We start from the raw sequence: 144,179 nt of genomic DNA on the forward strand, positions 1-144,179 counted from the left end.
TAAACCACTTCTGCTTCAAATTTCCAGAGGGCTGCATGGAAACAGCTACCTCCTGTTTCCACAGTGTTTGTTCTGGGGAGGGGGTCTGGAGAGAAATGTGAACAATTAATTAGCAGGCTGTTCATTGCCTTGGCTCCTGGCCTAGACACCATGCTGGTGGCACTACACCAATATCACATTGCCCAGCATCAGTGGGGAGAAAGGACAACTGAAAATCAACTGCGTCACGTAGAAATCCCTTCTCCCAGCAACAGGCAAGCACACAGGAGGATTGAGATTGGCTTGGAAAGCTTTTAGGCTATGCTTGAATCAGTGGCCAGAGCAAGGCAAGAGGCAGTAGTAATAGTAAGGACCAGCAAGAAAACATTATCCTTCCCCAAATGATTATTGTTTAGGGAGTGTAACTTTAGATGCTTTAAAAGAAACCAGTTTGCACAGGAGTGGCTTATTTTTTATTTTTAATAATCAACAGAGTTGATTATTTTTTGTGGGAGCTTTATAAACTCAAACTCTACCCCACAGTGTAGGAACATAAAATGGAAAAGCGTGAGCCATTTTCCTTCCTTCTCCCATGTTACCACCCCCCTCCCCCCCCCCCCCCCCAAAAAAAAACCTTCGAGAAACAATTCTCCATTTGCTGACTAACCCACAAAACCTTGGTAGGCTAGAAGAAGAATCTCCAGTTAAAATGCCAAACCAGTAAGCCCCCACTTTCCCATCTCCCAAATCTGCCCCATGAAGCAAAGAAAATGCTTGCTTTGCAGGTCAGAACTTGTCCATTTCCTGTGTGGTAGCAGACCTTTCCCAGCTTTCAATTCTGTCTATTCCCCTCAGCTCCCTAACACATTTTGAAGTACTCACAGGGCTTCTGACAAAACACATTTAAAAATACTCATAGGGCTTCTCACAAAACCTGAAGTTATAAAGAAAAAAAAGGGAAGAAAACCAACTTATTTTTCCACGGCTTTTCCTCCATGCCTGTGGTTTCAACACTGATTTTTCGCAGGGAGACAGATGAGGTTTTTCAACCATGACAGAGGGAACTCAGCTAACTTGAATGATTTCTGCACCTGAGCCATTTGTTTACTGAAGCAAAAGAGCACACAGTTACAGATGAACTGGATTTCAATTGCCAAAACATCTGCCAAAGCAAAGCCTTTAAAGACTTCTCAGTGACTTTTACAAATCAGAGACTCATGCACCTTGTCAAAGTGTGTTTTGCCAGCCTACTCTGATGGAAGGGAGAAGATACTGGTGTAAGGAAGGGCCTTCACCAGAGGTGTCATGTGCCTGTGTTTGAGGAAGTGTGCTCCTACTTTGCCCTAATCATGGAATTATTTGCTCATTTACCAGGTAGAAAATGTGTTTAAAGCTACAGTTCCTGTCCTCATTTCACTAATTTACTAAATTAGCTCCCCCCAAGCTTTCCAGTGCAGTCAAATCTGCCCCTTTTTTGGGCTAGAGCAGCCTTTGGTGTTGTTTGTAGTGACAAGCTCAGCCCTGTTGCAAATCTTGTTCCATACCTGGCTTTTACAAGCTGGACATCCAGGGGGTGTTTTCAGGGACAGCAGCATTTATGGGGCTGAAGCAGCTACATGCAGCCTCAGGGTAAGTGGTGGCAGCATCAAGCCCAGCTCCATGTAGGACAGGGTTTGGCACTGATGACAGTGCCAGAGACAGAGCCAGTCACAGCCACTCCTTTCAGAGGTGATTTTGGGCAGCAAACACTTGTTTGGACTGGGCTGAAGGTCTGAGCACAGCTCATTCTGGGTTTGTCCAACCCGAGGGGTTTCATAGCATCCTGCTGCTCCCAGCTCACCCAGAGCAGGGGGTCTGCTTCACAGAGCACATCACAGCTCTGGGAGTCATGCTGAGCTAACTGGTTGCTGCTCTGGGAGCAGCCAGATGTCCCTTGTTCATCAGCACAGCATTTCTGGCTGAAGCTCTTCGTAGTCTTAGCAGCCTGTTTGCAAGGGGCATTGGAGCAATGCTTCTGCAGCTTGCAGTGAGAGCCTTGTTTACTCAGAGACAACTGTAACTTTTTTAAGACTTGTTTGTAATTTGCTGAAGCCTTCTCTGTACACTGCGTCATGTTTTTCCACTCGTCCACTGTGATAATAAACAGCTTTTTAAAGAACTAGCTGCCTGCAAGTGCTCGGGCTCTGCTGAAGCCCTGTCAAGCAGACAGGAACTTTTTGGTTTTTTTGAGGCTGGATCGAGATGGGACAGTGACAGCCCAACTAATACTGTCTGCAGATAAGAGAGAGGAGCTGCCACAGCTGGAGAAGGCCTTTCACAGCTGCATCTGCCCGTGAGGGGCCCTTCCAGCAGTAGGTGCCAATCCAGTTAGGGGCAGCAAGGGAAAGCCCATTGGTGCCTCCAGGATGTGCTGCAGCCATGCTGTGCCCCTGTAGTCCTCCTGCCACACTGACTGCAGGAGCTCTTTGCATTTCCACCTGCTGCTGCTGGGGGCAGAGACTTGCTGGTTTGAGGTGTTACCACTTGTATTTGGCTGGTGCAAGCTGTGTGTGTTTACTGGTGCCAGATGACACTGCAGCCCCCAAGGGAGCCCTGCCACAATGCAGTGCAGTCCTGTCACACACTGCCAGGTCTTCAGGAAAGGGTGTTTGTCTGAGCCTGAAGTGGCTCACATGGTGTCAGACATGTCTCCAGGTGCCAGACCCCAGTTTATGACTTACAGGGTGGTGCAAGGCCATGCAGCCTTTGCTCTTCAACCACAGCCAGCACAGGATCCCAATCCCACCATCCCATGGCAAGGGAGCAGTACTGATGCCAAAACACAGCAAGTGCCTGCTTTTCTGTAGCTTCAATCTGCTCCCTTACCTCAGTTCACAAAAACTCTGCTCAATACCTCAGTTCACAAAAACAGGAGCCCACTGCAAAGCTGTACAAATGGCTGCAGTCAGGAGCAAAGGCATCAGAGCTGGGTGAACAGTAGTGAGGGATGGGTTTGCCATGAGGAAGGCAAGGTCACTGCAGAGTTTTCAGCTGATGGAACGAGTAATCTCGGCGGGAAAAAGCTGCAGCTGTACACAAAGGCCTTAACTGCTGCTTTAGTAGGTAGAAACAAAACAGCAGTATTGTGCTAGATGAAAATGGAGGCCAGGCTGGGCGCTGGCAGCTGCACTCAGGGATTCCAAATTTACTCACGGGAAGAGGTTTCTCCTTGCTTGCTGGGGGCTCTCAGTTGCTCCGTGGGATAGGTCAGCCTTCTGAAAGCACAGCATAGCAACAGTGGCAAGTCCTTCCTCATTTGCCGAAGTGGGGACAAAGGGTGAGAGGATGCAGGGAGTGCCACAGGTGCCAGGGGAGTCCTCTCTTTCATCCTGGGAAATTGCTCATCGAATCCCTTGTGAATCTCAACAGGGCCAAGGTCAGCCAGTGTTCATTCTTCACTCCCAGAGGCAGACGAGAGCTGATGGCTCGAGCTGCAGACGTTTGAAATAGCTGCCCTCAGGAGCACAGGGGGATGTGCAAGCAGCGATGATGTTTCAGAGAAAACAGCAGCTTCAGCTTCAGGAGCATCAAGGCATGAGAGGTCATGGCAGGTGGGTTAAGGAATAAAAACTGGTCTTACTCAGCCAGGGGCAAAAACTACAGTCATTGCTTTATACTGGGAAAGCAGGAAATGTCCTGTGCCTGTTGCAGATGGAGAGTCCCTGGGTGATGCACTGGAAAACAGCAGGTTTTGGGCAGTGCTGATGCCACCTCACCCACTCAAGGTCAGCACCTGCAGGGCTCAAGCAACCCTTTAGGGTGGCAATACATACATTCCTGCCACACGCAGGGCCTGCTGCTGCTGCTGGCACCAGGGCTGCTGGCAGGGGCACTCCCAGTAGCCCCAGGAGGCTGCACATTGTGCAGTGCCAGTCTAAGAAAGGTGCCGCGCTTGCCCATCCCAGCCGCCACACAGGCAGCTGGCTCAGGAGGTGGCCGCTGGTGACAGGGCTGGTGACGGGTCACTTCCATCACTGCAGTGAGCGGCTGTGCCTGAGAGCAACGCAGCCCTGGGTGCGGGAGCGTCTCCCTTGCTCCCGTGGGGCAGAGCCAGAGCTCCAGCTCCAGCTCCAGCAAGCCCCTTGCAAACAACTACATTAGGCCCAGCCTCTCCCGTCTGGGGACTCTTCTTATGCTCTGCAGGCAGCAACTTAATTAGCTGCTAAAGCCTCGCAAGCCTGACCTGGGCGTCACAGACTGGAGCAAATGAAGCTGTCAAGCTTTCGTGCTCCCATTACCTGCCAGACACTTTAATCTCGAGTTTAGCAGATGTTAATCCTGGCCCGGGTGATTTGGGAAGAGGAAAGCCGCTCCCTGGAGAAGTCACCCGGGTCTGCAGGGGGAGGGAGGCGGTGAGGAGAGCCCAGCACTAGGCGGGGTGGGACAGCCCCACGGTGCTCGTTCTCCTCGGTGGCAGAGCCCGGTGGGGCTTGGGGAGAGGCCTGGCAGCTTCCTCTTCCTTCTGTTTGAGGCCGGCTTAAAGAAACAACTAGGAGGGGAAGGGGGGGGAGGTTTTGTTAAAATGTAAACGCATGTTCAAACAAAGCAGTCTGTAAACAGGATGAAACGAAAGTAGGGCAGAAGCTCGACACAAAACATGACTCCAAAGATAACGGGCCAAATGCGGAGAGGCACCGAGCACCTGCAACTTGCAGCGGGCCCGGCTGAGGACGCGTCCCTGCGCCTGAGATCTGCCTCCTCTATGCCCCTGCCTTTACGAGCAGTGAGTCATCTTGCGTCAACTGAGGATGGGCTTTTTGCAATTATTTATTTATGTCAAACCCTCCTCCCTGCCACCATGCATCCCTGATCTCATCCTCCTCAGAAAACAGATGCTTTATTACACGAGAGCTTGAAAACTCCATCTCACTTGGCTTTTGCTGAGGCTCCTTGTTGCCTGTTGGCTGGCTGGCAAGGAGACAGCAGGAATGAGCTGCACAGCACCTCACAGGCAGTGTGCTCTGTGGCCTTGTTTGGCTTTTGGGACACCAGCACCTCTCTCCCTGCAGGAGCTGGGAGCCTCCTCTACTGAACAAACACACCGGGGGATGTTTGCAGACACCAGCAGGCTCCAGCCTGCACCCCTCCAAGCACAGACATTGTTCAGGTGTTTTAGCCTCAGAAGGAGAATGAGACCTTACAGAACTGGGCACTCAGAAGCCAGGGGAGCTACTTCCCTGTTTAGCTCCTGCTGCTGCTGCAGGGGACTCTTCCCACCTTCCTGCTCTCTTTGCTGCAGGCTGTGTGTTGTGTTTCCCTCTTTCTGCTAGAAACAGCACAGCATGCAGAAGTGGACACGGACCACTGGCTGTACCAAACTGGCGTGTGGTAGCGGGGCCAGGCACACATACATGTGTACAACATCACCATCTATTGCTCACAGTTCCCAGGAATACCATGGGGCCAGCACAGCATCCCAGTTCACACTGCAGGACAAGCAGCTTGGGGCAGAGGTGGCATGTCCCATGTCCCAGCCATAGAAAGGAGGGTAGGATGTGATACCAATAGATGCCACTGTTGGGGTTTTAGGAGTTCTCCGGTTTTTTTTTTTTTCTGTTAAAGGAATTTTCCCCATACATGTTGCCAGGGGGACAAATTACTGAGAGCTTAAGGAAAACAAAAGAGCTGGCTATGGGGATGGGGTGCATCTGGCTACTCTTTTGTTTCACCTGGGTGCGTGGACAGTCGCTCCCCAGCGTTTGGACGGAGAGAGAGGCTGTTTCATCGGCTGCTTTTCCTTCTGCCAGACAAACCCCGGGATCCCAAGCCCGCCTTCCCTGCCCCGCTGGGAGCCGGGCCGTGGCCGCCCTGCCCCCGCCGTTGCTTCGAGCCTTCGCTACGCTGTAGCCCTGCTCGCGCTGCCTGCCCGGACCTCCGGGGTTCCCCGTTTGGATATATCTCGCCTGCCACCCAGGATTTGTGCTCGTCCCTGCCGTTCCAGCCTGCTGTTCCCGAGGGTCCGGCCGGACACCGGGATCGGCTGCCCAGGGGTTTGTGAAGCCTTTGTCCCACCCCTTCCCGGGATCCCAGGCCGCCAGTGCCGCGTGCTCCCCGAGCTCGCTCCGGAGCGCCCCCTGCAGCCGCGGGGGAACCATCGCACCTGCCCTGCTCACCGGGAGCCGCCAGCGCCCCTGCCGGCTGCGAGCGGAACTGCACCCGAGGGGAAAGGGCCCGACAGCCGAGAAGGCTGGCACTGGGTTTGTGATTGTTTGCTGTTACTGCCATGGTTATTGCTGTTTGTTTGACTGGTTATGCACATACAGATATATAATAGTAAAGAACTGTTACTCCTATTTTCCACATCTTTGCCTAAAGGCCCCTTGATTTCAAAATGATAATAACTCGGAGGGAAGGGGGGTTGCATCTGCCATTCCAAGGGAGGCTTCTGCCTTCCTTAGCAGACACCTGTCTTTCAAACCAAGACAGCCACCAATTTAAATTTCACACATGAAATCCTGTACCTACTGAACTGGAATGAATTCCAGCAGATTTTTCTGATGCAGAGCCAAACTCGGCTCTAACTAGTTTGCTTCCATAACACAGCTCAAGACTTAGGAGGAAAACACAGAAATAACTAGCAGTGAAGGAAGTCAGGCTATCCAGAAGGTGGCTGGGGGGAGCAGCTGGGGAAGTGGGGAGGGGTGGTGGAAAAAAAGTTACTCTAACAAAAGATAGGAACATGTTGCTCCGTAATTACATCCAACTGTTTCTGGGTGCAGACTTGAATAATTCATGCATTACAACTATCATCTCCCACAGAGAGAATTGTGATGGCCCAATTGTCACTGTGCTTTAGCAGCGGATTCAGCTACCTCCAGGCACACCAAAAGGCTTATCTCAAAAGTGGAGCAAGCAAGGATGGACACCCAGCTGTGGGGGAACCTGTGCCATAAATCCGTGCATCACATTCCATCAGCAGGTACTACCAGCCTGCACAAGTCGCCCTGGCTGGGACCAGCACCCTGTTGAGTTGAGATGCAATACACCTACGCAAGGAGCATCTTCTGCCTGGAGAGTGAACTCCTTTCATTTTCCCCCACATCCTCCACATAACCTTGGTGAAATGCACTTGTTTTTACTCAGAGCACCCACAGCTCCACTCCCCAACTAGCGTAGGGGGAGAGGTGTAAAATCACACTTTCCCCACAGCAGACTTACCCCGTACACTATCCAAAACCACATGGCTCATCTGTACTCCTGTCCTCATCTCACTTTACATTTAGCACAAGCGCTGCAGCTGCCCAGCTGCCACCAGTCCAGGCAGGAATATTTGGAGTGGCAATGCAGCCAGCCAGGTGTCTCACACCCACAGCTACCTGCTGCAGGTGACCTGACTCGGAGAGCTGCAGCCGCTCTCCCAGGAGAAAGTTTCCAGGTGGTCGGCATCACAGTAGGTGATGAGAAAGGACTGTTTGCTTGCTACCATCTTTGCCCCATGTTCCTTTTTTTTTTTTTTTTTTCCTTCTGAAACCACCCATGAGTGTCCCTACCTCCTGACCTGGCAGCTCTAACTTCGGCTAACCTTGAAGGCCATCATGTCTGCTGAAGATCAACAGAGACTGCATTAACCTCTAGCGACCCCTGCAAAACAACAGCTACATCAGTTCTCTTCTACTGAGACCTTCCCTGGCCAGATGGATACAAGCCTGTCACATCACTGCCTGTGGGACAGGTGAAGAGTGAGAGGGACTCAGAGGAGCCAGAGGGTGGCCCAGAGGGTCTGCATTCCCACCTGCAAGACTGCAGACAGGTGAGATGCCAAGCTGCTTTTCTGGCTGTGACTCTATACCATGCATTGCTTTTCCATCCTCTGCTCCAGCTCGGACTGCAGCACAGAGATACAGAAGCTCTGTCCCACAGCAATGCCTCTTTCACCAATACTTAAAAAAAAAAAAAAAATCACCTGGAAGTGTGAGGAAAACTGTGCTTCAAAAGATTTATTACATATATTTGTACATATTTTACATGAATGGAATGTTAAACATACAACCTAAAAATCAATAAAAAAATATTTTCATTCGTGATTATGTACTGGCAAACCACTGAAAAGAGTACCTTAGAACAACTTAAGTCAACTTGCAATCATACTGCTCAATTAAAAAAAAAGAAAAAACCAACAAAACAAAAAAACATGTTCCATTTACATTAGACATTGCAAATTACATTCCGATTTCTGCTCCGGGTAATGAAGGAAGGTATCTTGTCCATTACCACTGCACATACAGGTGGCATTTCAGAAGCTAGCATGGACTTCCCTCTAACTCACTGTGGGCAATGTTAGCTCTGTAGGAAGAGGCATATAAAAAAAGAGAGTACACACTCTGCTCTCTACCAGCAGGTATCTGCCAAAGGGTAGGAAGAGGCAGAATGAGATTTGTAATCAAGGGATAAGGTTAACACTGGATCACCACTCATTCAGTGCCACACTGCAGCTCTTAAAATTTGTTACAAGTAGTTTTTAAGTAGTTCATTAAAGCATCCCCTCTACAGCTAGGCCACCTCCCTTCTTCCTTGAACATTATAGTGCTTTGGCAAAATCAGCTAACGGAGAATTCTTCACTGTATGGTAATGAATATTCCAGCTTCATCTTAATATATACATGAGCACAGAATGAAGCTTTGATGTCTCTTCCTCCTAGAATTTCACACCTTGAGAGCTTGTGACCAGTCATGTTGAGAAGTGTTTACTATGAAATATATAACAAATCAGCAATAAAAGGGACAGATTTGAAGGAAAACAAGAGGAACAGGATTCAGCAACAGATTATGTTCTTGCAACATCAGGTTACTTATACTTGAAACTCTGCCAAAATCAAGCAAATCCTATTTATCGTTGCAAAATCTTTGCCAAAGCACACCCAAGGGCAAAAGTCTCTCAAACAAACACACAGATTAAAAGCTGCCAGAAAGATCAGTGAGTGGGCTGGCTGCCTTCTTCCTCTTGTACACTGGCAACTTATTAGATCCAAGACAGAATCAAGTCCAGCCTTTTTCAGATGCAGGATATTCCTACAGTGGTTTACCTCAGCAAGTCTTCAACAACTAATAGTGCCCCACAGTGAGGTCATTTTACAGCTTATCCCATCATCAGCTGTGATGTACTAATTGAGACATGACTTTACAGAACACAAGTAGCTTGGGAAGCCAGCCTACAATTGTGGAGTAAGATAATCAAATGTAATTTGAGAGTATGGACTGGGTTGGTTTTTTTAACCCCCAAGAGGCTAAAACATCTCCAACTTGAGTTTAGAAGCAGGTTAACTTATGTAGAGAAACAGAAACATCACAAATTGTCCATTCAGGAAACAAATCCTGGACATAGTTCTGTCGTGAATTTCTCACTCAGAGTGTTTTGAATGACAAAAAGTTAAGTGGTAGGAGCTGCATAAAAAAACCCCATGTTTGGCTAGATTGTAGGAAACCCTTAACTAGCCTTCTCTTCCAGTTACAACTTCTTACATCACTTTCGCTGATGCCAATGGAAAGTGTATCCATATTGGAATATGGCCTAACTTATATCACATCTTCAGCTAGGAGGAGAAGAAATTGATACTAAAATGACTTTTAAGCTTGGAAGGGTGGAAAGTGAATCATCAAATATAGCACTCATCAAAAAAAGAGATAATCCTCCACTGGCAAAGGTGAGCTGGAAGATCCCATAGTAGTACTCCTGCACTCCCAGGCCTGTGGTAGTCTCTCAGCAGGAAACTCCCAACTGCAGAGCAGAAATTAGTAGGTACAACACAACAATACCAAATTTGCACACAAATACTCTCTTTCAATACGGCAAAGTGGCTAAAAGCCACAGAAACTCAAGAGAGATCCCTGCCTGTATCATACCAAACATGTTTTGCCATCATTTACAAAGAGAATAGTAACATTCAAGTGCCAAGTTCCTTGCTTTTGGTGGAGCACAGAAGAAATGGAGCAAGTTTCTAAAGCCCTCAATCAGAAAAGGCAGCACACTAAAAGCATTCTTAAGCACATCTCATGTATTAGACATATCTCTCCAGAAACACCAAAGATCCACATTTCTGAATAAAAATGATTTTTCCTATATTTGCTGAGATTTCAGTCTCCTGAGAGTCCATTTAACCAGCTCTCCAGCCTTCCAGCAAGGCTTAATTAAAAAGCCAGAGCTCCTAAAACTAAGAAGTAGGATAAATGTATAAATCTTGAGATTCAGTCATAAACCCACTTTACATCGTAAGGGGGGAAGCAGGGAAAAAATCAAGGTCACAGGTATCCACCCACGTTTTTGTACATTGCCTACATGTTTTCCATTCCAAAATACCCCAGTACACTTACCCTCGATTATGACAGCTAACTTGACTACAAATAAGACCATCTGTTTTCGGCTTTATCCCTCCCAAAAATAAAATACCAATAATTTGTGGTGTGCTTCATATTTTTGCTTTTACATCCCACTGAACTCTTTGTGGAACGTACACACTGAAAGAAAATGAGCTACCTCCTTGCAAAGGAAAGCATTATTATAGATATACTGACTTATAAGAACCAGGACAAAGGGTGCCCTGTGCTGACAGCAGTGTTGACTCTCTTGTTATTGTACAGGGTATGGTTGTATACAATCCAACTCACAGCCGCCTCCACTATGAACTTCAAAACACGAGTTGCTACTGAAGAGACATGGGTATGTTACAAGTTCAGAAAAATCACACATTTCAAGACAGTGCCAAATGTACTCTTCCCCTGCTGGCAAGCAGCATGTTTATGGCAGACCTGAGTATGGGAATTATTTCACACCCTTACATACTTAGGGAAGATATAGGCCAGATGACAGAAAATACTCTGAAACAGCACAGAACTGGCAATCTCAAGATATTTACAGGCAAAGAAGCATATCGCACCGAAATTGAAGTTATTGCTTCTTGTGGACAAGTGTGGTGTTCCTTGTTCGAGACACGGGACTTGTTTGGTGCTTATTTTTCCCTTCTGAAGCACAGTGAGTCGCCACCCCTGTGAGGACATTTTCAAAATGAAGGTGTTGTCTGTGACTAGAGCTGTGCCTACAGCATGGTCATCAACAGCTGATGGTGACAGAAAGCTTACCTAGGTGAGTTTCCACAGGCATTCTCAAACCCAAGCATCACACTCATGCTTCCAAGGGTCATTCCAGGCTTAGTCTATGTTACAGATTTCGATACAAAAAAAACTCCTGTAGTCTTTCAGAAGAGATTTATGGGTACCAAGAAGGTCAAACTGACCTTGTACCAGTTCCTCAAATAGTCCAAGGAATTGCTACTCTACTGTGCTGATGGAAACAGCGATGGACTCTTGCCTGCAAAAGCATCACCAGTGCGACGGCTGGTGACCTGCTTTTCCAACACTGTTCCTAAATGTGGGATAACAGTCCTAACTGCTGGGTCTTTAAATCAGCTACTTCCATCTGAATACAGAAAATTAAGGTTTGTGAGGAAACAGTAAGTGTACTAGAAGTATGAACTACCAAAACTGAGCTCAAGTCGTAAACAGATTTATGTTTGCAGTATGTACCTGCTTAACCCCCAAGCCAAAGGCTATCTATGACCTCAGAGCACAGGACATCGAAACACTGACCAACCCCCTTTACATGACTACAGGTGAGTTTCTGTAGGCATGAAGCCAACAGTAAACATTAAATCAATGCAAATGGAAAAGTTTTACTTTCAGAAGATATCAGGAGTTTAAAACATTGGGAAAATGGGCCTGCAGGCAACACCACTATTTGAGTATTACAGGTGCTGTAATTCCTCATCCCCTCCCTCCCTCCCCCAAGATAATACAAGGCAACACAAATATTCTCATTGAAAAAGGACTCTGTACAGGGAATGACTGTACATCTAATGTGACTACAGAATCGAATGCGTGACAAAATGATTCTGCTCCCACTGAAAAAGAGAATTCAACAGGGCCCCAGAGTTACAGGTTCAGCTGAAACCAGTTGATGCAAGCCCAAAAGAGTAGAAACTGCACTGGCAATTACAACAATTATCTGGTTTGGACTCCTTTAGATTTGCAGCGTAACAAAGGCATTTTACAGAGCAACATTCAGGAGAAAATGTTATCCAGGGAAGAGCTGCTCTTCAAGCAAGATGGGAGAGTTTAGGAACATGAACTGCATTTGTTCTCCAGATAGCAGCAGTTGCTCCTGTTCTTTGCCCTTTTTGATATTAATCACAGCAGCAACAGAGACAAATGTGTCTTTAAAAAAAAAAAAAAAAACAGAATTATTTATGTACAAGAAAAACATCTGAAGTGTTGTGCTACTTATTTTAACTATTGAAACTCACTAAGAATGCTGTTGCTAATAAATATTCATAAACTCTTCCCGTGTTGTGAAATTCAGAAACTACTATGCTTAATTCTCAATATAAAAGGTATGCCTCTAAACCCTGATATCTGTTCCAGTTTACTGTCTTTTTTTTCCCCCTATCATCTTTTTTAAAAAAACTATTTATTCTAACTGTGATACTTTGAGGGAACTAATATTTATCCACAGTTTTACTCGGTGTACCCACCCAGAGACATCCTGTGTTTTGTGGAGCTCTGGTTATACCACTATAATACAGTAAAATAATAATAAATTAAACAAATGTAGATGCATTAAAAAAAAAAAAAAAGAAAGAAAAAACCCAAACAAAACAAAAACCCACACTGTCAAATGCTGGTCTCCACATGAAGACACCAAGGGTTTAGATGCAAAGTACTACAGATCCTGCCACCAAAAAAACATTTAAACAAGGAAACATGAACTTGCGCACGTTCAAAAAATTAAACACAAATCCCACCTTGATGTTATCTCGCCCATGCCTATAAAAACCTCTCACTGTTCCTACATTTGCAGTTATTCATTTACACCTCAGGAGGCAGCCTGGAGATGAGAGTAGTACAGTAAAATAATTACCTGAAACATCTTTAAAAAAATACCCGTTAAACAAATTACCTTAACTGGCAGCACTTAAAATTGGTAATTCTTTTCTTTTCTTTTTCCTATTTTAAAAAAAGTTGCATAGCTGTAAGATTTTGCTTTGCTGCATTTCTTTCTGTCGATTTTACTCACAAGCAGTAAAAGAGACATTTTAGTTACTTAAATAGCAATACAATGTGCAGATTCCAACTATCTCTATAGCTTGATCAATATAAATTAGTTACCTGTCTTGGTTTTACTCTTTGGACTGCATTGTGACAAAGGTTTAGTTACAAAACTTTGAAATACAGTATTCCTATGCAGAGCGGTTTATGTTTTCTGTTCTTGAAAAAAGTGAAGAACATAAAACGGGGTGTGAATTCAGTAAATTAAGGTCACACTGTTAGATTTTATTTAGTTTGCCATTTACTGTTCTTCAGCCAATGAGAAGGTGAAAACGTTCCCACTCAAATCTGGGGCCGTCCTCCTGCAAGGATCTCAGATAGCACGTATCGAACGTCTCCGCTTCCTCTGGAGGCAGTAGGAAACATGTCCAATAACTCGCTTCTTCACAGAACCAGAAGTTAGGCTGAAATTAGGAACTTTGGCCTTCGATACAAAATAGTGTCAGTAATGTCTGTGGGGAGTCGATTGTTACAGGATGTGCAGCATTTTCAAAATCCCTGTGTGTCCTTTGCATGAGTGTTTGGTATACCGAGCACTACTGGCAAGTGACGGTGTCTGCAATGCTTTCTCCATGTCACTGTCCATCTTTGCCTTTTTCAGCCACAAAGAACTGTAAGTCTCAAGCCAGGCACGCTGTGTTCAGCACGGGAACCTCACATCTCCTATGTTTTCTGATCAGTGGAAGCAGCTGTTGGAAAAGCAGAAGACAAAACATCATCATTTCAGCACAGAAACCACTCAAACAGCATGAGCACAACCACTGTGCTTTCCTTCCTCTTTTTCCTAAGCCCACAGTCATCACCATCCCTGCTGTGAAAAAGGCAAATAGAATTTAACATGAGGCTGGACAGCCATGAGCATGTACAGAGACAGAGGTGCTCATGAACAGCATGCAGGCTTTCTGCCACAACCAGAGATTGGGGGCACTATAGGGAATGTGTTTGTTTATTCACTTTGGCTAACTCTGCCCTGAGGTTAAAACAATTATCCCCATAGCAGGATATCTTCCTTGAGGGTTTTGTTGCTACCCCTACGACACAGACACATGAAGCAATGCGAAACAAATGCACAAATAAATGCTAGTGATGAATACTTCAGTTTGTTTTTTTTTAATTTCCCTCTGAACAACAAACCCAAACTCTTAGCTACCGGACAGAATTTCAGATATCTCTATTTCTCTAAAAAATATGATGATTGTTGATATGCTTTGCAATGCTTAGGGGCAGTAGTTTAATGTAAGATAAAGTTTCTGAGTTAGTCAACTAAAGAATAAAACTATCCTTTAGCTTTTAACACAGACTGCAGATCTGCAATCATTAACATATAACATAAGTTGGAAAAATGTGAACTTCTGTGAGATGGGATGGATAGAAACATGTCAATATTTTTTATTTATTTATATGCTTTAAACATTCTGGAATGCATTAACATGAAAGTAGTTTTGAAAATACCTAGCTTCAACTTTTTCATATGATTCCAAAAGCTTTCTGTCAGAAATACATGCCAGTACTCATGGAACAATCCAAAATTACACAATTGTATTATTTTAATTTTGTTTCATTTCTATGGAAAAATGCTCTTAAAAAGTTAGTGCTAAAGCTTTCTTGTCACTGACTTGCCACTTTCCAGTTTTAGTACTGGAAAGACCATGCCATGTAAGGATGTAGAAACCTTTTGCCTACGTTGCAATATGTATCAATGCTTACTGATTAATATTGTAGTTCTGAGACACAGTAGCAAATTCACAAATAAAAAAAATAGTATGGTTATTTCAGATAATCAAGATATTTATTGTTGTGACATAAATAAACATTACCTAAAAATATGAATCTTGTCTTAATCTGATGGATGCTCAGGGCAAGATCTATTTACTTCAAACCATTCATCTATGCAGCTGTTGGATACAAGACAAAAAATGAAAACAATTGACATGAATATCAGTAGCATTTAGCAGCAGGATACAAATATAAATTAGTTTCTCAATTTCAACGACTAGTAGAATTTTATATTATACAAAGAAGTGTTTGCATATACACACATCACTGGAAAAATTAATAACCCTAAACCACAGTAATACTTAGGTATTAAACACTGTTGAAAACCCGAATTTCTTAAGTGTTAAAATTTTCTAAGGAAGCATTTTACAAATTACAGATTTTATACACAAGTTAATTCATTACTAACATTTTCATCTTGATTATATCATTCATTGACATTTTACTTTCTGTAAAGTACAGACACTTATGAAAACAAAACATGAAACAGGTTTAAAAAGCATTCCCCCCTCTCCCTGCCCAACTCTATTAGCATTTGAGAAAACTTAAGCCCACATGACCTAAGCTCCTCAGCCATAATGCACACTCCTTCCCCATCCAGGTGAATTTGCAAGAATGAGAAGATCGTAGCAGGGAAAATTAACTTCAAATACATTTGGGGGAGATGCAGAAAGATGTCATCTAAAAAATATCTTTAAAGCTGCTGCTTCTGTTTCTTCGTTGTTTGTTTTTAAATGCAAAAAGCAACTAAGTTTAAGCAGTTCTTTAATCACCCCTTAAGAAGAGTTACCCCGTAAATGCAACCTGAAATTGTATATCCATCCTACGGAATACTTGCCCTTTGTGATATATGCAGAGGCAAGGCAGCCGTGCTATAGTATCTCCTTGCTGCAGCTCTTCCAGGCATATTGCACACTCCCCAGCATCTTTACTCAGCACATCCTCTGAGGAAAGAGCACAAAGTGAAATGGTTAAAATCAGACTACTACAAGCAAAAGGTTCTTTATTCGGAACATCAAGGGCAGCTACGGAAGAAGGTATTTTTTGTTCTGCAGAACGGTGAGGATCAGTGACACATCAGCTGACTTAAGATTCATGATGAACCCATGCTCAGTCTTCAACATGGAAATTAAGTTCAAGCCTGAATGTAACATTTCTCTGGACAAGGCACTGTAAGTAACAAGGTAAAGTTCTTCCTAACTTCTAAACACTAGGCCGGCATTTGCTTTTTCTACTCTCCTACTCATTTCTCTTCTATACATCTGGCTTCATTTGACCAGCACTGCTGGTACTCATATTTCACACCTTCAACTTCTTCTCACCATGCTAGCATGTTCTACATCCCATCCATGTTTTTCTTAGTGTAAAGTATGCAACTGTTTACTGTAGGAATGTGAGATTTCCATGAAGGAAAGATCATTGCTGTATGGCTCCAATGACTCCTGGAGACACTGGATTTTTTGCAGTATTACCAAGTCCCAGAACAAAGGAGGAAAAAGTAAGTTACTAGGAATGCAAAAGAATTGGCCTTCACTAAGAAGTTTCTGGGAAAACATATTATTTTTAATAAAAACCTTCTCTCTTGGACACTTCTCTTAGCCAGAATGTGGGATGCAGAATTCAGTCTTAGCATGAAGCAAAACAGAAGATCACATAAGTCCCTGTTTGCCAGATGCAGATTAGAAGTTCCAGTTAGACACAACCTCACAGAGTCCACAGGACACTCCCAACAAGAGACCATGTAGCAATCAAACTGGCAGATCAGAAGGGTGCACACTTGGCAAAGTGAAGCCCACGTGCTCAAGTTTCCATGGTTTCATGGGAAAAGCTTTCCTTTCTTTGCCAAAAGGCACCTTAAGTGATTGCTTATGGAGAGTACCTTTTGCAGCTCTACGCAAAACCAGCAGCTCTATGCTGTTCTCTCCAGTGGCTCCAATACTCAACCCACTGGCATTCCAAACACAGGGAACGACAGACAACTACAAAGCTACCATGGCAGCAAGAAAGTAAAAGGAAATCAGGTCTACATTGTTTCCATTGAATGACAGCCAGCTCTCTTGCAGGTGCCTGAGTTTCTAAAGCAGTGCTTATTTCAGTCTCCCCTATATCCATTGGTTATACTAAAAATACTATGTAATGCCACATGTGGGGCAGCTTCATGAAGATGTGAAAAATATCTAACATGAAGTGTACTCCTATAAAGAAAAATACTCAAAACAAAATAATAAACTATATCCACCACAACAAAGAAAATTTTAAAAATGTATTTTACACACGGTAAGATTATTGGGGGGGGGGGGGGGGAGGGCATATTAAAAAACTCCTGTTGTTCTATCAGAAGCTGTAAGCTTCTCAGAACATTAGACATACTAAAGAGACAAGGTAATTTAAAACAATACAAAAGATTTTAAGAATTCTTACCTGTCAACTTGCCCAGAAGAGACTGCTAAGGATAAATACTTCCTTGAGGTTGGATTTGTTGTTTGGGGTTTTTTTAAATAAAAAGTGATTCTAATATCTGACACCAGGAGGCAAATGCTCTCCAGACATTGTCCCACTACAGAGATATCAATCTTTGCCTGACACTCTCAGACTTTACCCTCCTAGACCACCTCTCTGCACAACTTTACAAGAACTCCTGTGAGCAGTTCTCTTCTCACAGGCTGTAGGAAGTAGCACCATTAATAATTCAAGCATGTATCATACATACATATGGAGCATACTTAATAAAAGTAATTTTTTCCATGGAGTCCCTTTATCAGATCAGTAACTGCTACCCAAACCAAAATGGAACTAAGATATCTCTAGCGAATTAAATCCCAGTCTCACTCCCTCAAGCACTCTCAAGAGGGAAGCATTTAGTCAAGCTTTGATAAGAGAAATTAAAAAGCTGTCCGATAAAAATACAGTTTATAAAAGAAAGCATTCCTGTGAACGGCTTTCCCATCATTCTCTATTGTACATGTCTGGCTTATCCTGCACGCCCCAGACTGCACAATGCTTGGGTCTGAACTCCCACTGAGCAATTTAACAAGGTTCTGCACCTTTTGGCTAATGTTAGGGCATGATGCCAATTTAAACATTTGTATCTCCCACCAGCCCTGGCATGTCTGACACTCCTTTTATTTCCCCTCCGGTATTCCTGTACTCTTCCTCTTGCCAATACTGGCCCTACTACACAAGTCCCCAGCAAACAGCTTGCTGCCTCCCTGGCTTCACCCCAGGTTTTCCAACTGGGATCAGCCACCAGGCACACAATGGGCTTTGCCTAGTCATGTCAGAGGGAGCTGGTACGAATGACGGCTGGCACAGACTGGACCTCAGAAACATGGTGCAGTTCTGCCACCCCTGCAGAAGAGGTTATGTTAACAGGTCTCAATGCTCCTCTTCCTCTGGAATACTGAGGAATCAGCATTCCCTATTTATGTTAACCTCATGAATCCTACCTAAGGCTCTTAGATGTAAATACTGAAGGAATGAGTACAAAAAAAACCAACTGCTGTAAATGCCCATGTGTAATTTGCACGTTAACATACTCCAAGCCCGTATAATTAAGCTCATAATCAATTACACATGTAGAGCGATGACAGAAAAACCAAATCCTTCACAGACTTATGACACCTTGGATCCAGCTACCTTTTGACCATTTTAGGTGATTCAGACCATCAGACTCAGACAAAGAAAAAGGGGTCAATAATCCTGTTAGACCGGGATCCGGTCAGAATTTGTTCTGTACTTGTTTTATACAGCACTCAGCTACACCAACACTGGCTTGTATCAGATGGAAGTCAGTTTAAGGGCCATTTAACAATGACTTTTAAACATATCTGTTACAGAAAAATCTGTGTATCATTTTGCACAGAACCACTGCAGTCTGAAGAGGTTTTTTGTTTCCATCTTTTCCTGCAGCAGTGATTCAGCAGATATATTTTTTATAATTTTTCCCTTAAAAAATGCAAACAAGCAACAAAACACACAAACCAAAAGAAAGAGTAAAGCAGCTTAAAACTTCATCAATGTTGTGATTAAGACATTTATGTCAGTCTATTACCTAAATGAAAGTGGGAAGAGGAAATAGACCACATTTTTCCATTTCACCCACATGTGGGTACATACACAAATACCACGCCCCCACATCCACGTGCACTGCGCCAAACAGGACGTAAACACTCCTCCACCTTCCCAGCTACTTGAACAAGTACTCACTAGCCAAAGACTGGTGTCAAAAATGAAATCTTGCAAAAGAGCATTGTATATCCCTCTTGAGTCTGCTCAAGTACTTTTTCCTCTTCTCCTCTATCCCTGGTTACTACTGTTTTAGCTTCTGGTTGTCAGTAATTTTTCCTCCTAAACTTCTGCTTTTATCTTTACTGGAGAATAAATTCTACTCCATTTCTGCATTTATAGCAAAATAGGTAGTAGAAGATTAAAAAACAGGCACCCTGGCAATTTTGCACATACTTTACCATTTAAAAGCTTTTCCTAGAACTTTCAAAAATACATCCAATAATTATGAAAGCCACTAACTCAGCCATGATTAGGATTATAGGCAATATCCGTGATTAAAGTGCCTTTAAACTGAGGACTGCAAAAGCACATGCACTGCATACCTTCTGGATAAGGTAATTAAAATCTGTGCTGCTACTTTTTGTTTTTCCTTTTAAAACACAGGCAGATATAGCCCTAGGCTCAAGAAACCAGAAATCACGAATCATGGAGATGTCAATGTATTTTGGGAGATACCACTTTATAGCTGCAGTATTTTACTTTTCTCTGGGCGTTCACTGGAAACACAGCACCAAGTTAGAAACACCTTGACCCAGTTCAGTATGACAACTTTCCAAAATGTCTGTATTTTTTCTAAAATTTAAGACCTTAAATGTCTGTCGAAGCTGCCACCACAACTAGCTTACTAGTGAATGACACCACAAAGGTCAACCCTTTTGGGAACACAATTGAAACTTAATTGAAACATACCTTTTGAACAGTATCATATCAGCACTAAAATTGGTAAAAAGACAGCCATTAAAAATATTAATTTAATTTTATTAAATAGTACATAATTATCATGTATCTGCTACACATCCATTTAATTTTGAAGCTGATGGCTAAAAACTGCCTTTGTAAAGTACTAGAGACTGTCTTTGCTTGTTTTCACATGGAGTATGTGGAGTTCTAGACATCTAAAAGCCAATACATTTGTTCACATGTATAGCATTAATTCATCCATATTGCAGAATTTATTCTATATTTTTACTGCTATCACCTTAGCTAACACCACAAGGAGTCAAGAAGGAGCTACATGTTTCCACAGGTATCTTACTATTCAGCAGCCAGCAAGCATGTGTGTATGTGATCACACACTTATTAAATGCTACTGACTTGATTTACTAAATCTTCGTGGCTTCTGTCACATCCGTTTTTCTCCCCCTCCATTTCTTTCTGGTTGTTTCTTACTATGCTTTCTTCCTCTTCACACTTATTTTCCCTAAAATGTGTTCTCTCTAGACCTGTATTTTCTACCCCTCCTCCCGCCCTCCATCATCTCATTTAATTTTCTGTTGCAAAACAGGCACTAGAGAAAGGATGGAGAGAAATATTATTAACTACCTGATACAAATAATATGGACAGCCTTCTTATATGGGGTTAATATCCTTGGGAGAAGTAGACACTAGAATGGAAGGAAAACCATCATGCAGGATGTGCTTCTCTTATGCAGCTCAGCGATTATCTTTGCAAACTGGTATTGACTGCAAGCAAAACCTGTCTTTCCCAGTCCACCCTAAGCACTAGGAGAGCCAGCAGCTTCTTCGACCTTCCAGCTGTTTTTCAGTACTCTGGCTGCCACAAGAGGAATACCCTTGATTCTCTACAGATCATTCCTGGATGACCAGGTCAGCCATTTGCTGCTGCTCAAAAGTTGAGGCAGAAAGGCACTCTGAAGGAGAGCTGATTCTTTAGTGCTCAGAGCCCTCAACAGCAGGAGGAACATCATTCAGTTGTCACTGCAGATGCTTATTGTGCCACTCAGCTTGCACAGCTACAGGGTCAGTCAGCAGATTAAGCATGGCACAGCTGAAGCCATTAGCTTAGCTCCCCTATGAAGATTGCACCTTCACAGCCAGAAGTGAAACTTCCACTGCCCTCAGCAGGGAACCTTCTGAAGAAGCAGTGTGTTCCTGATTAGAAACATTTCATGTTGCTCTAATATAAGCCACCTCCTCTGGATCAGATGTAAAAGGGAAGATATTTAACATCCAATGTTCTAACTTGTACCACAGCTAAGCAGTTTTCAGGACTCACAACACCATAACGTTGAGCAGGTGGGAATTCAGTATTTAGCTCCCCTGAATAACTTCAATCCAAATTCCCTTTTATGCTGCTGAAAAAAAACAATATCCCTGTGGTAATCAAACAAGCACAGGTTGCAACTTTTTGTGCATACAATAACCCCAAACACCACTGCACGACTCATGTGGTAACGCCTAGAACTTAAGCAATCCAAAAATACCTTCCCAGCCACAATACACAAAAGCTAAACCTCTCTAAAGCAAGCTAACAAGCTACAACAAATGTGGCACTTCATCAAATACTGACAAAGTGCTTGATGAATTGCCGGGTTGGGGGATGTTGTGATGTTTGACATCTCACTCTTCACCCCTTCCAACACGGCAGCCCATTACAATTTCCTACTCAAAGTCCAAGCATCATCCTTGTTTTCCCCTTCCCTCTCATGCTGCTCAGTGTTGGTCCAGGTCTGAGATAGCTATATACAGATACCCATCATGAAAGACTTCCTGCACAAACATTCTACAGTCTTTGGTGCTCCCTCTTCTCAAAACACAAAAGTGAAGGGGAGGGAGCACACAAAACAAAGGGAAAGAAATATTTGCAGAATAAGGCCTAAGTGGCAACACTTGTATAGCAACACTAGGCTAAGATAGAAGAAATTTCATTGTTTCTTAGCTAACCCACATTTGAAGAACTGGATTTAAATTTTTGTAGGACGTTCTGAGCTTAGTAAATTCTGAGAAATAGCTAGATGCTTCCTGTTCAGACAGATAACAATCGGGCCTATAGTAGTGAAAAAATACTTCTGGTTAGATAAAGAAAAAAACTGAAATAGTAGTGATAGAAATACATTTTGGGGAGCAGGTGTAAAAAAAGCCTGTGTTGTGTAGTCATAGTCTACCTAAACAGAATTGTGTCCAGGTAGCTAATTAATATAGAAGGCAGAAGCATTTGCACATTGAGAAAAACAGTTCTTCTGTGGAGAGACTTAGCTTCAGCAACTACAAGGAAAACCTAGCTGGAGCTGTATGACACAGGGTGCCAATACAAGTTATGGCTCTGAAAAAAGAAATTAAATCCCAAGTATAAATAACACAGCTTTAATACAATGTCCAATTAAGGTATCTTGCTTGCAGACAAAGTCAAGTTTGCACCTCAGGGCTCCCACTGAAAAGCGAGGCTTTGTAAAAAAGGCCAAATAGTCAGAGAAATAAAGCTCCTCACTTCGAAGCATCAACATTCCTGTGCTATCGTGATCAGTGTACCAGCTTTCTCAGTCCATATTTATACTTCTGGCAGAAAGTGTTGGGGTGAAATAGGTATTTATACTAGATAAATTCTATCAGCCCAACTGGACATGAAATGTCTTGTCCTCCTATCTTGAAATTTATTGCCAGTGACTGTGCCTTTCCACAGTAATTCAAGATTTGCTCTCAATACAATTGTCTGATTGACTCTAAAACTTCTGCTTAAGTCTTTCCAATGTCTGTTTAATCAGTCTGCTTGCAGTTTAAGATGCCTTTGGACATTAAATCATCTCGAGGTAGCTAAATAACTTTCTTCTGTTGCACTGACTTCTAAAGGCAAGTTCTATTCACCCCATTTGTACCATGTCTTTAAATTGTCAAATTTTAGCCTAAGTATGGGCCAAAGAGCTGCACCTGTTCATAAATGAACCGCAAATAAACAGCCTTGTCCTCCAGAACATGATGTAGACTTTTTGCCAGACTCACCCAACTTGTACTAAATCCCCGCTTCAAGTGAACTGACATATATTTGTTTTTTGAATGACCCAAGAGGTACCTTGAAGAGTCTTCCTTGGCATGCTGTGTTTTGTCCCAAGGCTTACCCTGCTCCTGTCAGAAACGCTGCTTCTGGGAGATAATACTTCTAACTATTGTCTTCTCAGGAAGTAATTGGGTGAAAAAGTCTTGAATGCAGCCGTAGAAAACCTGTGCCCCACTGTGAAATCCCACCATGAACCGTGTAGCCCAGCACATGCTGCCTGAAACAAAGCTGCTCATTGCAACACATGGAATAAGGAAGCTGCCTGCAGGCTGTTTTCTTGGTTTTTCATCAGTATTACATGACCTCTCAGGGTATCGGGTGTTAATCTTGAATGTCAGGAGTTAAAAGCAGCATGTAAAGGGGGCAAACCCACGAGAAACAAAATAGCAGCAAAACAAGATACCTTAGGAAACAGCATAAAGAAAGAATCACTTGGGGAATACATCCTCCTTGGCTCCCATAAGGTAAGAATGATTTACACTTCTCAAGGCTGAGTTTACCATCAAAAAGGTTCTTACACCACAAGTATGCTACAAAAGGAGGAGTGGTTGATTAAATGGCCAGAGGCAACCAGCACGTATTGCTGACAGAGTCTGCTGCATTTAGAGAGGATTGTTTCTTACAGGGAGCTGGAGATAGAGCTGGGATGAAGGAAACTTATAGAAACAGGCAAGAAAGAACAAAAGTGTGGGATCCACGCATGCAGATCTTCTATTGTTTTTCTTTGTTCAGGAGTAAAACAAAGCAAAATATTTAAGTGCTACTTATATGCACCCACCAATCCATATCAGCACTAAGAAACTGTTATGGTAGATGAAAAATCAATTTAGGCCTGTTAAAAACTTGGGTCTGCAATCCAGAAATCCAGTTCAAAGGTGGGTGAACCACAGTTTCTGCTTAAGCAACGGGCAGGGTCACCAAGAAGGGTACACTCAAGAAAAAGGAGAGAGACCCGAATTCCAGCTTGTCTTGCATACCAGATAACTTCTTTACCAAAGGTAAAGAAACAAAACCCAAAGCCAAACAAACAGCAACCAAAACCCACCAAAAAAACAACCACCCAACTAACTAATCAAAACAACAAAAAAATCCCAACCCCACCACAACCAGCCAGGCATATAACGCCAAGAACATTTATCTATAGAAGCTTCTTCTGGTAGTAAATCACCTGGATATCTGAGTTAATGATTTCATGAAGAAAAACTACCACTGTGGTCAGGAGAAGGGTAAAGATTTCCTTCCAAATACAGTACAGAGACAGGTCTCTTCAATAGCTTTACCATCAGAAGGAAGACTTTACTCAGATGCTGTAAGTCTGTTAAAATGAGCAACTTTTCCAAATCAAGACTGGATGCTATCACCAACAATGTTCTTAAAAACTTGGCAGGTAAGGCAGAGCACAGATGTGGCAGAGGAAACAACAGAAGATGACTGTCTGATGAAGCTGAAGGAAAGATCTAAGTTGGATAAGATCTCAAAGGTGCAGGATGTTGATATGGCTGTTCAAAAAGATCCCCACAGAGTTTAGGAAATCCCTTTTGCTTTGTCAGCTTTTTAAAGTGACTGAATTTATTTTATCCCCAACCCAAAAGGAGACCAAAAACATTGCAGAGAAGAGTTTTCCAAATGGCAAATCTTCAACCGTTCACCATCATAAACTATGGCCAGAAGCCAGAGTTGCTTTGCAAAGATTTTCAAATAAGAAGTTTCGTTTTTCATGGTCTGCAATAAACTAGGAGTGTGATGGGGACACACTGGCCTAATGAAATCTGTGCAAACTCTCACCTGACAGAAGGCAGATAAAACAAGTGCATTAGAAAACTTCACAGAAAGGAAGGGTAGGGCAGGAAGTGTCCCCAAACAGAGTCAGAGAGACAGAATGAAGAGAAGCAGCACAGATCAAGTTATCTATCCTATTAGTCTGGGCAATATGGGTTACTTTAATGGTGACTCGTTTTGAAGTTGGATGAAGGATTTGATTCCATGTTTTGTTCACTTTGTCCTATTCCAGGCTTCCTACAGGTGCCCTGAGCACAATGAGTTTTGCCAAGTCTTTTTTCCAGTCTTTTAACATTGGCCAAGTAACTGACTCATTGCAAGCTTGCAGAGGAGTTTGGTTTGATCTGATGCAAAATGAGTGCATAGGGAGATGGCATGAAAGATGAAACTATGAGCCTAAGGTAAAACAGGAGGAGGGGAAAAAAAGCAGGTGTGTGTGACTAAGACACTATTCTTAGGGAAGATACGATGCATTACCAAGCAACACACAATGAAAACACTGATGCCAAAACTCAGTGTGCATAAAGGCTGGCTTACTAACCCCTGTGCCAGGTGCTAGGCCTAGAGGTACTTTTCCCAGCAGGCTCCAGATCAGCCTTCTCCAGATTAACACAATGTCTGGTGTTAACGTGCATACATGGGACAAGGATATAAATCACTGCATAATTTTTACTTGTCTGTCTTTTCTGTTCACAGCAGACAGACTGCTTTTTACAAGCTATTCCTCTTTTAAATGCAATTATCCTTGTGATATAGATGGAATGCAAAACATGTCTGAATGCAAAAGGTTCTGATAGCATCAGATATTGAGTCAGAGTTTTCAAAGTTATCTCCATTTTTCTACTCTACACTAACCCATTATCCAGTATTATAATTTATTGCAGCAAGCATAGAGATACAGTATTTCTGGTGCTAACAGGTACTTACAGGTTATTACTATCCCAGTGAGATACTGAGTATGTAGGTATTGAATTGCAAGAGGAGGAAAAAAAACGCAAACAAAAAACCAAACCACCAATAAACCCTCCTTTACATTTTAAAGCAATTAAGTGAAATAAAAAAGCACAATTTCAACAGTATTCAGCAATCATGATCATTCGTGAACAGTAACACAAAAAGATTAACATGGATGATATGTTTAAAAAACAAAAAGTCCCCAAAGACAGTTCTCCAGTATTTGTTCCAAGTTACATGCCCATAATCTGGCAGTATATTTCTACAGCCATATTAAAGTTTTATTTTTCTCCTCGTTTTTTTCAATTTAGAGGCTACCAAAACTATTGAACACCATTATGACACCATTTCAGCTAATAAAGCCATAGATTAAAATAGACTTCCTTGGAACTAGGGAGAAAAAAAAACCCCCTAACTGTTAACCAAACTATTCCTTCCTCCATCTCTTCATTCCAAACCAATAAACATTATTTATGGGCTAAAAATTAACAGTGAATACTACATTCTTGCTTAGCTACACAGGGGCTATCAAATGTTTAACATTACACATGAATAGTATCTAATGAAACTTCACACAAGGAAGGAGGGCATGAGGAACATAGTCAAAATGATGAAAATCGGATACAGCTTCAAATTACAGATAGCTGTAAGTGCTGGGTTAAAATGGAAGTTGAGGTTTTTATGAGGAAATTTTAACAAGGGTTCGTTAATATAGTTCAGCACTAAACACCAGTGAAGTTTCTCATGTTTCAGCTGTGTGTTAGAACTTGGGGTAATTTCTAAAGCTGAGCAAATCTGTAGCAACGTGAGACAAAGTTACACAAACTTCGGGGAGCAAGGAGGTTCTCCCAGGGAGGATACAATAGGCAAGTCCAGTATTTTGTACCTGTGTCAGTAGGTGTTTTACAGCTTGTTCTAGAATCACTGGATTTTTTTAAAAATACTAGAAACTGGTAATCTTTTCCCCTGTGTAAGCAGTGATAATAATCTCCAGTTTAGAAGTGAGAGTACTCTATCACACCAGCAGTGTTCTCACCCAGCTTGTTTCTGAAGAGTTTGGCTTGTTTTATCACTGAAGTCCCCTACAAAAGCTGGACTGACTTCTTTTCTACATTGAATGGCTGAGTCTGCACCTCACAAGCACAAGACTATGTAAGTAATCACAGGGTAGCAGGTTTTAAAGCAAGATTTTAATCTTGAGAAAAAAATAAATTACAAACGACAATCCTTTCAAATTGAGCTGCCCTTGGGGCAGTTTCTGAGCCAGAAGGAGTGCCTCTTATTCCTTTATACTTCTTTAGGGGAAAAAAAAAAAAAAAAAAAAAAAAAAAAAAAAAAAAAAAAAAAGAAGGAAAGTCCTGACCTGCAAATAATCTCTATTCGTTCCTGCAAAACAGTGAGGAATTTAGAGAAGGAAATACTATGAAAATCCTACATAGATCACTTGATCACAGTGAGATGTAGTCTGGCATTTATTTTTTAAAACCCAATGAATTCAAGTAGTTTTATTTCAAAATCCAGCAAATGAAATCCATTTTCTATGATTAGAAAAGGGATATTTTCAAGGTTTTGTCTCCACAAGGCAACTAAGAAGAAAAAAAAAAAAAAAAGAGCAGATTGCTGCTAGCAAATGAGTAAAATCTTAAGGGTTTAGAGGTATCAGCTTTAAAGACTGCAGAATTACCATACAAAACTAGCAAAACTAGGAACGTTTTTTCCCCTGGAGCTAAGTTCCCAGCGGTCACAAGACTGCAGCAGTTGCAGACGCGATTTATGACATCCTCTGAATGACCTCTCAGAGCTGAAGAGTGATTAAGTGCAAGGCATGGAAGGTAGCTCCTGTCTGCCCGCATCACGTGCTGCGGAGTCAGAGCCCAGCGAGCGGACAGAGCTGTCCCTGGGCTTTCTGCTGCAGGCGGCACTGCGCTGCCCTTATGTAAGAGAGGCACAGTGACACACAGCGCAGGTATCGGGCCCCCTCCTCGCCCGAGCTGCATCTCTCCTTGTGTCACCCGCAGATGCTCCTTGCAGCACTGGTTCACAGGTGTATCTGTCATTCTCTAGGACAAAAATTGTCATTTGACTTCAGCAGCACTGTCAGTGCAACAGCAAGACAACAGCAGTATCTGAGGCTAAGGAGCGGCATATATGCAAAAGAAATAACTTGAGCTATTCAGCGCATGAATGATCCCATTTTCTCTATTTCTTTCAGAAACAGGCTTGTTCTATAGCTGACAAAAGCTTTACTGTATTTATCCAGTGCTGCATATAAAATATTCCCACGGCACAGGTATGCATTTATATAAAGGCAATCCCAGTGTACTGAGAAAAAAAGTTGTCCTGTTCTCAAGAACTGAATTAAGTATGAGGTGACATTGCAGCTATTTTGGCTAGGAGTGATTTGCCATGGCTTTGTCACAGCAAGCTCAGTCTAACAGATTTAGGCCTGGCTGAAGGGAAAGTGTGCAAAAAATACTTCTCCCCAAAGGCTTGTTAAAAGAGTAAGTCACATGCACAACAAATCAAAGTTTAAGATATTAATAGATGTGATCTCTGCACTGTGTCCTTCTCAGCAGGATCCAAGCATGTCGACTTTACTTCATTACAGAAGAAAGAAAATCCAGCATCATCTATTGAGCATTTCTGACCTGAACCATGAAAGTGAGCTGTCATAGCTTATTTATAAATCTATATCCCCCTTTCTCTTGCATGAAAAGTAAAATAATAAGCAATATTGATACCTCAACCACCACCACTACATCTCCAAGAGTATATCTTGCTGAGATAAATGGGGCAGTCTGCAGTTCTGGGAATTGCTTCTCCAGACATTCCAAGTACTTCCCTGTCAGTTACACTATGTTCCCATTTGATGAGCTTTCTTCACAGCCACACCATTACAAACACACAGCTTAGTTTTCTGGCTCCATAGCAAAGGGTTGACAGTTTGTGGGTGTGGAGGAAAGATAAGAGACTGCAGCCTCTGAAAGTGCTGCAACGTCACACTGTAACAGACTGACCCAGTTCATCCAGGGACTGAGGCTGGAATGGGGTCACTGAAGCAGGTCCTACCTCCTCCCTTTAGGAGGCAGGCACAGCCTGCACAAGTTGAACTAGACTGTGGTTTTGTTTAGTGACATTTATCACCATTACTCTTTAAGATGAACAATCTCCCTTCCCAACAAACTTGAAGTGTAACAGGCTGCTTTTGCAGTGATGCTCTTCTGTGAGGTACCAAAAACTGTTGAAGGAGAGATTTGGGATGGCAGGAATACAGCTTTACTGAACAAACAGAGGAAGAAATTAAGTTTGCCACTGTTCCGCTCAGCAGTCTGGTTTGGACAAGTAGCTATTTTGGCCTAGACTGGTGAACATCAGTGAAAGTTCTTGTTCAAACATTATCAACAATTCTTAAAGGGAGCAAGTAAAAACCAGTCAATATATTTTAATCAAACATTACATCAAACACAATTTCTCTTCTTAATATGACAATTCCCTCCTGAAATTTGATAATTATTTGCAAGACAAGTTATGAAAAGTCTGAGCTGATATTATATTAATTCACAGAAGAACATCTGTGCAAACGTCTGAGATGAAAATTTTATTTACTATAATAATGTTCCACTGTCGCCACGTTAAACAAAATCTCAAAGTCCAACAGCTCTTTATATCTTCAAGAACTACTGAAGAAAACAGTTTTATAGCATTAGGGAAACTGAATGAACCTCCTATTCTGGAGGATGTTCACAAATACAAAAGATCAAAAGAAAGAGTAAATACCACTATTTTAATTGCAAGCAGGGGATAACTGTCTTTTTACAAGTCTGTTAAACTACCTTTTAAAGTATGTTCTTCTGCCTCCCCAGCATCCCTGAGGACAGAGCACAGAACCTCCTAGGGCAGAGTAAGAAGCTAGAAACTTTTAGCCAAGAATCGTGTTAAACTTTTAAAATGAAAGAATCAAGAAATTCTATGGAGAATTTTACACCTTGGATAAAGTGGAATGAAATAACTGATGTGCCTTAGCATTATTTTGTACTGCTCTGCTGAAAGTCTAGTCCTATTAAAGGATGAGGACAAGGAGGAAGGCTTAAGCTTTTCCAGGCAGACTGGCAAGATGCCCTTTTGCAAGGTCTTTCAGGGTATGATCTCAGGAACCCTGGCAGAGAAATTAACTTGAAATTAATAATTCTTTTCATTCCTTAAGTTTTGAGTGTATCAGTCAAAACAGTTGAGAGCACCAGCCCTGCTGAATAAAATACTCTCCCTTGGTGCACAGAAGTGACCAAGCAAACCAAGTCACTGCAGTGGGCAGGACTACCAGAATCATGCATTTTGGTGCTTCAAATATTAGGTGAATGTGCAAGGTTTTTCTTTCCTTCTACTGAGCAATATGAACTCAAGTTCTGGCATAAGTATCTTACCCCAAAGATGCTGAAACAGACAGCAATCAACAAAGGTTATAACTTGTGTTATTAAAAATTAGGTGAGCCCCATTCACAAAGAATGTTTCCAAAATATTTTTATTTAGTCCTTTAGATGACTCATGCCAGTATTTAAGTCTCTACTCTGGATCAAAATGCATGTTATGGCTGTCATTTCGATGATGACAAGTCCTCTAGAAGGATTACTGCTTACACAGATTCCAACTCAAGATCCTGACACTTGCTCACATGCAAGTTGCAGCATGTGGCAGTCCCAGCAAGAAATGCTCTCCTCACAAGACAAAACTTAACCCAACAGCTCAAATCGATTTAGAACAAAGATCAGTGTGTTTAAGTCATTACAAAACCATTCTTTGCATCCTTGCTAATCTGAATCAATTGCACTGTCGTGGCCCAAGTCAATTTGAGATCGGCTCAGTTGGTCAGAGCATGGTACGAAAACACCGAGGTCGTGGGTTCAATTTCTGTGTGGGTCATGCACTTACAAGTTGGAGTCAATGATCCTTGTGTGTTCCTTCCAACTCAGAATATTCTGTGATTCTCTGAATTTAGTTAGATGGCATCAGAACATTCCACTCTTCGTGTCTGGTGGTAGACCAAACACCCCAGAAAACATTGCCAGGCAGGAAGAGCACATTGAGTTCCAATCCTGTTTTTCCTTCTGGTATACATACCTTAATTTTTAATATTCTGTCTGTAATAGTTTTCCACATGGTAATTCTCAATTTCAAAGAAATTGGATAAACTCTTAATATAAAATCATATCTATAATCCCTACTATCTGTGATGTCTGATCTCCTGCTGTTTTTTAATATGACAGGTCTAAAAAATTCACTTGCTGTAATTTAAAAAGAAAAACTACGAATCCTTTACTTCAAGTGAGGAAAAAACCTTCAGCAGTTCATGCACTGGATGTCTCAACATGCTTCCTCTCTGAATTACACCAGTGAAAGCTTTTCTCCTTAAAATGAACCTGAGTAAACATGTTGGTCAAGAGTCAGACCCACTGCCATATGTGAATTAAATGCAGAGTGGTCTGAGCGAGAGCAGCACTGATGTCAAAGCAGCACCACCCCTGAGCAGCAGCTTTGAGGAGATCAGCTTAGAAAGTTTCCAGTAGAACACCATTCCAACAGAAAGTGCTGACTTGATGAAACCCAAAATATTCCACAGGAATGTGCTAATTCAGTCAAAACTTTTGAAAGAGGACAGGCTGGCTCGCCAAGCCAGCCAACCACTCTAGTGAGCTGACTGGCTCTCCCCAGCTCTCCAGGGTCACTGGCTTCCCTATCTGGCCAGGTGCCAGGCTGCTATCCCTGCCCTCTGAGGGGCCCTCTAATAATAATAAATATAGGGGAGTCTTATAAAGTATGCCGAGAAACAAACAAAGGATTTTAAAAATGAAAACCAGAATTATTTCAGAACCAACTGCAGGGTTTCATCAGAAGGAATTGGGTGCATTTGTCGTGAAGCATCTAAAGTCACAAATCTCCCCAGTGTCTCCTCAATTTTTTATAAAACATCTTCCAATGAAAAAAGCTGTATCAATATTGTAACAACACAAAATAAACAATAATTATATTCAAAACCCAAACTTCACCAGGCGCCTCTAATCATCAGCAAGGAGTTTAAGGCAAGTTGCTTCCAAAGCACTGAGGAAATTCACATATAAATGTCCCTGCCTGACCAAAACACAGGGCTACAGTGTAAGAAACACCTTTCACAGAGTAGTCCCTAAGTGGACTCCCTGCTCGTCACCATGACAAATTTGAACAAGATGGTGCAAGGGGCCTCATTTAACACTGTGAAGAAGCTCAAAGGAACAGGTATAGCTACACAGTATTTCAGCAGTCTTTTTAAAACAATCCTGTCAACTAGCGAGTAACCCACTTTCTTCATAAAACTGGCTTTTGGCAACCTGTGCTTAACCAGTGTACGGGACCTACTCCGGCTCCTCAGCAACTCAGCAACTAACAGTATTTGCTAATTGCTAGGAAAGGTTTTTCAAGACAACATCACCAAACACCACAATGTTTTTTGCACAATACCATTCATTTAACCAGCATTTGTATAAAAATGCCTGTATATTGGTTCACGTGTGAACACCACAAGTAGTTTAAGAAATGTGGAACAAAGTTCCACAGAAAATAAGAAAGAGCTCTTTTTACATGCCAGATTGAGTCAGCAATGAGATCTCTGTTGCAGGCAAGTCACATGATTTTGAAAGAATAAGGCCAATAAAATGTACTGATATATTTACATGAAAATCAGCACAACTTCCAGCATAGAACTGAGACAATTTTTTGACCACTCTTTCAGAAAACACATGTAAATCAGACAGCTGCCCAAGTTTGCAGTTCACCGACCCTTTCAACTGCCAACTGCAATGCACAAAGGTAGCTCAGAAAGCAATTAGAGATCGGCTGGGAGGACTCATTAATTTATTTAAACTTCAAATCACAACTAAGCAGTCTTATAACATTTTTCTGGGGGAGACTCTATGCCTTAGACTCATATTTAAAAAGAAAGGTTTGTCTTCTCAGAATGACAAAATACATACAATTTGCTGCCTGGTGTTTCTTAGAAAAAACAACTAATACATTTACGGTATCATGAGGAAACATCTAGAACAGAACTAGACATAAGCACAGTTCAATCCAACTGCTCAATCTCTAAATATTTCTGCACCTGCAAAGTCTAAGGCTCCCTTCATCTACCTGCAACACAAACCTCAGAGACAAAAGAAGGTGTGGGGGAAAAAAAGTAAGAAAAAAGATATTTTTCCTTCTAGTGATAACAGGACTGGGAAATTATCAGTGACTAACACAAACAAATGATGCCTGGTTGGCTCTATTCGAGTATATATGGCATAAGGCCAAGATAACAATGAGGAAGTAAAGCCTAAAGAGATGCCTTCCATTTTGGAAGAAGGTATCAAAAGTTGACAGCAGCATCTTTTCTTCTCTCAAACAAAACTTGAGATGCCCTCAGCCCATGGCCAAAAGGCAGGTTCATCACTCCCTCTCATGATGACAAACAGCAAAATAGACAAGAAAAAAATGCATGCATATAGACAGTCATGTGCAGGTCTAGGCCTGAAATCATGGCAGCATTAAGTAACCAATCTGCTAGTTAATTTTCCTTCATTAGCTGCATTAAAGGGACCACAAGCATACCACAAAGTAACAACTTAGCACTGCATAACTAAGAAGCCCTATCCTCAATTTCTTTGTGCTGCAGGAATTTAAATAACCAGCTATAGGCTATAATTTAAGATTTAGACTGTGACTCCAGGAGCTAACCAACTGGAGCCACAAGGATCAATGCACACTTCCATGAAGTGTTTATGAAAATGAGACCATACTTCTAAGTAAGTATCTCTCTCAAACCAGCCTACCTAATTTGATAAATTCCTTATTTCACACTTATATAACCATTTCCTAGAAAAAGTTCCTGAGGCTCACTGTACAGCAGACACCTAAACTGAGAGATGGCATCCTCCTGTTAACTCATATTGCATTGCCCACAACCACTTTTGTCATGCTGCAGATCATCCATAGTGGCTTCAGCTGCCACTCACAGGTTTTACTTCTGCTCATTTGTTGACTTAAAATACTGTGCAAAGGTAACAAGATGGCCCAGTGTAAGCTGAAACAGTGCAAGAAGGCAAAAGGAGTCTGAATACGGCACCACTGTGATTCAAACAAACATCATAAATAGTTCTGAGAGGTTACATTATGTAATTGCCATATCTTTGAACAAAAGTTAAGCCAGCTGAGTGCACTCATATGTACGTGTAGGAAGCAGCAGGGGCAAAGGATTTCAGCCAGTCAACTCATAATTTGTGCACACCCCATCAGATGGATTAGTGCCAGAGCTTGTTCTCTGCCAGTCTGCCTCCTCCTGCTCCACCCTAACTGATCCCAAGTGCATTTTGCTGCCTGCTTCTCTTCTTTCCAATGTCCAACATCCCTCAGAACACAACTTATCTTGGAAAATGCTCAGATCTAAATTTAAAAAGGAAAAACAAAGAGAAAAAAAGCCCTCTCTGTTAGATGAAGTCAATCTTCTCAAATATATGTGTGGTAACACCAGGAAGAAAAAAGAAATATTTACTTTTCCTAAGTACTGTGCTTTCAAATGGATTTCACAACTCTAAGCATACGATTTCAAATTATTTTTGCAATTAAGGGCCAGTAGTATTGGATAGCATTATGCTATCCGAAGAATAAGGTGGGTCCAAACATTCTCCAGACTTGTTCCAATAAAAAAGTCCAGCATAGAATACCATAACAGCAAGGTGCCTGGAGGGTCAAAGAGCCCATGACACTGCAGGTTATTTATGTAATAAATAACTTATGTTGGAAGGGAGCTCTGGTGGTCTTCTGGCCCAGCCCCTCACTCAAAGCACAACCAAGGTAGACTAAACTGCTCAAGGACGGAGTTGCATAACCTCTTCAAGTGCCTTGACCACCCTCATTATGTGACATTCCTACTTTACACGGAACCAGATTTTCCCTGATGTAACTTGCAAGCACCAGCTTTCAGCTTCTTGCTGTTCACCTGCAAAAAAAGTTCAGCTCCCTCTCCTCTCTACAATTTCTAACTGCATTCTGTTCTGACATTGGATGACTGGTGGGCATTAATCTCATTGAAGATGCACTGTAAGATTTTCTGTCAAAGCAGGCACTAAAATTTCAGTATGATTTTCTAATCCCTGGTTTTTTGTGTGCTTGCCATAGAACTGAGTGTCAGCCTAACCCACAGTGATTGACAGGTTCAACCTCAGTGGCAAAAGTCCTGTTTGCCTTGCATTAAAGGTTGCCTAGAAGGAGAGCTTAGTAGTAGGGAGAAAAGCCAGTGCTACTACAGGTGATTCATTTGATATTGGCCAGTTTAATTAAAACAACAAAAACATATAAACAGTCATTGTGAAGTATCACATATGGAATCAACCGAAGAAGAAGTTCTTTAGTTCCTTCAAGAAAGGGTAATTTTCTTGAATAATGTGCAAATGCACAGCATGTCAAGTAACAGTTCTTAATAAAGCCCCCAGGAGACTCGATTGACCCACCTCACTACCTGATGTCATTAGATGAAAGGATGTGTAAGCTACACATATCTCAACTGGACAATAAACACAAACACATACTCACCAGTGGTCAAAAAATGGAATAAACACATTCAAACAAGAAAAATTTTATATTTGCACAACACAGGGCAAATTATATTGGCATGCAGTAAAAAAAGACCAAGTTCTTAGGAATTAATTTGAAAAAAATAAACTACAAGCAAAAAAAAAATACATAATTTCTGAGTCCACCAAACTAGTTACCAGAATACCTTATTAAGTAAAGGATTATTATCACACTGATGTTTAAAATGATTAAATAATTATCAGCTTACTTCTTTCTTACCATTGTAGGTTATCCTTGGTTTTGTCAAACACATCACAAGATGTAAATCCATTTCATCAGAAGATACAAATTTTGAACATACAGGGCACTTGAATCCTACGGAAAATAAAAATACGTGTGAGCATACTCAACCATATAGTAAATATATATATATAAGCCAAAAAGCTATTCTGCACACATTAAAAGAAAGAAAAAAGAAATCCTGGAGGCTTTTCATTTTTGACCTGACATTTTTTTACATAATAGAATTCCCTTGATTTCAAAAGATCTCAAAATGGATCATTTCTGGAAATCATTCTGCAAACACTGTCAGCACCTCTGGAACACAAACTTTCCCAACAACTTTGAGAACAGTTTAGGGCAGGAGCAAGAGGATCATATGACTCTACTAAAACAGAAATTACAAATGTGTAGAGGACATAGGAATGAAAATTTGAACTTGGGCTGGAACCCTGAATTAACATGTTCATTTTTACCGGGAATTGCACTGAAACTTTAACCAAGGATCTTGGTTTTACATCTCATCATACAAGTTGCAGCATCTTTTACCAGTCTGGGGCACTGGGAAAATATTAACTCAGGGGTGTTGCCTCACCTACTGAATCACTAATATTTCCTGTAGCACTGAATTTGACTGCTCTCATCCTAGCCAAGCATGACCTTGTTTAGCTTTTGAGGTCACCGCCTTAGGCAACATGGGGTAAAGAATAATTAAGACAGTCTGGATTGTGATGCAACTGCATAACAGTCTATGACAAAAGTGCTTAATACCTTAATTTATGTCATTGCCAAAGACAGCAGTCTTCCAGTTAAAGGACAAGATCAGCTGGACAACTTTTACAGCCCACAGAAAAGCCTGATTGATTTTGATCTACTGAATAATTAACACACAAGTGAGAGACAAAAAAACCACCAACAGGGATCTCGATGCGTAGTAGCTGTTAAGGAGTACACCTACAGGCAGACTGTCCAACAGGACAACAGTCAGCAAAAATATCTAATCTACATCCACTCTCAGCACAAAGGCACAACTTCCTCTCTGGTGCTGTTGAAGAGTAATGATGCAGGCCTGTATAAAAGGTCACTGCACCTTCCACCAACATGCCCATCTGGGCCTGCTCCCACATGTTTTAGTTTGTTGCCTCTTGCTTTTGTACTTCTAACCTTGGGAGTCCACCAAAAACCGAGTCAGTCAAGGATGACAAGCAACTTGATGCTGTACTTTCAAGTAACTGATGCCTGAGAATTTTCATCTTTTCTGTTAATTATTATCCAGATGTAGATCAAGCAACTAACCTGAAGCATTAGCACTCAATACAACTACTGCACTTCCTTTATCAAAAAATTATTTCTTATGGGCAGCTAATGGAAGCAAGTCAAAGAGGACAACTAGTAACAACCTTAAGGAACTTAGGGCAGCAGCTGAACACGTGCTGGAAACCACTTCCTGAGATAAAGTATTGTTCTGCTTCTTCCAATTTTAGTCATATCTATTTCTTCTTTGTATCAATCTTACACTCCAGTTTAAATATTGCTCTTCTCTCCCTAATTTTAATCCTCCTCCCCAACCCACATCTTTACAAACAACAGTTACAACCACAGATCAATAAGCACAGCACAGAGAAACGTCTTTCGGAAAAAACTAGTTGAAAGGAATTATTTACTTGTTGAAAGCCTTATCAGTGACCTTTCAGCCACTGTGTCACCTCCTTCACCCAGGCTACATCTCAACATGACTAAAATCAAACTTAGTATCTCAGTCATCCAAACACCCAAACCTATCCATTACTGTTTTAGAATGGGTTTCTTCAAAAACTGACCCAGGGTAAATTTTCTCTCAATCTTTATCACCCCAATGCTGCTGATTACTAGGTTGTGACTAGACTATAAGACCCATGCATTATTTTCATTTCTATGCTTCTATAAGGCGTAGTTGACAACACAGTTTCATGTAAAAAAGCCTCTAACTTCCTTATATGCTTCAGACCAAGTCCTGCTGTGACAGAAGGGAGGGTTTGCATTACAGCAAGTTAACATTTATGTTCATGGCTAGTTAAGCACTGGGACAGTCATTAACAAGTCCCCTCTGCTTTCTGGACAGAACTCTTCTAGCTTATTCCCTAGAGTCATGAGCACACGCAATTGGGAGTGACAGGGGGCAGGGACAACCACCACCAACAGATCCTTAGAACCAATGTTAAAGTTAACAGTGTTAAGAAGGTACGTATCCCAGGAATTCTTGGAGGAAATGTTTTAATCCAAATAAAATATTACAGAGAGCTTGATACAATAATATTATTATAATAATAATAAACATAATAGGTAATAATAATAATGATAATAACGCTAATTTAATAATAATACTGCTTTTACTTAAAACCATGCTTGAAGATAGATGTCTGTGTCAAATCTTTCAGGTTATCCACCTACAGTATACAGATGAATGTGCTTTTACTACCATGCACCTGCCTTTAAACCTAGTAAATGATCTGTGTTCTAGCAATATAGTAAGTATTTTAACAATACATTTTGTTGTGGCTTGTACTGTGTCAGGGGGGATGTGAAGGTAATGGTTAAACAACCACAAACATCCTCCTGACACAGCAAGGCTGGGATACCTGACTTCTGTAGCTCTACTCAGTGTGCAGAACTGAAGAACCCAAAGAACAGAGGACTTAAATAAGCTTTAAGGAACAACTTAGCTGATGGAAGTAAAAGGTGTATTTGTGGAAAATATGTTTTTCCAGTGACCACAATTAGCTGCATGCCAGAGACTAGCATAATAGCAGAAAAAGAGCCTTGGGCTCATAACACTTGCTGAAACATTCTTTAAATACAAGTGATATCCAATTTCTCATTTCACAATGTTCCGCTGCAATCCAGCTCCTGGATTTAGCCATCTTCCCCAAGAGATGCATAGTGTAAGTTTTGCATGAAGGAAATTACTATTTCCAACTCCGTTTAGTAACCCCAAAGAACAATTATTTTTACTACAGACATAATATTTACTTTATTCTAACTGTATCTGAAAAATATAAATAAGAGAACAATCTACACTGTCCACAGGCCAGCTGAAGGTCCTTAAAAAGCTGGTATTTTCCCACCTTTCCTCAAATGTGAAGGCAATAGTTTCATGACCCAGTTTACAATTAACCACTCTGTAAGAACAAAGACTCTATTGTACCCCTGCCCAGCAGGCTAACAACATTTATAGCCTATGTTTGTTTTTACCATCAGTCTCAAGGAACAATTCCAGTAACTTAAAGAAAGTTTCACATGACTTTTAACAATCAGCAACAGGTCAGAAATAACTTGCTCTCCACACGACTTGTTTTATGGAATTTTGTAGATAATCAATTCACAGACATTTAGACAAAAAAGCAGAAGCAGTTATCAGATGACTTAGCATCACATGAAGTGTGTTCCAAAAACCTATGAAACTTAACTACTTTCTCACTCTATAAGGAGAGCACAGCAGATAATATACAGGTCCAGGTAAAAATCCAGCTTTTAGGAAGTAGTTGATTTCACAGCATCCCTTATTTTTATCCAAGGTGACAAACCATCGCCTTTGTGTTAGCATTGTCACTGTTGGCACATAACTGCAAAGTTGACCTTCCTTTTCCCATAGTAGAGAACTCTGCCTGGGACACACTCAAGTCAGCTGAAAAACCACCTCCCACCCCATTCCCTGCATACAGAAGTACAGCACTAAAGAACTGAGCACCAAAACTGAGCAAGCACACACCTCTAGCTGACTTTTACAGCTGCATCCTTAGGAGGGCAGGGACCCAAATTCTTACAAGCTCCCACCATCTAGTTTCACAACTCTGACTGTAATACTGAAAGTAACACTTTACTTAAAATGAAACCAAAATCCTGGAAAAAAAGTACAATTACAAGAAATGGAGACAGAACAGAAAGTTGCAGTACAGCTACTAGAAAATCCCAAAGTGGCACAGAAAATCTGAAATAACTAAACCTGCTTAAGTATCAGGACTTATATCAGAGGAGAATTCTGTCTCTCATTCTCTCTTGACAGTATCACTTTCTTCAAGCTCCACCATCTCTTGCAAGTGAACTTCCAGTTAGCCAAGAAATCCCACATCCATCTATCAAACCCATAATTTTCATTTCTGGCAGGCTTGATAACTACCCACAGGGACAGGTTGATGGGTGGCTACTCATTCTATTGGTACCAGTTTCAACCTCTTAGTGATACCTTACTGTGTTTGCCTTGCTTTGCAAACATCAGACTGCTTAACTTGCACTTCAGTGCGCAGTGGAGCAAACACAAAACATCCAATGAATAACAATCCTGGATCTCTAAGACTTTTACAAAATCACGCTGGCACTTATACTGGAATATCTAGTTCCTGGTGCAAAAAAAAAAGAACTGCTAAGAGCTTCCAGACAACACAGTGCAGAGTGTCACAGAATTGCACATAAAGGAAACATGTTGAAGCCGTGTTAGACTCGCACAGAAGAGTGAATGATCCTTTCACCCAATATTAAACAGTTGTAGCAAGAGGTAAGCACAAATGAAACCTGCACCAAGACAAAAAAATTGCATCGGCCTGATCAGTAGAAAACGTAAGTGGAACACTGAGAAAGGCAAACTAAAAGTAGAATGGGAGCGGCTGCTCTTTTAAAGTATGCAGCATATTACTATTTGAAGTCTTTGTATCCTGGTGTTCTCAAATGAGATGGGTAAGTCCACCTTGTTTTGCATTTAAAGAAATCATAAGAGAAATCCTTGCATCCACACACCTTTTCTAAGGTGTACTTGAGAATAAGAAGCCTGACAAGTGTTACTTACATATTCACACATGCTCTTCGGTACTTAGAAAAAGAAGTACAGACCATGCGGAAACAGAGCATCCAGTAAATATGGTGGTATAAGGATGGTATGCAAAATGACTATCATACAAAGAAAGCCTGCATAATGTTGCTAAAAAGGAAACAATACCACACAAAAAAAGAGTTTATTACTTCTTACGTGTTCAGTAGACATGGAAAACAGTCAGTAACTCTGCTCAGTACAAAACACATGTAGACACTGGGAAGTGTGTGCCCTTTACCTTTTCGCCCTAGTCTGAAAAAAACCAGGTTACTCTAGTCTTTCCTCACAGGCCCTGATGCCTAAACCTTTTATTGCTCTTGTTGTCCTCTGGCCTCTCTCCAGCCTTACCATGGTGCACTGCCAAGAACTGGGCAGAGCTCTCAGTCTAAGACTTCACAAGTCCTAAGCAGGAATTAATACTTACCTATCACATTGTTCCATTAAACTAGGTGTCAGCTATATATAGATCTATCTATACACAGCGATATCTCATTTATGTGTGTATATATAGGTAGGTACATTTTAAACAAACCAACAGGTGACTGGCTCATTCCTCTCATGTCTCACAACAACCCCTAAATCTTCAGCAAAACTGCTGCTAGCCAAATTCCATTTTTAGTGTTGTATTTCTGCTCACATTTAGTAACTCTCATCTGTCTTTTTTTAATCAATTATGAGCACTCTTCTAACTTGTTAAAAACAAGTATGAACCCAAATTTTGCCCTCCATAGTGCTTACAAGTTTAGCATTTTACTTAGTTTTTTCAAGTCTCTAGCCTCCAAAAAAGAGTTGACTGAAAACAGACCCAAAGCAGACCACCGTGATACTTGATTTGAATTGCTTTCCTAGAGCAGCTGCAGGACTTTTTTCCCCAACTACTTCAGCATCCACCTACTTTTTCACCTAGACCACATTCTCTAGCTTGGCTAATAAGAATATATATCAAAAATATAAATATTTTTAAGTCATAGCATAATGCCTCTATTTCTTCCACTTCTTCCTTTTCTGTTCAACTGTGTAGAAGACTATGAAGTAAGATTTTAAGAATGGTAGAATAATAAATGGAAATAATTCAGATTCTTGGTGAAATAATAGTCCTGGTCAAGAAAAAACTCTGTTACGCCTTTCATCTATAAACTAATTTGTAAAACTTGAAGAAGGAAAAAAAAAAAAAGCTGTCCAGTAAAGACCACATGGTCTATCAGAATTATATGGCCACAGAATTCTCTCTTCTCTTCAGACAGATGAAAGGGAAAAATAGAATGAGTCATTCTGCAAGCCCAAAACCATGAAGCTTTGTACATGAAAGCATACTGCTTTAATACAGCTAACATCTTACTGGCAAGTTTACCCTAGCCATCAAACAGAATATGAAAATTATTTCACAATAAATTCAAGAACAAAGAACTAACATTTTTTAAAAATACTTAAATTAGAAAGCAAAAAAAAAAAAAAAAGAGCATTACCAGTTCCCAGGGAACCTTCTACAGGAAAATTACTAGGTGCTGTAGCTGGCAATACAAATGGCTACTCAGAGAAAGTTTGCCATTTTATGGACATAAGTTTTTTGTAAAGGAAGAAAATGTCGCAGTGAAAAATCACATCTGGTTCTCTACCTTCCATCCTTCCTTATGTGACAATTGTCTAAGCCAGGAGAATACAGCACCATCTGGAAAGACTTCTGGAGATGGAAAGAAATAAAGAAATACTCCCCTCACCTTGGGAGAGAATAGGAAATCAAACAGAAATAAGGAACACAATACAAACATTCTAAGCTCTGTCTTTACTAGAAAACTGAGCCACAATAAGAACAAATAAGCACTGACTGATTCCAGGTTCATCATCTAGTGGGGTTTTCTTCCCCACTTCTGTGCCATAACACTGAAGTAAATAAACCTGTGAATTTTTTGAGGGAAACAAGGAATTTTCTCTTGTATTTTCTGATTTAAATGTGCCACAGAACTCAGTGGGAAAGGGGGGATAAAGTGGGGGATAAAAAAACCCCCTGAACTATTTTAGTTACGGATTCCACAGAATAATTAGGAAAGACATGTTTGGATAATAATTCATCTCCTAAGCAAAAAGTTATGAAAGACAGAATCTTATTACATAACTTCTTCAGCTTCCTTCATCTTGGTAAGTGGGGAAGTTAGGTCTTCAGTAACAATCACTGAAAAATAATGCAGTACAGAACGAAGAAGAGAAATTGAACAAGACATTTTCTGACTCGTAAACAAAGCCTTTATCAACTGCACAACTTCAGGTGTCTATTATCAATGTAAAAGTAACATGTGATGATGATTATAATTGACAGCTGCAGTTTCAGAAAAATGAATGAACACAACCATTAAGAGAGAGAATAAAAAGCCCAATTTTAATATATCTTGCAAACCAGAAGATGAAATTACAGGCAGAAAAGACCTGTGGAAAGATTGATATTAACTTTTAATAGAAAAATAAGAACAGCTGTTATTAGAGGAACAGCCTTTTAAGAGCGACATTTCAGATCGATGCAAGCACCCAACAAAGGGAGAAGGAAAGACCTCTTTAGTTCCACCTGTTTTGTGGGTCGGTGTTACCCTCCCATCCCATCATCCATAGGGATCTGTAGTCAAGCTAAATGAGAGATTGCTCAAGCCTCCATCATCCAAAGTCTTAGAGTATCTGCACTTTCAAACTGACAAGCACATAAACAAGAACAGTTTTTTAAGTGACTTGTAAGCTATTAACTCACTCTTTAACTTACTCCTTCATACCTGCATGTCAGACACATCACACCTGTCTCATCACAGACAGATCCATACCACAAGTTTCTCAATGGATCTGAAGCAGCTGAAGACTGACAAGTCTCAATATAAACTTTGGTTGGGAGCAAGCCTCAGTTTTCATGTAAAAAAATGCTCCACCCACACCCTAAGCCCAGATGATTTTAGCTTTTGGCTTATGATGCTTGAGAAACATATTTTCAACCAAAAACTCCATTTAACAATGAGACTTTGCCCAGAAAAATATCTTTCACTTCCACTGCATCTTTCCCAAGGGAGGGGCACAAGTGAGAGAACCCAAGGAAACACACTTATCTTTTACACGTAGGTGTGATGACTCCCTTCCAAAATCTGACTCAAGGACAACAAAGGAAAGACACTTTCCTTCTCTCTCATGGCGCTCCATCATCAGATCTCTGGCAAGCAGAGACAAGAGTAAGGTGCTCCTCTAGCCACATTGGCAGGGTAGCATCAGGAGTATGGGAAGAAACTAACCCTATCACCATTCCAGAGGCTTCTGTACACAAGTGGGGCCACTTGCCACTCAGGTGAAACCTTGTGGAGCTGAGTTGTTGTCTGAATATGAAGTTCAGCCAGGGTGGGCACATTTGTGAGCCTAGCTGACTACTTTCCTCAGACAGCAAGTAGCCAGAATGTATAGTCAATTGTTCAGGGCACAAACATTTTATTTACACTCGGCAGGCAAGATCAACCTGTCTAACTAGCTCAGTTCTTGCATTATCAGATGATGACAAATAACTCACTGCAGGCCAGCTTGGAAGTCTGAAAACTTTTAAGCAAATGAAATGCCTGAAAACTCTTGCTTCAGAGATACCCCATATTCCCAATGTCTTTTTCTTCTTAACTCACCCACCACAATTCAAAAAGGAAGAATTGTCTCCCATTCCCAGTCTCTCCTGAACATAGACGTTTGTTTTTCTCTTTCTTCTTGAATTTTGCTACTCCCTCAATTTTCGCTTATTGCCTGGAGCAACATTTTCCTCAAACACCTGAAAAAAGTCTTTCCACTCATCATTTCACAATACAAGTGGAGGAAGACAGACAGGACAACTGTGTTCTGTTGTCAGAAGAAGGCACTTCTTGAGTAACTGAGTAATTTGGCAAGACAACTACCAATTTTTAAGTGCAGGGAACCAGTTTGTCTACACTCCCCTGCCCTACTTCACACTGTCAATAAAGTCACTACTTTCAGGGTTAAAGAAAAAGTTTCCATTAGAAATCACATCATTGAAAAGAGAGTATAGGAAGAGCTGCTCCACGATAAGAAGAATCAAGTCCTGCTTTTTCAAAATGCACAGGTGTAAATATCTTGAAAACTTGACTGTACAGTGCAACAAATCTGATCAAAATTACATGAAGCACGATAATAAGAGAGGAGAGGGTGGCTATACCATGCTGAGAATATATTTAATGATAGCTAAAAGGGAAGAGGTATGATGTGAAAATGGCTGAATAATGGTTGACAAAGATGACTAAACTGAACACGTGAAACAGAGCATCTTGTTGGATGCAGAGAAGTCTTCTGAGCAAACTGGCCAAAATGCATACGAGGTCTTACGAAAAAAAGAAATGGGAGAGACAAAGTAAACACTGCACTTGAAACGCAGCAGACAAGAACAAAGGAGCAAGCCCCAGGAGAAGGCAGCATCTTAGAAGACAGCACAGATAACGATGCTGCTGGAAAGCATGCAGAAGACAGTCTCTCGGAGAATCTGAGAACTATTATTCTACTACACAAACAAGGCGATAATGGAGGCCTGAGAAAGCACAGCATTTACAGACAATTAGTCTGTTGTCTACAAAGTTTTTACCAAAGTAAGTGAGGGTAAAAAAAAGAGGTCCTCACTAAGGCAAAACTTTGTAAAGTCTGATTTAGTTGAAATACTTACCAATAACCTACTTGTTCCTGCAGAAATAGAGGTAGCAGTGACAAAAAAAAAAAAAGGGGAAAACCAATCAATGACAAAAAAGTCAGAGTACAAAAGAAAAGATTACATCTGGGAAGAATATACGTAAGTAAAATGTTAAATTATTATGTGGGGTGTTCCCAGGAATTTATATATTAATTCTAAGCATAATAATGATTCATTTTTTGACAGCAACATTAAATTATATTCCAAAACTACTTATTACTACATTTATTACTCAGTGTAACAGGAAAATTTTACCTATTACAGTTTCAAGAAAGTCAAGAACAAAGGTTTCAAAGCATACTTGTTTTCTTGTGCTTTTCATCTATTTTTTCAGCACACATACAAGAATTTTTATTACTTAAGCACAACAGCAGATTTTCCTGTATTATTACACTCTGTATTTTCCCCCTTTATCTTTCCAAAACAGCAGTCCTCCACAGATGACAGCATTTATTAATTCAGCAGAGAAATATCTAACCAATGTACTCATTTACTTTCCTTCACTTGAAACTGGTGAGAGTTGAGTAAGTAGGGCTGGGTGGTTGGTTATCTGGATTTGTTGTGGGGAGGTTGTTTTGGGGTTTTGGAGGCGGGTTTTTTTTTTTTTGCTTACTTGTCTTGGTTTTTTTTCCAGAGTAGAAGTATGATTTATGAAAAAGAATTGAACTTATTAGAAAAGTCTAGGCTTAAAAATACCATTCATTGTCAGAACAATTTTAAGGATTAACTTTTTATTTAAAAGTACTAACATCTCTGCTTATCCTAAAGCAGCCTTTTGTTTTTAAATGGAAAATTCAGCTAAGAGAATTCACTCTACATTGACCCATCTATTCTTCCAACTTGGAGAATATTTACCTTAATGTATGGACTACTGGCCAAACTCGGGTGTTGGATCATAAGAAGCCAGACATTTAACATAATTAAAGAGAATATTACAAAATGGGGAGAGGTCCAAGGGTTGGTTACAAAACACGTTAATTTCAAAAGTGTACACTGGAATGAGACCATTAAATTCATCAGTATTAACATAACTTAAGTGTTTAACATGAATAACATACAAATTTTGGGAAAATGTGTTTTGAGAAAATGTGTTGCTGAAGTTTCAGTAACACATATCCATGTAATGTAACCACTAGTTTTGCAAAAGTTCCTATGTCTAAGACAGAACCTTTTAAGAACATTTGGGAACGTACCATTGTGAAGAAAGCATCCAAAATGCCAAATAAGAGGAACAGTAAAGAAGATGCATAATTGGTTCAGAAAACGACAGAACTGAACTCAAAAAGATATAACCCCTTCCAACTATTGTCAGTAAAAAGTGAAGAAAAGCTATTGAGTTACATGCTTTAAACATATCAATGAGAGATTTGTCTATATTTAGTCTTTCACCTCTATTAAGAGAGTACACAGCACCTGTAACATATTCTGCAAAATCTTCCAGAACATCCATAAATCACCAACCAACCAAACTTTCAAATTATATGTTACACCACTGCTACCACAGCAACTAAGGCAGAAATGTAATTCTTGCTTTTTCACGGCTAAGATGTCACCATTTGAACAAACTATTCTTATTTTCTGCATCACTCGTATTTTAAATATCTTTTGTAAGAATGCTACTGAGCATTTCCTATTTTTTTTTCTCTATCCAACTGCTGCATTGGTCTATCAGTCAAACTGTTGAGAAATTTGATTAGTTACCCATTTTAAACATCTGTGTGTAGAAGAGAAACATCTTGTTTACATTAGCCAGATCATGCTAATAAGATGCACATATGCATGCCTACACACACACAAAGCATAGACGGTAAATAAGTTTTAACAGGGATCCGCAGTTGGAAAAAAAATAGATCAAATGGTAGTTTGACTTTTCAGCAATTTGAAAAAATGACACAGTAACTCAAATGTTTTTACTTAACTAATTACACCTTTCATGTAGAGTGTTACATGCTTTCATTGCTTTATTCCTCCATAAGGCTATTGAAGGTTAAGAGAACCTACAACTATTTAAGAGGTATGGTTTTTCTCTTCATCGTTCAAAGAAAATCATGACCTGTCCTTTGATAAACATAAGCAATACTCATAAAAAAAAAAGGAGACACTGTCTTGAGTTTGAAAACTGAGATAGCATGCAACTGATGAATGAATGCTAATGAATTATACTTTAATAAGAAAGGTTGTTGGGGTTTGTGGTTTTTGTTTTGTTCTTTTTTACAAGTGACTAAGGAGCAATCATAGCTAGTATTCCTGCTTCAGGAATGTCCTTACTAGATCAGAACCACAGGATGCCAAGAGGTACAAATATGGTTTGTTCACATATATGTATTAGTCCCTCCTCCAAAGAGCTTACACTCCAAAATAGACAAGCATAAGCAATGGTTACAATGAGAGCAATGTCTCCATTATATACTTCAGAAAGGCAGTAAGAAACTAGTCCTACCTTACATGGAAAGTCAAACAAGTCTCCTAAGTCTCTGGCTGCCACCTTATATAAAAATGCCTATTTGCCCACAATGACATCGAGACAAGGGTCACATAAAAAGTAAATCAGTGACATAAATTTGCTCCACCTTTCTATGAAGCACTGCCTTCTTAACCATCACCTTACCTAATGAGTTAGCAAAGCTCTACCACGGGTCCCTAAATCCAGTGAGTGAGCAGTTTAAACATAAACAATAAAATGCTCAGTGAAAAAAAGTTTCATGTTTTGAAAGAATTAAAAAGCTCTTTAGAGCAGTCCTTGATGGCAGCATAAAGAATGCCAGAGTTTGAGCCTGCACTCCTCCCAACTTATTTACATGTTCATCCCTTCACGTTCCTTCTCTGCTGTATTAGCCAATTTGGAGACTGACAAGATCAAAACAGCAGCTAGAGTGCAAAGACCAATAAGGTGCGTCCAAATAAACCCTTCCATGACATAAAATACTCCAAACAAATAGTTAAAAAAACCCCATGCTGAAAAACTGTGGACTTACAGAACAAGAGACAAGCTAATGAAAGATGCACCCCAAATGTGTATTATATACATACTTTAGCAGCAAACAACTTACTTACAGAAAAAACCTTCCACAACACACATTAAATATCTCAACATTTGAGCTTTAATTTTCTTCAGAGAGGCACTCATAAATTATTTTTTAATGCCTCCCACACTTTAGACATCTAAAGCCCTGAGGTAGACTACTTAGGACGACTACTACTACTACCCCGATGTCAAAATAATTAGAGACACAGATTTACATCTGTTTTCCCATTGTAGCCTTTCATTTTAGCTTGAAAATCGTAGCTTTCTAAAATATTCTGTGAAGGAAACAATAGTTCTCAAAAGGCACCTTTACTTAAGCAAACCATTCCCCAAACAAGAAAGATTTCACACTGCTAAGTGTTCAGGCACTGAATTGTCACATTGTTAATTGTAACACTTAACATAATTTATAGGCATTTTTCTTTTTCAAATTAAATCTTCTCCTTCATCTAAGAGGAGCATTAATACCTCAAAAAGACTTCTGTTTCAGTAGACAGGAGATGTACTTTCAATGTCTTATGAAATAAAAATCCCCATGATAGTCTTGAAGTATAAATCTTTCACACTTAAACTGTTACCATTTTTCTAAAAGGCCTTCTTATTCTGGATTTTAGGAGAGGTAAAAGGAGCTGTTTCACACATCAACACAAGATTAAATCCACTCCTTTTATTGTGGAAGAAGCCCTCAGAAGGCAAGTAAGTCCACTGCACACAGGTGAGTGTAAGAGCAACTGTGATAAATTTCCACAGTACAGCCACACACAAAATAGTGAGATTAAGCCAAGTGAAAGTCATGAGCTCTGGTGAAAAGAGACTTGTTCCAGTTCTTCCATAGCAAACTCTATCCATATTAAAGACTTCTGAGAAGTCATAGGCATGTAAAGGACAGCCTCTGCCTCCAGGCTTTGTGCGTTTATCAAGTAACTTTTTTAAAGCTTGCCTTTAACTACCATTTTTGGGAATGCTCAATAAAAGCTCCTAAGGGAAGCCTGGCATTCCCGCCAGCATAAAAAGCATACTCTTCTCTCTAGAGGAGGTCTTGCCATACCTGTTCTTTACAGCAGTTGTATCAGATCAGAGATCAGTAAACCAAGAGATGTGCCACTAAGAGAAACCTATTTTTATTAGTTTTTTCCCTTGAAATGAAACAATACTCAATACAATTTAGGGCTTTGAGCAGTGCAAATACCGTTTAAACCACTAAACTTACATCTCTGCTTTCCAGAACTGTGTAGACATTGCACCATTTATTCTATTAATCCTGTAACCTACAACAGCAGTTTCTGGTCAGGAAGACATCTCTGCAGGGCAGTGGGCATGCTACAGAAACTAACATCTCTCTAATCCTTCAGGGAGTTCCTCCAGCTCCAGGTTGAAAAATGAGTGAATGCTCAACTTGTTCTGTGAACAGAAGACTTCAGCCTGAGACACTCTCTGTCAGGTACCTTGCACAGAGCATGTGGTAGGACAGACTGAAATTCTGCTCCTGGTGTAAAACTGGTGCTTAGCTAAAACTGCATCAGAACTGTCCAGAAGCTGGCCTAAGAGGAAAAAATAGATGCAGCTGGAAGGGTTATGTCATATATGGGAGTATAATTCTTTTATACATGAGAACACACTTCTGGGTAGAAGTCAAAAACAAGAAAATTGTCCTTCTTCACTGTTGTGTAAGTAGGCAAATTTTTATTGACACCAGAGATACTCAAAACAACACTGCAAATTAAACTCTTAATTAAGGAAGGACATTCACAGCACTTAACATCTACACAATGACTTCTGGAAGAAAAATAAAAACTTAACTCATTCACCAGGTTTCTACCTGCAATAAAATTCATATGGGTTGCACTAAATCTTGAGAAGGACTGATCTTGTTACTCTATCACCTAGTTACTCTAGAGCCATACAGTGACAGCTTCAAGGGGAAACAGTTGATCTAGGCTCAGAACAACTAAATCAAATGTGTGTCAATTCACTGTGGTACTAACCTACAACACAGGTGGGATTATAACTCCTGCAGTACCTTATTGCTCCTCTTGGCCTGGATGTCACAAAGTTGAGGGCATGCCATCCACAAAATAAAACAGCAAGCCTTCTGGAAACACTTCCAAATAATAAAAGAATAATACAGTATTCTAATCTATTAGTGTTCTGGCAAGAACATGCATAGACAAACTGGAGTCTTTAAAATCAATTTAGACAAAAATTCTGATCTCAGATGTATTAATATGGACAGCTACAAAGCTGCCTTATTTTTCGTAGACAAATGGCTTGTACACAAGCAATTTACAAAAGATACAAGAACATCGTCTAAAGAACCAGTTATGACAATTTATATTATCAATTCCTATTCCCTCAGGGACAGTTTTACAGAAAGAAACTGAAAATTAAGCAAGGAAAAAAAAAAACCTTATAAAATTACTAGCTTTTGTCTTGCACAGGCTAATTTGTTAAAGTAGGTTTTAAATTTATTCAATGTAAATGTACCTGGTGGGTTCCACCCCCAACCAAGCAAATACAAATAGCATTTCATTCACTGTCCAATCTCTATATGATTCTGTAACTATTCAGGGAAAAAACTGTTCTTATATCAAACCTAAGAAATCAGAATAACAAGGAAATAACTTCTAAAATGTGACTTCGATAAAAACCCTTGACTTATAAATAAAATCATGTTATTTATCATTTCTCAAATGAAGCAGAATTAAGAGAAGGGGAAAAAAGTAATATTGAAGGGTAGAATGCAGCCCTGGAAATCACCCAACAACTTGCCATAGTTCCCAGATATATGGCAGGGGTCCAACCTAAACAAAGCAAAGTTACCCATAACTTAGGGACAAGTGGTTTGGAAACACATCTTTTCCAGGACACTAAGAAAACTCTAACATTCATTTTGTTTAATGATGGATTTCCATTTTTCATTTAGAAAATACACTCCAACAATTGAAATAGCAAAACCAGGTTATTTTCTTTTCTTCCTGAAATGCACCTTATTTCTTCCAGTAGGGAGGGAGTGCACAAAATGCACATAGGTTCCTTTTTTATTTCTTTAGTAGCAAACTGAATAAAGCTACCAATGTTCTTATAGAACCTGATGTAATGATATAGTAGTATACCAAAAGGTCTTCATAATAAAAAGGAATTAATATTTACTTAAGATTCCCACCCCTAAGGCAAATCCTGCAAGACACAGCTAAAAAGATGACAATAAGTAGGGGAAAAAAGCAAAAAGCACATACTACCTTAAATAAACTGCACTTAACAATATAAAGAAACTATTCAAACCACATAGCTCTCTGCAGCAGGGTCATAAAAAGAAAGGAAAAAGGTCACTAAAGTATTTACAAAACTTGTTTTCACACAGGAATCAAAATATTACTGTGCTTTCTATCTTGGCTTTGAAAGCCATTAGGTGAAATTAATTATTCACATGTTTTGTTCTTTTTCCTCCAAACACAAGATAGATCTTGTCTTGTTACCTCAGCATTACTGGATGCAGAGCTATCCCTTTTCAAAAGTAAATATTTCAGAATACCACCTTGTAGATTTTATCCTCTTGTCAAGAAAAACTAATATTATTTCAAAAGGTTAATCTTTCAGTGAGTCTCCTACTGCTCAAGGCATCTTTCTAACACTAACTCAAAACATTTCTGAAGTTTTTCCAGGCTTTTAAACATTTAAGGTCAAACACTTTAATCCTCTCTTTTTAAAACAGTGGTGTCACAGACCGTCAAACAGACGGTGTGAGAACAGCAAGGATCTGCATAATTTGCTTATTCTTTTCTACTTCCACTTACTATAAGGAACCAGGCAGGGAAGTCCAGTTGAAACCACAAGCCTAACAAAACTTTCAGCAGAAAATGAGAACTAGCTCCAGAAAGTCCTTAAACCACGTGAAAAACAAACAACAGAGATGAAACTAAGAACAAGGAAGCTGGTTTAGCAATGTTTTGGAAAGCTGTGACAAGAAACCTTTTTCTAAGATAAAAGTGAACAAGTAGATGGAGACTGTACTTCTGATAGATAGATAGATACATAGATAGATAGATAGATAGATAGATAGATAGATAGATAAATAGATAGATATTTTTTAAAGAGGGGGAAAAAAGAACTGCGGGCCTATGAGTTAAATTTGGAAAGAAATACAAAGAGCCTTCCAGGGAAGTGTACCTGGTCTGCCCTCGAGGCTGTAAAAGCTGCTTTCTGCACCACAGGGCACTGGGGCAAATGAGAGTCTATCACGAACTCTTGATATTTTAAATAGGATTCAGTAGCCCAGCCAGACAGGTTTGGGCCCGAATGGCACCGACAGTCCCTGTGATGTGCTGTGGTTCACCTGCGGGCTACAGAAGCCGGAGCCCCCATGCCGCGGGCGGCCGGAGCACCTGGAGGGGAGCGGCCGCCGGGACGAGGCTCCGCCTGAGCTGTCCAGGGCGCGGGTGCTGAACAGGTTCTGCCCGGGGAGGGACTCGCCTCGCTGGCTTCTCCTCTCATTGGCTTCCACAGAGCGGGGGTATTCATCCCAAACAATTTATCCTTGATTACCAGTCTTTTTATACTCCTGTTATCAAGTGCAGTTAGCCAAATACCACAAGAATGACACAAACATATTAATACACGAGGTCTGTCTTCTGCAGCCAGGCCAGGATCAAGCCCTTTAAGTTTTTACTCTCAGCCTTAGGCTGAGATTCGTGGCTTAAAGGCACAAAGATAAAAATTTCAGTTTGTGTACGAGGATGATGAGGTATACGCAAGTGTAAGAAAAACCTTGAAATTCCCCTCTATTTACACAGCACTAGTGCCAATTTGTATAAACAGTCACAATGGTACTTTTGTCTGTTATGGAAACGTTTTTTTACAGCCCAAACAGCTGCTTTTAGTTTTAAAGAATAATTGCTGCTGGCTTTCTTGCTTATACAAGAAGCAGCAGCTTCAAGTTTACTAGCTAACATAAACAGTAACACTAGATAACTCTATACACAAGCCTGTTTTCAGTGAATTCTCTTATCAATCTATCCTCCTCAATCTGGCTAGGCAGGCAGCCACTGACAGAAACAAACAACCTATGTTTTTAAATACAGTTAATTTATTGTTAAATGTTGTCGTCTTCATTACCACCCTGATCCCTTTTTGTCAGATACATGTAGCAAATTAGAGATTTCTACAAGCCTAATTCAAAGTAAGCGGCTCTAAAAACTGAGAGATACTAAGTGCAATAAATGTCCTTTCAGTTACATTTCAAGGCTGCATGCATCATTGAAACTGTAGCTAATAGCTAGCAAGAGTAAAGTACAATTAGAAAGGAAAAAAAGAGCCCTTCGTGATTGTAATGAAAAAAGAGCTGTTAAAAAAATGCGTTAGTTGCCAATTTCTGCATTCAAAATTTGAAATCAGTTGCAAAACAGTAAGAGTAATTTTCTTATTAGGAATTTTTCCAATGGTAAAATTAGTTGTCAAAATCAAGTACCAGCGAAATTATATGGTTTTCCATTAAGAAATTAAGAAAGAATAAACATCATCTGCTCAGAATGGTCTAAACCCAGCTGATCCCGTATTCCAGTGATGGCAGGAACCCCAAGGTCTCTTCACATGCTATGAACATCAGAGACTTGTGCCCACACATCACTCATTAGAATTAAATCTGTCCTTACAAGCCCTTTTACATGAAGGTTTCAGAGAAAAGTCATTGTATGTATAATAACCTAAATATAATAATGAATTTTTTTAAATGATGAATTACTTTCCAAAACGCTCTGTGAGAAAAAAAAAAGTAATGTTTAAGTATTGCATACAACAACTGACTGAAATAGCTGACAAAGTATCTTTCCTCTCTACTTACCTCTCTGTACGCAAGTACTTGTGGTGATACTTGTAGTCCTCAGCTAAGGGGTTCAATTGCCATAGTATTCTCTGACTGCCAGGGTTAGGAAAGCACCACTAAAATTTGCTTACAATTTATGAGTTTCTGTAGAGGGCTATAAATCAAACAGTTTAAGAGCATGAATACTGAGATTGCAGAAAGAGCTCCTTCCCTTTCAGCAGAGGAAGAAATCCTTGTCAGTTATAGACGACAATTCCTGACAAATGGGATTATGCCCTTCAAGGTAGATTTGTGAGCAAACAAAAAGTTCTGCACGAGCAAGACTCACTGACTGGAGTAAAGCTGTCCTCATAGTGTTTTAGCTGTACCAATTGCTAAAAAACATGGTACCTAGTGCATTTATCACCATTGCCTGAAGGAGCATGAGGCTTAGTATGTCAGAGAGAAATTACACTAGGGAAAATACAAGAAAAATAAGGTCCTGTGTCTTGAGGCTTTTCTTCCTTTCCTATTTCTATCTGAAATTTCACATGTCTGAAATCAAATTACAAGTGTGTAATTTTGTAAATTTACAAATCCTTAAGGCATAAACAGAAAACCAATAGGATTAGGATTTAATATGTTGACATTTAAGTTCCAGGCTATAGTGCCTTGTGCTAGATGTACAGCCTATTTACATGGTTAGGTCTTTGAGAGAGCAAGTTTAATCCATTTTAACTCATACGTGCTTCAAAACACTGCTAACAAAGAGCAAGATTTACATCACAGTTTTCAAGTTTGGGGAAATGCAAGTTTAAAAAATTGGAATTCAAGAAAATACCTATAAATGGATACCCTAAAATAAATAATTTAATCAAAATGTCCTCTTCTCTTAGATACAGAACTAAATATCTATTTCAGTATGCTTTTCTTTGGTGTTATTCCTTCATTAATACTGCAGGTATACAATTGCTAGATAAAACTAGAAAATTAAAGTTAAAATGCAAAGTATATACAATACCCTAAATTGTGTCTTTCAAGAAAAGAAAATAAACTCAAACACTGGTTTTCTTTTAAAATGTATTTTTAAGATCCAGCTAAGACAGTATTTCTGCATATTTATTTTTGTTTTCAATAGCACTACAGTTACTAATAAAGGTGTTGCAAGTAAGATGACTCATCCACACAGAAAACAGCAAAAGGGCAGAGAAAAGGAAGAAAGAAGGAGAGGCTCTCAATAAGTGACAAAGAGCTCTGGTGTCACAGGACCATAGTTTAAGAGATTAGAAAACAATTGTATCAGCATGGATATCCCTGCATCACGATTCCCCCTAAGTAAGAATGTAACGAACACCACCATTCCATACAGACCTTTCCTGCTCTGTTGCTTACAAATTTAGCATTCTTGCCAGGTGATTTCTTTTGAGGTTAACATTTCCTCGGGTGCTTACATTTTCCACTCATTTTAATTGTGCATCTTTGTGAATAGTGTCGGGCCAGCAACATATGAAATACAAACATCTGTTTTTAAACATATTTCAAAGACTGCTTGCATGCTACAGCTAACAGTTTTAGGCTGCCGTGGGACACAGCTATTTAACAGCCCAGAGACAGTGCAAATCCATGATGGAACAATGAAGAAATACAGGAGTCCCTACAGGTGTATCTTATAACCAGGATTTTGCAGCACTTTGGAAAATACAGGGGGTATTGGCTAGCTTTAGTTTTGACCACTGGCTAAATAATTGTTTTAAAAACTTGTTAAATATTTGCCCTTTTAACTTGTTTGTTTAAGCATCAGAGCAAAATATTTCGTGGCCCTTTGCTGTGGTCCTTGCTTCTAGAATAATAAAAATTAATTTCTGCTATTTCTTTCAACTCCTGGCAAAAATTATACTCTGAATAGTCTTTATCAATGCTAAGTATGCCTTGCCTTATATTTGTTGCAACAGACATGGCAGCCTTTCTCCGTACTTGCTTATGTATAGCTAGCCAATCCCTAAAAGAGACTCAACACTGTTCAGGATTTAAAAATTAGAATGCTTCTGACAACCACTCCATGACCTCAGATTCCATGGCCACATAAATCTGTGTGGACAGGAACAATCTCAACACTGCTGTCAGTCCAAGCAGTCTTCAGAGAGCTTAATTCCAGCTCACTTTTCATAAATTAATGGATTTCCTCAATGTATTAAATGGTTTAATGTCAAGAAATTACATAATCCAAGCTCACAATGCTTTTAAACATTTCTTCTAAACAAAGCTTTAAAGCAAAATGTACAATCATTAATACATGTAAAAGGTTGGTTGCCTGCACACCTGTAGAGAGAAGTCCCATATACCAGCCCAGCCCACTAGGAGGAACTTTTGCCCTCCAGCTCCAAATGTGTTCATCGTTTCCTTTGACTTCATCAGCTGAACACAACTGTGTGCTTTACAACTGGAGAGGCCAAGTGGAGACACAAAGAGAATAACCTGGGCTGAACACGTCATCCATCTCCCCTCCTTGCACAATGTAAAACACATTATTTGCATTAGCTTTCTTATCCCTTTGTTTGCAGCAAAACTAGTCCCACGTTTCCAAGGAACACTTCCTCCACTCCCTAGTTTTATGCTGCCACTGGATCTCGATCTTATCAAGTGCATGAAAACGAGTTTATTTTGGTACACTGTTTATTATGCTAGCAATGGCATCTGTATTTCCTCCAAACCAGAAGCTATTTCAGTACTTTTATTTCAATAGTATTTTCAACATGTCATTTTTTCACATCCATGGTTATGAAGAAGCTCAGTATCATATGTCTTTGAAAACTTTATCACTTACAAAGCACACAAATTCACAGATATGGCACACTGGGATATAAACTAATCCAATAGCCAAGCTGTGGCAAACATGCATTACTCTTCAGTTAATTTTAATTGTATTTCAGACCCTAAGAAGCGAGGCAATGCTGTACACTTGTCATCTAGTATCTTAATATTAGATATCTAGTATGCAAATGTTAGGACAGCCAAATTAGATATTCAAAGGGTGTTTCTTGGATAGCATGCAGTCCTTTTACATATGTAAATTTCATGCTGTTTCCATTCATGTGCTGTTCTAGATCATTTCTCTTCAGCCAGCAGTGGCTTTATAGCACTATTGCATGAGTGGAGAAAGTATTTTATTTCTTTACACAGCACCTTAAAAAATAGCAGTAGTTTTACAATTACATTTTATTATTTTGGAATTGCAATTTGTTGATAGATTGCTAGAGCTTTAACAAAAAAATCAGGTTGTCTTCGCTGTGCTTTGTACTCAGGCAACCAGTCTACCTGTCATTCATTGAGTAATACTCCCAATATAAAAATAAAACAAATATCTATCCCAAGTGATCTGTCTCTAACAACTACACCCACATGGCTAAGAGAGTGGAAACAAACCCTAAAACTCGAACACTCAATCCAGCTCTAATTTACAATTGAGGTTGAAAAAAATCACAGCATTGAAAAATCTGAAGGAAAGTTGCATAGCTAACCCTGTATTTGGGCACTTCACACCTGAACTCAGTCATACGACCTTTTAGAAAACTTCATCCCAATCAGCTGTGAAGATGAATGATTCATATCCAGTGCAAGACATTATAGGAGCCCTGAGCCACTCACAGACATGGAAACTATGCCTTCCAATATTCAGAACACAGGTGTGTGATTTTAAACTCATTCTTCCCAAAGGACAACAACACACACAAGAAAATGGACAGCAAATTCTCAAGTCTGGCATCTTATGCTACTTCAGTCATTCTTGCTGATGCAGCAAAGACAGTGAGAAGAAAGAGAACTGCCTCAGAGTGAAAGCAAAGCAGTTAAATGACCACAGAGAACCACATTTTACTATTTTCACTGTTCTTTATCTTTGATTGTCCACCACTATCTCTCTGACATTTGCTTAACTGATGATGCTCTGATCTATTTGGTAGAGCCACAGCATTTTCTCAAGAGAAGCAAGATTTTTTTCCCCAAACCGGAACTTCTATCTATATTCACATTGAAGAATAATAAAGGAGGAGTAATGTTCTTCATTCTACAATAAGTAAAACTTCTGATAGTTGCAGGAAATCAGGATTCAAAGTAACATGATTTTCAGGGAACTATCTAAGATTCTTGACAGGATGACAATCTGCTTTGTAAGTTTTCTGAAAGACTATCACCAGATTGGTCCAGACTTCATTACAAAAAAATTAAGATTCTCAAAATACTGCTTATGTGTTCAGGCAATCTACAGAAAGCACCTCTGAGCAGGCTTTTCTTTTGCTGCACATGGAAAACTTCACTTCTGTTAGTGTATGCTATGACAGTTTTTATTTTAGCAGTACAGAACAATTGCATTTAGGTTACACTCAGTGCAATTCAGGAAGAACCCATCCTTCAATTTTGTGTCTTCAATACTCAAAGACAAATGCATCTGTATTTTAATAAGATATGGGATCCTGCCCCTTTTTCATTGAGTCCTGTAAGTGCCTTAACTATATTTCAACTCAAGAAATTTTATATACACCTATACTTCAGGGGAAAAATATCCAGGAGAGTCATAACTAAGCTTCATTTTTTACCAGAGAATAGCCTTTATGGAATATGCTAGTACTGGCATTAAAAAGACTGTAATTTACTAGTATTGACAGTATTCCAGATGCTCAAGTAACCTCCCATATCTAAAACCTCCAACTTTTAAAACCATAATGAAAATGCAATATAGATCAATCTGACATAAGGATTAATTATGGGAGCCCAACTAGGAAGTGTTTTGGAATACCACTAGTTTTAAAAGCCATTTACTGTTAAAATGCTACTAAATAATTGCTTTATGTAAATGACACTTTGTATGGAAAGCCAGACTAATCGTAACAGCTTGTTTCTCCTTGCCATTATTCTTAGGTGAATTTATTATAAGTTACTAGAAGACACGCAAAGTGCATGCCAGATGAGAACTCTGTATTTATAGCACACTAAGTCAGTCAGCAAACAGAATCTTCTAAAAATATCCCCAATGGTATGCAGCACACCCACCCTTTGGAGACTGTGCACAGGCTGCGGTGGTCTGATTTTGAGACAGAGCAGACTAGCAAGAAAACACCCAGCTAGGTCAGTTCCTAAAGACAACTGAGAGTGATAGTCACACCCCACACACCACTTGGTATTCTGTCTGGCAGGCAGTCAGACACCTCGAGCCCTAGGAGATTTTCTGCGTGCTTCCTGATCTCTCCAGGTCAATACTATTCAATTTCCACGCAGAAAATAGAAGCATGTCCTGAGTGAAAGGGAGAACCAGACTCATTCTTTCTATGGCTTACTCCCCCATTTTTGCAAGCACCAGGAATTTGAAGCCTACCAAACAACAGAGGTCAAAGACCTCTGGATGCACACTGAGATATCCTCAGGAAAGTCACAATGATAATTTACAAAGGAAAGCTGGTCTTGGGAACATAGGCACTTGTTTAGGGAATATCTATCCAGATAGTAGACAACAAAAACCACTCTCCTAGATGCTTAAGACATGCAGTTCTGGTTTTACACAGGTAGTTGTGGTTTTATACAAATTGTTTTCTTTTGATTGGAAAGATGCATTTCTTTAAAGATGCTCCAAAATAGAAACTCAGAGCATTCAAAGATTTCTCACTTTCTTTTCACAGGTTGAACATCTGAAAGAACAACATGCTCCATTAACACAGTAAATGAACACAATCTGTAGAAATGACCATACACCTCTCCTGAAACTAATTAAGCCATTAACAGGCAGTAGACATGCTGCAGAAAAATCTTGAAAATAATATAAAATTGATTGCACGCAAATAGCAAGGAAAACCTACCCAAAATTTTTCACAAAATTATTCAAAACTTAAAAGTTTTCTGCAAGGCTAAGAGAGCAAATCAAGAACATCTGCATGATGAAGTTTTCCATGAGCAGCTAGCAAGAATAGGGGAGGAGAACTTACCCAAACAGATGCATAGGCAACGTGTTTTAAAAAGAGTTTTGAATTTCTAGCAGTGACAAAAGGCTATCTTTATGAGACAAAGAAATTACTTATGAGGTTGTTGGAGACTAGTCTGCAATTATATGACAGAACATGAGGAGAGACACACTGTCAGAATATCAGGGTTGCATAGGTATTCAAAAGACATCAAATAAGAGGAAGGCCTTTGTTTGAACTGGCACTGCAAAGGTTCAATCAGGTATTATCACTACCTTGATAGCCAAAAGAAATATTTATATATGCCATTACAATTAGGCTGTTTCCTTTTCTTCAGACGGTTAACTATTTACATTTCTCCCACAAATGCAGTGCTGCCATTTTTTATTACTTGGCTTTTCCTTTTGTTTACCAGGCAGGGAGAGGGAAACAAAAAATAAAAGAAGCCCTTCAAAAAAAAGAAGCCTTTCAAAGATCCTCTATCACTCACCTCAGTCTTTACTTCACTGCCCCAAGTTACTCATCACCACAGACACCAGTCTCTAGCCGAAGGAAATGAAAGATGACTCCCAGGGACTTCATGAGCACCGCCCAAAGTCTCAAACAGTCCTTCTTTTAGCTCACTTTGTCCAAACACTTAACATTTGAGACTAAAAGCACTCTCTTGACTGAACTGGAGCAGGTGGCTGGTGGTGCTGGACTTTTGCTACTTTTTCTTGTCCCCTCCTCAGGAGGGTTTACACATTTGCTGCCAAACCAGGAACTGTATATTGCCCACTGAATGTATGCAGGAACAGAGAAGCCCAACTAAACACCGGAACAGCAAGACCCTGCAAAGGGACTGGATTTCTCAAACCCATCAGTCAGAACAGACCTTCTGAGGCTCATTATCAATAGACTTACCCTTCGACTGCTCTCTTACCACAATGGATTTTTCAATCTGTGTTTTGGTGAAGGGGATGCTAAAGTATTTACAAAATCCTCCATATCTTCAAGGACTGCAAAAGTGACTCTTCTCTCTCGCTTTGGAGTCAACTCACTGGTATAACTGAACACATTTATCCCTTGCCTCCACCAGCCCAGCTCTGTATTTATGAAGCTACGTGTAGGCATACAGACGTGTCTCTCTCTCAGCTTTCTGACTGGTCTCCATTTTAACCTTCTTCTACAATCAGCAGACTTCAGTGAGCCTCTCATTTTTCCAAAGTGGATAAACATGGATATGATTGCCTTTCACTGGCACAACCAAGTGAACAGAAATAAAACAAAACACCCAAGCAGAGACACCTCCTTTGCTTTCAGTGTTCTGCACCTTCTAGGACCTATGAACAGCAACAGCAAAACTATCTGTAAAAGCATATGGAATTGGGGTTTTTGTGTTTGCAACAGCAAATAGCAGTTTTATCAAACTCTAAAAAGGTGGAATTTTAATGGAAAAGGTATAGCTTTTAGTATTCTAAATCTTTCCACTCTTTCCTCATTCTGAATGGTTAGGAAGCAATTTAGAGAAATACATATTGTATCAAAGATTCAGTGGCCTTCCTCAAACATTAAAAAAAAAATCCATCTGCCAGGAAGAGATGATATGTCAAGTGGTACCAGGGCATACAGGCTGAAAATACAATAATAAGTTTCACTGCTTCTAACATGATTTACACAGACAGGATATCCCAACAGTCCCACTGCAAGGAACACTTCCCAAAGTTTCATGAGTTTCGTGATTTCTCAAAGCAATAATGCATGTGTCATACTGGAAGAGAAGGGCAAGGAAGTGATCAAAGGATAGTTATACTCCCCTCCAAAAAAGATGCGAGAAAGATGAAGAGAACCTCAAAAATCTATCCAAATGTACCATATAACTAAACAGATCTGATGAGAAACAAAACAAGATGTGGTCTTCTAGGCAGTTTGAGAGACATTTAAAAAACTCTGTCTAAAAATTCACATCATTCTTCTACAGTTATCTGCTTCCCACAAACCAACTAGGAATTCAGGTTATAACCTCAGGCTTTCATAAACTTTCTTTTATAGAATGAAGAATTCATTCATTACTTCTACCAGCTATTATTACAAACAGATGCTACTATAATATACCTGTAAGGTTCTACCCATACTGTGTTATGTACATTCAGTAGCTGGTGATAAATGCTGCATTGTAAAATACTTCATAAAAGAAGTCTGATCATTATTTGGCTTAAGAAGAATGTAACAAACTTCCTTCTCCTAATAAAGTTGAACAGATGCAACTTAATCTCCAAATCACTACTCCAAATCTTGACATAGGCATGAAGGCTGTTAACAGCTGTCTGACGACACTATATATTTAAAAATCTATTTAAAAAAACCATATAAAATTGTATATGACCATATACAACACAAACTGAGATTTTGTATAATTCCTGTACAGTCTCTGCTCAATCATCTTGAATGAAGAACTGATGAGGAAATTTTAAAAACTCAGTATGTTTGAGTTTCTGCTATCTTCAGTTGAATTTTTATATATGATTCCTTAAGAGACTCTTAATGACAAAACAAAACAAAAAACAGTTTAAAGGCATTATTGTTGTCTTGTAACAACATTCCCAAATTTGAACACCAGAAGGATACTTATACTAGTGTTTCTGCCAGTAATTCTCCCAGTTATGACCACCAAAAAAAAGGAACATAAACATGAAGAGGGCTCTGAGGAGCTGTCAACATTTTAAGCGATGGAAGTAACACATCGACAGTTACCCAAAGCAAAGACCATTCCAAAAGCCCATTTTTATCTGAACCAATTGCATCACTGACAAAAACAAGCTATACTGTAACTACAGTGGTAGCTTTGCTGCAGTGCTGACAAATATGTAATGGCTAAAAACACAGTGGAAAAACTAACGTGAATCTGGCCCCATGGTCCTCAGGGCCAACTCTTCTACACATAACAGAAGGTAAGAACATTTACTTTGGGGCTGTAAGAGAGGGGAAGTCTCATTCACTGAGGAACAGAGCAGGGAAACTACTGCTCAAAATTCCTGATAAGTGTTATCACGTTAAAGGAAGCTGGAACTTGGCACTGTGTTGCAAGAAAGCTCTTGAATGTCATGCACAGGTTTGGCCTCTCTGCATCTGGGAGTGCTGTAAGATCTTATGGAATTTGGGTCTCACTCTACTTAATGCCCTAAGCCTACTTCAGGCATGCTCACAGCACAAAGTTAAACATGCATAGATTTTTTTTTTTTTTGTGAGACCAAGGCCCTGATTATTGAATTGAACTCCCCCTGAGATGATACAAAGCTACACAGCAGTATTTACTTCACTGTATGTTGTTCATAGAAGTGCCTTAACCTGAGGTCAGATAGGAACACAAGACCTTCACAGTCAGGAAAGGCTGTCAGTACTACAGTTCCTACTAAAGGAACGTAGGCAATAACTGAACATACTTTAACATCATTTTTATATTCTCATTCAAATGGTGTATTAACAAGCTTAGTATAGATTTAAGCATGTTACATCAGAGGGTTAATATTTGTACATTATTTCAGCATGCAAAACAGCTCAGTAAAAGTGACAATAGAGTGTAATTCACTAATGGCAAATTAATTACAGTAATTTAACAAATGCAACGCCCACGTGTCACTGACTGACGAAGCCAAGTGGTATGCCTAAAAACATAAATAGCTGGAGATTCGGTTCAACTTACAGAAGTTATTCTTGTTCTTCTTTTTTATTTTAATTTTCACAGAATTGCTATGCTAATTCTCACAATTAATTTTGGCAGTTTTCAGGATAAAAAGAAACAATTCAGCTAATTTGCAAATTACAAAACAAGGGAGGGGACTTCAAACATGCTCAAGCTCCACAAGATAAATGCCAGACACCACACCTAGACAAGCTTGAGCTAGCTACCATCAGGACAAAAACAATGCTTCAAGTTATTTTTCAGAATACTGATGCCATTAATGTACAATCTCCAGTTGGGCTACTTTTTCCAAGCATGTAGTTATTACAAGGAATCAAGAAAACACAAAGCATGCAACTAGAGAAGGATGGCAACACTGAGTGGGATGTGGAATAACATATCATTAACATCACAAAATATTTAAATTGAAAGAAAGAATAATGCTTGAAGTGAGGCCTCCTTCACAGGTGTTGCAGTATTACGATTAAGCAGTTATTCATCCCACTAAGATACACTGTTCTTACGTGGTCACAAGATAGTGGTGAATCCATTTGCTTCTTCACTAAAAATCTTACTGTATCTTGAAACTTGCCAGTTATACTCCTAACATAAGGCAAATCCTTATCTATTAGTGAGGAGATGAAGACTGTACCCCTCCTGGCACTTCTCCTGCACTGGTAAAAGCAACAAGCTTTGCATCACTCCAAGGACAAAATAGAGTGTTGTACAGGAGGCAAAAAATTACTACATGCCATAGAAAAGTAGGATCAAATTCAGAGTTATTCTGAAGACACCTTCCTGCACCTGAATACAACTTCCTAGGTCATTGATCCTCATCACTTCATTTACATTTAATCCACTCCCTCCTGGCACTAAGGCAAGTTGCAGTACAATGTTTAGCAAGGAGGGGGAAAAGAAAGTTTCACCTTCAAGCAACAGTTGGCTACACATCGTAATGATTCCCTTGTGCTTAGCACGAGCTGTACAATACTCCATGATAGCACATCCTTTCATCACTAGAAGAAATACATGCACCTTCTTCCCCTTCAAGCTACTTTTGATGGTGTAATGAGTATGCTTGCAACAAAGCACTCCTGTCGAGCAGCTTGGTACTATGAGAATAGTTATGTTTTCTTCCTTAGAGGAAAACATTATTTTAGTATAATAGGGTTTGACAACTTTCTGTTAATGTTCAACCGCGGGGACGAGGCAGTTTTAGATACAGGAAGTAACAGCTATGCTGTCTTGAGGTCAACACGCCAGAGGCGACAGGCCATGTGACAGAAACCTCGTGTACCCTGCGAGGGTCAGGCTGCAGACAGTTCTGCTTTGGTTAAAAACTGGGTGAATTACAGAAAGCAAGAAAGCCAACCTGCTACAAGTAGTAGTCACAAATGGATTAATAAGAATACAGAAACGTAGACACTTGACATCAGCCTCTTCTTCCCCCCCCCCCCCCCCCCAAAAAAAAAGCTTTGGGGTATTAAGTATGTGTGTGTATATAAATATATATGTATTTAAAATATCAAATGAAGAACACATCCATTAAAAAATAAAACTTGCACATTGTTCAACCTATACGAACAGCCCTTAGAATGAGCAATACTTAAAGGAGTCAGCAGCTTTGAAAGCAGCTGACAACTAACAAGATGATTTTTAACTTCAAGTTAAAAAAACACAGGCAGTAAAATGCTCGTCCTATACAGCCCAATTAATCTCGGCAGTGCAAGAGAGACAAAAAACTACAACCTGCTCCACGTTTTATGTGCTTCTCAAAGGGCCTCAGCTTCCTGGTTATTTTAGAGTTTAGCCGAGTGTTCCTCCTGCCTCAAGAGCACATGTGCCCATCTTTAAGGCTACAGGGTACCGGTGCTGCAAGCCCGTTTTCCAGCGGCACGGACAGCTATCCGGCTCTACTCTTAGAGGGGGCATTAACAAAGAAACTTACTTTAACTTCTGTTTTTCTGTACCGACTTTCTGAACAGAGAACCGAGAACTTAGAAGGAGGAACAAGCATCAGCCACACATTAATCAATGCCTAAAGAGGGGTTTGGTCCGATTTTAGAATAAACGGCGGAGACACATGATCCAATTAAATTCTAATTATGTAAGTAGTAGGCAAGAGTATTTACACAGGCACTGATTACAGCTATTAGAGTCTAAAGTCGCCGGCCGGAGAGGCTCCGCTTCCTCCCCGCCGCCGGGCTCGTTTCATTTCTAACCTCCCCTTTACAGCTCTCCTTACAGACAATAGGAGACGCCGGCTCGAGAGCCCCGTCTCCAAACCCGGACGCCAGCCTGGAGGAGCCGCAGCTCTCCCCAAGTGATGATTCATTACCCGTCCCACCTCGGAGCCGGGAGCCGGGGAAAGACCCCCCCACACCCCATCACACCGCCTGCAACCCCGGCCCCGCAGCGCCGGAGAGGCAGCGAAACCCTCCCGCCCCGCCAGTGCCCCTTACCTCCGAACAGGTGCGGCGAGAGGTGCGCGGGCAGCGAGCCGATCACTAGCCGGGGCCCGCCGGAGGAGCCGCCGCCGCCGCCGCCGCCCCCCGCGGGCCGCTCCCGGCCGCCCTCCTCCGGGGTGCTGCTGACCGAGTCCTGCGAGCCGTAAGGGCCGCTGCTGTGGGGGATGTTGAAGGCGGACTGCGCTGCCCGGGCCCCGGAGGCCGTGGCCCCCCCCAAGGACCTGCTCCGGGGTGCCGACCCCGCGGCACTCCCCGCCGCCGCTCCTCCGGCCGCCGCGGCCGCCGCGCCGCCGGGAGCAGCGTGAGGCGCCGCCGCCAGGTGCGCGTAGCGCCCGCCGCCGCCTGCCGAGCGCCCGCCGGTCCCGTTAGCGCCGCCGCTGCTGCTGCTGCTCGAGGAAGGCAGATCCCCGCCCGAGTACGCCCGGGTGCGGCCATTGGCGGCGGTGGGGCTGCTCTGCTTCGCGCCCATGGTCCCGCCGCCGCCTGGCGCTGCCCGGTGCCCTTCGCCGCCGCCGCCTTTCCCGCGGCGCCCGGGGGTGGTGGCAGTCCGGCTCCGGCGGGGGCGATCCGAGGCGCGGGTCGCGCCGGGGAGGGGGGAGAGGGAGAGCCGGGGAAGGGGGACGGGTCGCTCTGTGGGTCGGTGTGGAGAGGGGAGAGCCGCCCGCCGGGATCCGGCTCAGCTGGCGGCCCCGGAGCGGCCGCTGCTGGCGGGTCTGGGGCGCCACCATGAGCTGCTCGGGACGGTGCTGGCTCCCGCCGCGCGGCCGCTCGGCCCCGCCGCCGCTGCTGCTGTGCCCGCCGCCGCCGCGACCGCCACCGCCATCCTCGTCCGCCGCCGCTGAGCCCTGTGCGGGGCACCGGCGGCAGCAGCGCCGCCAAGGCCGCTCGCTCGCCCGCGGCGCGCCGTGCCCGTGCCAAGGAGGCGGGAGGGGGCGGTCGCCCCGGCGCAGCCGCTCCTCTACCGTGTCGCCATGCTGGGGGCGGCACCAGCGGGCAGGATGGGGAGCGGTTACGGCGGGCGGGGGCCGCCGCCTCGCCTGCCCTCCCCGCGCCCAGCGGGAGACCGGCCCCCGGCGGCGACGGTGCAACGGGCCGGGCCCGCCGGCTCGCCCCGCCTCCCCCGCCGCTCCTCCCGCAAGGTGCGGGGCAGCGCCAGGTGAGGCCCGCGTGTGCTCCGGCCGCGCTCGCCTCGGCAGGGAGGGAGAGTTCCCGCGACGGCTCCGCCGCCGGGACACACGCACGCACACACACACACACACGCGAGGGGAACTCGCTGTCCCCTCGTCCGCAGGGGCAGCAATGAAGAGCCAGACTGCCGGCGGCGGAAGGCGAGCGGCCGTGCTTGGGGACGGCCGGCGGCGGCCCCTGCGCCCGCGCTCCCTTCGAGCCCCGGCAGGTGAAGGAGAGGAGCGGCTGCAGCGGGAGGCGGCTCGGCGGGGCAGGGTGGCGGAGCGGCGGTGCCCTCCTGCCGCGCCGGCGCTCGGTTCTCCGCCACTGCGGCTCCAGCAAACGCCCGGATGCCCGACCTCGGCGCCTGGGGCGGCTCCCAGCTGCCCGCCTGGGCCCCGGCTCGGCGGGGCAGTGGGTGTAAGGGCCGCTTGCCCCCTCGGGAGCTCTCCCGTGTCGGCGACTTCTAACCCGGACGGTTTGCTGCGAGTCTTTCTTCTCCGAGCATGTGGACGTGTGGGGAAGCAGGACAAGGATTACAGTCTCTGACATCTTTGGTTCACAGGTGATACAGGAAAATCCTGTATACCTCAGTCTCTCACTCAAAGTCATGTTTTTTACACGAGGATTAACTAAGATGAAAATTTTATCCCAGTGAATAATACCCATGTGGATAGCAGGCTCAGTTTGCTCATGACAAAACATTTCAGAGACATAAAACTGTTTTGTTCCTTGTTTGATATTGAGTGTCACATACACTGAATTTATATAAACATCATTCCTACAGTCGGTCAACTGAGGAAAACTGCTCTCTTTTGTGGATTATTGTCTGCTCTAAAACAGGGTGTGTTACCATGAAGCAGTGTTTCAGAATTCTCCATCATACTGGCTCAGTAGGGATTCCAGATACATTCCTGTCTATGTCACAGTGGCACAGTATCTGAGCTATTTTATAATTAATACAATGAAACTGATCCAAACCTTAATTAAAATACAAAGTATGATGGAGCATTGCATGTACACTTGTGGCATCTTTAATGCTACTCAGATGCGAAAGCCCTCCTTTTGCCATCTCTGTTCCAACTGCATGTGATCACATTCTGGCATCACTGCAGTGCACAGCTGGGTCTGCAAGAGGTACCATCGTTGAGGGTGGCACAGGAGGTTACTAGCCCTAACTTCATTCCAACACCACTTTTCTGGATAGCTGAGACACTCTGTGAGTGCTCTGAACCCCATTTAGAGAATGCTGGTGTAAACTGTTTGCCCGCTTCAGCAAGAGGCAATGATTCCACAGCTGTCTCATGAAGAGTCCTTTGTGTGCTGGGTGTTGGGCAGACAGCTGGGGTCGATAATCTGCCGTCCCAAGCTATGTCATCCCCACTTGTGAATTATAAGCTGCAGTCTCTGCTAGCAGTGGTAGATACTCCAAAGTAGATCAATCATGAGCACTTTCTAGTTCAATTCCCTGCAGAAAGAAAATCTGTGTGTCTGGTCTGCCACGGGTTACTTTTTAAATCCTTGTCCAGCCTCAGCCAAATCTCTCAGAGACTTTAGCAGTATAGAAAATAAGTGGTTATGTTGAAGAAAGAGATTGTAATGTTCCCACAGAAAGGAAAGCTACCGTAGGAATTCCTATCCTGCTAGATTCCAGGAATCTGCTTGGGCAAAGGATGTTGCAAACATGACTCATAATTTCTGCTGCTCACAGAATGCCTGTGGCATGTTGAGCCCTATTGGAGCAGGGTTAGAGGGAGCATGCTCAGAGTTTTATGGAGTTTTTAAAATTTCCACTACTGAGTGCTAGTAGAGCTGTTCAGCTGCTGGAATAAACAGCATTTTGAAAATAGTACATTGCTGCACAGTATTACAGTACTTTCTGTATTCTTTTTACAGTGGATTTAAGAATTGAGTAGGTATTAAATACAGATCATATTTGACTGTGAATAACATTTTATTCAGTTCAGGATTAAATTATAAAGCCTATGGTGGAAAAAAACCCTACAAAAAAGGCATCCAGTTACTCAGTCTTACAGTCAGAAAATTATATTTAACAGCATAGGATATTTCACAGAAAAGAAATCACAACAACAGGACAGCCTGTGTTCCCCTCCCAGAGAGCATGACTTCTCCCAGTGCAATGCGATTTTCTTTCTTTCTTTCTTTCTTTTTTTTTTCCTTTGGTAGGCTTCAGTTTTTGTTTTGCATCTAGGACATATTTGCAGTTTTCTCACTATCAAGTGTGAGTCTAAACAAGACACATCTCTCAAATAACATCTACATCTTCAGAAAAAAAAAAGTGCCATGCCTCTGAGCCAGCTTTCTCCCCTCAATTCTTCCTGGTTTCTCTGAAAAATAGTTGAATAGAAATTTTTCTACGTATGAAAATTCACTTTATATAAGCAACAGTACAGTTAGGTTTTCAAGCTAACGTTTCTTCTAACAAATGTCTATTAACTGTAACCCCCACCCATTTGTTCATTACTACACTCTAGAAGTAGTTTGCATAAAAACTTCATCAGTTACAAGAGAAAGTAACTAGTGATGAGAGGAAGCGTTGCAGAGAGAAAGTAGAATATCTTGCTGCTGACCATACTTCCACAGATTTCAAGGACTCAGTGGAAAAGCAGATAGTTATATAAAAATTAACTTATATAGGCCTATATGGGTGAATGCTGCTTTTATTCCTGTAGAAACATATCTAGGGAATCGTATTCATACTTAAATAAGCACAACTTGTTCCTTGTCCAGGATAGTGGGAAAAAAACTGGTTTAGACAGGCAAATATACTCACTATTCTTTGTTATAAGCTGCATACCTCCAGTTCTGGTTACACCACCTTGTCTATCAGCAAATGAAAATAATGAACTTGATTCTTGACCAGTTTCCTTGAACATACCGGGTGGCAGGTGTCTCCTAAGCATAAACAATTATGTGTAAATTCATAATTTTGCACATTTTGGAAAATGTATGTTGATAAATGGAACAGGGGCCTGCATTTTGCTCGACAGTGAGCTATGCAGACAGCTCATTTCCCCTCTCCCCTCCTGCCCCCTTCTTTGATGGCTTTTAAAGGGACACTGAAACAAGGATTTAAGCGAAGTTTCATTTCTGAGAGAAGCATCTGACCCTGAACTAATAAAGCCAGCCAGTTTCATTCTGTTCAGAACTGATCAGACACACTTTTCTAAAGGAGAAAGATTTAAAAAGTAATGGCATACCCTCATAACATACAGCTTAATTTTATAATAACTAGTGTGGGCTTCTAAAAAGGTTTGGCCAGCTAGATTTTCTGAGCAGGTACCAAGCTAGAAGTGCACACTGTGATTGGAAGACGTCAGTGCAGTTTTTACATTACTGTGTATTTCATCTGTTTAAAAGAAATAGCTCTGCACACCGCTTCAGCACAGATAACTGAAAATAGAGACTTCTGATGTGTTCAGTTGCTCAGAGGGAAAGCAAAACAGAACTGTTTTATTCCCCTGAAAGAAGATGTGCAAAATGCACAGTAGCTAGAGTAAGTCATCCAGCAGATAAGGCTGTTCTATGTTCATATCTGTATGCTGAGGGAAATAGGTCCCATATAATCCCTTTCAGTGTGATTACAAACAATACATAAACCTATTGTAGGAATCTCTTTAGATAGATTTTGGTGTCAGTGACTCTCCAGCTGGTGTCTGGTGTTTTTATAGATGCAGGAGACCCTATTATCCAGTGTCTTAGATTTTTATTTGCATTGAATAACTCTTTACACGTACTGACTCTAATCATATGAAGATTTAGGCATATGCTTACGCTGATGTATGAAAAACAATTCTGCAAAAGGTGATCAATCTTCATGGAATAAAAAAACCAAGCTGCTTGACAAATTCAAGGTTTGGTTTCTAAAATTATTCTGGGAATGTGTGCTGATGCTCACAAGGGTAAGGAAGTTCACCCTCTCTTTATAAAAATTCTCTTTAAAGCCTTCTATCTTTTGTTTGAAGTTTATGCTTTTCTGAAGTTTCTATCACACTGCAAACAATATGCTGTATTTTGTTCTCTGGAGTTGCCCATAGAGAAAACTGATGTTCACAGAGATGATAACTTAGTCTTAAAAATAAACTGACATTTTGACCAGACTTATTGATTGACCACTTTGTACAGGAAGAAATACTTGGAAATAACATACTTGATGAAATGGTAATTTGTGCTGTGCACTTCATTACCACATGCTATAAAGTAGTTACTTTAAGAAATATACTTCAGTCTAAGATATTTCATAGGAAAGGGTATTCACGCTAATAATTTCTATGCTGGCCTACATTCAGAGTTATATTACCATAGCTGCTGAGTACCTACATAGGTAACCATAGGCAATACCAAATGTTATTCATATGAATTTACATTTTTGGTACATGATCAGGCCAGTACTGTTACTGGTTCTCCCATAAACTGTGTTAGTTTTACTTGTTGGAGGGGTTTTTTTGTTACCCGTTTTGCATCAAGCACCTCTCTGTAGCACCTGATCTTTCATGCAGCTATATCCCCCCCCAATGCTATCTTTCTTGAGCTACTGTGCAGATCATTTTTATTACATGCTCAAGAAACAACAGAGGACAAATAGCTGCTTAGGCTATGCCCACTTCTTCACTGGAGGCATCTGCACCATTTCATTGATGAGGTGACATCAATGCATGTTTATCTGGGCAAGGCATGATACACACATCTGTGGGTATGCCAGTCCGGGGCATATGAGCTGGCATATAAAGGTGCCATCCAGCTCATTTTTCTGTGTCTTCCAAGTGACTTTCTGTGACTTCCAAGAGGGGGTGGAGGACAAATTAACAGATGGGAAGCATGTTTACTCTATCTTGTTTTCAGATCTCGTGTGTCAGTAGCCAGCAAGGCCAGCTGAGTGTGGATTCGGAAGCTGGGGTAGGACTATTGATCACCTTAAGGTCCCTTTACTTAGGTTGGAGAAATACAGGTAGTCTTTTGAGGTATATCCCTGAATTACACTAATTTGCTTTTCAATGCAGGGCAGGACCACAAAACCCTTCTGCACCTAGAGAGGCAGCTGTCTTTACAGACAGCTTTATTGAGAGCAGTTCATTATAGTAATAAAGAAGGCACTTCAAGTCGTGACACAGTGACTGTTGCACAGGTGAATCAGTCTTCAGAAGCTGATTGCATGCAAAGCTCTATAATAGGATATATCTTTCATTATTGATACTTATTCTATGAATGCCAGACATCTGTAGAAAGAGATAAGTAAATGGAAAACAGTATTACAGAAAAAATAATAGTGAAAAATATAGGAATGAGAGCAAGTGGTAGAGCCATGTGACATTAGATTTGCCAAGTACAATTTGTATTCTTTCAGGTTCTGTATTATCTGCCAAATATTACCTTCTCAGAATCCAGAAGAAAAAATGCCTTTGTCCTTATTTTTGCACAGTATTTGCTAATATTTTATATGAATTATTAATTCATATAAAATAAATATATATTAAAAAATAACCCCCTACTTGCAGTCTGCTACTGATAAGCCTAATAATGAGAAACAAAACTGCACTAGGTAGTGACACACAGGGATGTTAAGCACAGCTGCTTGGGCAGCCGTGTGTCTCAGTGACTTTGTGCAGCAGGAGTCAGAGGGACAGTAACAACCACAAAGTATAATAAAAGCGAGGCATACTAATGTATGTATCAGGACAATACTTTATTAGCTGATGCACAGTGAAGAATACAAAAGCATGTAGCTGGATTTTTCTGAAGGCCTAGATCACAGCTACAATGGTACCGCATCAGGAGGATGTCAGAGAGCTCCACGCTCTGCCAGAAACGTTTTCTGCCTCGGCTTCTGTGCATCACGCCTGGTGTAAACCAAGCACGAGGGTGGTGTAAAAGGCTCCATCTGTCATGTTGGCTCAGATCCACTTGACAGAAGCCAAAACCCATGAAAGTAAGAGATGAGAAATCAGAATTGTGAACCCACTTCCTCCTCTCTCGGCTTTGCCTTTTCCCCAGTTCTCCAGGAGCAAGAGGAGCTGTGTCTTGTTCTAGATTGTTGCTTGCAAAATGAAGGGAGTCAGGGTTCATGCATCTTCCTCAGCCTTCCCATAATAAAATAGGGACTGCGCACAATTTAGACTGGCGGACTTAAATTTCTTAAAGAAGCAAAATGTTTTCTGAAGCGCGGTAGAAACCAGTCATTTCACCACTTCAGAAAGCCAACGTACACTTCCTGGCTGGTTGCTCTGCCCCAAGCTGGTTTCAGTTCAATATTCAGAAAATGCCAGGCAAACAGTAAATCACATGCAAGTTAGAACAGTCCTTGTAACTGCCTGGTGTAGCAAAACACTTCAAGATGATGCAGTATCTTTCTAGGCAGTAGGAATGCACAGACTCCGTCTTGTCAGTAGGTTCTTGTTGAGATGAGTACTCCTAGTTGCAGGATTAACCATCCCCATGGAGCACTTGTACAGTGCTGTCTTAGCAGGGTCACAAATTAGCGAGATAATTCAGAACCATTTCTTTTTCTTTATTATTCTCTAAACAAAGCTTTTCCTCTGGACTCATGGTAACTCCTCTTTAACTCAGTCATTATATGATCACTAAATAGATAGGGTCCTTTTACAGCCATCTTATTCCCAATCAAGGACAGAAAGCACTTCTACACTTTCCATGTGAAGTTTAAACAGTAAACAAAAAACCTGTTTTGTAGGAAGCCTATCATGAGGCTGGAGAGGCTTGGATTCATTCTGGATAGCAATTCTTCTCTTGTTAAAGAAAACTTTCAGGGCAATCTGGTATTGCAAGTCCACACTGACATCTAGTGCTGAAAAAATTGCACTAGCCAGTGAGGAAACAAAGAAGGAAAAAGGTGTTGAACTGGAATGAAAAATCTAAAAATATAGCAAAGGATCCCTCCTGCTTTATGAAAATGTCTGGTGGTTTGTGGGTGTGTCCTGTGGGCAAGAGGTGCTCTGTCTCCATGAACTTGGGTGCTGAGGGGGCATCCCTTGGGGAAATGCACAGGATACTGGGTCTGACAGCCAGAGAACATCGCAAGCCCTTGCGGCTGCTGAAAACAGCTCTTGAGGTCATGAGGAATCTTGAGTTGTGACTTAAAGTTTGTTTTGTAGCCACTGCTACTGTAGGACTTGGGCCAGATCAGCCTAACTAATAGAGAACTGCTGCCAATGGCCCAGTAATCTGGATGTTACAAAGAACTCACAAGATTGAAATGTTCTCACCTTCCAATCTGAGAAGAGAATTTCCTGGTACTTTGGAAAGATTCCCTCTCTAAGCTGTTTCCGGGGAAGAGGGGCTTTTTTTTTTTTCTTTCTTTTATTGCAGTGGCTTTTAATTCTTGGTGTTCTCTTACCTCCCATTTCAATACAAAACATTCTCATCATTTTTATACACACACAAAAATTTGCACTTTACAGTATTTGACTGTGCCTTTAAGGACAGGCAAAGATTGTAAAATAAATAATTTGTGATTTTTTTATTGTAATTTCTACCTTCTGTGGGAAAGTAAAAAGTAATAATAATACACAGAATAATGAATGTTTTTCAGTGTCTTAGCTGCCAGCACAGTTCCTTCCCTGTCACCAGGGAAATGGTGAGATTAAAACCATGTGCTCTGTGTGCTTCAGAAGTGAAATATGCATGTCAGTGTTGTATAAATCATCAAAAGAGACGAGCAAACGGACAGATCCAAAGCCACCAAGATCAATGGACTTTTTTTTCCCCCATTAAATCCCAGTAGCTTTGGATCACGTCCTGGCAGATGTCAGAGCTCTGCCAACCCCACTGAGAAACTGTAGTCCACATGCTGGTGTGCTGTTTGGCAAGCCCCAGCTGTGAGGTCAAGCAGCGGTTGGCAGATGTATCCTTCATGGAGAGAATCCTGGTGTTGATGAGCAGGATTTCACAGCGGGACCCAGCACGGGGGAGTTCTTGTCTCTCTGCATGGAGGCAAAGCAGGGCCTCCCCTACCAGTGGCTGCTGTGTGTGAGGGCATCCTCTTCCTTCAGACACACACTGAGGCACAGCAGCAAGCTGCATCTCCTGCTATCTGGTACTGCCTGGGGAGCAGCTCTTTCCTCCTCCTCCTTCACAGCACAGCAAGCAACAACTGGCAGGATTTAGTCCTTACTGCCTTGTGTGTGTGAAAGCTCCAGAAAAAAAATGTGGCTTTTGTCCTGTACCTAGTACCCTTCCTCCCCTTGTAATCAGAAAGCCCAGGTACTCAGACATGATTTCTTCTGCCAGTTTTTGCATTTTAAAATTTTTTTTCTGGGAAATAATCATACAGAAATAAGCATGTTGTCACATCTAGGCTGCATTTTTTTTGCCACCTTATCTTGTAATCAACAACGGTATGCAGATTTTAGAAATGTTTCAGACTTTTGTGTCTGGATTGGACAGATTGGGATGTGCAGGGAGGATTGGCAGACCCAATTAGGCAATAAATAGCATAAGTAGCTGTCAAAAAATAAGGCTAAAGTAGGAGAAAGCATGTGGCATCTCTCACTAGATAAGCTAGAATGATTGGCATATCCAGTCAGAAACAGTCATTTTCTGATTTAATGGGGGCTTAAGACAAATTGTCTCACAGCTGAGACCATGCAAATCAATCATTAAAATGTCAGGTTTGAGTCTGATGTCAGTTAAAATTCCATTAATATTGGTAGAATTGCGCCAACTTTATCCATCCAAATTTATAGGGTGCAAAATTTGACCCATAATTTTATTAGGAGCAAGAGCATGCAAAACTGTATCACGTCTAGAATTTTCTTGAAATAAAAATTAATAGACTAGTAAAGCCAAGAATGTAGAATAGGCTAGAGTACAAAAGAAAAAAAAGGAAAAAGAAAAGGAACAGGTAAAGGAAAAGGAGAGGAAGGGGACAATGGAAAGAGGAAAGAAAAAGGGAAAGAGAACAAAAGACTGAAAGAAATGCCAGGAAAAGAATGCCACAAATTTCCCTGAGGAAATTTAAAAACATGGGAAAAAATTCCAAATGTGTATTAATAACATTGAATTAAATCACTTAAACATTACTGTCATCCTATCACATTCCTATCCATCCTTTCCTTTTCTGCTCCCAAGAAAACTCAAAGGACATGCAATCTGCTGGCAGCGATTTATTCAAGAAGGTGCCACTATCATTTTAAAGGTGACATATTTGAGCAGGTAAAACGCATATTTGGTGCAGTGACTGAGCATCCAGTGCAAACATAGCCAGCTGACATTAGTTCCTAAGCCTCTAGGAACATTCAGAGTGTGTGGCAATCAATGTTTTTTTGGTGTGGTACTAGGCAATAACATTACATTCCCAACTAAGAGCACTGGCTTGCTTTGTGCAGAACATGATCTGTTTTAATTTCAAATATTTGTGGGGAGGCAGTGAATTAGGTTGAATGGTAATAATTTAGTATTTGGTGCTTAACATTAAATCCCCCACTTGATGCTTTGCCTTCTGCTTAGGAGTGGAGTTCAGTGAAGGGAACACTCCTGTTCATACAAACAGCATGAGTTGGGGTCACACCCACAACCCAGGTCAGAGAGCCTCTATGGGGCCTCTTGGTGACTCAGGACTTCGACAAATCCCCAGTCTGGGGTGAAAGAATAACTTTTGTAAAGCAGTAGATAGGTTTTACAAACAGTTGCTGCCCACAAGACAGGAATGACAGAGTTTTGGCAGTGTGCAGACCCATGCAGCAGCAGATCAAGCTGGGGTGGCTGACACAAGTACCAACCTTGCCTGATCATGCTGCCCTTATCTTAGAGGCTGGCATCCTTGCCTGGAGCTGACAGAAGGATACAGACAGCTTGACGTGTTAGAGGAAAGCAAAAAATATGTCAGTCAGGAACAGTGGCAGTTCAGGAGCAGCTGTGTGACCCATCAACACCCTCCCCTGCACGGCTGGAAGGAGGGGTGGGACAGGCCTGCTTTAATCCATCGCCACATCCAAGTTAATATCCTGGTACTTCAGAATTTGGATATGAACAGCTTCTAATTCAAGCTGGCTGTCGTCAGCAACAAAGAAAAATGTAAATGCACAATGACAGTTATGCAGTGCGGTGTGTTAGACAGTGACAGTGGAGGAAAAGTATGCTTTAGAAAATTCACAAATACATAGTAAAAGCCCTAGAACTTTTTTTTTTTTTTTTTTTGCAGGTCCTTCATTATATTTGGAGTAATTCTCCTCGCCTTTATCTGAAAATGGTTCTTTCCAGAATCCTTTCAGACCTCAGACTTCAATTAAAATCATATTTGATGATCTGATAGTTTGCTCTGTCTGACTATATGACAGTGCAGTTTTCAACAGCTGTAGCCCACCTGAACTGATGTGCCTCTACTAATAGTGTTCAAACAAACAGTGTTCAAACAGGGCTTCGATTCAGGTCCTTATTTGCAGTGGAGGCTGAAGGAGAAATGTTAATGCAGTTCCATTTTTATGAAGGGCATTTTGCAAAGGGAAGAGAAAAAGTCAAACTGAATAAGGATGCTAAAAATTATTAAAAATATGTTGTTAAATCAAAAATTATTTACATGAAGAATATCTTCCCAGTGGAAAAACACTGGAAAGACTGTATATTTTCCCAGAAGAAAAGGAAGAAAAGGAACAAAAGGAAAGTGGGTACAATGCTTGAAGAGCAGCAGCATAAGTCAGAAGAAAACCTGTCCTTGTTTTTCAGCTATCTGGCTTAATTATTTGGGCAACTTTAAGTCAGCCTAGTCTCTAGCTGGTTCAGTTCCTCCCTTTCTACTCCCTACCTCTTTATCATTTTGTCAGGATAAAACACATTACAAATTGCAAGAAGTTCAAACAGTAAGTAAAAGCATGTTTATAAGCACAGAAGGTCAATACATTTTGTACTAGATCCTTATGATAAGAAGAACTTTGGAAACACATAACTTTTAGAGAACTTGTGGTATCCAACTTGTGCAAATGCCAATCACAAAAAACCCATGTCACTAATGCTCTCAGGCTAAGCAGAGCCATGAAGCACAGAACATGCAATAAATATTTCTGCAAGAATACCTTGTAAGTTCATATACAGCAGGATAAATCTGAAAAATTAGGGCTTTCTCAGGTAAGAAATTAAATCTTGTTAAAAAGTCTTGTAGGCATCAAAACAGAAGTAATGAGACAAGAATTAGCTGGGAGTCCAGAGGCAAATGGGGTGGGGAGGTCTATATAGAACAGCTCCTTAATAAACAGTAGGTGAAAACTCATGAGAAAGGAGGAGTATGCCAGATGGAAGCAGCTTTGCCTGTTGCCTGAGTAGTCTTTCACCCCATTTTAGAGAGGTAGGGTGAAACACTGTCACGGCTGTTCTGTCCCGCAGACCGGCAGTAAAGAATTTGGGGTGTCTCTTTGCTACTGTTTGCTAAATGAGCTGACTGCCAATTCAGACCACTGGTGGAAGTTTAATTATCATCCCTGTTGTTTTCATTATAAACTGCTGTTCCTTGGTGGTTTATCACTTCAGTTTTTAAGGCCTTTCTGTGTGTGGTTTGGTCACAGAGGCAGCAGAGCTAGATTGATTTACAAACAGATTTAACCAGAGTGGTACTGAAATTGTGGTTAAACTAGCCTGACATACCTCTTCACCTCTTTCTGTAATACACATGCTAAAAAACCTGCCCTTATATTTACCAGAATTAAACATAGCTGGAATTACATCAATAGTCTTTCCAGAAAAATCTCACTAAGACGCCTCTTTGAGAGGCATATGATTAATCTGGAATCTCTTAATGAGACTACAGCCTGGCTCACATCCAAGGTGCAGGTCAATTGATCAACATTTGTGAGAAATCCTGAATTATATTCCAAATTTTGGTTTTCATGGAACTCAGAAGATCTTTTCCCTATCCTCCTCTTCCAGATCGTGGATATGCCAGTCTCCCTGTTTTATTGGTTAATAAAGATCTGAAATCATAGCTGTTTCCTGAGAGGCTTACATGTGTTTCACATACCAGCAAATATGCCTGGAAAGTGAGAACCTGAAAGGACATAAAGCAGATTTCTGTAGGCAGTATTGCCTTATGCAATTCAAAGGCAGTATTGCCTTATGCAATTTCAAAAAAACAGCGTGGATTTTAAGGGTTTTTTCCCCCTCCATAAATCAAAGAGGTTATAGAAAGGGTGATTCTTTCCTCTTCTTCTCCACAGTAGACTGTGATTTTGAAGGCCTTCTAGAGTACTTGCAAAAAGAGTGTTTACTACCTACCTGTTCAGGACTTTAGAGGGCAAGAGTATATTATTTCGGAAGGTGTAATTATATGGTTATAAATCCAGCATGCTGTGTGGCTGTTGGTGTAGGTAGACATTTAAAAATGCTTCCAGAAAATGTTTTGATAGTGGCAAGAAAAGAGTTGGAATTGATGAACCATGTTTTCCCAGGCCAGATTGTTCAGGTTTAGCCCCTCAGGATGTGTGTCCACTCCAGGTCTAATTCAAGTGAGCAGCAGAACCAGCCAGAGCCTGTACCTGTGCAGCCACACTGCAGGGCTGCCTTCAAGTGCCATCACCCATCCCCTTCCTAGTGCCCCTTCCTGTGAGAGAGGAGGGCAGGAGAACAGAGGCGGAAGAACTGTACAAGCACTTTGGTTATCATTTGTGTTTGGTGTCAGAGCTGCTGTGGGTATATCCCACAGCTCTCAGCCTTAAACTAACCCAAGCTGTTCTGTCATTTGTTTCCAATGAATCTCAGGCCATAACTAGAAAACCCTCATTTTAAATGCTTTTCTTGCAAAATGGCCCTCCCCATGTTGCCACTGTGACTGTTGACAGCAGAGGGATTTAGGATTGCACTGCCTAGTGCAGTGTAAAGGAAACACTTGGATGAGCTGGTCTGTGTTTGTTGTTACATTTGGGCATAGCACCCAGCTATGGTCCCAGGACTCTGAGTGAATCCTCAAGGATCACAGAATCACAGAATATGCTGAGTTGGAAAGGACCACAAGGATCATCAACTCCAACTCCTGTCACTGTACAGGACACCCCCACAATGCCACCATGTCCCTGAGAGTGTTGTTCAAATGCTCCTTGACCTCTGGCAGGCTTGGGGACATGATCATTGCCCTGAGGAGACTGTTCCAGTGTCCAACCACCCTCTGGAGTGGCTGGGCCCTCAGTACTGATAAGATATCCACAGAGAGACTGACACCATTTCTCCTGGCAATAATAACTTGTCAACATCTGGCTGCAATGGTCCTTTAGCTGTATCAGGGGTTTGACCCCAAAGACACGCACAGCTCTTCCCAATCTGATCTGTTTCCTGCAAACCTATAAGGGCAGTTGGAGGTTCACAGGCTTTGCCTCAATATCTTCTTCGTCCTGAAAGCCCCTGTCCAGAAGTGCTGGATTTAAACAGCCCAGGCATGGATCTACCCAGTTTCTGGAATATGGACAGCTCTTTCATTAACCCCGTTTGTTGCCTGATCTCTCTTTGCTGTCAGATCTGCTTTCACTTTTTATTTCCTCCCAAACATGACCCTGATATTTGCAACTTCAGAAGTGTAAGTTTAAGTAACTTCAGGAAATTCAGAGATTAGCAGTCTTGATGGAGAAGTGTTTAACTTCCAGCAGAGAGGGAATACATCCCAAACTGCCCGAGGAAATAAATTTCTTTCTTCCTTACAATTCCTTGTCTTGCACGTGCCACATCCCATCTCATGTTCATCCAGGAGCTTGTTCTGACCAGTCAATCCTTTTTTTCTATACGCTGTTACTATTCACATACCAATAGAGCTACAGAATTAATATATTCATGTAAGATGGATTTTTCACAGTGTTTCTTACGTACTATTTTCACTAAGTACAAGGTCAGATTATATTTCACCAAAAGCACTTTAAAACCAGGTTTGGTTTTCTTGAGCAAACGAGTTACCCAGCATTTTTCACTCCTGCCCAAAGCAAATCTTGATACCTGAGAGTCTTCTTGCTTGGCACAAACCTCCAAACCCCATTTATGTTGGATGACTGGCCTTTGAGCCGCACGTACCCAGATGTCTCGTACACAGATGCCTCATCTTTCAACATGTAGCCTGAACCAGGGCGACAGACAAACGGGGAATCGTCTCCTCTCCTCATCTGTCTTCTTGTCACGGCTTGCTGCCCTGCTGATAGGTTACTACCCAGATACGTCCACCGTGCCCCAGGCAGTGCCCCTATCTCAAGAGACATCTATGAACCATTTGCAGACCCAAAGCGAATCCATTTTAGCCTATATGGATACGCGTTATCCAGCCTACCCAGGGTGAATTTTAACTGGTGCATAAGCGCTATGCGATCATTGTTTTGTGCGCTATTTACGCATGTTTTATAAAGATACCGCCCTCTGCATAGCTGGGGTGTTCCTCCATTTGTATGGTAATGAACCAGTATTAAGGGGGCCTTTTCTGCTCTGCTCCTTGCCCGGCCCTGGTCCCTCTGATAGCTGAGCCAGGCCCCCAGCAGCAGAGCCGCTAATGAAGGTAGGGGACATGAGGACAAAGAGCCCCGCCACACCTATTCAGGGAGAAATCTGCATCTGAAAGTGCCTGCTGGAAATGGGCGCGATGCCAAACAGCAGGGAGAAGGGGGAAGCTTTGGAATATAAAGGAGGGCATACTATTATCTTTTTCTGTCTTTAAGTCACTGGTTATTCGTTAAAAAAAACCAAAAACAAACAAAAAAACAACAAAAACCCCCCAAACAAACAACAACAATAAAAAAACCCCAAATAAACCAAAAAAAAACCTCACCCAGCAACAACAGACAAACAAGGGGAACGGTTTGATTTGGCAGCTGCGCGTTTTATATCCACATCCCAGCAAATGCAACACCTTCTCTCCCACCAACCTACCTGCTGCTCTTCTGTTACTGCAAGCATTCCCCTCTTCCATGTCTCCACAACCATTCTCTGTCCCATTCTCTGTCCCATCTCTCCGGAAGAGAGAGATGTCTCTGTCCCTACCAACAGCTGATGAATGTGCTGGATCTACAGTTGCCCCAGGATGCAGCAGTCCAGGCTGTGCTATCTGAGCACACAGGAGACTTAAGCACTCATTTTCAGGGAACACTTTCTTCTGGGGAGTGTAGGTTATGCAGCTGAGCACGATGCCCACAGCTCAGGTCACAGCAGCCACCATTGCTCAGCAGCCTTTGCAATTCCAGTTGAATGGCTTTTGTTTTACTGTTTCTAAGCATGCTGCTTTTGCAGTTCTGCCTCCACCCGTTCCTACTGCCCTCCCGTGCGGAAGGTGCCACGGTCTTTCTCACTATAGTCCCTCTGCATGCCCTGCTGCCTCCAATAAAAGAAAGCTTCCTCCAAGAGACCGTGGCAGTCTTCAGGTCCTGATGTTTAATGGCATCCCCTGCTGAACACAGGTCAAAACACACAGCTCGCATCAGAAGAGAAAGCAGGAAGCAGATCATCAGCAGCAGAACGTTTATCAGTACTCACATTCACGGGGGAAAAACTGTAGCAGGAGCCTGGATGACAGGTAGGAATGACAGGTAGCCAGCAGCAGTGGATACCATAATGCTGGAGAAAAACCTGTGGTTTTTCTCCCCTACTTCCTTTTTGGTAGCTGGTTAATAGGCAACAGCCCTCCCTCTGGGAAAAAAAATAAACGGATTATATGTAGGCCTAGAGTGAAAGAGTTCAGCTGGGAAAGACCATCTTCCCCCAGCAACCCATAAATTATGCTGAGCTCTAAACCTGGTGTTCAGCATGGTGGGAGGAAACCTTCAGGCCCCTCAGTGCAAGTTTGATAACAGTGTGTGAATCACATGCCAGGGGACCTGGGCTGAGAATCTGCTATCTAAATCTCAGCTTCCCCAGTGCCAGAAGCACCCCAGCTGAGGCTCCTCCAGGATTCGTCTGCAAAGACTAAGAAAGAGAAGGAGCAGTGATTGACATGGTAATACAGCATCTCCCATGCAAAAACGCCCTCAACCCCCTCCAGCATTTTCATAACCAAGTACACACCTTGTTTTGCACTGTAAAGAGCATGAGAATGAAATGTGATAATGAGACGTAACGAGATGCATGTATGAGACAAGCTGTGGACAGGCAGTGAACATAAAAAGAGACATGTACATGTGCACATACGGGAGAAGTGGCAGATAGGCACTTTCTTATAATCTGGCAACAATAATCATGACAATAACTGAGTTCTGTCTCAATTTTCCATCCTCCATGCACTTTTGTGTCTCTCCAGAAAAGAAGCAAATGACCAAATTGCAAATGGTCACTTGCAATGAGCAAATGACCAAGAGCAAATGAGGCTTTCTGTTTAGATTCTTGTAACTAAGATCCTAGAGTCCAGTGAGCCTTGTCAAAAATGTCCACTAATATCTACTTATATCATCAGGCAAGTTTATTTCATCTCTCTTCCTGCCCCTAGTATTCGGTACTTTTTTCTTTATTAAAAAGGAGAATGCTGCATGGAAAGCCTACAGGAATGCATTTTACAGAGAATATTGGAAAATATAAATTCAGAATTCCCTTTTCACAATCCATGGCACAGCCAGTGCTAGAAGCTGCTTACACTCTATCAGGAATCAGAAGCAATGCCAGATCTGCCTCTGTTTTTTACACTTGCAAAATTAATACCAGTAAGCTTCATCTCAGAACGGACTTTGAGAGATTGTCTGGCAGATATTTTCAAATGATAAATAATAGGAGGGAAACAATACTGTCTGGACAGAGTACCAGCTGAAAAAGGGGTAATATTGGTTCAGGAAACTCTTTTCTAATTATTGACATACTGCAACTACTCAGCATGAGAGGCAAAAAAATGTTATCATCTATCCATGTCCTCTTTTTGAACTGTTCCCAGTACTAATTTCAGCAGAGGAGCATTCTGGACTGAAATCTTCTGGCTTTTCTGCTTAAAGGAACTCAAAGGCTGCACAAAATGTTGCAGGTTTTCTGACATTTTTGCAGTAATACTTTTGTCCTTCTGCCTTTTTGTGAGGCCAGGGATCCACAGCAACAGCCCTTTAGCTGAAAGCCTGTTGTAAACTGAACCAACAGTAGCAGATGTAGAAACAGATTTCCCTTGGGAAATAATGGCAAGTCAGTCTGACAGCTGTAGTGGAAAGTACTAGCAATGTTCATTGCCCTTGTAAATCTTGGGGATAAACACCCCTAACATGTCAATGACTGATGGTGGAGACTGAGTAGAGTGTAGGTGCTCTAGTACACAGCATGCATTCCTGCGCTCTCATTCTGCAAAAATGGCAATGAATGATCATTCCTATTGGGCAGGGTGTAATTGCCTGTGCTGTGTCACAGAGCTTGTGGGCAGGCAGTGCTGGCGTGGATGCAGATGCTTCTACGTGAACGTGTCATGGTGATCAGCGTTCATTGATTCTTTTACTCCCTTGTATTTGTTGCTGTCCAGGTGAATGCTTCCTCTTATTGAAGCAGAAATTGTTTATGCATAGCGCAGTGCCAAGAGCCGTGCAAACATTGAAATGTGGATATGATTCATTCCTGCTGATGGAAGCAAACCCATGGCATGAGAGAAGGAAATTATTCTGTTTCTTTCTACCATGGCATGCACGTCTCTATAACAGGCCTGAGGGATTTCTAGTCTGGCTTTGCTCCCTATTGGAAAGAACATTTACTTTGCTTCCCCTGCTGCAGCTTTGCAGGAGTTGGGCTGGCTGCACACCCTCTTCTGGGCTGAGACACGTACCTGTCTCATGACAATGAAGCCTCCCTCTAGGCAGATTTTTCCTCTCAGCCAACCTTCTTGATACCATCTTTTTGCCCTTTTTGCATTAGAGGGCAAGGAAATTACTGATGGGACATCAACAACGAGGGGAATTTCACTGGCAAAACCAGCAACCCGCTTTTCGTTGTTACTTTTTACTCATGCCTGGATCATCTTGCAGTGGTTTCTATGACAACAGAAAAATTATTTCTTAACATAAATCAAGTTTGTCAGACTTAAACTTGTGCATTGCACTTGCTGAAGGCTAGAAAAGCAATTCTGAGACCGAAAAGAGACAAACTGATCTGCTCTATGAAAATGGAACTACCAGGGATCTAAAATAGAAAAGATTCCTTGTTTTCCTAGGGAAATTTCCTCTGAGTATTGCATTGTTGTTGTTCTTTTATATTTGATAAAGAAGAGCATAGGAGTATTGAATATCAGAATTAATACACATATTTTAAATGCAGACACTTTGGGACAAATCAACTGTCTTTCTAAGGAAAGAAATGTGAATATTCAGCCACTAACAACATAGGAAAAAGAAGGAAGGAGAAGATTCATGGGAGCTCCTTTTCAGAAAATGTGAAGGGGTTTCTGAAAATCCCATTCTGTGCCTGTTTGATGCACAGGTAGTGATAATAGTTCTTGGTAACCTGGTCCCCAGAATGCAAAATCATAGGTTTACCTTTTACTTTCACATTGTTTCTCATCTTGTCCTCTGGCATCTTTTTCTTAGCTGCTAAAAAGTACAGTTCGTGTTGGCAGATTGCAGCGACTGTGTTGCAGGCAGTTCACCCCTATGCCACATGTTTCTGCTGCACAGCAATTAGCCTTTTAAAATGGTTTGAATTTTTTTACAGACTGAGTGATGAATGGTAGCACCCCATATCTGTTTAATCTAGAATGATCATAATCTTTAGTTATGGCAAAACCGTTCCAGAAGCTTAGTGCTGTTTGTAGTATTGTATAAGGTATTGGTTCTAGGCAGTGGGTTACTTTTGCTAATCTAAAACTGGTGGTTAACAGGCTGTTTCAGTCGAGCTGTTTCTGACCAAGGGGGTATCCTGTTCATCTTGTGGAAGAGAACAAACTCCATCCCTAGATATGGAGAATGGGCTGCAGTAGGAGTATGGATGAGTATATTGCCTTCTGTCCACAGCACAGTTCCTGTTGGTCTCAAAGAGAGCTTCACAGAATGAGCGAAGGCAAAGCCTCAACTTTTGCTGCAGAAGGTAATGCATTGTTTATTAGCCCTTCAGTCTTTTAGTATTTGATTCAGCGGAACTCAGTAGGAGTGATTTCTCTTTCCTTCCTTCCCATCTTCCTTTCTCTGTTTCTGCTCTACTTCCTTCTTGGCATCTCTTCTTTCTTCATCCTTCTTCCAGCAATTCCAAGCCCAGCCTCAACTGCGTCTTGGCTTCATTTCTATTCCTCTCCATCTGCTAAAATGTATTCATGTATTATGTATCAAATGTTGACATTTATAATGTTGTCAATAAGGTTTTGAGTCAAAGCCTGAATAGAAACAAGCAAATTGTGCAGAGCATTTATATCTCATCAGTATAATTTCAGCCTATTTTTAGACTGAAGAAAGGAAACACTGCATTTTGGACCTACTAGGAAGATTTCCTGAACAACCATGATGGATAAGAGCAATTTTTGTACTTTAATGGAAGTTTAAATGCCAAAGAATATGGTGGTTCCATATGGTTAACTCATGAATCAAGGTGACCCAGTGTTTCAAGAATCCTGTATCAAAGTAAACATATGCCACTGCAGTGAAGTGAATGTGCAGGCCTTTTGGAACATCCACATACACACATATGCATGACTGGGAGTGGGGTTGTGTTCTTAAAGCTGTAATTCCACAGAAGTTTAGCATATGATCTAAAGTGGGGTTGCCCTCTGCCTTTCCTTACATGCTCTCTCCGTTCTTCTCTCATATTTGCACGATCTTACAGTGAGCCAGTTAAGGGGGAGAAACTAGCAACTCATTTCATGAGGGGTGCAGCAGGAAAAAGAAGCATTTCCTTCCAGTTTAGCTCTCCAACTCACTGCAGGATTAGGTATGGTTTTTACCAGGGTGAGGGAGAGGCAAAAAATCCAGTCAGCAGCATCCTGGGGCAGAGGGGCAGGTAGTCAAGAGGGAACAGCAACCTTGGTCAGCTTAGACTCTGACAGAACTGCAGATTCAAGTGGGGATTTTGAAAATCTCAGGCACGACTTTGCTGTATCCATAAAAGCACGAGAGGTCTGTCAAACTTGCTTCAGAAGTACTACGGCATTAGGGATGCTTAAATTTACAGCCCTGTTTTCCATTTCTTGTCTTTGATGTATTGATTGCTACTCTTCCTCCAAGATGTTTGCTATGCATCACACTTTGATTTTAGGAGAGGTCTCAGACAGCTGTGGATATCTGGATAAGACAAATTTCCCCTGCTCTACAGATTTATTTGATTTATGTTTATGGGATGCCCATATTCTACCTGTTTGGATATGAACTCCATATACACCAGAATAATTTGATTGCAAGTTCCATAGGTCTTCCAATTACGAGATGATACAATCAGATGGAGGCAAAATATGAAATAGGATCAGGCACAGCACCAGTCAATGCTTATTTTTCCCCAAATGTGATTTTTTTTTTCTATTTCACTCAATAAAAGGTTCCGCACTTGGAAGAAATGGAACAAAATATGATAGAAATCCTTAGGCATGATTTCCTCTTGGTAAAAAACAACTGAAATGAGCTGAAATTCAGCTTCTCCATTAACATGATAAAATAAAGTATGAACTAGGCAAGGTAGACTACCATGTACATGGCTGAGTCTGGAAGGAACAGAAGTGAAAAGAGGTTAGAGATGAGAAGAGAAAAAACAATGGTTTTCTGAATGCTTCAGGTAGTCAAAGCCCTGCACAAATGCCCAGCTAGGTGAACTGTGTCCCCTTTACTCTTTGATCTTGGTCTGGAAATGATTCATGGCATTCACTGATCCACTACAACAGCTTGCCAGTCAGTTATTAAGGAATCATGGCTTCTCTTTTTTTGCATCCCATCCTTGCTTTTACTTCATTCAGTTAATCTCTCAGTGGTGTATTTGCAAGTGTGAAAGAAGCAGCACTGAAATGCAGAAGAGCTCTCTCTCTCTGTATGGCCCTTCTGCCACGCTGCCTTTGTGTTTAAATGTTTTCTCTTCTGTTTGGTTCTTGCTGCTCCCGATCTTTTAAAATATATCTCATTTTCTCTAATTATTTTACAAACACGGACTGAATCAAAGGACACACCCCAGGGCAGAAAAAGTTCTGCTTTATTTGCTGTTAGAGGTCACCTACCCTGAATATTATATTCACAATTTATTCTTAAATTGCTGTTTATCCACTCTAAGTAGTTCAACACATACATAATGTTCTAAATAACGACCTGGCCTTGAAACACTCTGAGGACCACCCAAGAACTGCTGAACGCTTCCCACTTCCATGAGAGCCGAAGGCTCAAAGTAGCCCCCTGTGCTGTGCCTTAACTCTTCTGTCAGAGCAGGACTGAGAGCTTTCACCCTGATGCATCTGCTTCCCATCTTTCCTGTTTGCTAAGCACCAGCTGACAGGTACCAACCAGACCAATTCATTTCTTCGGGTGTGTGTCAAAGAGAGAAGAGCTCAGCAGCACTTTTTCATGCCTAGAACAACCTCTTGTAGCTATCCAGTCAAAGGAAATTAAATGTGGGAATATTTGCATTATAATTCCAAATCCCATCCCTCAGTAGGTGAGCACAAGCCTTTTGGGGAGAATGTGTTTTGTATCAATCACAAGAGTTTAGTTTAAATGTCTCATTCTGGTGTATGTGACATCCACGACTTTTCATCAGCTACAGTCTGACCCTGCAGTGCCATCATAGGATGATTCCTTTCTGTCCTAAAATGGAGGCAAACCTTCTTTTCTCAGGAGGTGAATTCAGAAATGGAGCCAACCTACATGTGACTTACAGGAAGCAGTGTATTATTTAGTTTCCCTTTATTATTTATAGTCACCAGGACCCATTAAAGCTGTGAAGCTGCACAAATGTTTGCCAAACTGGAGCTGTATTCTTTTAACTCATAGTGCACCTGGCAACACAATCCAAAATCTCATAGTTGACACCTGAGGGCGTTGTCAGGGGGGAAAAAACTAATGTTGTGAAGTGATTTCAAAAGGAATCAGAAGTGTTCAGTCATGAAGCTAATATTTGGCAAGGGAAAAGTGAATGTCTATAGAGAACACAAAATATGTTTTCAGTGGATAGTGAATGGAGAAGGATATAAGACAGCTGTGCCAGAACCAACAAATGAGAAAATAAACTCTACCACTCACTGGAATTTTACATGGCAATACATCGTCTAATGGGCTGGAATCTCAGCTAGGTAGGCTGGAATAACTCCATTAAAATCAACGAACTCAGCAAGTCCAGCTGGGGACATGGAGAAAGACGTGTCTTTAGCAAGCCTTTTTGTTTAAGCCACACTTTGGTGCTTTCGATGCTGTTTGTTTTCCCCTTGTAACACACTAAGGGCCAAACTCATTTTCCAAGGTTGTCCAGCGCCCAACCCTATCAGCATCACTTCTGCTCCTTTCAGAACCAGCACACGGAGAAGTGCAGCAGACTGGAACAAGATGCCTGTGCGGGGCAATGGTGACAAATGGTAGCCAGACAGGAATAGACTGGAGCCTCAAAGCAGCCCTCTGAGCTGGCCTGCCCTGGCCAGGACTGGCAGGACAGCCCAGGACTGTCAGGGCCAGAGGGGCTTGGGCAGGCGCCGCTCCCAGGGAGATGTTACGGCTCATCTCCTCTGCAGCTGCTTCTGCTCCTCCATTGTTTCCAGAGGAGCCAGGAACAGGCAATTACAAACCTGAACACAAGCTGGCCAATCTGTTGCCCCATTGTATCCGTAGATCTGCCCTCTCTATGTCTAATGGAGTAATGAAGTCAGACACAGGGCGCTCTGCATTCAAAGCACGTGAGCAATTTTAAAGGAAAAGCAAAGCTTTGGACAACAAAGAACTTTGAAGGAGCTAAAAATTTTATTTTATGGCAAGCAAAACACATGCTTGTGATGAAATGACCTAGTCATATGCAACAGACAACTTGCAGAAAAACACCAGTGCTAAGCACAGAGCATTTTGAAGGGAAACAGGTCTCCTGTCAGTTTTTGCAGGATTTGCTTATATTTTCCTTTGGTAGCATGGATGCAAGAGAGGAAAACCACCTGATTTGTTTTTCCCTCCAACTTATTTTCCCAGACCTCTGCAAGTCAGAACCCACCATAGACAAAATTCTGGAGCAAACATCAGCTACATCAGACCTCCAGGTAAATGGATACCGTGGCTCAGAAAGTTCACTGTTCTCAAAATGAGTCACTCTTGTTATTCCCTCCCTCAGATTGCAAATGGCATTTACTGAGATTTTCTCTCTATCTTTTACCAATCATCAAATGCCCTTTAGGCTTGTGGGCAGCACCAAATAAATACAACCCTGTCATATTATGGGTTAAGAGGAAAAGCCTAGAAGCTAAGCAAGGGTTGATGTAAATACACTGTCAAGCAGCCCACGTATTCATCAACTAATGTCAGGCAAGCCTCCTGAGATGTTTATCAAGTTAAATGCTCAGTTCCTTTCCTTCTTTTCTCATTTTCTCCTGTTGCCTTTGGATTTGCTACCTATCCAGAATAGTTGTCTTGTAATAGTTGTCTTGGAGTACTTTGGAACCACATGCTAGCTCTTCTGGCCGACTTTTCCGGAACACTTCCATTCCTGAGCACTGCAGTTCAGGAGCAAAGCATTATGAATTGAAGCTTAATGAGTCCATTATTCAACTCCTCTCTAGATACAAGATGTCCTAATTTCTGAACAATGCGGACAGCTGCTGAGTTTTTTTGGCATAGTGAGGGCCTCTCTCTGGTCCGCCTCACCATGATTATAACCATAAGAACACAAATATTAAGGACCTGTTAGTTTTCCAGCATTTTTCTGCAACACCCTCAGAAATCACCAGGAGTATCTATTTTCCAATGAAAAGTCACTTATTGCTGTCAGTAGGGAAGCCATGAATTGTTTCTCTGACTTGGCAGTGAAAAAAGACCCAGGAATAACCTAGAAAGCAATTTTAGGTATTTTATCTGTACTTTTTAGGGCAGTATAGGTGTATGTCCTAAATGTCCTCTTCAGGTTAGCTATGCCCATTTGTGTTCGTCCCTCTACATGTGCATTTATCCTGTGGTACAGGCTGGAATTATAAATCTTAGTCAGAAAGGTAGTCTTCTGAATGAAAATCAGTCTTGAGACTAAGGAGGAAACGGTTGGCATCCTCCACTTATGGTCAGTGGTCAATGATAGGTATCTACCGAAAGCCTTTCAGCCCACCAAACTTACACTCCTTTTTTAGGATGTGATAATTTCCCCCAGTGGTGGCCAGTCTCCACAGACTGTAGAAATAAGCTCTGTGTCAAGGTTTGTGTAGATGCTTGGTATCTGGAAAACTAAATTTGGGAAAAATGAATGTTCTCCTACGTTATAAGATTTTGTTAGTACTTTGGACATGATCACCACAGATTGGACCCAGCTTGGCCACTGTAATCCCTCATTTGGTATTGCAACTTCTGTTTCTTGGGCACTGCCTTTCTCCACTGACTCTGTAAGGAGCCTGAGGTTGGCCATTTTGGATCACAGAAGTCAAAACTTGTCTTTCCTTTCTCTCCTTCAGATGACCAGGGCTGTCAAACCTTGTGTTGGAGATAGCATTTTAACCCCAGAATAGTTTTCATTTTTTATTTATGCATACATTTCTTTGCCTCTGCTCAAGCTGCCTGTATGTCAGATTTTGGCAATCAAGATGCAAAAAGAACTGTGTGGGACTGAGACTGGAAGAGGCCGCTGTGCCACAAGAGAAGCTATGAGTGTCCTGGGGACAAGTCAAGCTCCTTGGAGGTAACTGGGTTCGCCAATTCTGCTGGAACATGGTAAGACAGGGATGGGTGTTACCAGCACTTGGAGCCAGATTTGTAATGTATATTTAGTTGCATGACACCCAGGCTTCATTTGCCATTGAGAGGTACTCTATCCATGCCTATATTATTTGTGAGTTTGGTCTTTATGGCCTAATTTTCAGAGATAGCTGTCTCCTCCAGCCCCAGTGACTCAAATTTTACTTTGGGGGATTTATTTCCTGTGAATTCTTAAATATTTGCCCTATTGATTACATAAGGGGGAAATACTGCTGCTATATGTAAGAGCTGTGGGATTGGGCTCTTGAGGGTTAAGATTCTCCTGGCTATGATCATCTTCCCTGTTTGGTCAGCTCCAACAAATTGAAGACAAGCAGAACATCAGCACACAGTACACAATTACATTTCTGACACGTTGCATCTTGCTGTGCTATCTCTTCTTAAATCAGAACCTGTTTTCACTCTTATAATTTAATAGAGCATGATATGAAGCCTTGAATAGAATGCATTTCTTTAAAATTTGACTAAAAATAGCTTTCCTTCCACAGTGAGCTCATGTCTTTTTGCTTTGTTTTATGATCACTTGACTTCCATTTCACACATACACATATTTTATGAAGTGGATTCATACAAATGAGATCTATAAATTATTAATTTACTTTGTGATTCATTTTAATAGTTTCCCAATATGTGTTCTCAGAAAAAGCGTTGGCTGTTATGTAAATGGACATTTTGCAGACATAGCACCTTTTCTTTTACATAAACATAGTCAAGTATATACTTTTATGCTTTTCATTTGAGAAGCAGAAGAGTTAGTGGCTCCTGAGGAAGAGTTTAATTTACATACTTTTGTCACCTCTGGGTTTTGTTAATCTCTGTGACTGTAGGTTTGCAAAATAAATTGTATAAATTCGTTGACCAGACATAACATAAGGCCCTGCACTAAGTAAAAACTGGACTCTATTCCTACTGAGTTAGATATCTGGAGTGAAGTTGTGGGAAAAGCTCTAATTTTAACTCTTTCAACCCTCTAAGACAACAGGGTTTCAAGGCCTAACTACATTATCTTCTGCTTCCCAAGGTTTTCTGTTAACTCTGGGAAATCAACATCTGCTGGGAACTCTCTGTATAATCCCTGGTCAGACAGTTGGCCCCTTCATGCTCCACTTATGTCTTAAATCCCTTTTCTGTGTACAGCGCAATTGGGTTTCTTGTCCCTGCATGGATTGTCCATTTTTATAACTACACTTTGCAGCACAAGACCTGGGCATTCTTGTAAGCAAATGAAAAAGTAAAAGCAGTGTTTTAAAGAGAGCTGTATCTCTGGTCCAGAGTTTCTCTGCCATATCTGTCACAAACCAAATTGCTTAAGGAGGGTGAGAAGGGAATTCACATTCCCAAAGTTCAATCAAAGAAAAAAGCCCTGCTCATGCTGCCTCATTAGCCTGGCATTGGTTTGTGGAGGGAGTGCCATCAGGGCCAATGTTTGTTCAGGGGAGCTGTGACTGATTACCAACAATGATGGGCCTGATTGGTCCGAAGGCCTGAAGAGACCTGCAAGGGGATTAACACTGGAGAACAGAAAATGCTCTTGGCACAAAGGACCTCATTAGAATAGATTTAGTTGTGTAAAGAAGACAAATTTGAAGGTGTCAGTTATGTTCCAAGGAAAACCCCTTTGTGACAGGACGCTTCATGAGCACAGGGGCTTTAACATATTTACTCTGTTAAGGATATTCAGGACCAATGCACTAAATGTGGTGGTGAAAATGAATAAGGAGATTTGAAAAAAAGAAAAAAAAAAGGAGAAGTAGGAGCCAAGCTTAGGTTTCATGTACGTTAGAAGATGTGCCTGTTGGCTCAAAAAGCTGTAACATTGGTTAAAGGGATTCGGAGCTTGTTTGCAGAAGGATGCAGTTTCAACAGACTTGCAGAAATCTGAAATATTAGACTGACATTAAGACCACTTGATTACACACCACCAGATCAGTATGACTTTTCAGAAAGCGTTTGTTAGAATGTCCAGAAATCTGCTGAACAACAGGGTTCAAATATTTCCTCTCACTATTAGGCCACTATGACTGGGAAAAAAAAAAAAAAAAAAAAAAAAAAAAAAAAAAAAAAGCAAATCAAATCATGGTGTTCGTGCAGTTTAGCAGGATAGCCAAAAGGACATCTGGCAAGTGGCAGAAGTTCAGCCGTGGACTCCTTTGTCTCTTAATCAAAGGGAAAACAATGGGAAGAGATGTCCCGTTGCACTGCTGCACAGTAGCTTGTTTTTGTACTTTGCATTTGAAAGGAGACCTGATACTGATCTTCACAGTAAACCTGATTTCCAAGGAGACCTCCGCAGAGGGTATAAGCACTGAGCACTTAAAAAATCTGAACCCTGCAAGACAATTAAGATCATGCCTGATTTCATCACATGGTGATATAGCTGGTCTCTCAGCAGTATGTAAGTGCTAAAACAAGAGTCTCCACGAAGCCATCCCTCATCATGGACATAGACAGAGATACCTCAGGAGACAGGAACGTTCCAGTTGACTCTACAGCTTGAAGCTTCCTTAGTGCCAGCAGGAACTTCAGAAGGTAAAGTCCTGGGTACGTTGAAGTTGTGCTAAGAGTGTGGTTCTGCTTTAAAGGGAAACTCTGTGGAAACCTAACAGAAGAGCTGTGTTTCATAGAAACATCCCACCTAACATTGAGAAAATGGTATGGAGTATCATGACTGAACACTAGAATTGCCAGTGCTACAACCTTAACTCTGTCCCTTGGTCCATCACAATTCCAGTCTGGCAGGGCACACTTTAGGCAGGCTGAAAGGAAATTTTGAACAGTCTATAGCTTCCATAAATGTGTATCTTAACCTATTTCTCCCAGCATCTCTGAAGTCCCTCCCAAGCCAGTGGTCTTTTGTGTGTCCCATCCCATCATCATTCTCCCCTCCCTCCCAAATGCCTAAAGCAGTGCTCTTTCTTAGCTGATACCTCTTTCCTGTGGAGTCTAACAGAGGGAAAAATCTGCTCCTGCTCTGTAAATCCCCCATATACTCTGAGAAAGACATTTATCAAATTTATTATCAGCTAAGCATTACCTGCTTCAGGTGATTCCTGAAGACTATAGGAGGTGACAGTTTAGAGAACAGCCATACCTCTACTCCCATACCTGGATTATATCTTTTTCCTGCTCCAACAGGCAGCAGGAATGTGAAACAAATGTTCTCCTTTCACTGTTGTTAAATTGTGGCCAAGAATGCTACAACTGCAAGTTCATCAGCTTAATCAATATTAACAGTAATCACAAGAAAATTTCTTTAGGTTAAATGGGAAATGTTTTCATTTCAGATGAAGACCTTCAACCAGCACTCAACCATGAAGTAGATGTCTGCTGGTTGTTCATCATTTTGTCATACTTTAACTCTCATTTATAACTGGGTTGTATTTTTTTGAAAAGAAAAACATCCCAAACTATAAAGTTCCCCTGTTCTTGGTGGTGAATATTCTGCTGCACAGCTCATGACATCTGAATGTACATATAACTTACCTGAACAGAAGAATTCTTTCCAGTTCCTCATCAACCATTAATAATGTTGTTGTTAACCAATACCTGAGTTCTGTATCATAAACTGTGCTGATTTTTACTTCTTGCGGACTGCAGATCCCCATTACTTGGGGGGAAAAAAAGGGGTTATGTAGGTGACTGTCTCCATTAATTAAGCTATTCAAAGCCAATTAGGTTTTTCTAGAGGGTACTTTATCTCATTACAGTTCTCTTAACTTAAACAATAAAACAAACAAGCAGAAGCTACAAACCCAGTCTCGCTGTTCCCCATGTCACGATGAGTTAATGCCCTGCTGGCCAGAAAGTGAGCAGTGATGCTAACATGTCTAGTCAGGCCTGCTCTTGCCTTCATTTAAGGAGGGGAGCGACTCTGATGTTCATTAGAGACACTCATCACTGTCACAAGAGAATGGCAAGCCTTCACACCACAGCAGCAGTGGCCCACCATGGTCCTCATATTCCAGCAGCAAGAAGCTTTTGGATGAAACTTGCCTTTGTAGGCAATCACAAGCCTGGCTACTGCATTTAAAGGTGAGGCCAAAGTTCTGTTCTTGATTCAAAAGGCACTGCCTATATGGTGAGAGCGTAGCATGTGTGAGGATTTCCAGGACTAAGGCTCAGCATCGTTGTTTCTCACACAGGATTTCACCCAGTCATGTGGAAGTGAAATGCTACACACACCAAGTTGTTTTGCCATCTGGACACTGCTGGAAGCATTTTGCTTTTCATAAACAGACTGAGATAATCTTTCCTCATTAGCTAGGTCATTGAATGGCTAGCTATCTTGCCATATTACAACATGCACACTCCAATGCCTAATCATTTCAGACCAATAGCTTCCAAAAAACAAAAATAAGGACAGATCCATAATTTTAGATTTCTTTGCTGAAAGATGCCCCAAACTCATGTTCAATGCTACTTGTCAGTGTGAATGAGCACCAGGTCATTTACTCAGCAGTGACAGTGATTGGCAGCTCTAAGAGAAATACCCAGATGTTCCTGTTCATTTCTTGCCACCTTGCAGGACACTGGCAGCTGATTGTAATCCAAGAGAGGACTCATAAACCAGAAGGAGAGGGTAATAAAGGCCAGATATGCTGGGGAACCCATGAGACCAGGGAACAGGCTGTTCTGTCAGTGACTCAGAAGCAACCTCCTCCCTTAAGAGTCATTATATGGTTTTTTTTGTTAGAGGGCAGGATTTGAATTAATGAGAGACTTGATGGATATAGGTAGTAATATTTCTATTTGGGAATTTGCACAGTCAAGAAGAACAATCTAAATAATCTCTGAGTGCTCATAAAAATGTGTAGCCCCTGAACTAGAACAATGTAGGACTTGGCAAGCTGGATCTCTAAACCCTTTTGCCCATAGTAGGTGCAATTGCTGGCATACATGTGGAACTCAGTAGTTACCAGGGATGAAGCAAACAGAATTAGTTTCAACACTGAACGTCACCAACAAGCCTGAGAGAGAGAAAACAAATACGCCAAAGTAGTTTTAAATGAGAGGGTTTCAAAACACTTGTCATTGATATCAAAAAGGACAATGTGGCACACAACTCCTTTCCTCCTCTGGTTTCTGAGGCACAGCCTTTGTGTCTGCAGTGTTGTTTTGTACCATATCAGATTCTGCAGTAGTGCAAAATTGCATTTGTGTTGACCCTCCTTTTGTCCTACCCTTCTTCCACAAGTGGTGAAATTACAAACTATATGGATAAACAGCAATTTAAAGATCAGCTCTCTGTAATCCTACTTTCCTTCAGTGCATGGATTCAGAAGGGACAGCATCATAGACCTTGTTACTTTATCAGCTGAGCTGGGCAGAAGCTGGGAATGCTGTAGAGGGCATAGCTGGAAGCAAACAAGGGGAAATAGGACAAACATCTGTAGGAATTCAATATCTATTTGCTCTGCTGCTGACAGTGCAATGTGTTTGTGTGAGACAACACGTGCAGCGAACTTTAACACCAGGGTCTGCTCTGTAATGCTGGTGAGCCCTACCAGCAGAATTTCCCTGTGACGATTGAATGGTGAAACAGGTTTTGTCTCAGAAACTAGAGAAGTATTACAAGTATTATTAATGGATTAATGGATGTTGTTATGCTGCCCATTTCCTAGAGGTGTTGTAGCTAATTTTAGCCAACATGCATCAACCCTTTGTGCAGTCACGTGAAAACACACCAATCTTGAAGGAATGTGCAGAGCTACAGGATGGGCACACGAATTTTAGATGCCTGAGACATAGTCTCAGTGCCAATGACATGTCCGTGCAACACATACCCCGAACCCAGCATTTGGGTGAGCTGAGTTGCGCAACTCTACAGAGCCCAAAATAACCATCCAGGGAGGAGAGCAGAAATAACATGCATCAGACATGCAGTCATTCTGGCTGAGCCCTGAATCTTTCACCCATTCCAAAGACAACTTTGTAGATGACTAAATGACAGGTTTGCTTCTGGAATGCAGCATTTACCGCTGATTTGAGGGGATAGTGCCACAACTGATAAACTTGACAACCCCTATTTAACCTCAGGGAGATTGTGACCCTGGGGGGAAACCGTCTTTGTCGATACCTATGATTAGGCTGAGCTCCTGGGTGATGCTACAGAGATTGCCTCCTAGGCATGTGATGGTGTCACAGTCACCAACAAACAGGAGTTTCTGGATGATCTCTTCAGTGACCCTTGCAGTTGGATCTCATCTGCTGTGGATGAACCAGTGGCCACTGTCACCATTTGTCACAGTCTGAGGAGGACAAGGACTGATGACTGAAGACAGGGGGTTTGAAAAAGGGAACAACTACTTGGTTCTGTCTTAATTCTGAAAACCTGCTGCCTTGCTGACATTTTTATTCCTACACCATGTACTCCTGTGGCTGCTGGCATGATTTTCACAGGTGCTCAGACCAAAATTAACCGCTACAGCCACCGGTCTGAACAATTGCATAATCTGGGCCACAGGGTTTAACCCACAACCTTGCCTCTGCTAAACTGATCCAGGTGGTCATTCCTGTAAGGTAGAAGCATAGCAGGAGAGACCTGAGTGAATGGTGACTTTCTTCTCTAGCTGGTGTACATCAATGCAAGAAAGCAATCAGCCACAAGATTTCTCACCAAGTCCTCAGGGTAACACATCATACAGGTGCTGAGCAGTCTGTGTCTGTTGTTCTTTGTCTAACTTCAGGTTTTGCATCAGTAGCTTCCCCACACAAGGTGGGAGTCATCTCATCTGACATCAGATGTCTCCATCTGAGCAGGTCTTTATCATCAGTGAAATAGGTACTTGTAGGCATGAGTCACCGGCCCTCTTTGAAATGTCTGCATTGGGGTGAGATGACTCATGCTCTTCCCATTTTCTACAAAGGAAGCTCAAACCTCAAGCTCAGATAACACCTCAAGATATTAAGACTAGCCGAGCACTACTCTTAATATCTTGGGGAGTGTCAGTGGCCCAGTCGAACTCCTGGCCTGTCCTTTCTAAATAAAGCAAAACATTTGCCCTGAGAATGATGTGTCTAATTCACGCCTACTTAAGTGGGCACTCTCAAACTGGAAACAGCCCAGTTTCAAGTAAAGTGTAAATATCACGGAAATACCTCCTGTCCCTGGCTTCTATATAGCCAGCTTCTATATTTTGCTGATGTTTTACAGTCACGTCTTCCTGTTATCTTTTAAATTATATTTCTCCAACCACCTTCTACTCCCGATGAGCTACTGAGAGACCAAACAAAGCACACAAGGAGTGGACATAACAAAGAGAGAAGCTAAGACATACAACTAATTCTGCTAGCTGTATGAAATAAAGTGATTGTCCAAAGGATTTTTTTTCGCTCTTGTCTCTTTTATTTTTTTAAAAAAAATAGTAGTTACTTATGACAGCAATAGAGATTTCTCCAACAGAGTGATCTTAGTGGGCAGTGTCCATTTAAATTAAATTTTTCTAATTAAATAGCTAACTTCATCAAGCAGACAAAATCAATGCTTTGTATTAGACACGGACCCAAACTCATTAAGGCTTTATTATTCAAGCATGCACCTCCCTTCAGCTTTTATCTCCCCTCAAGGGTTTTCATAGTAAAGCAGGCTTTTTTTTTTTTTAATTAGCCCTTCTGCCCTGGAGTCTTCTATTTGATTTTCCAGTATCCAGGGAAGTATTGTTTTTTTTAACTACTCAATCCTTGAATAGAAAATTTTGCCTCTTAGTTCTACGTCATCAGTGATAATAAAGCTTTGTGGAAGACATTTTGATAATGCAGAGACAGAAGTGCACAAAGGCAAAGTGACACTTCAAAGGAGCATTAGCTCTGATATTGGAATCTCATTTATCTAACTCACTCCTAAAGGACAAGTTAGCAATTCACGAGGGTGCAGTTCGCACGCACACACGAAGTGGCATGAAAGGCCTCTCGCTTCAGCAGAGCTGCCTGATCCCAGTGCCCTTGAGCATGTGGAGCTTTATGAATGCTGTTGTTGTATTTTTATTTTTCCTTGAATTTCTTTATTTTCATATGGAGAACCAACTGCTTGCTTAGCTGTTTGTCTATGTGTTGTGTGGGACCCAGAAATGGCTGTACAAGGATTGTGATTATTGCACGAGGCGCAACCTGCAGATTTGCTGCTTTCCCCTGTATGCTGAGCAGTCTGTGACTGCTCGCCAGCCCACAACTATCCATGGTGCACGTCTCAGTGCCAAGGATGCTGTGCCTTTGCTGCTTCACTGTGGTGTATCTCATTGACAGGATAACCAATGCACACCTATCAGGGTGTGATTAGTCAGTGTACTTGTATTCAGTGGGGATGAGTATATGTCTTATCCACTGGAAATATCACAGGCACCTATTCAGGAACTATAATTTTATTAATGAGGGCATTAGAGCATGTTGTCCAAGGGATTCCTCAAAGCTCAATCCAGATGCTGGACTGGATTGCTGTCAGTGACAGGTGAATCTGTATGGTGGGTACCACCCTGCAGGAGCACCAGTGAACCTGGAGTAGCTCACAGGGACTCATCTCAGCATGCCGTCTTCAAGACAGAAGGGCTCATCTGCTGTAGCAGCCAGGGCTCCCAGAAGACGAAAGCATCTAAAACTGCTGTCACTTCTTCCATTATTTCCATCCTCCGCACAATAACTCCCTGTGAGCCAGCCTGGAGTGCCAAGGCAGACATTGTATGTCTGTGGCACAAAACAACCTGGTGCTGAGCTGGGTCAGACAGACACACCCCTGGTAAATTTCCATTCTGGCAGGTAGCTAATGCATCTGTCTCCTTCCCTTTACCAAAGGCTTATACTTACCTTACTTCTGCGCTCGGCTGACAACTGCCAAAGTCTCCACACCTTGCTGAAAAAATGGGATGTCAAAACTGAGACCAAGAAGTGAAAGCTTTCAGCAAGAGACAAGCTCAGGAGTTAGTGTCACTGGGAACAAGGCATTTGGTGAAGTTTTACCTCAGTTATTTTCAAACTAACCATCATCACATGAAGAAAACTCAGTGTGAACTGTCAGCAAATTGTTGTCCAAAGCACAAGACAGTTTCAGGCAGTAACTTCAAAAGGAAACTGTTCTATTCCTTTTAGTGAAAGAAATGTCTGCAAGCTGCCATTTAAATGTCTATGCAAATTAATTCATTCAGTGATCATTTTGCTCCTGCTAATGAGTTTATCTATATTCTTCCAAAATCCCCAAAGCCTGGGGAATTTAAGGTTGTGCACTGTTTTGGGGAAAACCACAATAGTAGCAGATGAAAAATGGAATATGTTGAAATAGTGTCAAATAACGGAAATTGGCCTGAAATGGCTGTCAGAAAAATTTTGCCTCACTTTCTTGGTACAATCAGCTCATTTTCAAAGTTAATTGTCAGAAGTGAGCCCCAGCCCAGCACAGAGGGCCCTGAGTTGTGCATTAATTTTCATACGTACTCTGTATGTTTTCATATTTAAATTGGGTTGCCACAGAATCCCTGATCCATCCTGCCAGGACTTTCCCAACAAAAGAATACTTAAGGCAGAGCTTAGCACCATCCTACTCCCCACCAGGGTTTGGAGATAGAGCTTTCTTCATTCTGCATCACTAGCATGGGAGATAATTTCCCCTACAGTTGTGCTTCTCTGCCTCGCATTCCTGCAGGGTCCACACATGAAGGGAGAGGGCTGGCAGCACAAGCAGGTGGCTGGCTTTGCAGTGCCCCATGTGTACTCATTTCTCTTTGTTCTTATATCCTTTTGCTCTGCATTTTTCTGCGGGTGTCAGGTTAGCAGTGGATGTTGCTATGTTGCCTCATCTGAACCTGTGTGATTTTGGTAAGCCAAGCCAAGCTAGCTCATGCTCTACTGGAAAGTATTGGACAGTATTGGACAGTAACTGAGAGTCTCCAGAGTGGAGTGTCCCTGGTGATTGCTCCAGCCTGTGGTGGGGATTCCCAAGCCCTCTGACCTGACACTTTACCTGCATGTGTAAGCACTTCTAACCCTGGTCAAATCCAGTCAAGGCTGCTTCCTGTCATAAATCACAGATCCGTGATAACTTAAGAAGCTCACGGGGACACAGGTTTCATAAATGTGTGACCCAGGGATTTCATGTGCTCCATATTCAGAAGCTGGCTGGCTGGCAAGCTGAAGAATATGCTGCTTTTAAAATATGTTCCACGAAGAGCATTTTTAACACAGATAATTTGCTTGGAACATTGCTAGTGGACTGAAAGGGAAAATTCTCTTTTTAGCCAGACCATGATTACGACCATGCCAAACATACCAGCTATGCTAGGTATTAAAAACAAATACCTAGCTCTTAGGAACTCTTTAGATCGTTAGCATATCTAAAAGTGCCTCAGGAAATAGGACTGCCTCAGGCCTTTAGTTTCCACCTAGACTATCCTTCTGCTCCAAGATAGAATCAATTAGATGTAAGCCAGTTTTTTGACAAGAGTTTTTCTAGTCTGCTCTTAGAAACCTTTAGCAACAGAGACTCAATAAACACTCAGGCAATCTCCCCCAGTGTCTCACAATGCCTAGAGCTAGGAAACTTAATTTTCTGGTCTAAGTCTCACTTGCTGAAGTTTAAGTTCACTTTTCCTTGTCCTGCCTGTGGTGGAAAGACTATTCCCTGCACACCAGCAACAGCATATTTAAGGGCTGCAGTCCTCATTCTAAATCTTCTGTTTTCCTTTCTGGTCTTACTGAGCACTGCCCATGTGTACAGTCTTTTCCTATTGGTAGTGTTATTTAGACACTCCTACCCTCCTGGGTCACTGTTTTCCTTTGAATACTAAAATATATCAAGTGGTTTTGTTTGATGTGCTGTTTTGTTTAGATGCCAAATAGAGGTCTCCAGCAGATCCGTGGTGCTCCCAGTGTCTTACGGATAACACTTACCTGAGTGACTCGAGTGTCTCCCGCATACTTTCACCACAGTGTGTTATCATCCATGCATGTTAAATTGGAAACTGTCACCCTTAGGTCTTTCTGCGGAGCTTCTGGTGGCCAGGAACACCAAGAGCTACAGAAGTAAAATGGCTCGAGCAGTTCCCTCCAGATCAGAGGCAGGGGTGGGAACAGGCAGCAGGAGGTTGGTTTTAGAGAACTGTGTGGAAAGCAGGGAAAGAACATGGGAATGCAAATGTCAGGGGTTCAGAGGGAAGCCCTCATCAGAGTTGCAGCCAGTTCCCAAACCACTCTCCTGCATTCCAGCCCATCCTGGAGTTCTCTCTCTTTGCTCCAGACAAAACAAAGTAGTCAATCTAGCACTCACAGCCTTAAAGAGATCCACGAGGTGGTGAAGACCATACAATATCAAACTCAGATACACACCTGGAGTCCTCCATGAGTGTTTTTCTGCTGTGCCAGAGCACGGTTCAGAAGTGAAACCAGCCAGCAAAGCAAACACTCGGTGCTGCAGGGGAGTGCCAGTCTCACTCGCAGTCTCCACAGCACTGTGGCACGTCTCGGCTGAGCACAGCCCCTCCCTCTCTCACTGACACAGCCCTGGGTCGGGGGATGCAGCGCTGAATTCAGAGAGGTCACAGCACAGTGTGGTGACAGCACCAGTGCAGGGTCAGAGCACAGGAAGGATGACTGATGCACGCAAGGGTGGCAGGATGGGGAACGAGAAAACAGGACCTGGAAAGCTCTGAGCATATTGCTTTCTTGTTACCAATATTCATTTGCATTGAGAAGGCAGCTTTTTTTTCCAATCATCGCCAGCATTGAGCATATTTCCTGATTATTTGGAGTGGTCCAGTCAGGTAAGATGCTCTTATTGAAAGTTAGATTGCTTGGAAATGAGAAAGTCTGTGTTTGAAGAAAGCCACCTTATTGTTTTTCCTTGATGCCCTATTGTTTGTCAGGCACTGACAATGCTCGATCCCATGTGCACAGCATCCAAGCCTGGAAGGAAGGCGCACTCTGGTGAACAGTCGCACAAGGCTGTCATCCTGGCTGCAGAGAAACAAAAGCTCCAGGAGGCACTGCTGTCAGGGGCAGAGGGGACATCGAGCCTCGCAGCTGTCACTCTCTGAACGAAGCTCCCTATTCACTCACCTCCTGCCATCCATGCTCATCGGGACTCCAGATATTCCCCCCCTCCTTGTCACTCATGAGCCCCCAGGAATGCTAATGCCATACCCTCTCCCCTGCAGCATGAACAAGAAGCTCTGTTTTGAACTCGGTTTAGTAGGAAGCCTCACACCAATAATAGACAAGATTCAGGATTTGGTTGGGGTTTTGTTGTCTGTCTTATTGTGGGTCTGCAGCAATGAGCTAGCTCCTGTGCCCCCAGCAAAATTATTTATGAATGTTCCACAGAGACCTGGTCCTGTCAAGAAGTAATTAAGCCAAACGCTCGCTGGCTGCACCACTTGGCTGTTGTGGCAGTCATCCTCACTGATCACTGGCAGAACAGGACACTGCCCTTATTAAAATAGACTACCTAATTGCCTCCTCTGGGAAGGAAAGGCCCTTTCCAAATCCTCATCTGCTTGGAAAACAGCGGACACAAAATCCCTGTTTGTATCTCTATAAAAATACATGTATAGGTGTTCATATGACTGTAGTTAATGCATACACACTGGCATGTGCACACAGGCATCAGAGAAAGGTGATAATGGCATCTTGAGTATCTCCTGCATTGTGTGAGGCAGTGGGCAGCTGATATGGTGGTAGGTGGATCTCACCAGGCATCACAGAGATGACAGCCCAATACAGCTGCATAAGGAGACAGAGCCAAGTAGCTGGGTCCCTTCACACCAGGCCCTGATGGATAGTCCCTGCCTTGCTGCCCCGTTTGCTACACCACAGTGTCATAGACCTTCTCCCAGTTTGTGGTCTCACAGGCCAGGAGCAGGAGAGAGGCTTGTCACTCTGTATTTACAACATTTTGCAGTATTTGCACCCTAAAAAAAGCAGGAGCACAGCTTATCCCACGTCTTGGAGCACTGCTATCAGTACTTGGCCCACTGATTCATATTTTTGCAGAGTGCTGAGACTGGTGAGTGGTGCGGCCAACTCAAACCAACATCTCCTATCAGTCATATATCCCAGACACCTGATGTGGTATGATCAGTGCCCTGATGGAAGATATGAGAAGGTAAGGATGGATGAGGAGGACACGCTGACCCAGTAACTTGTCTTCTGTTGTGCAGTAAGTGCTGACAACAGAAGTTTCAACACATGATGGAGATGTATGTTTTCTCATATGAACTGTGAATTTTGTTTCCCAGTCTGACAGGTCTCTCCAGTTCAGGACTCAATGCAGCTCCCATTCTGATGGCTACATGCCACTTCTCCTCTACTACTAAAAAGAAAATAGGCTAAAGAAAAAAGGGGAGGAAGGTCACTATGACATTTCTGGTCTCCTCCCAGATATCTGTTCTTCCACAAAGATGCCTAGTTGAGTGAAATTTTGGGTATTCACATCCTGTATTAAGTAACATATTCCAGCACTTGAGTACATTTTGGCGAAGAACTTAATTGAACCTGCCTTTTGCTAGTTTTATATAGTGGCCACTGCCTCCTGTACTGGAGGAGAAAGTTAAAACCTTTTTCCTGTTCTCCATGTTCACATCACTCATGAGTTCACAGACCTTTAGAATCTCTTCTCTGCATTTTCTCTTTTACAAGAAAAAGAGCCCCAGAAACATTTATCAATGTTAAGTTTTATCTGCCATTTTATTGCCCATTCCCCTTGCAACTCTTCGCATTTAGCTTTGATTTTACTACACCTATTAATTCTTTTTCCTACAGCTATAAACTTGAACTTTCACAGATGAAGAATGGGTGTACCGTGGAGCTATGGCTCACGTACACCACAAGCGAGAGTCCTTCTGCTGTGTTGGAAAGCCTCTTCAAAGCAGACAGCCTTGGATCTGATTTATGATGTCTCCAAGGAGAGCTTAATTTGTAACTCCTGAACAGAAATTCCTAAAGATTTCAGAAGCAGTTAGCCCCACTCTGCTGGCTGAGCCTCGTGCCTTGTAACAGAGAGGACCCACTCCTGGTAGCTGATGCCTTTGGGAGAGGTGCAGGGCATTGATTGATGTAACTGGATATATGTTCTGCTCTGCTATAGTGCAGGAATAGAACTTTGTGAGGCAAAGGGTCTTGTTTTAACCCAGTTTTCAGAGGAAAGAGGCAGCTTGCTGCTCTGCCACCAGTCTGTGATTTTTAAAAGCCTTAAAACACTGGTAGCGAAGGGCAGCTGCCCATGGGTTAGATACAAAAGGAACTTCTTTTGACCTGGAATGAATTCCTCTTTTCCTAGTTTCACAGCATCATGTGCCACCAGAGCAAAAGGACTTGTAAAAGCCTATAAATAAAATGTTTACCAAAAAAATGGGGAAGCTGCACTTCCACAAGCCTCTGCTTCTCTGCCATAGACACATCCCTTACGTGCCCAAGAGATGGGTGAGGTGAATGAGGTAAATGCTGAGCTGTGAATTCCTGAGCCACCCAGCCTGTTACTAATTACCATGATTAAATATTGACACAGTGACTGCACACAGGGCTCCCAGGCAGAGATCAGTACCCCTCAGTGGTGGCAGCAGAGAAATCCAGACAAAGAAATAGTTCCCCAAGCACTTAAACTGCAAGACCCCATCCTACAATTATCATTCCCCTGGGGACTGGCAGTATGTGTGAGAGCTTGCAGAGCTCTAGCAAGAGGCAGGTGGGGGTCAGGAGGTTTCTGACCCCAAATCATTGCCTTTGGGACTCCATTTGCTGCAATCTCCAGCAGCTGGGTAGGGCGAGCGGGGTGAGGCAGCACAGTGGGATCTGCTTCCCTGCAGCAAGCACAGGCTGTTACTCAGAAGAATAATAGGGCCCTGCTGCTCTGGCTGCCAACCCCAGGGCATCCTCAGGGAAGCTCCCAGTCCCACTTGGCTGCCTCCCTGTATGCCTGCCCAGGCTGGCAAGCCTGGTAATTGCATCCCCCTGCACACTCCCTCAAGCTTCTTTATGCCCTGTCCTTTCATGGGTCCCAGTCAGAGATCAGGACAAAAGCTTGTGAATCTACACTTGAGATTGCTCCCGTTCAGGAAAACATCTAATCATATGTCTTAAGAGTGTCTTGCACAGGGATGCACAAACATACCCAAAATGGGAAGATTTTGCCCTAGAGAGACTCGCTGCCAGAACAGGGAAGACTCCGGAGGCTGTAGCTCTTTCTTCTCTCTCCTCCTCTTCCCCAACACTCCTGGTTAACATGCTGGGCTGTGTGCCAGGGGAGCAGATGTACTACAGCATGGTTTTTACTCCCATATCGTAGCCATGTCCACCACTGATTTTGACCATGGTCATTTTTTAATACAGCAGCTGACTTGGTCACAAGTGAAAAATAAAATATGATTCCTTGCAATTGCAAACTGGCCAAAGCCATCTGAGCTCCTTCTCCTCTGGGAACAAGGAGCAGTATCTGTGAAGCTCCTCTGTAGCCCGTGCATCTACTAGCCCAAACTCCATTCCTTTTTCATTAGATTTTCCCTCTTCATCTCTTCAAATCATACTGGGAAGTTGCAGAAGCCAGGATGAATTTGTGCCAGGTTAGTACTCTTAGAGCAGCAGAATATTAAATTTCTCAGCTTGACCCTGCTCCAGTGCTAAGGCTTTTTATGAATGCTGCCTGTTGCTTGTGTTAAGAACAACCACTTCAAAGTCTGAAACGCTAAAGAGCATCTGCTTTGTAGCAGAGTTTTCTCATCCTGATGCCAAGCAGAAAAGTCTCTTTTACTTCAAAAGTGATGATGGAAGTGGTAGCTTTTGAGATTATATTTGCAGGGAAACAACTAAGACACAGCTTGTATACTGATACAAAATGTTGCAAGGCACCAATTTCTCCGTTCCCCTGGTTTCACACTGCAGCTTCCAGCAGCTTTGCCACTGTAGGGTGAAGTGCTGCAGCTGCCACAGCTGCCGTGAGACTGGATGGGACCACCCTGGCTCCAGCTTCCCTCCTTGCTCCCCCAGGAGCAGTGAGGATGGGGGAAAGAGGGAAGAAGTTATGCTGCAGCTTCTTTCCCCATGGAGTGTCAGAGGCTGCAAAGACAGATGGAGGCAAGGGGCCAGAGAGAGGACTAAGGTACTCGCTTGTGGTGGTTGCTTATCACCTCTCAACATACCTTCTGCCAAGGCCAGCTCATGTTCAGAGCCAATGGCAGCCCTGAAAGGCACTCACAGAACCTACTTATTTGGGAGGGGGAGAGCAAGAGGAGAAGACAGGTCACAATGCATTTATTATCCACCCCAGAGATAAACAAGCAGCTGTTAATTACCAGACTGTAGCACATACAGCTGTAGCATACATGACTTATACTGGAAACTGCTGTTTACAGAGAATATCAAGGATGATATTCTTTTGGCTTCTGGTTTGCCTGTACTGAGCATGGTGCTTTGTACTTTAGTACAAGCACGGTACATTTCCAGTTAACCAGAGCTTAGCTAGGAAGAAGCCTGAGCCCTCCCCCCAGGTTTGTGCATGGGGCTGGGAGAGGGGTCCACTCCACCTCAGACCTTACCCCTGTCTTCAGGGATGATGCTGGAGCTGAGGGAGTCATTCTAACCCAGGTGTAGGTCCCACACATCTGGCCTGATCTAATTGGTTTTTAGCAACTGAGAGCTGCACAGTGGCCAGCAGCAGAAGTGCTTATCCAGTGGGAATGAAGGGGAGGGTGATGTGGGAGTTTGCAGGGAAGGAAACACACTTTGTCCTGATTTCTCCAGGTACTTTTGTGACCTTGAGAAAAGTGAAAGGAGCTTCAGTTCTGTTCTTCCACTTTTGATGATATTTTAATATTCATTAATTAAAACAGTTGTGCATTCAAGTACTTGAACACTCGTGGTTTAGGTGTATCTTCAACCAGCACTTGAGGATTGGGATGAACACCGTGGTCCATAGCCAAACAGCTGTGAAGCACGTACATGAGAAGTGACACACCAAGATCTTAGGCAGCCATTTGACTTATGCTGCTTTCAGCTGTAGCTTCTTTTCTTGCTATTTCTCACCCCTTAAGAATCCCCACTTGTTACTCCATCAGCTCCTGGTGTGGGGCCAAAAGGTGAACCAGCCTGGGTTGGAAATAACTTCATCTGTATAGAAGTTGTTTTTAACACAAATCAAGTCTTCGATCTCTTCATTTGTGTCCTGACAAATAGTCTCACTGACACAACTGAGAGAGCAGGGATGGAATGAGTGGGCAAATGCAGAATGAAGTCCCACTTGAGCTAGACCTCCTCCAGAAGTGTGCATGCCACCCAGGTGCTATCTCCTGCTCATGTTGCTGCTGCTGTGCACACAGGGGCTGCCTATTGCTCACACTCTTCAGAATCTGTGTGGGCAGCACAGTAGTAAATGCACTCTAAATATGCATATCAGCAACTGCTTTATGTCTACTGAAGAGCTGAATGTGTAACAGAGAAGGCAGTAGTTCAAGTGGTAGTCCCAATTCTTGCTGCTGCTGGTTCCTCAGTGACTCTTCCCTAGTTCCCATTTTTTCTAGCTCTACTTCCACTTCACACATTAAAACACATAACAAAGAATTTCTATCTTTGTTTATGCAAATCTGTAGCCAGAATTTTAGTTATTGAAAAAATAGCATGGGCTTAAGTACAGTTGGTCTGAATTTTCTGTTGAAATTAATCAGATTTTACTCCCTTCTTGAGAGCAACTAAATACTTGGTGGTAACTTACACCTCTACAAATCAAGTACCTATTGTCCACCTGAATTTTATTCAGCCTTCTTTCAAATCGCCTTGTCTCCTGCTTTCCAGAAGAGAAAACTTCAAACGCTTAAGTTCAGCCTGTAAAAGTTGTTCATGGGTTGGCACAGGGTGTGTGAGCTGAGACAAATGTTGTCCCAGGCTATCTGTCACTTCAAAAGCCATCAGTCCAATAAATCAGAAGCTGATTTTACATTAGGGCATCCATGGCACATCGGGTTCTATAAATACATCACAGTGGAGACTTCTATAGGTTGTCAAGGGGCAGGTTTGTATTTATGGCACCCAATGAATAAAAAGAGGGAAAATTAATTTCCTGTTTTGAAATGGGTCTCAATTTTATCATAGGGAAAACTACATCACAAAGCTCACTGCAATTTAATGTACACAGCTTTCCTATTTAGCCATTAAGCAGATTATTCTCTGCTGGATGGATGTGTCATTCCTTTTAATGTTAATGATAGTCCCACATATGCCATGACAGAATAACTGTCTAACTATGTGAACCATTTAATCCCTAAAGGAAAATGGAGTAAATCCTTCAAGCAATGTGGGATCTGCCAGACAAGTGATGTGAGCCTGTGAAGGGTAGAGAGAGCTTCTAGCAGGGCTGAAATGTAGGGATGTTGCTTTGCCAGTTTTGGCAGCAAAGCCAACTGAAGATGTTCCCATCCATCCTGTCCCCGACCCTGTCCCCTTGGGTTTTCATCCCCTGCTCCCTGAGTGGAAGCAACCATAAAAATGAGCTGCTAACAGGACTGAGGTTTAAATCACCCCTTCAGAAGAAACCAGAAACCCATTTGCCCTTGTTGGTCTTTAACCCAGCTCGTTTCACAGTTCTACACATAGTTGTACCAGAGGCACTGGGAGCAGCAAACAGTGGCCAGAGTCCAGGAAGGAGCAATCAGGGAAGGGCTGGGGAGAAAACTTCCTATGCTGGCGTAGGGAGGGAGCAGGCAAGCTGAAGGATGTGGAGTTATGCCAGAGTGCCTGCCTTGGCACACTGTGCATGGCTGTGCCACTTCTGCACAGTAACACTGGCTCACGGAGCTGTGGCTCGCCCAGCTGATGACTCCAGTGCGGCTTGGTCAGCACATGGCTTCTCACCCATGCCTTTTCCCAGGGTTTGAGGTGGACTGTCCAGTTCTCCTGGATCACAGCCAGGTTATTCAAGGTACATCCCTGTTGTCCACCCTCTGAGGCACCTCTAGAAGTCATGGACACATGCCAGGGCAGCATGACAGGGGACTCCATGACCCAGAAAATCCTGAAGATGAATGGAAAAGGCAACACCAAAATATCCTTTGGAGTTCTCTATGCAGCCATAAAGCAATTGTTTAGATGGACAAAAAGAGCAGGAGCTGGATGAAAATCAGCTCTGAGATCCACTGATTAGGCTGAAGAGGAAACTGGGATTTTACTCTTTTATGAGGCTCCTGTTACCACTCAGCTATGTCAGTAAAATCAGCTTTAACTGTGTCTTTTCACAAAGATTTCACAACTTAACAAGTTTATCAATAAACAAACCCATTGGCATTACTTAATATCTTGAGTGCTAACTTGCCAGGAGGTCAGAGCCACTGCAGAGGAACTAAGCTGGTCCTGCCCAGTCTATTCCCATAGGATGAAAATCCAGTGGGTATCCCCAATAACAGCCCACCTGCAGACCTGGGGTACTTCCATTCCTTGCACTTTGTCACAAAACAGGTATTTATTTAAGAAATAAAGAAGGTTCTTGCATTTGGAGTTGAGAATCTTAGAGGTCTTTTCCAACTTTAGTGATTCTATAATTCTATGATTCTGTGATTTCTGAGGTAACCCTCATGGCATTAATGCAAGATTATGTCATATGGAGTTGAAGGAATGCAGTCAGTCATGGCAAAGGAGGGGGATTAAACCAGACTTTTGCTGCTTCAAACATGGAGTAGGTCATCAGATCAAGTTGTTTCCTTCCCCCATAGGGTTTTCTTCCATGGGTGAGTCAGTTTGGATTCACACAGAGTCTCTCATATTGTACAAACAGGATAAGAAAGAGAAAATAGCCAGGAGGGCCCACACTGCAGATCTGGCAGGTCAGCTTCTGCAAGCCCTGTTTGCATCCCACCTTCTCTTGCCTGTCCAAGACTGATGGGGACTTTGCAAAGTCCTGATGTGTTGCTGTGGTCAAGACAGCTCCACATCCAAGGCTGCTGCTCACTGGTTGCTGGCAGTGGCTCCTGCCTGTGTGTTTGACCTGCTCTTCTGTCTGGCTGTGGTTTGGTGAGCCACATCCCTGCTCCGATGACACCCCCTGCATTGGATACCACTTGCTGTAGCAGTATCAGCAACAGCAAACAGGAGAGGGGAAGAGAACAGAGGACCTTTCAAAGGATACTTCATGAAGAAATGCCCATCTTAGCTAGGAGAGCTGTGCTGTTCATCAAGGAGGCTGTAGACTGCGACCTGTTTCGGGGGTGACAGTGGAAGTGTCAGTAGAGACGTAACTGAGCATGGTTGTCCATTCAGAAGCAAGTGTCCACCATCTCCATTGCCAGGATAGTTAATATGAATATTGGTCATTTCATCAGTCTTTTCCTTCTTGGAAGCTCTACTCCTCTGCTATCATGGCTAATGAATAATTTTTATGGGATACTGGGAATGCAGATTGAGACTATTTAAGTACCACTGCCAGAAAAGAGTGCACGCATTCTGAGAAATGACGGGTAGGTGACAGGCACTGACTGGAAGGTTTACTCTGCCAAACAACAGCTGCAAAGGCAAAGGAGAGCAGGGGTTTCAGGGACCTGCAAGACCACATGAGCTGCCCATCAGACGTGCTGACTTCAGTGGCAGTAGTCAGAAGCATGCTATTCACATCTTGTGTGTAATTTGCTTGTGTGTCTAAATGCCTGACACACAACAATAAGCTTCAGGCCACAGCAGATGAGTGAATGGCTAAACTTGGTCACTTTGCTTTGATTGTAGTAACTCTTAGCATCATCATCTCATTAAGCAACCTGTAGGCCTGGGCAGGTCCCTTCTCCATGGGTAAGCCTTGCCATACAGTGTACAAACAGCCCTGTCGCAGGGCCAGTGGGAGGAAGGAGACTTTATTAGGAAGGAAAACATTATTTTTATTGTTCTGAAAGAACAGTTGGTGGTGAAAGTTCTAACGTGTGCTAACATGTACAAGTTTGTGCAAACGGACATGGTGACAAGCTGTGCCAAGGGTGCAGAGGACTTTAGCCTCAGAGCAGCAGCAGTGCCTCCCTCACGGAGCAGCAAACAGTCCTGGCCGTTCAGTGCACTGGCTGGCTGGGTGTGGAGCACTGCGGCAGCAGGATGGTGCTTAGTCCTAAGGTTTTGGGGTCCTGCCAATACTCTTTTTGCAAGGTTGAAGAAGCTGAGTGACAGGGGAGGGGGCCAGAGGTTTACTGCAGCTCCTGGAACAGGACCAGGTGCAGAGCATGTCAATGGAGATTGGTGAGGGGGAAGAAGAGAGCAGCAGCTGCCATTCTTTGGTTGGGTTCCACACTGATGACTTTTCTTCTCTCCAGAAACACTCCAGTTTTGAAATGTTATCTCCACTACTTCTTACATGTTTTTGAAGACTGTTTAGTGGTGGACCTGGCAGTGCTAGGTAAAAGGCTGGACTCAATGATTAAGTAGAGGCCTTTTCCAACCTTAATGATTCTGTGACTCTAACCCAGAGATGGCAAGTCTATCCCCAGTTTCCCTCTTGAGCTCTTTTATGTGCTGATGGACGAAAGCATGCTCCTGGGGCCTTTGCTGATCTGCTGCAGCACTGCAATCTGTCTTTAGCAGGGATCCTGCATGGGGCCAGTTACCTCCTTAATTGCTCATCTCTGCCTGGGAGGGTTCAGGGAGTGCTGATGAACCCTGGTTAGCGATCATGTTAGTGGTTCTGCAGGTAGTGCCCTCCCTTTTTTTGGATGACACAACAAAAAAACTGTACATTGACAAAACCTAAAGGAATTTAGCAAGAGCCTTGCTCTGGTGATTCCCAGAAAGGTGTCTTCTGCTATCCTGCAGAGCTGGAAAAGCACACACCCATGCACCGGTCCTGATGCACAGCTGGAAAGGTCTCAGCAAACATTTCATTATCCCACTTTATATCTGCAGCTCACGGCTTGCTGCATCCATAAAACTGTCATGCCCTCAGGCTCAGATATTTTGCAATGGCAAGAAAGTGTCCATGGGTCTGTGCTTTGTAATTTAGGTTTTGCATAAGTAATTTTATTGCTACACTGACTTCAGAAGGCTGAAAAAACAGAGCTGAATTCATCAAGGTTAAGGCATTCATTTTCCATAGCACATGGAGGCACATGGAGGAGGAGAGATGTGACCAGCACCTGGCTGACCACCCTAGGCACGGCAGCCAAGAGGGGTCATTGACAGCTGGGTGGCACCTCAGCAGCCTTTGTCATGGAATGAGGTGAGCTGGGCACAAACTCACATGCTCGGCTCCCAGAGCTGCCACTCCCCATCACTGCTACATGACTCACAGGCAACTCAAACCTCCCCTGATAAGGGGTTTGCAGAAACAAAAAGAAACACAGTAATCAGGGAGTAATAGGATAATAAAAAAGAAAAACCTTCAAGAAGAGCCAAAATAAAAATTTTCTGACTTTTATTAACCAAAACAGACAGTGTGAAGGCATAAAATCTGGCACTGATTTTCTGTGTGAATCACTGCATTTCTAGCACTATGCATCCTCCTGAAGGAAGACTGCAAGTCTCTGCTCTTTGCTGGACCTGAGCATATGATCCTTGAGGATGCAGAGGAAAATGGAAAGCTGTGCTTGGAGGGTTTCCAGCTAAACAATAGGGAAAAGGGCAGCCATAGACCTGAGTATGCTGACCAGGAGGAAAGCTGGGGAGAAAGAGGCGTATTTTGCCAACTGCACTCCCAGCCTGCAGCTGTAGCTGGGGAGAGGGTGAGCAGTGTGTAGGGCAAATGCAAATTCATGTCCACTCAAGGTAATTCATTTTCTCATTACTGAGATATGTGATGCCCATGTTGGCAGTGTCCTGCAGGCACTGGTGTCAGGTCTCCCCCCTGACAGGGCTGCTTGCTGCAAGGCAGGGACATGGAATGCATGGACAATGTCTCTGTTGACTGGACATGGAATGACTGACTGTGACCTGCTTGTCAGCCCCAAGTAATCCGAATGTGGCAGAGCTTGGCTCCCTTACACTGCCATTCCAACCCCAGAAGCTGAAAAAGTCCGGGGAAAACTCAGCTCCACCTCTAGTCCTGGGCTGAGGTGGCAGGTAAAGTGAGTGCCTGCATGAAATAGGCTGGGATTGCAAGGATCTGGGCAAGCAGAGGTAACATCTGATCAGCAGCTGCAGAGTGTCTGAGGCCAGCATGGCACAGTGGACACAGGTGAACACTGAGAGCAGACCAGTGTGACCAGAAGCCACACCACTGCAGCACTGGAGCGCAGAAGCACACACACAAAGCATGGCTGGGACATTGGTCCTGATGCAGCACAGTCCAGCCGCAATCCCAGAAGGAATGGGTACCACCGGAGCCAAGAGGTGTAGGCACCAGCAGCCACTGACTGCCCTGTGCAGCTTTGACAATGCTGGCACTCATCTTCCGGCTGCTTCTCCCCCTTGCTTCAGGTTCTCAACCTGCCTGTCTGTCTGCAAAGGAAAAGCCTGTCTTCAAAGCAGGACTTCTTGCCCCATGAGCTGATTCTTTTCTTCCTCAGCCTGATCCCTTCTCCAGCAACAGCCAAAATTGCCAGACAGAAAAAACAGGGTCTCACAGGCCAGCAGCAAACTTGCTTTTATCATCCCTGCAAAGCTACCATCAGCTAGAGCTGTTCCAAAACCTAGGCTCTGCTGACCTCTAGGGGACTGCTACAAACCCAAAAGCATAAAGGCTTCAAAAGCTCACGGCGCGATACAGCCCTTCACAAGCTCTTCAGGAGCGCTGTGGTGGGGATAACACAGCTGACACAACCCACTCCTGGTCCCTTTAGCACTACGAGGGGCTGTAAATAAAACCCTGGCTACAACGCTGCCTCTTCCATCTCACCTTTATGGCAGCAATATCTCAAGAAATGTGTACAAGCAAGGTTAGGTTGTTCAGGAGATATTACCTGCTATCACACTGCCTCCTATAATTGCTGCTTTTCAGCGTGGAGAAGTATGCTGGGAGTTTGGGAGTTTGAGAGCTTGTGGCTTTCCATATCAGTTTGTCTAATAAAAGGTATAAAAGCCTTGCCTTGGTGTCACAAGTACAGCACTACTCGGCAAAAAGCATGGACGCATATACCTATACCTTTATTGGAAATAAATGTGCTTTTTTTACAGCATTTCTTCACTCAGTAAACAAGTGGCAGAAGCAAGAACCTTGTCACGGAGTAGAAGGAACATGAAGAAAACATAAAATCTGATGTGCTCCTTAAAACAGCACATGGTGTTGCCGAGGGGGTAACAGCATTTGCCATCTGGCTGATTGAGGACAGCTGTGGTCGGGGACAGAGCATTAGGCAGGAGCCAACACAGGCAGCACATACTGAGTAGCTCTAATGGACCTGTTCTCCTTGATACAAAGCCAAGGCCTATCACATCCCTGGAACATCCCAATTTCTTGATCTGGAGAAGGTGTGACCTAACGCTGGAGAGCTGGAGTGCGGACAGACTTGAACTGGGAAAAAACTGTGCACATGGCAGTGTCCCCAGCTGCAGCCACCACTTTGTGGAAGAAGCTCACCCAGCAGACCTGGGAGGGCAGCAGGCTCCAAGCAGCTGAAGAGGTGCTTGGGAACAGCACTGCTTCTGCAAGGGCAGCTGTATTTGTAGCCAGAGCCTAACTGTCCCAGTGGCTTCCACCATATGCAAAGGTCTCTCAAGAGGCTGTGGGGCTTGTGTTGTTGGGATTGTGCTCCAACACGAGGGAATCGGAATCAGTCCTGGCAGGTACTCCACCAGCCACAGGAATGACTTTATAGGCAGCACTTGGGGTTCTGGGCATACCAGAGGGCATGCAACTGGTGTGCTCCTACTCAGTGCTCATGGCGTGGGAAGTGCCAAAAAGGCAAGGCAAATGCTGAGTTAAAGCACTTCCTCTTCCATGGGCTGAAAGATATCAACCCACAGAGGCTCATGACAAAGGTAACGATTGCCTTGACTCTTTCAATTAAATCAGGGTGAGAAGACGTCAAAGCGGCAATTAAGAGTGAAGTGTTTAAAGAAAAGAGACAAATGATTTGAACAGAATCACCATTTTCATTTCAGCATTGTTACATATCTCTTAATTAGAACAGATGTCTCCCTAATCTGTGCAAAACAGAAAAGGACCTGAGAGGTCTGAAGTACTGGCTCACACACAAATATTATCACCAATTCCCAGCTTCTGACAGCAAATCCACTGTCTCAGACTGTGCCAAACCAAACCACCTGACGATTCCGGATCCAGCAGGCTGGCTTTGCAGTGCCCAAGCTCAGATGACATCACTTTCTCCTCCTTACACCTGCAAACACTGTGTTATTCCACCATGCACCAGCAGTGCCCATGAACATCAAGCCTGTGCCACATGCATTGTAGCTGTGTTTTAGCCCCTCAGATTCAAAACTGAGCTGATTTTGCTCACAGAGAAAAGACACCATCACTCATCAGAGTTTGGTAAGCTCTTTAATGGCAAGCTCATGGTGTAATGACACTGCTGGATTTGACACCTTGGTGGTGGACGAGGAAGGAGGATCAGAAGGAAGGCAATGCTCCACTGAAGGCTTATACCTTTGGAAGTGCTGAACAGAAGGGCAACTTCTTTTGGTGACTCCTTTCACAGCTTTGTAGTCCCAAAGACAGAGAGATCTTCCAGCCAGAAAAATGGTGGAAACCCCACCAAAGACTTGGCATGGCACGGCACAACATGATTTCTGCTTGATGTGTTGAGGGCTGACTAGTCCCTGCATTAGTAAAGGAAAACTTGACCAAAAAATTGCATTGATTGAAATCCAGAGCTGACATTTCTACCACCACCACCCCTAAAGATGAAAGCTTCCTTTACATGCAGTGTTACCACAGATCTTTGCCTACATGAGCAACAGCATGTTGGTACAGAAAGGGAATTTCAAAGTTCAATGCATTTTACATGAAACCAGTGAGCTTCACGACAGTCAGCAATAACTAGTTCAAAGAAGTTTGGGGTTTTTTCTTGTAGACAAATGAAGGTCCTTTTTGTTAATCTGTGGGGGGCTTTTTTATGTTCAAGCTCGTACTGACAGTGCAGTGCTACGCAGCTCTGTATAAACTGGGGTTTGCAATAATGCAGTTATGCCTTTAGGGACTGTCTTTCTTTAAAAAAATGAAAAAATTAGCAATGAGAAAAAAGTCAAACACAGATCATGTAAAAGACAATTTGGCTCACTGGACAAGTAAATGTGACTAAGTGAAGAGGTTTCCTCTGTACACCTGCTACAGACATCAGACACCAACAGTGCAACAAAGTCTCAGAAATCCAAAAAAAACCCAAAGTGACAAGGTCTTCCCTCTAAGGACCAAATTTAAGGACTCTTAATTATCTTAACTTAAATTAAGTATAATTAACTTAAATATCTGCATTGGAAGTGATCTCCCCGAGCCTTCAGCTCCATGGTTACCCTGCAAGGATGACCTCAAGTCCAGCCTGCAGCAGGGTCTAGGAGCTGCTGCCCTGAGTCACTTCTGCCTGGCTCTCACACAAAGCTTTCCCATCTGCAGCTGGCTGCAGAGAAAGGCTGCTGGGGAGGAGGGGAGGTCCTGCCAGAATAAAATGCATAAAACAAAGCATTTGCCTCCACTCAGCAATTTACAGAAAGGGGCATCCAGTTAATGCCCCTAAAGGGATCCTTCCCAATTTCCCATGTCCTCTAGCCAGACCAAAACCAGCCAGCACTGAGAAAGAGATCTTCCAGTGACCAGGCAACCACACAAGTCTCATTTTCTGGATGCCCAACCTGGAAAGCCTCAATGGGTTATGATTTTCAGAGACTGGATTATTTGGTGAGACATCACTGCCTGTGAAAAGATACTGGGTTTGGCACCTAAAATGACTGCTGCCTTCTGCATAATGCCTGTCTGGCATGGACCACTCACGGGTCCTCAAGGGATAACACATCTCCCATGTCACCTCATCCCCCCGTACAGAAAGGACAGTGCGACTCACACCATGCTGAGCTGCAGCTCCACTGATGTGCCTGGCTGCAAGCTGTGGGAGTTAAGAGGTGTCTCTCTCCTCCTTCCTATGCTTCCCTTCTTCTGGAAGTGAGAACTTCTGAGACAAACAGAATGGTAAGGATGGACAGGGAAGGATGGACATAGGGTAAGGCTGGACACGTAGTAAGGATGGATGAAGTTGTAACCTTGCCTCCTGCCACTGCTAAAGCTAACACTGAGTAAAACAGCCATAGGCATCAGCCCTGGATCCCAGAGAAAGATCAGGAAACATGCTGAAAGAGGCTGGGAATATGTACTGAATGGCAGCTTTCTAAAACAATGTCCACAATGTTATTGCAATCACTTTTACTGTCACAGTCCCATGTCCCACCTTGCAGAGGGGGAAAGGGCAGGGACCTACTAAAACAATGTTGCAGCAGAAACTCCTCCTCGCTGCCCCAGTCACCATCTCACAGAGAACACCTTACGTGGGACACAGTGACAAGATGCAGCAGCTGGCATGCATGTCACTGATGCAGGAAAACTAACTGGCTATTCCCAGCAAAAATGGCATTCTTACAAGCATGAGACTTTGAAAGGCACAACACTATGCACAGAGGGAAACTGCCTGGAAAACAGCCTGGAGCAGGGCAGGAGGTGGAGCTGAAGTCTGGTAGGGGTTCAGGTCATCATGCTCAGGGGTGAGCTATTCCCCCAGTTCTTGCAAGGTAACGGTCGGACAATTTTTTCTCTCATGAGCAAGTCCTTTTAAGAGATGTTACCATGCACCTAAAAAAGAAGCTTCCTGCACCCTGACTGCTGCTCCTACCTACTCACACAATATCATAATGCTGGAGAAGAGGAATTGGCTTTTCAGTTTGCCTTCTCCATCCCTTCCTCCCTCAACCATCTCAATGCATTAATCAGGCAGGACACTAACAGGAAAACACAACTGAGCTCAAGGCCTCAGTAGTGTCCAGAGGAGCTTTTTTTATAAACTGCATGGGTTCAATATGCAGATACTTGGCAGGATGGCTTTGGCTGTCTCAGAAATCTCAGCATCTCTCTCTCTGAAGGGGCTTTGCTCACTCTTGCCCCTGCAGCTGTGACATTTCTAAAATTTACCTCTTCCTCTGGCATCCCATGTATTTCTCATTGTCCAAGCAGCACTCTGTTGATGACATTCATGCAACTCATATTCAGAAGCACCAGCTCTGCAAGACGCTCTGCTCTGCTGTATTTGTATTTAGTTAGAGCATGAAATGCCTATGAGAAAGGCTGAGGGAAAAGGAAGACCCTTTCCTGTCCTTTCATTACTCGTTTGCTCTGAGGAAAGGAATGATCATGTGTATACCTGTTCACCCACAAACCTAAAGCACTATATACACGGCTGGACAAATAATACTAACAGTCTCTTTTACAAAAGGCTTAAGGTAGGACTTTCAAAGGAGTTACCCTGCTCCTACTAAATCTTCTGGAGGCTTGGATGCATAACTGGAGTCCTGCCTTGAATTTTCAGTGACTGAGACCCACCTAAAGCTCAGGGCAAGGCAATGGCAGACCTACAAACCCACATCTCACTGAGTACCCAGGTTTGCAAGCATTTATGTATGCGTTGGCAAATCTTGTGTCTCAGTCTAGCAGCCTAGCCACTGGGTCATGCTACCCCTGATTAATTACTGAACGGCTACTGACTGCAATATGTGGTAGGAGGGAGGGAAAAATAAAATACAAATGAAATACAAAAACATTTCATAGTACAACCAAACCAGTTCCACATCTCTTGCATCATTTGGCAAGTATGGAAAAGTAACACAGTAATACAGAAATGTTTTTGGTCAAAGTAAGGAATCAATATTTTTTGATAAAATACATTCTATATTAATGCTCATTCACATTTATTACATGTAAATTCAATTTTCTATGTATAAAATTCCAGTTTATTATCAGTGCTGCCTGGTCATGCTTCAGTTCAGCAGCAGGGCTCAACACATTCGGCTCCTAGCAAAGTGGGAGGAAATGAGAGCGTTCAGCTTTCTGCAGGACCAAGCCTCACATATTCCCTGGTCCTGCAGGTCCTGTCTAAACAAAATCTCGCTGGCTTCAGTGCGAGTTTTGCAGGGGAGAGCGCTGCAGAAGGACCCCCCAGCTGTCCAGCACATGCAGTCTGTGGGGAAGTCACTCAAATGGCATACGGCATTCCAAAGAAAAAGTGAGTTAGTGAATACAGAAAATAACAATAATATATCTACATCATTTACAGCATTGTTTGCTTGCAACTGTATTAATGCTCAACCACTCATTAACAATTCAATCAACACGCAGGGAAAGGTAGCAGAGTGCAATACATATCACAACCTCCTGTATGGAATTACAAGCACTGGATCTTACAGTCTTTCCTCATTCCATGAAATCCTGCCTATCCCGCTGCTACCAGAGCCCAGTTCCCACTGAGCCTTGTGCAGTCAATTCCTCACAGCATTTAGGCTGGTCTGCAGCTCCGCCACGGGCCCCTGATACCGTGCACGGTGCTTTTAGCAGCAGGTCCTCAGCTGCCACCCACGGCCACCCTGCACCCTCCCCTCCGTTGTGGCAGCACTCATCTGCGCAGCCACATGCTGAGCCAGCTGGTGGGACTGATCCAGCTGGAAGCCTGCCTGCCTGCAAAAGGCAGAGGGCTGTGTTCCAGTCAGGCCGGGCCTGCAGCCCAGCTCATGGGGCAGCCTCGCCTGGGGCTGTGCAGGTGTGTGTGGGGTGCCTGCACCTGCACATTGGTGCCAGCCACCTGCCCCTCAAACAAATGGGTGCAAGTGCCCAGCAAACCTGAACAGCAGGACTTTGCCTCCAGCTTGCACTACTGTAAATTGCTCACTTGCATGACATCAGAGCAGAGGAAAGTCAGCCCCAGAAAATCTACTTGTGTGAGCCACAACCCAAGGACTGGATGCTATGAAGAGAAAGGTTCTCCCAAAGGAAGGCTCTCTTTAAGGTTATAGCATCTGTCCTAGCTGGAGAGGAAAGAAAAGTTAGGGACTTAAAGCAGGGATGGAAACCACTGGTCTTACACTTTATTTCAGTAAGCCAAAAGCCTATTGCTGCTGTACAGTGTTATACAGTGAACTGCCACAGTTCTCACGTTACTAGTCCATAGAAAAGGTGCTGCAACTACCATGTTTATGCCTGCATGCTGAAAGAATGTACAAAGTTGCATTAAGCTCTGTTTTTCTTCCACTTTTTTTTTTATATTCTTAAACTCTGACTTTTACAGTGTTGCAGACACTTTCGTGCACACTCAGGTAACACACATTGTCCCAGTTATGGAAGATCTTTGCCTCTGACAGAAAAAATCATGTGCTATGCATCTCTCAAACCACCATCATAAATGTAAACCATCAAGAAAACATGCTCTCTTTAGTAACCCTGGAAAAAGAGTCTTTAAAAAATCTACTGAAAAGGAGACATCATTAACAACAGGGTTTTCAAAATGATGCGAGTTGTTTATAGGAGTTGTCCAAGCATTTTCTCTGCGCTCACTCTTTCTTTATAAAGCTAATTCTGTATAAAAGGGCTTTTGAAGAGTGTGACCTTTGTTTCACAATTTTTAAAAAATTGGAATAAAAGGAGTAAATTTAGAAACATTTTTCTTGATTGTGGAAAACAGCTGTATTACAACAGAATTACCTTTGCTTCTTATATTTTCTGTACAAAAGGCAAGTAAATAAAGACACCCTGCATCTTCACAGTCTGGCACTCATCCAAGTTACTTGGAGCTATGTAAAACAGGTATAAAATACAAGGGGTCTTCTTTTCCTTTATACCAAGACCCTTACCAAACCCCTCGGGGAGGAAGTCCCCTGATAAGTAAAACCTCACTAGATTTTCTATCAGCTGAAGCAGTATTTTAGCTCCCCTCCAATAAGGTGTAAATTCCCAGACTAGCTCAAAGGCCCAGGAAAAGGAAGAGGTCCAGCATAATTTTAAGAGCCAGGTGCTGGTTGATACCCTTATGGCTTCAGTGTTAAGTTGCATTCAAGTTGCACTCAAGGAAGATCCCGGAAACTACAGGCCTGTCAGTCTCACTTCAGTGCCCAGTAAAATCATGGAAAATATTATTCTGGAAGCACCTGGAGGACAGTGCAGTCACTGGTCACAGCCAGCATGGCTTCATGAGGGGAAAGTCCTGCTTGTCGAACCTGATATCCTTTTATGACAAGGTAATCCACCTAGCTGATCAAGGGAAGCAAGTTGATGTAATATGTTTGGATTTCAGTAAAACTTTTGATACTGTATCAAAAGTATCCTTCTGACCAAAATGTCCAGCACACAGCTGGATTAACACATCGTGGGATGGGTGAAAAACTGGTTCACAGGTTGGGCAGAAAGGGTTACAGTGAATGGGGTGACATCAGACTGGTGACCTGTCACCAGTGGGGTTCCACAGGGCTCCATCCTTGGCCCTGTGCTCTTTAGCATCTTATTAAGAAACAGGATGCAGGACTTGAAGGAATACTAAGTTTGCTGACGACAGTAAATTGGGAGGAGCTGTCAACTCTCTTTCGGGCAGACAGGCCCTGCAGAGAGACCATGACAAATTAAGAGAGATGGGCAATCACCAACTGTATGAAGTTTAACAGAGGCAAGTGCTGGGTTCTGCACCTGGACAGGGCAACCCTGGCTGTGTGTATACACCAGGGAAAGAGAGGCTGGAGAGAAGCATTGTGGAAAGGGACCTGGCGGTCCAGGTCAAGGGAAAGTTGAATGTAAGTCAGCAGTGCCCTGGCAGCCAGGAGGGCCAACTGTGTCCTGGGGGGCATCAGGCACAGCATCACCAGCCAGGGAAGGGAGGGGATTGTCCTGCTCTGCTCTGCACTGGGGCGGCCTCACCTCGAGTGCTGGGGGCAGTTTTGGGAGCCACAATGTAAAGAAGACATTAAGCCATTAAGAGTGTCCAGGGGACGGCAACAGGGATGGTGAAGGGTCTGGAAGGGAAGCCTGGTGAGGAGTGGCTGAGGTCACTTGGTCTGTTCAGCCTGGAGAAGGGGAGACTGAGGGGAGACCTCACTGTGGTGTTCAGCATCCTCAGGAGGGGAAGAGGAGGGGCAGCTACAGATCTCTTCACTCTCATTACCAGTGACAGGACCCGAGAGAATGGCCTGAAGCTGAGTCAGGGGAGGTTTAGATTGGATATCAGGAAAAGGTTCTTCACCCAGAGGGTTGTTGAGCATTGGAACAGGCTCCCCAGGGAAGTGGTCACAGCACAAGCCTGACAGAGTTCAAGAAGCATTTAGACAACACTCTCAGGCACATGGTGTGGTTCTTGGGGTGTCCTGCGCAGGGCCAGGAGTTGGACTCGAGGATCCTGATGGGTGCCTTCCAACTCAGCATATTCTATGATTCTATGATTCTAGTGCACAGTGCCATGAGGTTTGAGTAATAATTTGGCAGTGTATCAAAACCAGCAAAGCTCTAAGTCAGTTATCATGCAGAAGTGGGATAGGCGACGGCTATTTTTTACTTGATTTGTATAAAAGCAGCACTTGCCTTTAGATCACATGGTGTCAGAGTACCAGATTGGTTATTATGTGTGCTGCTGGTGCCAGTTACTCCCAGTTATTAATTCAGCACTTGTAAACTTAGGTGTCAGTGAAAAAACATCTGTATGTCTGACACCCCCTCGATTTCCTACTTCCCATTATTTTTGTTAAGCCTTCATTATGCACTTCTGCAGCACCAACCACTACTAAACTACTGTTTTTCAGGAAAAGTCTCTCCACATTTGGTACTTTGTCAAAAACCTATCGCTAAAAAGAAAAGCGCAGGTGGTGTTTGCTCTCTGCGCTGGTTTCCTCCGAAAGGTCACTGGCGAGGACTCGGCGCTCTCCCCACACGCCTCCTACATTCTCAGTACTCTACATTCATGGCAGCAAACACTACTCTCGAACACAAATCGAAGAGACAAGTCAGTGACAAAACTACTTCTAGACTGATAACGGCAGAATGCTACCAAGACAACTCCATAGAAAACCCACTGAAGCAGGAGCAAAATTCAGGTCACTTCTTAGCAAAGCTCATCATGAATTATTATTATTTTTTTTTTTTAACCATTTTTTGTAAAACTTTTATCTTGGCAGCCAGATATCCCCTTGTGATGTGCTAATTCAAACAGGCTAACGTGGGACCACCTGACCCCACCTGGTACCAAAGGCTTCCGAATTTTTTTATAGCTTCTCAGAAAATCACTGCTGACTGACACCCATCTGTTGGTGATCGGCTTCTGGTTCCTCTTCTTCCACATCTGCGTTATATTCTTCAAATGCATCATCATCAACATCTGGAAGCCCAAGTAGCTACAAAGAAGAGAAAATACTGTGTAACAGTGAATTACCCACTCGTGCAGCTTTGCTGCAAATCTTCACACAAATCCTACGTGCACTTCTTAAAAACCTCAAACCCTGGAATAACAGTATTGCATAATGCTCTTGACTCTCTTTCTCTCCCTCCTGGGATAAAGAAAGATTTGAAAATGCATCCTCACACCAAATTAAGTGCTCAGAGACCGGAAGATAAATAAAACCAAAACAAAGCACTTGCAAAAAGCTTCACATTCTTCCCTGAGGTCGCATTATGAATTGTTGAGTGTTTAGACTTGGCAGTGGTTTAACTTCAGAAAGAACCACGATAATACTGTAGCAGTATTTATCTTGGTTTAAGATTGTTTTTTGTCAGCCCTACAAAAGCCAAAGAAGAGACCATCCTCACGCAGGACTGGATAATGTGGAGTAGGCAAGGAGTGCCTAAAAAGCTAAAGAACCCACCATACCAAGTGTTTCTCTTGAACCCTTCACTCCATCACACCAGACAAAGTCTTGCACGCTGGGTGAAGCCCTTGCAGTGAGAAATACTGTGTATTCCGCTGGAATATTGTCCCTTTAAACTTGTGCAAATTAGATTTGGGCTTGCAAGGAACTGCCAGCCCATCCTCCTTGGAGAATGTTCGGATGCCTTCACCTGATGGCTCCGATCACTGCAACATCACTTCTTCACCACAGGAAAAGGAGCAAACAGCCATGTTTGAACTTCTCCCCTCTCTCCCAAAAGGTTGCCAAGCCAACAGAAGTCAGGAAGACAGGAAAACCAAGTAACAGTCAAAATAATGTATGTTGTGGAAATCTCATATTAGAATCCTACACTAATAGCTATTAATAGCCACAAAGCAAAATCATAGGCCAGGCATTACTGAGAACACCGTGTATTTAGCTTGCTGGGGCTGGAAGAGCAACACAGATGCATGTAACACCCTCTTTGGAGAGTGATGCAGCTGTTAGCTCTTCAAAGAGGCAAAACCCAGAAAAATCATGAGGAGGGTGACACTCTTTGGGTGAGAGCATGGAAATGAGAAGGCTGCAACAAGGCAGATTGTCAGGGAAAACTGAACTAATTCAGCCTGTGATCGACATTCAAAATTATTCAGTGGACACAAATACAACGTACAGAATTAGCTTCTGGGTGCAATGAAGCTTGCATTCCTCACTGTCACTGGGAGAAAATCAGGTTTTTAGTTGCAGCGTTTCTTCAGCAGGGAAATGGAAGGAGAATTTGCTGACTAAATCCCCTCCTTCGCATTTTAAAAACACTTACAGAGAGACCCCAAATGGAAAACGTTCTTGTTTCCTGAGCAGAACAAAGTAATTGTTCCTGTGCAAACATATTTTTCAAATCAAATGCTTAACTGAACAAGAACTACTCAGTTCATTTTCAGGATGTGGGGCTTTTATTTCATGTTGAAGCTAAAATTAAAATACTCTGTTTTCAAAAGGCAAAAGCAAGGATTCTTTCTAGACTTTCTTATACACTAGTATTATTTTTGCTAAATTAATCTGGTATATTCAAATTAAACATGAGTGTTGTACTCCTGTTTGTATCACGTGGCAGAAAGAGTTTTGACTGCATTTTTTTTTTCCCATCTCTGGTCATAATTCCTCTTCGATTTGCAAGGAAATGAGTCACATGAATCTTCATTTTATGGGTTACTGTAAGCCTTTCCCATGCAAAATTAGCATGGAAAACACAACATGCACCACAAGAACTGCAAAGACATACACAATCCCAAAGAATGGGGAGTACATCCTGCTTTTCACACAACCCATCTCTCTTTGCCATCAGGAAATCCGTCTCCTCTTTCCCTGGAGCAGCATAAATCAGAGGGAGCAGTGTAAATCAGAGTGATGCTGCAGACCTTAGTGGTTTTATGGAGGAAGAACGGGGATGGGATGGGATGGGATGGGATGGGATGGGATGGGATGGGATGGGATGGGATGGGATGGGATGGGAGGCTCCTCCAATGGAGATGCAGTTTTATTCTCTTGCAGACATTTTACGAGCCTCCCAGGCAACAAGGACCACAAAGCTCTTGCTTTTAGGTGTCACATCCTGTTGCTTCCCACAGGATTATGGTGGTCCCTCACCACTGTTAACCCCTTACTGCTCTCTGGACCGCAATGACAAATCTGCCCACTCAACAAAAGGAGGGAGGATCAGGGTCCAAAGCACGGGGAGCTCTATAAACATTGGGACAAAACAGAAGGACACTGCACAAAAGATAAGGACAAAATAAGATGACGAAGATGGCTTGGGCTGACCCTACTGATTCCCACCTTGTCTTCTTTCACACACACTAGTTTCTGCTTCTAGTCCATAGCTGCTTCATATATTATCAGCTATGCAGCAGACTTGAAAGGACTTAACTGGAGAGGAAAACAAGGAGAAAAGAGATAAAACAGAAAAACGGGGTAGAAAGAGAGAGCTGATCCATCAGCAGAAAAGCCAAGGGGAACAAAACTGCCAGGCTGTGATGCATGGCTAGGAGGTGGTCATGGGCATGGTGAGGAAGGAGGGAGGATAACAACCAGCAGCATTGCCTGAACTACAGCTATTTATTTCTGCTGGCCAAACTACCCATATGGAGGTAAAGGAAAGGTCACTGGGATATGCATGAATTCAGTGAATATGGCATAAATGGCTTTCACACTGCAGACTCCCCACTTCAGATGCAGGCTTTTCAGGCTGAAGATGAGCTCAGTATGGGACCCCTAGAATTTGCTGCTGAATTGTATGACTCATGCCTTGGTTTCCTGCAAACTTTGCCAGTTGGTGTGATGTCCCTCAGGCGTTTCTTATATTTGTCTGTCTTAACTCTTTCAAAGTGCCCTGATTTTACAAATAACCTAGTAGTTACTAACTCACGGAAGAAGAGTGACGCCGTCTCCTACTAAAAGCTGGCACACAAGCACACTGAAAAATAAACCAAGTACAAGACTGAGCTTTAGTGGTCCATGCGATGCTACACTAGAGATAACACAGTTCTGTTGAATCCCTGTGGGAAGGACTTAGTCTCCAGGCAGATATGCTTAAAAACACCAGCATGGGCACCTCCTAGCACCAGAGCATGGCACCTCTGACACCACAGAGACCAAGGCATGGGAGGAGACGGGATGCTTTGAGGCAAATAACAGTATTCGAGCCCAGTCATATTGGTTGATATCATGTACCTTCATGGTGTCTAGCACTCTTGGATGCTCCCTGAATAAGTGGATAAGGCAAATCACAGAGTTTTGTAGAAACTGACCCAGGAAGGCAGTAATGGGTAGAGACAATATGCCCCTCACCACCTTCAGGAAAGAAACACCCTGACCTTGTCTAAAGCAGGACTTAGAGGTGTGGTTTAGTTGTTGCAGGCAAACTAGCACTTTTTAAAAGCTTTGTCTAATTAAATATCCTGCTCGGCACTGTGCTTAGGCCCCTAAAACATTAGGGAGAGATGCCTGAGAGCAGTGACCAGACCTAGACCACCCTCATTGCCTTCCAGGGAAGACTGGCAAGCAGAGGGAATTCTCCGTCTCTCACTGAGAGGGATGCCAACTGCTGGGCATTCGTGTTCTCACTGTCTCCAAAACACAGGGCTCAGCAGCATGAGAAGCCAGTCCCTTCCCCCTCCACAGCCCCAGGGTAAGCTCGTGGAGACATGACTGGGCTGTTATCATGAACATGCAGAGCAGGGCTGAGCTGAGTTACTGGAAGAAGTTGTTTTTGGAGCCCTCAGTTATGGGAAGGCAGATGATCATGCTGTGCACAAGGGCATGGAAAGCTGCAGATGCACTACCACTGTTCTCTTCTAAATATTTCCCTTCAAAGGACCCCAACAAAGAATTTCAGAACTGTCTAATAATCATGGATGTCCACTGGGAATACCAAAACAGAGAAGACTTTCAGAAGGTGCTTAGAAAGCACCTGCTAAAAACCTGGTCCCCAGTGTCCCAGACTGAGAGCCAGGACCACCAGATACTTCGCAAAAGCTCAGTCTGACCTTCAGTTGTAGTTTTTTCCTAAACTGCCATTTTTCAAACTGGAGTTTGCCAGACTGGTCTCTGTCAGCTGACTTGCTTGGGATAGAGAAGAAATGCCCTGCAAATGCACTGTTGCCTTGAAGCTGAGAGCAAGGTGGTCTCATTAGTAAAATGGGTCCAACAGAGAAAGGATCGGAGACAGTGTGAAGTGATGCCAAGGAAATAATTTCTCAATACTGGAGAAAAGTGGTTTTGTTCTGGCAAAAGCCTGAGGGTGCAAAATAACTGTTTCTGTACATCTATTGTAACACCATTCAATTTTTAAAATCTTTCCTCCCATGTATGTGCTATTTTTAAAAGTTACAACAAGGGAAGAATGTCAATACATTCCTTATTAGACTTGTCCACACACAGCCATACCTCAAATGATAAACCCAGTTTTGTTATGCTGATGCAGACCTCTCAATACTAGGTCAAAGGAGAATCTGAGAAACAATCTCTGTGGTATATCCAAGAGAAAATGAAGAGGTATTTGATTACAGTCTACAAGAGGTCTCTGGCAAGTGAGGACACCATTTTTGAGCAAACAAAAGCAAAACGAAATTCAACAGCTAGGAAGCAAAACTAGAAAAATGCAGATTGTAAACAAAAGAGTTATTCAGAGCACCATAACTAGCCACGAGAAGAAAAAGTGCCCAGCAGTGGTGTATCCTTTAAGTCACCTGAAGACTTTACATCAAGAGTGGGTGTCTTTGGAAAAGACATATTCTAGTTCAATCTCAATTTATGTGCTCGGCTGTGGGAATCATGAGGTGAAATGTGATGTATTAATGAAGGGCCCAGGCTACATGAGCATAATGGTCCCCCGTGCTTCGGACCTTTTTATTCTAAAGAGTAGCTCAACTTGGTTTGAAGTAAATTTCTCAGTAACTTAAGCTATGCTGGAATAAATGTGGTTTAAATGAAATAAGTAACCTGTACCAATTTAATTAAGTCTTTTTGAAGTCCTCTTTAGTTAAACCAATGGAAGTTTCTCATCAAAGGCACAGCTTCCCTGAGCAGGAGAAAACAGCTATGAATATCCTAGAGCCCAATATTGTTCCAGGAAACATATTTTTTGTATGTTTTCACAATTACAAGCAGCTGTAGTGACAGATCAGATTTCTAGTCCTTTCTAAGAAAAGTGTGCATCTGTTCTATTTATTTCTAGCCTCTCAGAGGATTCTTTAAAATGATGCTCTTTTATGTCGACCAGCTGTGGCGATCCTTGCAAACCGTTGCAAGGGTATAACACAGGGAGGGCCAGTGTTCTCATATCGGTGCTCCAAGCCCTCCCTTTTGCACTAAATACTTGGGATACATTTCCAGTCTTCTCAACTAGTCACACAGAAAAATACAGGAGGGAAAAGGTCTACATTTTCATTTGAGTATAAAAACGTCCCTTGGTGAACTTTCTCATGAACATCACGAGAGAACGGCTCTGGCTACAAACCTTCACCCTGCTTTGCACCAAGCCCTTAGCCAAACCCGAGCATTCAAAAGGAGAGTCTGTTTAAAGGGAGCATTTGGCAAAAATGAAGGACAATGGCCCGCCTAAGACACCTCGCCCTGATGAAATCCAGGCTTTGGCAAAAATCTTAGTGTTAAACAAGGACAGAGAAAGCTGAGTAGTAGCAAAACAGAAAAATACAGGCCCCCTCCCCACAAAACCCAGCTTCTGTTCCAACTTCTTCTCAAGCAGTGACCAAACCAGCATTTGCAAATACCAAGTGGCAACCATCCTAATAGCAAAATCTACATCACTTGGGGGGAAAAAAACCCCAACCATAAAATAAAATAAACCACCCTGAGGAGAGACCATTCTTCCAGCTTCCCAGAGGTTTACTCTTGCTGTTCATATCCTTGCAAAACTCCCCAATTCCAGTGCCAGGAAACAACTCTGCCACAAAGTCCCACAGCGCTGACTCGTATCCCGTTCCTCGGAGTCAGCGCTGCATCAGCAGGACGTGAGTCCCTGCCCGCTGCCACCGGCTGACACACCAGTTGGCCTCCCATCCCGCACAGGAATCTCATCCTCTCAAACACAGAGATGGAAATAAAGAGGCAGCTGACTTCCAAGAAACAATTTCCAATTGCTTGATGGTAGCTTAAGTGCTAACACTCCTGTACCCAGGCAGGTAACTGGAGATGTAAATCTCTGGAGAAGAAAAAACACCATGCTCTATCCAGTGCTGTCCCATTAAAAGTCACAGGTAACTGTGAATGTTTAGGAGAGAAAAAAAAAAAAAGCACTTACAGGTCTGAAGGATTTGAAGACTTTTTCCAATATTTCATGAAGTGTCTTTTTCCCACAGGAGGAGATGTAATCCTGTGCGAGCTGCAGAAAAGGTAAGCAGTCCTCACTTTCGCTCCACACGTGCTGAAAGCCAACAGCAACACAAGAAAGGAAAGGCATTAACAGGAATTCACGCCAACCTTTCCATGTGATTTTATAAGGTGACATGTTGTAAACATCTGCCAAAGTACACTGAGCCTCCTGCAGTTCAGATCCGCCCTGGGGACAGGCATTGCAGGCCTCTTCAGAAGCCACGTTTTTGAGGAGGAACCAGGATTTTATTAACATGATGCATCAGAAAACAGGGAAATCGATCCGGAAGTGGAAATGACTCGTGGTTGCACCAGCCATGAAGGGTACACACACTTCGCACATGCACATTTTACCTATAAAGGTGCTTTTGGTTTGACATCAGCCCTGCTCAGACCTGGAAGCCATGTTGGGTTTTCTCTTTTTCTGCATCACCTGCTGCAGTGAAGCCCTCAGGAAGAGCTAAAGCATCTCTTTGTCTTCCTGGCGTTAGTGCAAATATGATGCAACCCTGGAGGTGGAACTTGATGTGTAATTCTCTCGACAGTGAAGAAGAAAAGATGCAAAATCCGCCTGCAGGCTAGACACAGAGCCAAGAGAGATGTTTGGGCACTCACAGCATCCTGATGCTTTGAGCCTCCCACCCTGTTTTGAGATTTACTCCCCCTGGAACCTGATCTTCTCTTCCGAGGCAGGCACATTAAACCCATTTGAGATCTTCCTCTTGTCTTACTCCTGCTTTGGAGATGCTGGTTCCCCAGCCTTACTCTGTGAAGCCTCTCTCAAAACTGATGTTTATTCTGCTGCAAGGAGGTTCTTTGAAATAGATCTGGCAAGCAGTGGAGGGAGCACCCAGGCAACAATTCTTTCTGTGCGCAAGGGCACAAGCTAATGCATCACCTTAAACACCTTCTGTCGGAAGACTTCGTGCATGGGACTGTCTTAGGCAGCCTGCCACATAGAGAAGTGCAATACTGCCAAATTGGTTTGAGACTCTTGTACCTCTCTTTTTGCACAGCAGCTCTTTTCCCCAAAGTACCCTTTTACTTGCTATAAACAGCAGGTTATGCTCAAACAAGGAAAGACGAGGATCTCTCTGAAGCTTAACTAACATTCAGGGAAAGGCTCAAAACAACAGATGTTTCAATCCCTAGCACAAGGCTTGCATGGTGCCTTCCTCTTCAGCGGTGAGTACCTGCCAGGGATGCAGTTTTGCACTTAACAAGAGAGCAGTATTTAACATCACCTAAACTGCACCTTTAAGATAAAACCTGAAACTGCTTTGCTATGAACCTCACTTGACCTACATTTTCTTCACTGCTTGTTGCACTTTACAAGCATAAACATAGTGAAATGTTTTGTTATGAAAGCAGCCCTGAATTACTGAGTAGGTTCTGCTCTTTCCTTATAACCGAAGTCATCTCTTAACCATTCTGGCAATAAAAATAAGTTCTTTACAGTCTTGCCAACTCTCAAACACACATACCACAAGTCTCATGATACTTCATGCCATCTTAAGAGTCATGGGCCTTGCAATCCTATAAATATACAACTAAATCTCAGCTTCTGTTTACAAGGAAAAAAAGCAGAAAAAAAGTCTGCACTTCGTGATTTCTATGGCCTAAAAAGGCAGAAGGTACATGAAGTGAAATCAGAATGAACACTTCCAAATCACATTTTAAGAACAGCCATTGGAGAAGGTTTTGGAAGTCTGGCCCATGATTTCTTCATACTTGGGGTTAGTAATAACTGTTTAGTTACTCCTTCAGAGCTGAATGTTGCAGCTTGGCAATTCCTGGCTCTTGCTAAACCTGTTGCAATTGTTTATGTATATAAAATGATTATGACTGCTGAGATCCTCATTCTTGTTTAAATTGTGGCTTCTTTTGACTACCAGAGCTATACACAGCAGCTTCCACATAAAAGAAAAGAAAAGAAAATCTGCCCTGCCCTTTAATAAGTAATAGCAGGTTTGTTCCCCAGGGAAAGTTATCTCCATGTTGTCCTATCATGTTTTTACAATCTCTTTTCAAGCTCCACCACATTTTGGACTCCAGTGTGAATTTGTCAGCAGTAGGCAGAATAATATGATCTAGCATAAGGGAAAAACCTAGAGAGAATAACCTGATCACTGAGCTTTTGACGACATTGTTTTGCATAGCATCATAGGACAATTAGCAAGTAAGGATTCCAAAAATCTTCCCATCTGCAGAGGATTTTAAATGCTGACTGCAGCAACAAACGCACTACAACAAGTTTCACGTGCCATTAGTGCATGCATCTCATTTAGAAATGGGTTGATTTAATCTTTTCCCTCATGAACCTCAACCATAACAAAAACCAGGGTTGTAACGCCTGTAGGTTCAGCTGCATCTACAGCTCTCTGTGGTGGTTCAGTGCTGCACCCAGGCAGCGCAGGAACTGTCTCAGTACTGACTCACCCATCTCCAGAGGAACCTGCAAAAGGAATTTTGGCCTTTCAAAATAAAAACAAACGTAATTTGAGGATTCAGCTCCTGCTTAGAAAGTTCAGTAAGGCTGCATATACAGAGATGCTTTTCCTGGAAAACCCAATGCCTGAGGATCTCTCTGCAGTGGGAGAAGGGGGCTGCTGGCAAACTGGTGGACCACAGTGCCTGGCTGTAGCTGTGCAATTAAAAAAATATTAACCTCATCATTGGAGTATGTGTTTTCCAAGCTTGCTCAGTTTTGCTCACAGTTGCTTTGTGTCACTACAAAAGCACACAGCCACTAATTTCCACCTCAGCTGGCCTAGGATCATGGTTGAATTATTTAGTTCAGCATCTACACATAGCACATAGCTGAGGAAATCAACAGGGCTGCATCTGGAGGGGTTTGCTTTCCCTCTCACCTTTAGATGACTCAGTGTAGCTGCATGACAGAATCACTTGCTGGCCCACCTTTTTCTAAGCAGCCCACTTGTGCATGGCAGCAAAACGTTTTATTTGTGGGGATAATTCGACTTGCATAAAATATTCAGACCCACTAACTCTGTTCTGAAATATTTTCAGAAAATCTTGCAGCAAGATGGCTTCATATTTTTATTTATTTTATCAGTTACTTCAAATACCAGTAATAACATGGTGACAAAACAAATGACAGACTTAGTATCACAGCCCTCACTCTCCTTGATTACGGCTACACAAGTCCAATTAATTTCTTGAGAACCCCAGGAGCATCAGGAGCTGAATTATAGATAGTTCAGCTATCTAAAATGCTGATTCAGAGAGTTTTAGTGTCCAGGTGGTATTGAAAATTCCAATAAGCATCTACACGGGTCTCCTGCATCCCTAGCATGTTAAAAGCCTAGCCTAAAGATATCTTTTCAGGAAATGAAAAATATTAGATTGTTGTGATCTGAGATCTCTGATTTCAGACAAAATTCAGTGTTATTTTCCCCCAGATTGCATTTTGGCAACCTTTCTACATTTTTCTCCTCTCCTCCTTCCTTTTAAGTTCATCATGCTCATCATTTCCTCCTTACAAGTGGGTTATCATGGAATTCTCTGGCACCTCCTACATAGCTTTTTAAGTCGCATCATTATGAAATGAATACGTAAAGAAAGAACAAGAATACCAGGCATCAGATGCTTATTAAATGCAAGGCTCCTTTATAGGATGCACAGGGTGCAAAAAGGCTGCAAAGTGTGTCACTGTGAATTCCGTTTATATTTACTCACTTTCACACTCCACTGTGTTAAAGGAGCCATGCAACAAGGCTTAAAGCGCAAATGATAATCAGTCCCTTGGCTTGTATTAAGTCTCCTTAAAATAAACTTTAGCCTGTAATTGCGCATAGAAAGGAAAGTTATAATCTGGAACATAAAAAAAAAAAGTGACTGCAAAAAACAAGATAATCAAGCTGGGAGCAGAAATTAAGTCCCACAGTGCACTAGGAGCAGGAAACAGGATGCTGGAGAATCTAATCATTAGTGGGTCTTAAGCATATTAAAGAGACACCATCTCTTTAAAGAATTAAGAATGACACCTATCTGCCGGTCTTAAAAGTATTATCATTACAAAAAGTGCCTCAACTAATAAGGCTAAAAAAGACAGAATAAAACACTGCTTCTAGTTTTCCACTGCTTATGTTCCATATTTGACAGGAGTCAGCCCTTTGCTCCATTTTACTAGTGGTGATTCTGGGCAGGGAGTCCTTCCCACAGCAACCCGGGAATGAAAATATTTAAAAAAAAAAAAAAAAAGGGAAAATATGATTTCAAACTCAAAAAAAGAAAAAGGCCAGCATTGGAATAGGGTCCAAAATGGCTTAAGATTTTTTTGAACTTTACTAGACTTTGTTTGAAAGAGTTCACTCAATTATTGAGCAGTGTATAAAGAAACAATACATGTCTAAGAAAAATAAATGGACTCTCTTTGCAATTTCCAATATCATTAGTGTCCAACCACAGTTTTAGCCTAGTGCTGCCCCGGATTCAGACATATTCCTGCTTAGGAGTGCAGCAGGCATGGACCTTTCTGGACACAGGCATCTCTACAGAGGAACGAGCACTGCGGTCTGACAGGCTCAGAGGTGCTGGGAAGATGGATGTGCAGAGCTATTCCCACAGAGGACTGAGAGAATCGACACCTTGAGATACCCCACTGCTGCATCTGAAGGTCTCATGTATCCCTGGACAGATGCATAACTAAACTCCAGATAACTTCTTTCATAATTCAGCATGATCATCTATCTACTTGACACAATAAGTAAATGTCCTGCTCGCTGGGATCTGTGGTCCTGGAGAAGTCACTCCACCGCTCTTTGTTTCCATAGACCCATCTGTCAAATGGGCTCACTCGGCACTTACCTGTTGGAAAGGGAATTAGTGAACATTTGTCAAGCAGGTGGAGGGATGAAACTTGCTCCGTGAAGGCAAGAACCTACAACATTCCTACCATAACGGTCTGTGCTAGGAGCTGTTTTGTTAAAAAAAGCAAACCAAAATCCTTTCACTGAAGTTAACTGGCACTTGGCAGCTTACAAACCCCGTGGCGAGGCGCCGCTTTTCGGTGACTTCCTGCACTCCTGCTCACTACCCGGAGGGTCTGGCCGAGGGGAAAAGCACCCCCCGACCCTTCCCAAGGGCATGGGTTGTGGTGCCGGAGCCTTTTCCGCACAAACTCGGAGCTGAACTCCGCGAGGGGCGGCGGGGCGGGGGCGCGGCGGCGCCCGGCCGGCACCTGCACGGATCCCGCGGCGGGCCCGGGGGAGCTGCGGGGGGGGCGCGGCCCTCCTGTCATCCTGACTCCATTTTATTCCTGCCCATTCTCCATTTGCCGTGACAGCCCTGCCAGTCCGCCCGTCCCCGCGCCGTGCCCCAGCCCCGGCACCCCGGGAGGACGGAGGGGCCGCGGGGGGAGCAGCAGCTGCAGCCCCCGCGGGGAGCGGGGCAGGCGGGGGGGCCCGCACCGCTCCTCGCCGCCCGCCCGGAGCCCGCAGCCTGGCCGGGCCGGGTGATGGGGAAGGGGGGGGTGGGGTGTCCCTGCCCGCAGCCCTGCCCGCGGGGCCGCCCCCCACCGGCAGCGGACTCCATTTTGCAGATTGTGGGAGGATCCCCCCGGCCCCACCGCCCTCCATCACCGCATCCCTCCCTCCCGGGCACGGCCCCGTCCTCCGCCCCCCCGGCGCTCCCCCTCGGGTGCTCCCCCCGGGCTCCGGGGACCGGCACGGACGGAGCGTCCCAGAGCGGCGCGAGGGCTCCCCGCGCGTCCCCGCACACGCGCGGGGGGGGGGGGGGGGTGGGTGCCCCGCATGCCCGTGACCCCCGATCCCCTCCCGGGGCACTCACGAAATTGTCGCCGCAGGCGGCCTCCGGGCACAGCACATAGAAGGAGACGCCGGGCTCGGCGTAGAAGTCCATGCGCCGCTCCGTCTCCTCGGCGGCGATGAGCTGGAAGGGCGTGCGGGCGCACCACCGCTCCGCCGCCTCCGCCAGCGCCTCGAAAGCCATCGCCGCCGCCGCCGCCGCCGCCTCCCGCCCGCCCGCGTCCCCCGCGCCGCCCGCGCCCCCCGCGCCTCGCGCCGCCCCGCGCCCGCCCCGCGCGCCGCCCCTCCCGCCCCCCGCGCCGCGCCTCGCGACCCGCGCGCGGCTCCCGGCACCGGCCCCGCTGGAATTCGCCGCAGACAATCGACTCGACGCCTTCTGGCAACTTGCGGGAGGGGGGAAAAAAAAAAAAGGAAAGCCCACGCATGAAGGCACTGTCGGCGAGACCGTGCCTCGCCTCGCCGCTTCCCATCCCTCTTCCCAGAACTGGGTCGGAATCTCAGCAGCACCCATTGTGCTGAACGCACGGGTACCCTCCGTGCTGGGTTCCGTGGGAGCCACCCAAATGTGGGCTGTTGAGCTGTCCAAATACGGGCAGATTCACCCCGTGACATTGGAAAGCCTTACGGAGGTTCCCCCTGCCTCACCATCCTGTTACCGTGAATCTGTGTGTTGGCAGTGAGGTTCACATTACTCTTCCAAGTTTATCCCAAGGGATTATCTATATGTCCAGCCACGGCATAAGAGATACGAGAGCTGATCTGCATTTATAAAGGACCTTAGATTTGTGTTGGCATGCACTGTGCCGCAAAGGAAAGCAAATCCCCACAGGCCTGGGTGGGTTTTCAGCTGGAAGCCCAAGAATTCTTAGAGGTGAACAGGAAGCAGAAAGCCCATACGTGGCAGTGGGCAGAAAAGTTTGCACGGACAAAGAGAACACTGGCCTCTGAAACAGCCCAGTGGCTGTTGCTGGTCTCCTGAGTGGTGTTCCACTGCATTTCCATGGCAGGTGCCAAAAGCCCATCTGATCAGTGGGGTCAGTGTCACACAGCGTACACTCCCATCGTATGTATCGGTGCATAAATCATTCGACCACTCCAAAGCAGTGGTGAGGTCACCAGAGGTCTTTTCCAACCTTAATGACCCTGAGATTGGCTCGGTTAGAGCATGGTGGCAGTAACGATTCTCTGAGCTGCACAGAGAATGTGACTGACTGAGCATGGCAGCAGCAGCAAAGCTGCGGCAAGGACACGTTCCCCCAGCCTCTGGCTGACCTGGGGCACGCTCCGAGCACCCCTGCTGCTGTGCTCAGCCCCACGGTCACTGTCTCCTGCCGCTGGCTTGTCACGGATGTGGGCGTGGGTGCAGCGGAACTCGGTGCTAATGATACCACGGAGAAAAACCTCCACTGGCGTTGCAGCCGAGCACTGAAGTATCAGGAAACGCCAACAGCATCAGTGCTTGTGCAACTGTAACTCAGCTCCTTTGTGCATGTGGGATGGCAAGTGCTTGTTTTTTTCACCAAAGGATTTTTCATTTATTCTGCACAGGTATTTTGGACAATGCCCTCATTCCTGGGGTGCTATTAGAGTGGCAAGTGCTGAACACTCCTCATTACGCTTGGAATTGTGCTCTGAATGTGCAAGACACGGTAAAAATTACCAGTGTTCCAAAACTGCTGGTCTAGGTGCCTCAAATCTCAGAATCTGGGTGTGCTCTTGTAGGTACTTATCCTGGTCCTGGCACATGTCTCTTCTCCAGGGGAAAATGAGGCAACAACATCAGTCTCCTACCTACTGCACAGGCCTGGGAGGGTGAGTGCGGTAATAGCTGCAAAGCACTCGCTGTGTGGGGTACTTGTGGAAGACCTGTGGCTCTGCAGGCAGCCTGGGGCTGGAGCATTGAGTCCTGAATAGCTTGAGAGGAAGTCCTAAACCTCTTGCCACTTCCTGAAGGAGGCAGGGGTCCTGCAGAAAACCAAATGTTACCACAGGGTGTCAGGATTCCAGGTGTTGGCAGAGCTGTGAGTCCTGTGCAGGACTTTTCAAATTTAACATTCTCTCATCGTTGGGTATTCGGTGGTTTCTTTTCCAAATACATTTAAGTAATTAGCATGAAAATAGGACATGAGAAAATATTTTCTCCTAATATGTGACATTACAGCTTGCCTCCTACCAGTGGGCAGGAAGCCACCACTTGGGCAGATATCTCCCCTGCCACAGGGCTCAGACGCCAAGGTCAATCTCAATCCCACTGTCTCTTTTTGCTTCCCTGAGATCTGGCTTTGTTTTCTATTCTCCCCAAAGGCCATGCTGGCAATGGGTGAGGACGTGGTGGTGGGAGTGAAGCCTTGGCCTTTCCTGTTGGGGCCGTTGGGTTTGGGGCCTCCCAAGGTGGGCAGCCAGGCAGCCGTGTCCTCCTGTCCGGCAGCACTCTGGCCCATAGCAGCAAGGGGAGGTCAAGGCTGCATTGCAAACAGGCGCAGTTGAAATAAATGGGGTCTCAGTGTTAACACCTACGATTTATGTGCATTTTCAAAGCCCCACAGGAACATCTTTTTAGCCCTTAAAACATCACTTTGAAGTATGTGGTGTTCGTTATCTCCCTTCTGTGGAGTAGCAAAGCTGACAGGTTTCGAATGAGATTTTAAATATCTTATTGCAGCATGCACTGCAAAATCCTTTGTCACATCTGACAGTGCAGCCATTCAAATCAGACAGATGTGATTATTTGTTTATTTACATGTGATGAGTCTCTTTGCTCTAACACCTGTACCCCAAAAGCAGATTATAAAAACAGCCTGGTAAAGGGTAGTGATTTTGGCAATGCAGAAGTGCTGCTTGCAAAGCAAGCCAGGCTTGGTGGCCCTGACCATTATGCTGATGCCAGGAGCTGAGGGATGGACACGTGGATGCAAGGCAGGTTCAATGCTCATGACACCCTTATGCCTCTCTGCAAGTCAAAACCAGAAGTACCTGCTGCTTCTTTGACGAGATGAGGAGATAGCCAACAGTGTTGTAAAATGCCCAAGCTTTTCTGAATACTGTATACTGAAATCACACATGTGGTTTTTCTTCCTACTTGCTTCAAATACCCATGAGCATCCATGCCCCAAAGCATGGCCACACAAGAGGAGCAAGTGCCTTCTTGGGAGAGAAGGGGGGAGCGGGGGTCAAGGATCTGTCTGCTGTGGCAAGGATGGCTTTCAGAAGAGAAACCAGAGGGAAAGTAGTTTCCCCTACCCTGAGGGGATGCACTTCCATCTCCATCTCCTTCTGGAACATAGCAGTTCTGATGCTTTCCTTTGCCCTGATCCACAGAGAGGGCAGGGAAACGTTGCTAGATTGTTTCAGAGGGATGCCAGTGCCCAGTAACTCTCAGCTGCTGGAAAAGACATTTCACTTTGGAGAGCATATGGAGAGCATTAGGAAGGGAGAGCGCATGCACTGCCATAGCCATGCTAGTTGGAACCAAAACATAAATATCAGCATTTTACAGGTGACTTCTGATTTTATGCAGGTTCTCCACCTCCACAGAAATTGAAGATTTAGGTCAGAGGGGAATGTCAACATGAAGGATGAGTGGATAAACTGATTTTCTGCCATTTGCATGGATTGGAGGAGGTGTGGAGGGGAAGGATTTCAAAGGACCTGGCTCCCTGGAGTTACCTTTACAAAAGCCTTTGCCTCTGCAATGCCTGGTGATGAGCGTGGTCTAGAAGGCTAAGGAAGGGCAGAGTACCTTGCTAAGTGGTTACTAATTCTCTACTGGCCCTGGTCACAACGACGCTGGGAAAAGGCATGTAGGGAAGGCGAAGCGAGAAGCTGCGGAAGGTGGAGGAGCAGAAGGATTTCTGAAATGTGTCAGACAAACGCAACTTGCCCGCAGCTGTGGTGTTTCTCTGAAACACTGAGCCACTGTTCTCCTCTCCAACGCGTTAGAAATCTGACAAATTCCGCCCATGGACCAGCCACCTTCAAGACTTTTTTTTGCTCTTTTTTTTTCTGATGGAGAGCCCTCATTGGTCTGCTTTTGGTGAACTGCCAGGCAGTTCGCATTAATTCGCCTGACCAGCTATAAGAACCCGATTGCCCTCCTGCAAACCTCATTACGCACCCTCCCTGCTGATCCAAATACAGAAAGGTCAAGAGGGTGAGCTCCAGTAAATTATAAGAGATACACCCTTAGCTGCTGTGCTGTGTCAGCTTGTTCTCTGGCATCTCTACACTGTATCTGCAGTTTGGTCTCCTAAGGAAAGACTGGTTCCCTTCTTCCAGAAAACAAAAGCGTCAAGAAATTCTAGGGGAAATGAAATAGTTGACGGGGGTTGATCCCTGCATGGGCAACCCCTCACAGACCTTGACAACATGGAGCTTTAAAAAGAAAGTATTTCTTATTTTTATCAGTACCGGTTCATTCACAAAATGCTTTTCACACACCTGGAGCGCCCTTGACACTTGCACTTGCTTGAGAGAGGTGCTAAAAGAGCTGTCCCTGCAAAAGCCTGGTCTGTGCAGGGCTTCCAGCGGTGTTTGCACCCTCACAGCGTTTCCACTGAGCCTGTAACAGCATTACATGTCCTGCTGCAGCAAAGCAGCAGGGTGCTGTTCCAGGGACTCAAGCTGAGTGACTTTCGGCCAACAGATCAGTTCTAGGCTGGAATCCATGTTGGTATCTTGCAAATTGTTCCCCCATCTTACTTCCCTGATCCTGAGGATACTCAGCTTTCCAGACAGCAGTCTGTGTTTATCTTGTCTTTAATGAGGAGCACAGCTGTGGCTGTCCTCTTTGCTTTGGGTTCCCTTTCTTATGTTTTTTTTACCCAATGGTAAATGGAGTTGAGGAAAGAGCAAGAAAACTTTGAGGAATAATCCAAGCCAAGAACATGTTGTAAAGGGAAAGTGAGTTAGAGATGCACGGGTTCTCAATTAAGTTAAAATGTTAGTTAAAAATCTATATAGAATAAAGATCCTGTTGCTACCACAAATCCTCCTTTTTGAGTTCAGTGGTTGAACATCCTATTGTTTTGGCAGTAAGAAATTAAACACATAAATAGTGATGAAGATCTGGGCTATGAAAAATCCACTTGCTTAATTAGCAGCTTTCCCTGGTGGCATTGCCATCTCCAAAATATGAACTTAAATTTTAAAAAGGCATCAAAACCCCCCTGAATCAGTCCTCCTCCTAGTGTCTTCTTTTTAGGAATAGGAAGATCATGAGTTAAATGTGAGGGAGAATATACTGATGCACTGCCATTTTCCTGGTCCTGCAGGCAGGCAGTTTTGAAGTCTGTATTGCTGTTGACATCCAGGCCAGCAGTATCACACCACATTGCTGGGTGCTGTGCAGGAACAGCACTGTCTCCACTGGTTTGAGAGTGCCATGCACTTACTAGAGCAACAGCACGTTACATTTGTGAACAGGGTACTGAAATACGACGGAAATATTTAATGACTCAGCAAGCTGATGGTGACACAAGGCTGGATTAACTGTGGATCCCTTCACCTGAAGCTTTTCATCCATCCTCCCATTATTCTGACTCTCGAAGCCTGGTACAAAGCCTTCATCCTGCCACATGCTGGTAAAACCAACACCAGCTGATTTTGAAAGAAGTTGATTTTCCTTGAAGCTTTCTGAAGCTCAGGCTGTGCACACATTTAACATTCTGTGTCCTTTTGGAAACTGTATGTTTCAGACACGGACACAATGGTAGGAATGAAGAGTTGTGAACTTTTTTTAGGGCTGGTCAGCTGAGGCTCAGCAAGCAGCCAGCCAACATGGCCAGACATGAGGCTTTAGTGAGCCCAGACTGGACACAGGGATGGGAAAAACTGGGAGCAGAGCACTGAATAGCTTCTGCCCTTGCGTCTCTTTTGGATGCAGAAGTTGGTACATTACAGTTCCTGCCTTTTTCACCAGGAAATATCTGCCAACACTCTTGTTTATCGCTGGATCTGTGTATCCACGAGCAGACCGTGGAGCCAGGAAAGCCAGGTGGGAGAGACATTATGAATTGGCTTATTAAGAGCTGAAAGGTGACTTTGCAAAGACCTGAATGTCATAAGGCACCATAATCTCTTCAGGCAAACAAACAGGATTTTTTTTGTCAATTTGTGATCCTTTATGATATTGAGAGGGCACAGAGGTGCAGACTGTCCCTGATTTTCAGATGAATTGCTCCACTAATATAAAAGATATAATAGTCGCAAATTAGTTGATTGCTTGAAGTGCCAGAATCCTTAATGCTCTGCTATTTTAAACATATGGAAATTGATTCAACACTTATCATTTATTTAGAGATGTAAATTTATTGAAAAAGATGCCACTTCTTCCTAAGCTTTAGGCAAGCTCTGATACTTAGCTTTCTGGGCACAAGCAGGTTTTTACGAGGACTTATGATTTTAACTGCAGTGAATTACTTTCCTTCTAAAGGAGGGGAGAAGCAGAGAAAAATTGACTGTATTGTCTACTAGGGAAAAAAAGGATACTGGTGCAAGCACTGGTGTGAACTGACACAGATAGGGCAGTGTCTGGCACATCATACCCTGAGGGTCTTTTCCCAAGCACAGCACTGGCCCAGACCTTGCCCTAACTTCTGCTGCAATTGCTCTGTAAGTCCACACTGATGTTGGAAGCACCCCTTATTCTGACAGAGTCATTTGCTTTAGGAGAAGAGTAATGAAAAACTGAGCACAGGCATTGACAGCAATGGCATTGGCCAGGTCAACACCTCCTTCCCAAGGTTCGCCTAAGCTTCTAAAAGCAAAGAGCATTGATCATTGATCTGCAATTAAAAGCTGTTCTCTGGAAATCAGATCGGATCCCAGCCTCAGTCTCTTGGGATGCCTTCCTGCACGGGCAAGCCCTGTGCTGACGTCGTGGGCATGAGGCT

At 42.9% G+C, this 144,179-nt stretch overlaps 2 protein-coding genes across 2 annotated transcripts; both read right to left on the minus strand.

Annotated features, from left to right (window-relative positions):
* Positions 1–11,852: 11,852 nt before the first annotated feature.
* Positions 11,853–66,863, minus strand: ZNRF2 (zinc and ring finger 2). The gene is given in 6 exon segments (XM_082299045.1): positions 11,853–13,802; positions 14,931–15,008; positions 15,728–15,833; positions 35,562–35,657; positions 65,997–66,483; positions 66,485–66,863. Coding segments are annotated over 5 exon segments (993 nt in total). The 5' UTR covers positions 66,731–66,863; the 3' UTR covers positions 11,853–13,802; positions 14,931–14,950.
* Positions 66,864–125,026: 58,163 nt separating this feature from the next.
* MTURN (maturin, neural progenitor differentiation regulator homolog) lies at positions 125,027–137,473 on the minus strand (the record flags this gene model as incomplete). The annotated part of the gene is made up of 3 exons (XM_082291444.1): positions 125,027–125,137; positions 131,430–131,552; positions 137,312–137,473. The coding sequence occupies 3 exons, from the start codon at positions 137,471–137,473 to the stop codon at positions 125,027–125,029; spliced, it is 396 nt and encodes a 131-aa protein (XP_082147570.1).
* Positions 137,474–144,179: the final 6,706 nt, after the last annotated feature.

Source organism: Coloeus monedula, assembly GCF_965178545.1.
Source record: "Coloeus monedula genome assembly, chromosome: 1".
Classification (NCBI taxonomy): Eukaryota; Metazoa; Chordata; class Aves; order Passeriformes; family Corvidae; genus Coloeus; species Coloeus monedula.